This window comes from Phoenix dactylifera, chromosome 15 (assembly GCF_009389715.1).
Source record: "Phoenix dactylifera cultivar Barhee BC4 chromosome 15, palm_55x_up_171113_PBpolish2nd_filt_p, whole genome shotgun sequence".
NCBI lineage: Eukaryota > Viridiplantae > Streptophyta > Magnoliopsida > Arecales > Arecaceae > Phoenix > Phoenix dactylifera.
The window spans coordinates 11,522,421-11,653,711 of record NC_052406.1 but is presented as its reverse complement, the minus strand read 5'-3'; the positions used below and the strand labels follow the sequence as shown (position 1 = coordinate 11,653,711).

The 131,291-nt window shown below is 37.8% G+C and overlaps 11 protein-coding genes, 1 long non-coding RNA gene, 1 other non-coding gene and 2 pseudogenes across 15 annotated transcripts; 7 read left to right on the top strand and 8 right to left on the bottom strand.

Annotated features, from left to right (window-relative positions):
* Positions 1 to 1,149: 1,149 nt before the first annotated feature.
* On the top strand, positions 1,150 to 6,416 carry LOC120113342 (annotated as a pseudogene).
* Positions 6,417 to 6,540: 124 nt separating this feature from the next.
* On the top strand, positions 6,541 to 9,922 carry LOC120113315. Its single transcript, XR_005515247.1, has 2 exons — positions 6,541 to 6,651; positions 9,509 to 9,922. It is a non-coding gene; the product is annotated as an uncharacterized LOC120113315 (long non-coding RNA).
* Positions 9,923 to 12,422: 2,500 nt separating this feature from the next.
* On the bottom strand, positions 12,423 to 15,294 carry LOC103705876. Its single transcript, XM_026804180.2, has 5 exons — positions 15,189 to 15,294; positions 13,794 to 14,502; positions 13,549 to 13,713; positions 13,365 to 13,456; positions 12,423 to 13,253 (listed from the first exon to the last, which is right to left on the bottom strand). Exons 2-5 carry the CDS (start codon positions 14,493 to 14,495, stop codon positions 12,566 to 12,568), a joined length of 1,647 nt encoding a protein of 548 aa, XP_026659981.2. The 5' UTR covers positions 14,496 to 14,502; positions 15,189 to 15,294; the 3' UTR covers positions 12,423 to 12,565.
* Positions 15,295 to 16,476: 1,182 nt separating this feature from the next.
* LOC120113341 lies at positions 16,477 to 16,845 on the bottom strand (annotated as a pseudogene).
* Positions 16,846 to 16,960: 115 nt separating this feature from the next.
* LOC120113314 (transcription factor bHLH162-like) lies at positions 16,961 to 20,054 on the bottom strand. The gene is made up of 3 exons (XM_039134447.1): positions 19,811 to 20,054; positions 18,062 to 18,397; positions 16,961 to 17,416 (listed from the first exon to the last, which is right to left on the bottom strand). Exons 1-3 carry the CDS (start codon positions 19,943 to 19,945, stop codon positions 17,348 to 17,350), a joined length of 540 nt encoding a protein of 179 aa, XP_038990375.1. The 5' UTR covers positions 19,946 to 20,054; the 3' UTR covers positions 16,961 to 17,347.
* A 9,179-nt stretch (positions 20,055 to 29,233) lies between these two features.
* On the bottom strand, positions 29,234 to 36,812 carry LOC103705849 (uncharacterized protein At4g28440-like). 3 transcript variants are annotated; one of them, XM_008789732.4, is made up of 3 exons: positions 36,705 to 36,812; positions 35,328 to 35,563; positions 29,234 to 29,881 (listed from the first exon to the last, which is right to left on the bottom strand). In XM_008789732.4, exons 2-3 carry the CDS (start codon positions 35,548 to 35,550, stop codon positions 29,691 to 29,693), a joined length of 414 nt encoding a protein of 137 aa, XP_008787954.2. In that variant the 5' UTR covers positions 35,551 to 35,563; positions 36,705 to 36,812; the 3' UTR covers positions 29,234 to 29,690. The 3 variants fall into 3 exon arrangements, with proteins under 3 accessions (XP_008787954.2, XP_038990374.1, XP_008787952.2); XM_039134446.1 differs by having other exon boundaries at positions 36,686 to 36,796; XM_008789730.4 differs by having other exon boundaries at positions 36,602 to 36,774.
* A 2,967-nt stretch (positions 36,813 to 39,779) lies between these two features.
* On the bottom strand, positions 39,780 to 53,937 carry LOC120113313 (formate dehydrogenase, mitochondrial). The gene is made up of 6 exons (XM_039134444.1): positions 53,769 to 53,937; positions 52,683 to 52,854; positions 51,147 to 51,687; positions 50,025 to 50,149; positions 40,194 to 40,306; positions 39,780 to 40,101 (listed from the first exon to the last, which is right to left on the bottom strand). Exons 1-6 carry the CDS (start codon positions 53,853 to 53,855, stop codon positions 39,988 to 39,990), a joined length of 1,152 nt encoding a protein of 383 aa, XP_038990372.1. The 5' UTR covers positions 53,856 to 53,937; the 3' UTR covers positions 39,780 to 39,987.
* Positions 53,938 to 60,544: 6,607 nt separating this feature from the next.
* Positions 60,545 to 68,655, top strand: LOC120113312 (protein EXECUTER 2, chloroplastic-like). The gene is made up of 11 exons (XM_039134443.1): positions 60,545 to 60,900; positions 61,925 to 62,041; positions 62,125 to 62,190; positions 63,922 to 64,028; positions 64,104 to 64,185; positions 64,300 to 65,064; positions 66,114 to 66,240; positions 66,321 to 66,484; positions 66,573 to 66,647; positions 66,872 to 66,964; positions 68,215 to 68,655. Exons 1-11 carry the CDS (start codon positions 60,613 to 60,615, stop codon positions 68,314 to 68,316), a joined length of 1,986 nt encoding a protein of 661 aa, XP_038990371.1. The 5' UTR covers positions 60,545 to 60,612; the 3' UTR covers positions 68,317 to 68,655.
* Positions 68,656 to 71,128: 2,473 nt separating this feature from the next.
* Positions 71,129 to 76,678, bottom strand: LOC103705851 (probable glycosyltransferase At5g03795). The gene is made up of 6 exons (XM_008789734.4): positions 76,192 to 76,678; positions 75,944 to 76,093; positions 75,719 to 75,846; positions 74,460 to 74,808; positions 72,428 to 73,419; positions 71,129 to 71,388 (listed from the first exon to the last, which is right to left on the bottom strand). Exons 1-5 carry the CDS (start codon positions 76,573 to 76,575, stop codon positions 72,742 to 72,744), a joined length of 1,689 nt encoding a protein of 562 aa, XP_008787956.2. The 5' UTR covers positions 76,576 to 76,678; the 3' UTR covers positions 71,129 to 71,388; positions 72,428 to 72,741.
* Positions 76,679 to 78,237: 1,559 nt separating this feature from the next.
* On the top strand, positions 78,238 to 79,573 carry LOC103705878. The gene is made up of 2 exons (XM_008789762.4): positions 78,238 to 79,033; positions 79,157 to 79,573. Exons 1-2 carry the CDS (start codon positions 78,451 to 78,453, stop codon positions 79,435 to 79,437), a joined length of 864 nt encoding a protein of 287 aa, XP_008787984.2. The 5' UTR covers positions 78,238 to 78,450; the 3' UTR covers positions 79,438 to 79,573.
* Positions 79,574 to 87,807: 8,234 nt separating this feature from the next.
* On the bottom strand, positions 87,808 to 90,688 carry LOC103705853 (apoptosis-enhancing nuclease-like). Its single transcript, XM_008789737.3, has 7 exons — positions 90,611 to 90,688; positions 89,578 to 89,729; positions 89,364 to 89,494; positions 89,055 to 89,275; positions 88,577 to 88,786; positions 88,342 to 88,422; positions 87,808 to 88,250 (listed from the first exon to the last, which is right to left on the bottom strand). Exons 1-7 carry the CDS (start codon positions 90,643 to 90,645, stop codon positions 88,016 to 88,018), a joined length of 1,065 nt encoding a protein of 354 aa, XP_008787959.1. The 5' UTR covers positions 90,646 to 90,688; the 3' UTR covers positions 87,808 to 88,015.
* A 5,688-nt stretch (positions 90,689 to 96,376) lies between these two features.
* On the top strand, positions 96,377 to 96,456 carry TRNAL-UAG. The gene has a single exon. It is a non-coding gene; the product is annotated as a tRNA-Leu (tRNA).
* A 2,579-nt stretch (positions 96,457 to 99,035) lies between these two features.
* Positions 99,036 to 107,906, top strand: LOC103705854 (peroxisomal membrane protein PEX14-like). Its single transcript, XM_008789738.4, has 11 exons — positions 99,036 to 99,189; positions 100,280 to 100,524; positions 100,684 to 100,732; positions 101,911 to 102,101; positions 102,482 to 102,668; positions 102,774 to 102,932; positions 103,622 to 103,695; positions 103,825 to 103,867; positions 103,960 to 104,027; positions 106,330 to 106,398; positions 107,226 to 107,906. Exons 1-11 carry the CDS (start codon positions 99,153 to 99,155, stop codon positions 107,730 to 107,732), a joined length of 1,629 nt encoding a protein of 542 aa, XP_008787960.2. The 5' UTR covers positions 99,036 to 99,152; the 3' UTR covers positions 107,733 to 107,906.
* Positions 107,907 to 112,634: 4,728 nt separating this feature from the next.
* Positions 112,635 to 118,971, top strand: LOC120113311 (1-deoxy-D-xylulose 5-phosphate reductoisomerase, chloroplastic). Its single transcript, XM_039134442.1, has 12 exons — positions 112,635 to 112,805; positions 113,609 to 113,787; positions 114,412 to 114,498; positions 114,614 to 114,739; positions 114,819 to 114,881; positions 115,299 to 115,448; positions 115,634 to 115,701; positions 116,175 to 116,286; positions 116,381 to 116,485; positions 116,656 to 116,777; positions 117,384 to 117,530; positions 118,129 to 118,971. The coding sequence occupies exons 1-12, from the start codon at positions 112,721 to 112,723 to the stop codon at positions 118,295 to 118,297; spliced, it is 1,413 nt and encodes a 470-aa protein (XP_038990370.1). The 5' UTR covers positions 112,635 to 112,720; the 3' UTR covers positions 118,298 to 118,971.
* A 5,453-nt stretch (positions 118,972 to 124,424) lies between these two features.
* Positions 124,425 to 125,165, bottom strand: LOC120113340. The gene has a single exon (XM_039134496.1). The coding sequence runs from the start codon at positions 125,163 to 125,165 to the stop codon at positions 124,425 to 124,427; it is 741 nt and encodes a 246-aa protein (XP_038990424.1).
* Positions 125,166 to 131,291: the final 6,126 nt, after the last annotated feature.

The following is a 131,291-nucleotide window of genomic DNA, read 5'->3' as shown; positions in this document are numbered from 1 at the left end:
TTAATATTATATATTATATCACCAATATATTCTATTTTATAATATATTATTGACAAATATTATTATCTTATCATACAGTAAAACATTATTATGATTTTTTTCCTATCAAATATAATTTACATTATAATTATTTGCATTATTTTCCACCATAATAATCAATTGTTAATATCAATATTTACAATAATATTATTATATAAATTATACTAAATTTATAAATAATATTAATTATATAGTGACACTATAGTATATTAAAGTAACTTAATCATAGAAACCGAACTAATCAATGATATGCATGAATAGATTTTCTATGAATAATTCTACCATTCGTAATTTCCATTACTGAAATAATTGTAGCATGGATGATTTTTTTTTTAAAATAAATAGCTGCAAATCAGAACGATATCAACATAGTATTGCCACTTCTTTTTTTCCTAAAAAAACCATCTTTCCGGTTGCAAAAATAAACACACATGGCGTGGCCCCACCACTTGAGCCAATTGCGCTCGGTCCGACACAAACGGTCTCTAGTCTAGGGGAGACGGGGAGCAACGGCTATTCACAGTAATAAATAGAAAAATTTGACCTCATTGACCGTTAGGGTTCTTTGCATCCCATTCTCTGCCACCTTCTCCCCTCCCTCTGTTCTTCCGTCCTTCCCTTTCCTCTCGCGCTTCCAGGGCAGCATCCGAAGAGAGAAAGGGTAAGTGTAAGAAGAAGTCTAGTAGTAATCGTTATCTTTGCCCTTTTCTTTCCTTCGTTTTTGATGAATGCGGTTCTTTGGTGTTCGCTCTTGCAGGTGTTGATGGGTGTGATTCGAATCGCCGCCAGCCCTTCTCCGTCGATCGCCACAATCCATCACGGATTCCGGTCTTCCAAAAGAAACTCGGGGCGTTTCATGGCTGCTTCTCTGCCGACGGAGCAAGTCGACGGAACCCGGAATCGGGTGACGGGCGATTCCTTCATCCGTCTTCACCTCAAGAAGCTATCTCCCTACCAGCCAATCCTGCCTTTTGAGGTAAGCATTTGAAGTAACTCGGCGTCTTTCTAGTGGCGCTACTTCGAAAAAGTCGGGATCTTTATTGTGCACGTGAAGTGTTTGTAGATTATCACCCTAGTCCTGCCATTTGACATAACTATCTGAAGTTCACAATGTCTCCTGTCCTTTCAAGTGGTAAGTTGGTGAAGAAAGTCGGTAACTTTGTTGGCGTACGTGTGAAGTGTTGTTAGATTTTCCTTTTCAGGGAACTTGTTCTGTAGTTTGGCGCTAAAGGTGCAGCGAATATTAAATTTGGGTCTACCCCCTTCAGTTCTGAAGGGAGCTTTGATAAGTGTTGTCGTTGACTTTTAACAATAAAGAAATTCAATGAGTTGATGATACAGTGTTTATTGATGATGGTTAGCGGGCTGTACTTCTATTAATCAAAACTAGCATGATTCAGTTCCTTCGTCTTATATTTGGTCAATGTTTTGTGAGTAGCTATGCATGTTATGCATGTCACATAATCTTGTCTTGACTGAACTTAGTGGGATTGGAAGTGCTTAAATGTTTAATAATGTATGCTCTCACTACTTATGTGCGTGAATGTATGTGTAAATTTTGGGATATGTAAAAAGTTATCACAATGTTTTATCCTCACTAGTTAAACCATTTATGATGTATAGTTTCCAAGTCTATTTGTGGGACTAGCATGCATGGAAATTTGTATTTGTTTACAGTATTATCTACACGCCTTGGAAGAAAACCCGAGGACATAATCAAGCTCGATGCTAATGAAAATCCATATGGTCCACCTCCAGAGGCAAGTTCAGGCTTTTTTCTCCTCACTTGAGTACTTACTTATGGGACTACCATGTAGTAGGCATACCATAAGTAGATTCACCAGTCTCACTGCAATTATTTCTCACTTGTTATTTGAGCTTGTCTCACCTTTCCTTTCAAACCTTGAGGCGAGGTTCTCCAAAACTCTTTATTGCCTTAAGCTTATTGGTGAGACTCTATGACCTGAAGTTTATACATTAGAAGGTTCATATGAGGTGCATGCGTTATCAACCGAAGTCACACTTATGGCATTATGGATGGAGTTGCAAGTTAAGCGTCTGCATGTTTGCACAACCAAATAGAGGGGATGAGTTGATATATTCTATATTTCTGGTTTGATGCCGTATGCGGACCCAAATTTTCGTGTAAGTTACCATGCTGAAGTATAAAAAATTGCATTCGGCATGAAGTTTAGTTTGCTTCTCAATAATTAACTTCAGGGCCATTCTTAGTTACTGAGTGGGCATCATAATCATTATGCGAAATGTGCAGTCATAAACATTCAAATTGTGTTGGTGCAGGCATGCTGGGACCTGACACCTAAAGCTCCTTTTTTCCTTCTTTATTCTGTTTTCTCTAATGATAAGGATTGTAATCCTTTCCACTGAAAACATATAATATCCATAAGTTGATGGCATGTTACTTGATCTTCGTTACTGCACTGCAACCTTTTATTTAGTACACCAATGAATTGTAAACAGTGCAAAAATAGGGGGAAAAGGATTTACCATTTATTAGAACCATATATTTGCTCAGAGCTATTAACAGTATAAAGATCTAAACTATGTACTCCAGATATTTTTTATAGGTACTTGATGCTTTGGGAGCTTTTAAGATTTCCTTATGTATACCCTGACCCTCAGAGTCGCCGTTTACGTGCTGCTCTTGCTGAAGATTCAGGCCTAGATTCTGATTATATACTTGCTGGGTGTGGTGCAGATGAGCTGCATTGACTTAATCATGAGGTTAAAACTTGAAACTCCAGTTTCTTATTTTATTTTTATTTTTATTTTATGAATATAGAGATGTTTCCTTTACCTTTAAGGGATATCAGCACATTTGATGTTTTGTTTATTCTGTAACATTCCTACAGATGTGTACTTGATCCAGGTGACAAAATCGTGGACTGCCCTCCAACATTTACAATGTATGAGTTTGATTGCAGCAGTGAATGGGCTCTAGTCATTAAGGGTATAACCACTGGCTTCTTTTATTTAACCGCTGTTTTTCTTAAAGACTTGTATACTCCACTTCATTTATCAAGCATTGTCTATTATCTGTCAAGTCTTCTTGTTCTTAATATTTGACTAGTTTTGCTGGATAATTCTGTTGTCCAAAACAAAAGATAAACCACTGTTACTTGATCTTCTACAAATTTCATCTTTTGACTATTAAAAATCTTCTGAGATGTGCATTGCCATTCCTGCATTTGCAGTCCCAAGGCTGTCAGATTTACTTTGGATATCCCTCGGATAGTTGAAGTGGTGGAACAAGAAAAGCCAAAATGCATTTTCCTGACTCTCCAAACAATCCAGATGGAAGGTATTTTCCCTTTCCTGATTCATAATATATCGTCATCAGCAATGAAAGAAACCAGTATATATACTGAGAAGTTATGAGAAACTCATCTTGAACTTTTGGTTGAAATTGCATAGTCTGATTTATTAGAAACTTATATGCAACTTTCCTTTTTCCTGAAATGCTTGAGGCATAAACATTTTCTTCAGAACATCTAATGTTATTTCCTTGTCATCGTGTATCTTCTGTATCAGTATAATCAATGACGAGGCTCTCCTAGAGATTCTTAATTTGCCTATACTGGTTGTGCTGGATGAAGCATATATTGAATTCTCTGGTATGAAATCGAGGATGGATTGGTAAAGAAGCATGAGAATTTGATTGTTCTCCGAACATTTAGCAAACGAGCAGGTATGCAAATGTTTTTCTTTGCTTCTTATTTCTATCTAGGGCTTCATACGCTGTGGTGTGGATGCAATACGTTTGACATCTTCACTCTCTTGTTCTAACCTATTTTCCTCAAATGCTTTGTGTACTTTTCAATATCCAATTCTTGCACACTTTTATCTATTGGAGATTGTATGTTGCTTATCATTGTCCTTGATCTTGGCATGCGTGCCTGTTGAAAATATGCATGCATGCTGCTCATATTGTATATTATATATATGTAAAAAAAATCTGAATGTTACCAGTGGTTTAGAACTTTCATTTTCTTTGATGGGACATTAGTATTTATGTTCTTTTATTATTTTAGATGGGCTTGTTTCTTATGGCGTCTTAATACCACAGTCATAATTGTTACATATCTGAATTGTATTTCTTCTTCCATTAACTCTGGAATGCTTCAGTCAGTAGTTTCTTATGTAGTCCAAGTATCTGTAATCCTCTGTGGGTTTTCCTTGTTTGCAATTATGTTTAATGTATGTTCTGTACTGTAAGGTAGAAAACAATAGATTTAGGACATGTGGAAAGCCGATAAAGTTACAAAATCTGTTAAAAACAATGGCTTGAACACTTGACCAACTTGGCATTCATTAACTTGTTGGGATTGGTATTACCAGGAACTTATTATAGATCTTTCATTGTGAATGATCTGCAATCAGCTGCGGACAAACAAAAGTTGGAATTATGTATATCTTTAGGTCTATGCAGTCAAAACAATTTTTCTGGCAAGACCCATGGTTGAGATGTAGGATGGAGGATATGTTTTACTTGATGACTACAGAGAGTCAATTGGAGACAGCTTTGGACTTTGGAGTGGATGGCTTTGAAAATGTTTCTGCTTTGTGAGATGAGTTTCATGTTATCAATTTGGTTCGTTAAAGTGGAGACCTAGCAAGCACTGTGATCTTTGAATGACTTGCAAAGGACATGAGCTTGGACTGAGACGTATAAAAAGTAGCTAGATCCCCATTCTGAGATGCTGATAAGATCTGAAATTTTGACGGAGGCAGGAAACGTGAAAGATATCATCGAGCGGCTGTTCATAATAATAAAATAGCAAAAGAAGAAAATATCTTACTATCTCTTCTTTTTTTATTCCTCCAATTACTTTTTAAGCTAAGGATTTGAAATTGTATAGTTCCAACCTTAGACCTTATTGTTTTGTGCTCTTGTTTGTAGTTGGACATCAGAGACTTCTTAAACAAATTGTGAACATTTATTATATGGAGGGATGGAGGATTTTTATACATGAGAGATGAGTAAAGTTCACCGTCCCCGGCACCGGACTCCGTATCGGTGCCACACTAGCACTGAATCGGTACGGTACGGAGTCTTTTTGGCCATATCGAGTATCGGTACGCCTTCCATACCGGATACCAGTACTGAATCGGTACGATACGCTCCGTACCGCCTGGCTAGGGCTGGTATGGCAAACCATGAGAATGAGGAATATCAATGAGATTATGAGAGTGTGTGTATTGGAGTGTGTTCTTTGGGGGGGAAAATTCCAATAAATGATATTGAGTGCATCTAAACTGTTTCTGGACTATGGATTTGACCGAGAAGAATGGAATAAGGGACAAGGGAAGTAAATATTGTGAAATATAATTGCAGGTGGAGACTAAGGCAGATGGGGTGAAGTTGGTTAAGAAAGTATGAAGGTTCGCTGTAATGTTGCTTGGCCACCTGATATGAGATTCAAGTGTTTAGATTTCAAGTGTCCATGAATACAATTTGTATATACAAATACATGATAAGTAAGAATATCAATGGTACTGTGAGAGTGTACTGGAGTGTGTGATCAGGGGGCTGAATTCCATTAAAAGAGGTCGTGGCTTGTAACTATTTTCTGGACTATGGATTTGACAGAAGAAGAAAAGAATAAGAGTGCAAGAGGGGTAAAATAGTGTGAAATATAATTGCAGGTGCAGACTAAGGTAAAATAATTACTGAAGTAAAAATAGTATGCCTTTAAATTGTTTATCAAAGCGAAGGTTGTAGGAAAATGAAAATTTTAGATCCCCAAAATAATTCATTTACTGATATTAAAAGCTGGAATTTTTTTTGGCTCAGTAAGAGCGCCTGCTGGGATGGCTAGATGATTCAGACATATAGTGCATATTACGGGGCAAATGGCTGTAAGGTTATAAAGGCTTTTGCTTGTTCTGTTGTCGCTTCAGTGGGGGGGAAGAAAGGTCATATATGTGTTTCTTAATGTCCTTCTGAAGGGAGCACTTAAATGGAATGATCAAATTAAAAATGTATATGATTCAGCATGAATTACATGCTCAATGGTTATTATGATTTATGAAAGTTCCTAAATTTTTTTTGTTGCCTAAAGTGATGTCTGTGCTACAGAGGACATGAGATTCTTGCTCTGGTTAAGACCTCAGCAGCGATAGTTCTCCTTACCTTTTTTTTTTTCATTAGCCAAAACTGTGAAAAGATGTAGTTTGTGCTTGAAATTGAAACAGGCTTAGCTGGACTTCGTGTTGGATATGGAGCATTTCCTCTTAGCATTATTGAATATCTGTGGCGGGCAAAGCAGCCGTATAATGTGTCCGTGGCAGCAGAAGTCGCTGCATGTGCGGCTCTGCAGAACCCCTGGTTACTTGGAGGTACTTTTGTCCTATGAAATATCTCTTGTACTTTCTTATTTGATCTATCCTGAAAGTGTGACTATGCCTAATCCTCCATGCTATCAATATTCCATCTCAACTTTTTCTCCAGAGAGTGAAGAATTCTCTGTGCAAGAAAGGCAAAAGGTTGTATAATCTCTGAAAGGAGTACCCTTCCTGAAGCCATATCCAAGTTATTCAAATTTCATTCTTTGTGAGGTTACATCTGGAAAGGATGCTAAGAAACTGAAGGTATTTATCTTTGAAACAAGTTTTACACTAATAGTTGCTAGCTAATTGTTGCTTTTCCCTATCTATTTACAAGTTGATGTGAAATCTTTAAAAGTTGTTCAGTTGGTACATAGCAATACAACTTTTTTGTTAGTTATGTTAGTCAGTTCTCTGATTTTCACAGTTCTGTTTTCTAAAGACACCAAGTTGAAGACATGGAAAAATTGGCTCATTAGAGACAGTGCCATTTTGACGAGATAAATGCCATTTTAATTGAAACGGACAATCTTAGCAACCATTTTTCCCTTTTAGATTGTAACTATAACATACAGCATACATGAACTTCTACTCCTCAACTTATCATAAACTTTTGGAGACATCTTATCTGATTTAACGATAATATGATGCATGTCTTCGATGTTTATATATGCAAATACATATACATATGCATATGCATATATATGTATATGTGTGTGTGCGTGGATGTGTCAGCTATCTGGATGGTATTTTCCTTTATAATGTTGATACTTCATTTCTGTCTGGCATGCGAATAGATATCAATTGCCCAATAGTTGTGCACTAGCAATTATTGACCGCTAATTTTGCTAGAAAATGTTTCATGTTCATACTAGTGGCTACTTAAATTAAATCTTTCTCTTTATCTCTTTGTGTGGTATTGAATTTTTGGGCCTAAATTGTTTACATTATTTTGGCTGGTTAACTTGATGCCTTGCATATGCTACATAAGATGGCTGTTTGGGTATTCAATGGATCTTGTCACTTTGCACAGGACAATAAATGCTTCTTTAGATAACCAGGTTCTACATGGTGCTTAGGCAATTATAGGAAAAAGAAAAGAGTAGAAAATGACCTAAACATGGTTTAGGCAATTTGTAAAAAAAGGCAATTTGTAAAAAGCTAATGATAAAGTACCGATATCTTATATGGTGGATGATGAGAAAGGGATGTAGAACGGGACTTAGGACAATTTTCAAGACATGTATTAGGAGCGTACAACAAGTGCACAACTTACATTATGATACATTGTGGGATTCCTGATGATTGAAGTCTTTACCATGAGAGGAGGCCCGTAAATTTCATGTAGTGGGTGTATTGGTACAGATTATGTGTATGATTATATCTGTATCTTCTCCTCATTTGATAGATATGAATAGAAGATGGATGTTAGTGGATATTAAAAATAACTATTTGTGCATTGAATATTAGAAATATTCATGTCTGTTGAGAATATAATTAGTCTAATATAGGCTTCGTGAAGAGAGAAAGGTTAAACGAGAACTCTGGTTGATGTTTTCACCAATGTCCAAATAAATAGAAGTGGAGCTTGTGAAATATAAATTAGAGCTGTCGATTATTGTAATCAGAATGGGTTAAAGAAATATAAATATTTGGCTTTTATTTTGCTTTATCTTGCATGGATAAAACTCTAGATAATGGATATATAATCTGAATTCAATTTTGTATATAATTTATATCAACATCTGATTATGTATAGATAGAAATGGATCATAATATTTTGTTCAGAGTACAATCATAAGACTGCATAAATGTTTGAGCATTAAACTGGGATTATGGAGGACTTTCAGATAATAAAAATCACAAAATTAGGTAGACGGAAAAAGAAATGCAACTTCACATGGAAAATGGGAGGACGTGAAAATGTTGTTAGAATCAACAAACAAAAATACCTTGAACAGTTAGTCCTTACAGTATGAATATGGGCTAGATTTTGTGCGATTTCTGCAAAACAGAAGAAACATCTTTGCCACAGATCTAGGTTAGATACTTTGTGGATTCTGCAAGCAGAGCAGAACCTCTAAAGAGCAGGCACATATTTCTTTGGTTTAATGAGCTTGCCACATTTTCAGCTGCTGATGAAATACATCACTATTCACAGTCAAGACCTACTCAGTCAAAAGTACTTGAATATTATATTTTATAGAGCTGTAAGAATTATATTTGTGGATGGTATGAGAAGTGAGAAGGGACTCAAGATACGGAAAGATCTGTACTAGTCAACTATGAGAAGATTTCTTTCCTTCCTGGCAGACATGGTGGTCATCTGTGGGATTAATAAGTAGAGATGGGATGGTAGGACCAAACTCATGAATATAACTTTTTCACTATTTACCAGTTTAGCATTTAAGTGCATAGAAAATTCAGACCACAAATAATTTCGGATCTTCTATATCATATATAAGAAGTGTTAGATATCTATATTGACAAAAGCCTTCAGCCCATAATGAAGGTGCAATCATATTAAAGGTTTATGTGTGAACTTTTCTGTTTATTTCTGCTTCATTGGACATGGTGATCCTAGCTTTTTTGAAGTATGCATGTCCTCGATATGATCTAGCTTCCTTTGAGTTGTTATGAAATATTATTTTAATATATATATAGGTGCGGGACTCACACTCAAAGTAGGTGGGTGTAGGATTATAGAAGTACTATATCTGAAAATATGGAAACATGTTTTTAGTAATTTTTAGAATAAAATCATCTTAGGAAACTCTCATGATCTGCTTTCTGGCACAATCCTTTTGTTTCAAGATGAGATATCATTCTTCCTTGTTTACTGGATGCAGTGGAGTTTTTTTTAATGTTTGTACATGTAGTCATGAAGATAACCTACCAGATGATGTTTCAATTTGGCATCAAGCATACTTCAATATATGTTTTATTGCACATGATAAATTTGACAAATCCATTTTATCTTGAATGTCGGTAGTTGTTGGAAATAGCATTCACAAAAGTCTTCACATGTTAAAACTATGAAAGGGAAAGATTATCATTTTTATGTTCCTTCTTTTCCTTTTCGCTCTGTCCGTGCCCTTACCATTTCTTGAAGTTCTTTCAGGAAGACCTTGCCCAGATGGGTGTGATGATTCGCCACTACAATAACAAGGAATTAAAGGGCTATGTTCGTGTTTCTGTGGGAAAACCTGAGCACACGGATGCCCTAATGGAATGCCTCAATCTCCTCCAGTGATCAGACTTCTGGTGCAATAACTATCCACACATGAAACTGTTCCATGCCCCATTTCTTGTCAATGTTTAGATGGAAACTTGAACGAAATACATCAGCTGAGCCAACTATGCTTGAAATTAAGCTGAATATCACATCTTTTGGATGCTTAATAGATGGCAATAGATTTATTCCAGAGTGCATTTAAGGAAGAATCACTGTCATTGATTACAAGTTAAGATTCTTCAGTTGTATATATTTTTTTAGGACACTTAAGAGGAAAGATGGAGCAAAAGAATTTCGTTACATGGTTGCACTCTTTTCTTGTTACCTGTTCTTCCTTGTGGCTTGAGATGTTTGTGCCAAGGTTCAGGTGACAATTGGAGATATGAAGATGGATGTTCAGCATAATCAAAAAGACGAGGTTTAGACCCTGCCTGGGTATTTGACAAGCACTTGCGGCCGTGTGAACCAAAACCCTATTAATAAATATGAACACATTCCCACTAGTTCCCAAAAAATATGAATTTGTATCAAATTAGAACTAGTAACTAATCCTAACATGGAAGTATTGGAAAAACTCATATAAGCAAGAGAAGAAAATTTCTAGAGAAGGAAGATTCTCTAGCGATCAGCTGATGCAGCAGCCCATTACTTCAAGAAGTTGTTACTTTAGGATTCAATGATATGAGAGTTGGGAAGTCAGAGAATATTATGGAGGGAAAAAATTCTCTTGAAAATTAGCTACTAAAATAAAATAAAAAACAATGTCCATTATCAGACACCACTTTTGTAGCCTGAAAAAAAAAAAGAAAATCCATTATAATACATTGAGAAACAAGGGTGATCGTGGCCACCATCGTGGCTGCCGCTAATCTCACAGTCACCCCTATCACTACCATCATCGCCCAAGAATATTCATTTTGGTAAACGAGTGGAGTAATTGGCTGTGATTGTTTCCATTACGTCCTCATCTCCTTTGTTTTTATAATTTTAGTAGCTTTAAAAATTTAGACCTTTTATTATAGATTGCTAACTGTTTTTTATTTTGTGAAATATTTAAAATGCTAACTCTCTTATTTAATAATTTTATATTAGTTCTTTAAATATAGCTAGATTTACATTTTATTGAAGTACACGAGTTTCAAGCTTAATTTTTTGGATGAAGTTTTAGACCATTACAAAAATAACAGGACTTTTTCCATGTATCTCAGGTTCGATATCAGATTATTATTTTTTTTACCATTTTTATATGTAGATTGCCAAATTTCGCAAAGCTGGTAATACTTCTACCATAGTCTTGATTACCTAGCGACCCGTTCGAACTCTAATTGACTTTATCATTGTAATAGTCTAGGACTTTATGCAAAAAATTATATAGAAAGTTATTATTTAGGATTCTTAGTTTTTATAAATATCTAAGATTAAATCTTCTCAATATATAACCGATGCAAGTCTAAACGCATGCTAGCAACAACTACAGTGATATGTATGTCTTATTAGATGATGGATGTCAAGTTCGTAGTTGGTTGCTAAATTTTGCTCAATCTAACGGACTTGTGATCGATAAGAACTGGATGATGATAATAAAGAAGAAGAAAAAGAAATATGAGAACAATTTTCAGAAATTTTTAGTTATTTTTTTTTGTGTGCGTTCAAAATTGGCTTTAAAATCTACTACTAGTCATAAATATCACAACCTTCATAAAAAAAAGCTGTCAATAAAATCATCATGAAGATTATGGTGATTTCAGTATTTTATAACCTTCTACTTAAAACTCCAATAAGGTAAAAAGTATGGGGCGGTTTGGCATTACCTTTCTTTTTCATTGTTGTTGTTGTTTTTTTTTTTTTAGTATAGGGCCTGTTTTTTTTTTCATTGTTGTTTTCAAAAATACTAGAAGAGTGAACTAGAGTGAAGAAAAAACATGTATCATAAAACTTTCTTATTTTTCTCAAAATCATTAATAAAATTTAGAGCTTTTGGTAGCAAAGTTTTGTTGTTTTAAAAAATGAAAATAAAAGGAACAAATGGTAGAAATTTTGTATAAATACTATGTTTGTATGATATTTCATTATTTTGCATCGGAACAGAAACACAAAAACAACGGTGATAACAAATAGGTCCTATACTAATAATATTAATCAAAAAATCCATCCTGAACTTTTTTTCTTTTTTTGAGGGAACCATCTTGAACTCAAATATTCTTTTTTTGCACAAGTTTGCCCTTTGCATCTTCATTTTTGATTAAAAAGTTTATGCACTATTTTGCCCACTTTCTTTTCGAAAATTAGGTTTCGAACAGTTAACAAATAATTTTTACCAGAGTTTTAAATTCCGATGGAATGGAGGGCGTCTTGACATCCCATCTCGTTCTTGTAAGAAAATGGAACCGGGATAGGGTTAGGACTCCAAAAAAATCCATCTATGTGGGGGAGAAGTAGAAAGAGAAAAAAAAGAAGAAGGAAACATGAGGAAAGAGTGAAAGAAAAGAATAAGCAGAAAAATGAAAGAAAAAAGAAAGAAAAGAAAGAAGAAAAAGAAAAGGAGAAAAGAAAGAAGAAAGAAAGGAAAGAAAAAGAAGAAAAATGAAACAAGAAAGAAAGGAAGGGATAAAGATAAGAAAAGAAAAAAAAAAGAAGGATAAAAAAAAGAAGGAAAGAAAAGAATAAGCGGGAGAAAGATGGAGGATACCTACTAGAATGTAAGTTTGGAACCGTTGCTGGGATAGGACAGGATAGTGGGGCATCTCATTTGCGACACCTCCATTCTACAGAATTTAAAATTTTAATTTTTATGACAATCGTAAAAGAACTGCTAGTATCCATTCTACACACGAATGAAATGTACACACACATACACATATATACATATAGGCTCAAATCATTACATAATCAACAGTGGGATCTAGGAGACCTATTCCACTCTGCATAACAATTGCGTTTGAATCAAGGATTCTTTGCTTTTATCCTTAGTTTTCTTGCTATCTGTGTTACTCTAGGATGGACTGGATTCTTGGGAAGCTCCACCTCTACCCAGTTGATTACCCTCAGTATCAATGACTGCGGGCAGCATCCTGACTTCCGTCCACCAACACCCATAGAACCTCTTGTTTTCTTCAGGCCTGATTCCAATGCCGCCTCCAGGAACTCCATAAACCAAAGTGCAGCTTCATCTCGTATATTCTTCGCCAACTTTATCGAGCCACCCAAGCTAGGAGACGGTGCTTTGTTCTCATCTTTATCGATGCCATCATCCACTCCTTTCCTACCTGAAGAAGTCTTTTGGTTCCCACTCGATCTCCGGTGCTTGACGAGGCTTACTTTTAACTCACTTGTTTCAGGGCCAAATGAAACTGAATTAGAAACAACTGCTCTTCTCTTGGATTTCATATTTTCCTGCCCATCTCCGTTGATTGAATTATGTGCTCTCTCTTGCAGGATTATGGCTTGATCATCCTTCTCGCTTGGTTTCACTGCTGTCGACTCCTTATTTGTCTCGCTAATTGAAGTAGCTGCTCGAATCGTCTCCAGGTCAGTCATTGCCTGCACAATCTCTTGATGAAAGCTTAGGAACCGATCGAAGCAAGCAGCTGGAGCTTCTGGTCTCGCAGCAGTGCTCAAGTCTGAGAACATCCTGCAAGCAGCCAAGAAAAAAAAAAAAATCTGAAACCTCTGCCCCCTCAAAAGGAAAGAGTGCACACAGTATGAACTTGGGTCTCAAAAGTAGTAGTCTTCATCAGCTTACTTGAGGATCCGAACTATAGTTTCTGTGGCAGAAGCATCTCGCAGCGCTTGAAGAGCTACCTTCCCAGCTGCTTCTTTGCGCTGAATCGCCTCCTGAAGGATTCAAAATGCATGCAACCTTTTCAAGAACTAGAACATATAAAAACAACTTCAATTAGCTTGCAGTAGGAGGTCAAGCACTTCACCTTTCCTAGTGTGCTGAGCTTTCTAGGTAATTGCAAGCGATTTCCCGAGCTTTCTTGGTTAGATGTCACTGAATTGTCTTCTTGTTGCTCATCAGACGCTGAGGAGAAATCTTCAGCTTTAGCAGCGCTTCTCAATCTAGTTGTGAAAGTTGTTGCATTATTCTCCTATAAAAGAGAACTTGTTATATAGTCGGATGATAAACTTCACAAAATTTTTGGAAACCGGGGTTGGTTCAAATACCTACAGTGGGGAAGAGACTCTTTGGGATTTTAGGATTGCGCTCGCACAGGGTCTTGCTCCTCGAGGACTTGGAGAAGACGCAGCTTTTCCTTAGTGAAGCTGAGCTTGCTTCCTTTAAGTCTGCCATCTTGGACAGAAGCGCTCCGCTTACTGACGATCTTGGGGCCACTCTCCCGCTAACCAGCGGCGAAACCTGAGTACTTCGTGCCCGATCCTTAACTGGGGTTTTCCCGGCGGATACCAGTGCGGTCGGCTTGACGACCTCCGGTGAGGGAGCACCGCCGGTCCGGTTTTGGTCCGGCCCCCATGAGCCTCTTTGGCGGCGGCTGCCTTTCGCTGCGACGACGGGTTCCGGCGTGCCCACCAGAGGGTGTCTTCCGGGGAGCGGCTTCACTCCCATGATAACTGGAACCGGTGATCCTGGCTCTAAGCTGCCGGCATAGACGAACTGGCCAAGCTGCAGCTTGTTGCTGAGCACAAGGTCATCTTGATCGGATGGCAGGCTGACATAGATGGAGTGGCAGGAATCTGATACTTTGATGAAGAATCCGTGCCTCGGCCAGAGATCCTTCTCATCGAGGTCCGCTGGGACGATGTCGGTCACCTGCAAGAGAGCATTTCGGTGCTCCCCGGTTAGTTTGGCAGCTTTTCCGGTGTTCATGCCATCGAGAAGCTTCAATAGAATCCCTGGTGCCAGTGTCGCCATCGCGCGCCTGGAGAAGACGAGAAGAATCAAACAACCATCAGAATGCAAGAAAATCCTCTCATTTCCAGCATTTAGATGCAAATTAATAAAATCGAAGCTGATGCAATATGAAGCAAAAGATTAGCCTATCAAGAAAACGGTGTGAGCAAAGCACTGTAGAATTGGAGAAGAACAATCAAGAAAATCCCCCAAAAAACTATCAATCTGAGAATAATTATAGCATAATATGAAGTAGATTAAAATCCAGAATCGTGAATTTTTGTCAGAAAGGTGATGGTTGCTATTAACCAGATCGGACAAAATTCCGATGGGGTGTCCAAGTACCATCAGAAAAAGAGTTTGAGAATCCCACAAGAAAGAGAGTTCGGAAAAAACTCGTCGAATGGACTATTCTGGCTCTGACTCTTCGAGAGATAAGATCTGAAACGATAAATAAATACCAAGAACAAAGAAGATCCATCTACATATATACTGAACGCGAGCCGATTTCCCCTGTTCTCGATCCACGAACCTAAAGCTACCTAATTTCTTGAGTTCTTGATAGAGATCAAAAACCCGGCTCAAGTACCCACCAGAAAGGCCATGAAACCTTGATCAAGAAGTTACAGCGAAAAAGAAATCCTCAAAAGAAGCGAGAAACCGGGGAGAAGAACGAATAGGAAACCAAGGAGACTTCGATTGAGAATTCCGTACTTCGCTAAATATCGCCGGAAGAGAGGAGAAAGGAATGGGTGCGCCCGCGCGCGAGAGAGAGTTGATCGACTCTAAGCATGGAAGGGGAGCAAGAAGGAAAGCGTTTAAGGTTTGCAAAATTGGAACGTTGGGCCAGCAACGGTCGAATTTTCTCCAAGCTAAACGGATTAGAATAAAATGACGGAAAAGCCCTTCGGCGTTGGAAGGTCCGTGGAAACAAAGACAGGGGCCTTTTCGTCCACGAAGAATTATGTGGGAGCGTCTCCGAATGTCCATGACCGGCCCCGGCGCAGCTTATAGACTCTTTGGTTTTCCTTGAAATAATTTTCTCCGCAATCCATTTTGGCTTAAAATCTCATTAAATGACAAGATTGTGATATACCATCCTAAGGATTTCTTCTCAATAATAATAATTGTCTCAAGGAAAATATCATATTTCTGCAGGAGGCTATAAATCTTAATGTTTTAGGCGCCACCACAGTTGAAATTAGTGTCTTGGTTGCAAATTAACAAAAGTGATTTAGATCGCCAAAATTGACAATTGTAATCAAATGATAGAAAAAAGAACGAGGAATGTGGATGTCATCCAATGCACACCATGTATCTTATCAATTTCTCGAGTAAGTAAGGCGACATACACAAAGGATGACCGCATGAGGGTTTCTCTAGCCACTTGTGGCAACCTAAAGCCTTTTACATATCAACATCCTAACCTTCTTGTGAATCATATAAAAAAATGAGTTTACATATATTTAACAAAGTGTTCTAGGTTAATTTCAGCAACAATAGCATCTTAAAAGTAACATATCATCTTTTTCTTTTTTCCTAATTTTATTTTATCTGTTAACAATAATTTGTAATATAAGAGGATGAGACATTTGTCATCGCATGCAAAGCCAGCTGGAGCTCAATTTCAACCCAATCGACTAGCCTCCAAGACCAAATCCAAGGGAACATATCGATTAAAGTGGACCTAATCTATCATGGAATATAGACCTTACTCTATGAAATTAGATGCCTCCTGGTCCAACATGGGAATTATTGAATGGAGTCGAACTAATATAAGTCAAAGCATAAATCAGGTTGACCCTACCACACAATGTGTTCCTAGCGCTCACAATTATAAATGGCATGAATATTACATTTCTTAATAAAACAAAGTTGTTAGTCATGGCCTTAAAGTAAGAAGTTCATGTTAACCAAGAGAAGAGCCTAAGAGCCTGGGTGGAAATGATTAAGATTATGGATATGCCCTATCCTCTATCGAAAGGCACAAACCCATTTTTGACTAATTGGTCCGCCAATTATAGGTGACCGAACTGCCGCCCCCGCTAATTATAGACCGACCTACTGTAATAATTTCTTAAACACCTAATGAAGATATGGCAAACAGATAAAGTAACTGACAATACCATATCCTAATCAAAAGGTACAATGGCCCAAGCGACAAGGCTTAACATAAATGTAGCCACCGGAGCCATTCTAAAAAGAGAGAAATTAACACTTGGTGAAATAAGTTCTTTTAGAATCAATTTCAAACCATCTGCTAGAGGTTGTAACAATCCGAACGATCCCACTACATCAGGACCCTTTCGACGTTGCACAAAAGCCATTACTTTACATGTAGATAACAACATCAACATGGAAAAGCTTGTTACTTGCACACATGCGAGTGTATGTTATTGATCTCCAATATAAGTTTCATGGACATAATTTTATATGCCTCAGCTAATGCATACATTACAAAATGATCATTCTCCATGTCCAATTGAAGCAATTGCTTTAACAATTTATCTATCATGCCATATCCATAGTTAAAGAGCTTCAAAGTTGGCATTATATCTCGAGCTTCTTAATACCCATTGCTGCTCCAGAGCAAGGTACAAACCTCCTAGTATACCCATGTACTAAAGAGCGAAAAGAGAAGTTTTTTTGAGCATCATCAAAGCCACAGCTACCAATACAAGAGAGTAATTCCTTCTCTATGTTCTATGCTATTGACTGCAGTTGTCAACGATCTTTTCCCATTTCGCCATCAGAATCATGCTTCAAGGGAAATTATAACTCATAACTCTGTTCAATGTGTTCCTTCCCCTTTTATCGAATTTGCTTTTCGATCTGGTTTCTAGGGTTGCAGCTTCTTGAGGATCTACAATTGATCATTGAACCAACTCCTTTAGTCTCTCAGATACCCTTGAAACCTCCAAGCCGATTCTAGAGCTAACTGCCTGCACAAACCAAGAAAACCTTCATTATATGTGCACTCATTATGTGTATTTTAGGCAAAACCATAAAAGAAAATTATAACCATCCTCTGGATTTTTTTTTGTTCTTCTGCCCCCATTTCTCTGTTTTTTCCTTTTTTTTCTTTTTGTTTAAATTCTGAATTAAAGCCCATGGGCACATTCTGAGGCTTGTCAGATTCAACTCATGCAGGTATGGCTACTAGAAACCAAGTTTAACTTAGCAAGACTCTTAAATTTGCTTCCTGATTAAATGCCTTGATCATTACCTACCGAAGGAGTTGGCGGGCTAACGACGCCCATACGGGTACTTAATTGAGCAAACAAAGATGGCCGATTCAAAACATTCTAACATTTAGGGTAGAGCCTATCTTGGTGCTGCAAGTGGATCCAAGTATTATTGCACGAATCGTAAGGCATACGGATCTCTTCGATCCTGGCATGTGGTTGCCTTATGATTTGTGCAGTGCATAAAATCCATGAGACGCATTTGCAAATTACTATTATGTGGAGGGTTCTTTTCTTTTCTTTTCTTTGGCTTTTATTATTATTATTATTCCTTCATAGGTCTGCAAAGGTTTCCATTAAAGTGACAAATAAGGAGAAAGAAGGCAACTTGTGATAGATTACCTTGGAGTGAATTACGTGAAAGATCTTGTCACCAACAGCAGAGAAGCTTGCACTGACAACTTCTGCGCCTTCTTCCTCAAGGATACTGATCACCTCATGGAACATGAACCTCTTGTCAAGCCCACTTATCAAAACGACCTCCAAGTTCGAATCTTGATGTCTTACTTCAATCACGGGCAGCCTAATGCCTATCGTCATCCCACTGCTCATATCGTTGTTGATTCCATCGATGCTTGTTCGCAATTCCCTCCTTTGCTTCAAGTTTTCAATCCTGTCTTGAAGCTTTTTAATGTACGATGTGGCCACATCCAAGTGATCTTGTTGTGTCAAAACATCCTAAACAAGTCAAAAGGTCAAGAGAGAAGATTTAGTAATATCTAGCAGAAAGATTCGATTCTGAAAACTTCTAGCTAGTATGCAGATTGCTTCTCTTGCCATCTAATCGCTTTCTCATGATGCTTCTCAAAAGAATTTATGAACATGTTGTAAGATTTTACAACACAACCAAAAGTTGGTATGAATGCGAGATATATTGTGTAAATGCTTTCACAATATTATGGAAATATATTATGTAATTATATGCATCATTTATTGAATCATTAAGCATCCCACTTTGTTTTCAGATTTTTCTTGAAGAAGAACTTGAGAAATTTCAAAGAGCATCTCCAGAGTGTTGCTCGGTATGACCCACTCAAATGGTGGTAAAAGCTAAAGGTGCTTTTAGACATAATTAATTCATGAAACTTAAGGCCGATATTTTTTAGGCTTTTATTACTGGAAGAGGATCACTATGATCAATGTAGAAAATGTTTTAAAATTCGATCCAATCTAGGTGCTCTCGGCCGGTGCTTTTGATTCGATCTAGCATATTTTTATCAGGTTTGATCCGAGTCCGGCCGTGTTTGATGCAATTCTGTGCTGTCTAAACCTGACCTAATTGGAGTCCACGTCACAATTTGGACACAAGCCAGAACCATCTGCATGAAGTTAAGGTGATGACCTGTTAAAGGACATGCTCGACCCAATTGCTCACACTTTGGCCCACTCAGATGCACAAAAACCTTATCGTCAAATAAAAATAACAGATGTCTCGCATCACAGATGAGCACGACTATATTTTTTTTCTTACTAAGATCTCTCCGAATCTCCAACTGAATTCTTTATTACTTCTTGGTCCGACGCCAACATACATGCCATGTGGGATGTTTTTATTAGCTATTTGAAAAGTTTTTTTTTTTTGAAAAAAAAAAAAGAAGCCAAGCTCAATGATAGAGCACATCACGTGGGGATTTGGAATTTAGTATAAAAAAATCTCAATTTATTGGATTTATTATTATGTTATTCAAATGAAAACTAAAACGAAAAGACCTGAAAACAATAAATAATTAAGGAAGGTCTTGATAGAAAAGTAGATGCTAAAAAAAAAAAAATTACTGCAAATAGTCCCCAATGTATAGATCAAAGGGGGGACAATAAGAAGCTCCTGGCAATTCATCCTACTTGCCCAATCTATAGAACAATATGGAGACCTGTATTCATGCAATGATTAGAGAGTAAAAGCCAGCGATTCCAGCTTCACTCTTTCACCGAATTAATTAACCGGATGGAACCAGATGCCAATAGCATGAAGCTGATATCAGAATTATAGCAATCCGTGTCTATAACTTCAAATAAGGTGCAATACCCTGAAAACAAGGTGGGAAGAAGGGAAAAGAACAGAGAATTTGGAATCATAAGATGTGATGGTACCTTGGAGGTGCTTATGTGTTCTTTTGGGATGAGAGAGGCGAGCTTCATGCAGAGGCTTTTCATGTGCATTCTCCTGTTCTTCTCCACTGTCTTCCTCTCCATCTTAGCTGCTGAGCCACCACTAGAACTCTTCATGGAGGGAGGAGGAGAAAGCCACTGCTCAAAGGGTTGGAACCACACAATGGAAGGTTAAAGCAAAGGAGTAGGAGGTGAGGCTTTGTCTTGGGTGGCCGATAGAGCAACGGCCTTCGCGTATATAAAGAGCAAAATGAACCGCGTCTACGTGTGGGACCCGGACGGAGGAGCTAGTGTGACCAAACTTATCCTTACCGGAGGAAACGCGCACCATCTCCGATGACAAGGCGGCTATTACTGAGTAACGACGAACGGTGCCATCCCCTTCTTTCCTACGCTTACACCGACCACGCCTTCAATTTTTTAGCCCTGGCCGTGGGAGGAGACCAATCCAGGTGCTTTTTTTCCCTGTGGCTAAGAATAGGGCTATAAATAATCGAATGGTGTCATTCCTTGTTACTTGGATAATGGCATGACTCAATTTTGGTTAGAGATAGAAGGCATCTCTAATCTCTTGGCCTCCCTTGAATTGTTCCTTCCTTTATTCTGCTAACATCCATAGCTGCTTGGCCTTTTAGCTCATTTAGTTTGGGCTCTCAAGTCAATAATCCATTACATACTTTACCCTTTTTATTATTATTATTATTGGTACATCGGCTGCCCGCACTGCTCTAAAATAAATGCAACTTTTTCCTCTAAAAAAGACTTTGAGAGAAAAAAATAAAAAAAACTATATAAGACACAATTTAAGTATTACCTTAAGGAATTATTGATACTCCTAATTCACTTGTTTAATTAGATTACGATGGACATGAACGGTAAGTTTCTTTTCTCTTCTGCATGTTTCCAATTTGCTATCAATTTAGGAAGTAATAAAACTTCGAGTCTGCGAACCAAATCATGCTAATGCCAAGCCTAGTTCAGACCCAACTACGTCAGCTGGCTGTCGGTTGTAAAAGGCCTAGCTTATTTAAAATTTTGCTTGTATACAAGAAAAAAATTAGGTAATTTTCCTTTTCTTTTAGTTTGAACTATTTACCCCCCTGTACCAAAAAACAAAAGGGTAAACCCTTCAGCCTAAGCTCGTGCTAGAAACAAAGAATAGTCAAAGGCTTGGCTTCCATGGATGTATTTGTTGGTTGCTGGGCGTGGACGGTAGCATATCCCTAGGGCTTATACAAGGCTAGGTACATAGAAAATTTCATATTCCCTCACGTTGTTGTTGTGTGTAGAAAAGGATTGAAATATAAAACAGTACCTATGACTCCAAGCAAATCAAGAAAAGAAATATACGATATCGATCACATGGTGCAATCACAAAATCAGCATGGAGCGAGATGGAGTTCGTGCTTTAAATTAACCAACAAACCTAGTTTTTTCACCTAATTTTTGTTCCTCAATGTGGACAAAAAAAACACCCAATCATCATCGTCGCTTCGATTTCGATAGATAGAAAAATTCCGTATACCAAATTCTTTAAATTCGCTAGTGATCTAAAAAAAAAAATTGGTCATTTGGTTGTCGTGCATGATATTGTATTGAGGGTGGCCTAGCTCAGAATCAATTTGGTCAGATACTTGAAAAAGGTCCAAATCATATAAAGTAATGCTTTTATAGAGAATAAAGGTAGCAACCCTAAATTGCCATGGAAAGAAAGAATAATTAATACTGGAGCTTTGTGAAACTAGTAGTTGTCGCTTGATGAGAACATGATAAGTAATCATTAAAAATGTTAAGGATTAGTTGATAGAGTATGCTGACTAGGTTATACAGCGCAATGTGTAAAAAATTCTCATACCACCAAGCGGTTTTAGGATGTATACAAGAATGGGAAAAAAAAAGTATCAACTCCTAGAACCACAAGCAACTTACGAAATGTAATAAAAATAATAAAACATTGAGCACATGGAGCAATTGCAAACTTGTGTGGTAGATGAGAAGTAGAGGGGGACAAAATTTAGGCGCACGTGGAAAGAGAAATTCTTTAAATGATATACAAATAGAAATTTGCTACGTCACCCTCTTCGTCACTCCATGAATTCAAATCTTCTTAAATGGTGTGGTTGGATTCACTCGCTACTCTTATGGGCATCAATGGCTCTTACAGTAATTGATAGTTAGGTCATAATCTTTTAATAGTTCCAGCTTTCTTATTTATCTCAAGTTCAACTCCTTTTAGATAAATATATATTTTAAACTCTTATGGTCCGTAAAATCCTCGCAATGCTCTCCATACAAATAATACCTATGTAGTTTCAGAGCAAAAACTACAACTGCTAACTCTAAATCATGTGTAGGATAGTTCTACTCGTAATACTTTAATTGCCTAGAGACATAAGCTATCACCTTCCTATTCGGCATTAAAACACATCCACGTCCCTCACGAGATGCATCATTGTAGAGGGTAAAATCTTCTATTCTAGATGGAATAATTAGTACTGGAGCTATCACCAACCATCTTTTTAGCTCTTGAAAACTCTGCTCTCCGTCATCTGTCTATTCAAACTTTACTCGTTTCTGAGTCAAGAGAGATAAAGGCAGGGCAATAGGAGAGAATCCCTCAATAAATCTTCGGTCATAATCCGCTATTCCTAAGAAGTTGCATACCCCATATTGATTGGAAGCTCTTTTTTCACTCAACTAGAGCCTCCACTTTCTTAGGGTCCACGGAAACACCTTTTTTTTGAAGATCACATGTTTGAAAAAGGTAACATTATCCAACCATAACTCACACTTTGATAGCTCAGCATAGAGCTACCCTTAGATGTTTCTTATGTTTTTGTGAGCTCCTTGAATCGATCAAAATATCATCAATGAATACTACTACAAACTGATCCAAATAGGGTTTGAATACCCGATTCATAAGATCCATAAGAGCAGCCGACGTATTCATCAATCCAAAAGGCATAACCAAGAATTCATAATGCCCATACTTAGTTCTGAATGATGTTTTTGGTACATCTTCAGCTTTTATCTTCAATTGGTGATAGCCGAAATGAAGATCAGTTTTTGAGAAACCTTAGGCCCCTTGCAATTGATCAAATAAATCATCAATTTTTGGTAAAGGATATTTATTCAATATTGTCACCTTGTTTAATTTCCGGTAGTCTATACAGAGCCGAAGACTACCATCCTTCTTTTTTACAAATAATGCAGGAGCACCCCAAAGAGACATACTAGACCTCATAAACTCCTTGTCTAACCACTCCTACAATTGCTTTTTCAGCTCTTTCAGTTCACCAAGAGCCACCTAGTACGGAGCCTTAAAAATTGGACTAGTGCCAGGAATCAAATTAATGAAGAACTCAATTTTCCTATTAGGATGTAGCTCTAGCAAATCATCAAAAATCACATTAGGAAATTCCTTCACAATAGGAATGCCCTGTAACTTAAGCTCCTTTTGCTGGGTTTCAATCATAGAAGCTAGGAATCCTTCACAACCTTTCGTAAGAAGTCGTTGGGCTTGTAGAACCGAGATCAGCTTCGGTTGGAAGGATAAATTGTTACCCTCAAAACCAAACTCTCCTGTTAAATGGATAAAATGCAAGCAAGGACTATGACAAGATGACCCTCTCTCTCCTTCCCTTGAATCACCTCGTCGGCGAGTTCTAATCAACCATCGCCGCATTATCTTCCTCCTTACTGCATCTCAGCCATCGTGCTCACCGGGGAGTGCAGCCAAGTACCTCGCCGGAGTTGAGGTATTTGTCTCTAACTTTCTTCTTCCTTTCTTTTTTGACCCCAAGACCATCATTGACGGCCTGATTAGAGCCGTCGGATTTAGCTGTGAGAAGGATGCCCTGTTCCGGATTTTTCTTTTCCTATTTTGCTGTCCACCGTCGTCGGTTTCCAGTCGTTAGATTGGGCTAGCCTTCACTGCTCTCTCGAGCCCCCTGAGACATTGATTGCTAGCTCAATTGAAGCCGGCTAATGGCCAAATTTTGAGAAACAGAGCCTCCCCTGCTTTTTTTTTTAATTATTTTTTTCTTCTCCTTTCTGTTCAGTCGATCACCACCATCGTAGGATGTCGCCTTGTGGGATAATTTTTGTTCGGCTAAATCGCTAGATAGCCACAAGGGTGTCCTATCCAAGTTGTCCTCGTTGTGTCCCTAACTTCCCTGACCTCTCTTTCTATGTAGTTCTTTATATCCTTTTTAATAATATAACATGGGAGAAGATTCTCACTTCCTTTATATTCCATCAAAAAAGAGAACTACAAAAACATCTGCAAAGGAAAATGTGGAAAAGGAAATACAGGAAACCACTGCTCAAAACCATCAAAGGTGGAAAATGATCATATGGCCTCATTATCATTTTATCTTAGAGGAGGTCTCATTGTGGATTGCAAGTCAAGATCTTGGATCGCAAATAATATTTAACTTGCTGCATAAGAAGAGCGATAATCTCAAATGGCTGATGATTTAAGTAGAAAAAGTGAAAGATAGCAGACTAGAATGATCATTTAAGGATAATACAGGTCAATGCTAAAAAGACTATCAAAACATCCTACATCTTCAATAAAACTGTATCTTCGAAAAATTTAAAGAAAAAATTGGTCGTTTGGTACCACACCCGAATATGGTTAAAGAATCTATGCAGATTGATTGGCATTGCAATGTCTGCAGAAGTATGTGGCAATGACAAATTTGGAACTGACCTTAAATACAAGCCATCATACATACAAGTCATTGTAATGTAGGGCTACCAATCAATTGGAGCACCAAAACTTGAGTCATGCTTCCTCAACCATTTCATATGTATAACTTGAGTCATTTTTTAATACCATATAATGTATTTATTTATATTTTGAATTTAATTTACCTGATCTCAAGCTGGCCAAGCTTAACTTTAGCTCCACTTATTAACTAATTGAATGAGCTCAGTACAAGCCACAGACAGGTAACCTGCTGTGGAGGCAACCCATCTAGAAAAAGATATTGGGATGGCCCAGAAAGTGCAATGGAAAAGACACCCTCCACCCATGCAAGGGAATCATGAGACCTCAGACAGGTACAGGAAGATAAAGCTTGCATGGTGATGGAAGGGCCTCTCCAATGTACATCATGACATATCTTTGCATGTGTTTGAAAGGTACCCTTGCCATTTTCTACATGACATGTCACATGTTGCAGCCTCCCTTATAATGACAAAAATGCTAGGGCTTTCTTTCATCTCAATAAAGCTGGGGGAAGAAATTCATATCCTCCATTTCCCATCAAGAAGAAAAGACAAAAATGTTGGGGTATATATTTTCTTCATCTTCATGCACAAACATCATTGTGGGGTCTGAAATAGGCCAGATGTATATAGTCTTATCCCCACGTGCTTTCGATCTCGTAACCTACTATTACAATCTTACTATTGTACCAAGGCTCATCTTCACTTTTTTTTTTTACCAATTTGAAATAGTATGACATTATATTAGATAATACGTCAATATAATTGCTAAATATGATGTTATAATAAAATCTTGATTGTATGCTATATTTAGATTAACTTGTTGAATATGGATGCCTTTCTTTTTTATGTATCTCTTGCTAGACCATGCATCATAGTTCACATAAATTTTAATATCTCTCGAGATCTTCTATTTCAACTAAACCACATATGACAGCTGATTAAAATCTGCTTCAGAAAAGTTTTCAGTAGAAGACTGAGAACTTATGCAAGATGATCAACAGGAAGAAGCGGGAAAGTGTATAAATTTATTCAAATTATTTTCTATCTTAGGAACACAATTAAATTTAGACTCAATGCAAGAAATGAATTGAGCAATATAGTGACCGTTTGCTAGATTCCAAGGCTTCTACCGTAGGGAGAAGGGAATTAATCCAGTGAAGAATGAAGCACATGTTCTCACCTCATGATTGAAGGAGGCGACAAAAATGGTATTGAAGAAAATCACATTGATGTGGACTAAGGAACAACCAAGCGAATACTTTTAAGGCAAAGCAAAAGTTTGGTTAGCACATGGTAAAATTAATTGCCGGATAGTTATCAGATTCACCTTCTATAGAGATCAATTCTTGTGCTCTTCTACAAGATTGCCGATGGATGATACAATTTACTTTCTTTTGAAGCATCTCATATCCACAGAAAAGTTAACAGTGCAGCAGGTTGGACGGCATCTTACGGAACCATCTGATGGAAGATCTTATTTTTTGATTCCCATGAACATATTTATAGTAGAATGGTATATTTTTTTTCTGATTCACCAAACAAAAAATACAACTAATGAGAAAGAGACTGCAAAATGGATTGCGATGTTCATTCGAGACGAACACAAATTCATCAACTAATGGTTTACATGAATGCATGGAATCACACTGGAGTGAAAAATTACGATTCACGACGAACGCTTCAAATAAATCATAAATCATCTTTGAGAGAAACCAAGAAAACTCAACCAAAACTTCATTGCTGCTCGACTAACAACAGTTTTGCCCACAGGGCGGCTCTCCACCTCGTCGCGTGCACCTTTGGATGACAGAGACATAGGATGGACCTCCATTCTTAAGAAAATTCAAAGATGACACACTCGGACTCTTTAAGTGGATTCTGCTGCAGTCCACACGCACGCACACAGCCCTTGCAGTCAAATTTTGGTTGCTCGTTGAGATCACTCCTGATGGCAGACGTGTTGGCTCTCAGTGTCCCTTTCTTGTGTGTGTGTTCCTTCCTCTCTTTCACACGTTGGAGCCCGGCGTTCCCATTTTAATGGTTTTATAGCGTTAGGACTTTTAGATGAGACTGCTTAATATGTCACCATCCCCTGTACCAGTTACTTGCCCGATAGATTAGTATAAAGATATAGGAGATTTCCTTAGATCTTGCTATAAATAGGTCAACTAACGGTATTAATATTTGCCGCGTATGAGAGCATTTGGTGGATGACCATGATTTCACTAATCAATATTGGGCTTTTTGCATGGCTACCCTCTTAAATATTGAATTTTGCATGAATATCCTCCTAAAATTGATAATTGCATATATACCTTCATCAAATACTTATTTTGCTATTCTACATTTTACCATCTAACACCGTTAAAAAATTAACGATTTCAAATTAAAATGACTAAAATACTCTTAATAGGTATATGTGCCATAAGAAACATTTATAAGGTGATTGCGGTGAAGGATAAAAAAAGTAATTTCAAAACTCTATTTTATTTTTAATAAAAATAAATATGGTTTTTATTGGCGGCGTTAGAAAAACGGTTATATTAGGAGCATTTTTGCAAAAATAGTATTTTATAAGGGTACAGAGATAAATATAAATTTTAAGAGAGTATTCACATAAATTTGAGTTTTTAGAAAGGTATTCATAAAAAAAAAAAACCTTCAAAATTTTGACTAGCTCTATCTATTTACTCTCTGTGTATTCTTTCTCTTCCTTGCCCATTTTAGATTGAATACAATGGGATGTCTCAATTATCATATGATGTGCACAAAACTAGGAGGATGTTCAAAGAATGTGCACAGCAAGTTATTTGAGATTTTTTTTTTTCCTTTTGTTTTTTGTGTAGAATGACAAACTATGAGTATTCCTACAGACCCTAAATAATTTGCATTATAATAGTAGAGATTTTGCCCCAATGATCGCAACTCTCTACTTAGCAGTCAAAATTGTGGGTTTGATTCTTGGATGGCTCATCTCGAAAAATATGGATCTAGATAGTTATGGTGCAGTCGGGTCTCCCTCCAACATCAATATCTATTAACTTGCAATGCCCATCAAATCCTTTTTAAGCATTTCATTTTCAATCTTCTGTCCTAATTACCTAGGTCTCAGGTGCATTTAATGGAGTAATAGGGAAAGGACTCGTATCAATAAAGGGCTTTGGTAGTTAACACTACGCCCTCGTTTGGTTCATGAAAAAAGAAGAGAAAAAAGTATAGTCAATAAAAAAGTAATGAGATGCCTCTTATTTAGTTTGAGTTTTTAAAGAACAAATACAAAAAAATTATATTATCATGGAAATATGATTTCCACGTTTCATGGGATGTCTTTCCCATGAAAAATATGGGAGAGTTACTTTTCCGTGAGCTAGAAATCACTCCATTTTTACTTTTTTTCAAAAAATCCTTCAGCATTAAAAAAAGTATTAAAGATCTAATTTTTATTAAGGATATAATAAAAATTACACATAACTTTCTTAGAAAAGTGGATGGTCACTCAAACATAAGCACTCTGAAAATTTGTCACTTTTCCATTGTCAACCAAACATGCCAAAAGTACTTTGTCAGACATCCTCTTCTCAGAAATATGTTTCCAGAAATTATATTTTTAGGAGAAAAAAATGCTTTCCGCGAAACAAACAAGCCCTATATATAGGAGGCTTTTTCTTATTTTTCACCATACACGAGCTTAGCACACCCTTCAAAGTAACAATTGGAAACACATCTTTAACTTGGGGACCTTTTGGTATAGCTCGTATTCTGCTTTTATATCCAAAAACCCATGAAGAAAAATGAGCTAACCGAACACCATATATGATGAAAAACTCAATTTTTCAAAAAAAAAAAATCATTTGTAAAACTAACAGAGCTTTCGGTAGTAACAATTTGTTGCTTTCAAAAATAAGCGAAAAAAATGAAAGGAATAGCAGAAGTTCTGATGTAAGTGCTATCTTCCACATCATTTTCCGTATGATACATTACTGATTTGTAGAGAAACAAAAAATAGAAAAACAACTACCATGCTAAACAGGCCCTTAGTATTACTTAAAAGATTTATTTCAGAAATCAAGGGTGCTATGTTCTTAATAACACTTGCACGCTCAATTGATGAGTTCCAGCTGATATAAATAACGAAACAAGCAGTTTACGATTAGCAACCTCACTTTAAAATGACCTCATCAGTTCATATTAGCAGCCTCATTTAAAAAACTGATTTTAAAATCACGGCAGAATGTGTTCATCTCTACCTCCAATTGTATTTAAAAAGAAAACCCTATGTTGACATTGTAATTCTTTCTGAATGCAAACTGAAAATCTTATACCATGCGGTTTTTTCCTTCTCGCGTGCATGCTTGGAGGCAAGAAATTCCAACACGAAAGCCAATAATCCCAGCCACTCATTCCTGCAGGGGTGCATTACGATGAGCGCTCGATGAATGAAGCCCACGAGAATGAGCAGCTGCAAATGGTGTGCACAGTGACATGGCTGCAGTGCAGGGTATAATTTCTTCTTGGAGGCCCCACATAATACCTGGCTGGGATACCCCAATCAACTCTCACGTTGTACCTTGAGAATGCAGCAAAAAGAAAACTAAAATATCTGTGTTTATTCTATATATAGAAAAAAAAATTCTGAAAAAAACATGGATCTGTTTAGGACTTCTCGAAGCAGAAAAATGCTAAAACTAGCATTATGTACAGGACTTTAAAAGGTTGCAGATTAAAATCTTGCAGTATAAAAATAGAGAAACTTATTGACATATTTTAATATTTTATAGCTCAGGAGCAAAGACCAGATAAACATTCTCGATACTTAATTAAACATTAAAAAACACTACGAGAAACTCTTAAAAACCCAAACAAAGTCTACATAATGAACCTATGAGGTGCAATCACCATCATCTTGCTGACCGGAGGCTTCAACAAGCTGCAGTGTCGCAAGGTTCAACTAGATTCCTGCTTGTAGATTCTTTGCAATCGTAACCACATTTCTGGGCAGCTCCATGAGTTGAAGCTGCTTGGGGGAACGGAAATACCATTTGCCAATCTCCAAAAACAAACAATACCACATCAAGCCTGATTTGTTCGTTGCTTGGGTATCACATATTGGCCCTGTAGCAACTGGTCACTCTTCAACGACGTTCACCAGCTCATATTCCACCAAAGACAGGTTGTTATCCTCTTTAACAGTGAAATCAGCTGGATCAGTGACTTCCACACGGCCCCATTTGTCCACGGCAAGCCTCATGGATCCCTTAAACATGTCGATCCTTGCATTTCGAAGTATGACAGTTGTCCCTGGCTTCATCAAGTCCACTGGAAATCGACAAGTTATGGATGGAGATAGAACATGACTGAAAAAAAGAGAGGGGATAATAGAACCATAGATTGTTGTGCTACTTTGTACTGCTGATGCCATCTGTATAGTGTTTGGAGTTTGTACACGTGTAGGATACAAATGTGAAGTGGAGATAAATAATAAAACTAGCTCTAATCATGATTAAGCTCATAATAATTGAATTCAGGAAAGCATAACATTTGGAAAAATTGGTCAAATATTCCGTGAGCATAAAAAAGTTCATTTGATGCAAATATGCATATATAATAGGCATTAAAACAAGTTAAGCTTATGCACTATGTGAAAATTTTGATTCAAATGAACTAGCACAGAGACTTCTTGCAACATTTTGTAAGAAAGCATAGTTTGCTAGAAAAAGGTGTCGAAGAGCATGTAGAGATGCTAAGGGAAAAATGATGATAAGATATTAAGGCTTAGTTACAAAGTTAACTATATTCATAAAATTATTCACCTATATCAGTAGAAAGTGTTTCAAAGATAGTACGATCAAGATGTAAGTGCAAGTTTCATGCTATGACTACGAATTAGGTCCAGAATTAGTATATAGTTGAGAAAAAATTAAGACATGCTTAGGTATAACGTGTCTTAAATATCAATGACAGGAGTTAGAACATAAGTAGCTTCTTATTAGAAACATCTCAATAAACTAAATCTTAAGATATTTGAAATGGAACAAGTTATAAGACTCCCCCCCCCACATGTATTTGCGCACTAGTCCTACGCAGTGGGCTACATAGTGCTTGATGATCAGTCAATGGATAAATACAATTAAGGGAGAGCACAGAAAAATGTAACCACAGGAAAAAGAAGATAAAATCAAGTCCATGGAAGACCAAGACCAAGTGGAGGGAAAGAAGAGAAACAAGAACTTGCTGCACTTGGGAGGGAATATGTGATGAAGTGCATGGACAGCTGAGGTCTAGTGTTGATCGAGAGAAAAGCAATTAATTATATATCAACAAATAAAAGGCAGAGAACAGAGATCCGGCCAATGGACAAGGAATAAGCAGACGGCTGTGTTATAAAATGCAATTAACATTGTCACAAGAACATAAGAAACAAAGATCATATGCATGGAAATAACTAGTGATCAAGATTGGTTTCATCTGATACATGAAATTGAAAAGCTTAGAGTGGACTATGTAGCATGGTCCGCCGAACCGGTAATGGGACCCGTATCAGTCGACAGACGGGTTGGTACGGTACCGGTTCGGTGTCGTACTGATATGGTATGCTTGCCCAATTATTTTTTTTTGGTTAGAGTTTTTCAAGTTGATTTAATTAGTATCAATCTTTTTAAACTTTTTTTAATGATTTTAAGTCTAATTTGATATTTTTTATGTTTCTATAATCTCAGTTTAACCTAAATTATGCATCTTATTATTTTAAAATGATACAAAACATAAAACATAGTATGTCGTACCGGCCCAAACCAGGTGGTAAGAAACGTACTGTACCATACTGGTTCGATACCAGTACCCGATACGAATGACATACCAACACTCGGTACGCCAAAAAAAATTCGTACCATACCGTACCAACACTGTGCTAGTGTGGCACTGATAGAGGGTCCGGTACTGAGATGGTGAACCTTGACATAAAATAATTAGTGAGATGATAGATGCAATGAAATATCCTCAAATCAAGTAGTGAGGTAGAAAATATAAAATAATATAATCAATTACAGATATTTAAAGTACAACATGCATATCGATATCTAAAATTTTGTCGAGTGGCGATGCCTCTTGTAGATATCGAGATCACTAGCATAGTCAGAAAGCACATCAGCCCACCCCTCTAACCAAGCGGCGTTGTAGTCTTATATGTTCATCCCATAACGAATGTGCTTCGGATTATAAGTACTCTCAGATCTCTCACTAAAGCTTTAATTCTGAGAAGTATCCTCTGACCGATAAACTGACTGATAAAACGACTGTGAAGATGACCATCCGAATAAGCCAGCAACAAAATCTGACATATAAGATGTTCCGAGCTGCATAGGACAACAAAATGTCTTCTTACCCTTCGTGCCACTCGCCGTCCACTTACTCTTTATGCCACTCGTTGTCCGCTTACCCTTCGTGCCACTCATTGTCCGCTTAACCTTCGTGTCACTCGCTGCCCGCTTATCTTTTGTGCTACTCTCTGCCTGCTTATCCTTCATGCCTGTCTCTATTTGGCTATATTGGAAGAATGTGTCGCCCTCCTGACCGAGTTGATCAGGTAGCATAGTGGCCTCGTCTAAATATCTCTTGATCATATCTCTGAAAGGATGTCTCGGACAAGAAGTCATGTGGTAACCGGCTCTGCTATGGCTATAAATAATTATATATTTTGATACATACTACTAATTTTTCATAATTTTTGGTACTAATTATATTTTAATTATTTTTTAAATTTAAAAATAATTTTTAAATATAAATATTTAAAAAAGTTAATTTCAGCTGAGATCCATGTAAAATCCAACAATGGATGCTACATATATTTTTCTAGGCCCATGAGCATGCATCAAAGGCTACTTATTTTTTATTTTTTTTTCAAATTTAGGCCTACGCCACTGTGCGCATAATCCATCAAAACTTGAATAAATGAACATCAAATTTTGTTAAAGAGTAGCTTGCATGCCCCTAAATATATTTATGATTTTACTTTTTTTTGAATTTTATTTTTTTATTTCTTTATTTTTTAATCCAAAAATATATTTTTAATTGTTAAAAATTATATATAATCCAAAAATTAAAAAATTTTATGTTATCGTGTAGATCATCCATATATCTACAACATATAATAAAACCAATACCAAATCAAAAATTTTGGCATGATTTCTCTTTATTTTGCAAATTTTGAGCTATTTTTTTAAGAAAAAATTAAAAAAATGAGATAGAAAAGACGAAGCACACCTTATTTATACTTAAATCTTCCTTCAATCGCGCTGAATCAATATGAGTTCGCAAATTGGAGAGAAGAGGAAGTTGTTTAGCCATCTTAAGGCTAAACAAACTTCATAAAAAAAACTGTTGGGAATCCCAACAGTTCATTTTAAAAAAAGAAACGGAGGGGGAGAGAGCCCAATTCCGAACTGGGTCGACTTGGTGTGAACCAGACGGTTCGCACTGAGTTCGAATAGAACCGGCCGGTTCGGTCTGGTTCGGGCCTTTCCGGCTGGTTCTGGTCGGTTCGGAGCCAGAACCAATTCCAATAGGCGAACCGACTTGGTTTCCCACCAGATCGGCGCAGTACGGGTCCGGTTCAGTCTACCTAGAATGTAGCTACTTGATCAGATCTATAAGCACTTAAGATTGCACAGAGACCTGCAATATGTATGGGTAGAGAGGAATACATATGTGCATTTTTTGGAGTGAGTTACTCCCATGATGCGGACTAAAAGTCCAGTTTGAATCCCAAGTGCACATGTGGCAGGCATAAAAGGAAATCTACATAATAAGCTCATGCAATTTCAATAAATCAATTTGATATCAGTACAAGCATGCCGGCTTTATAAAACTGTCTGCGAAAAATTATATGCATGTCACATTTAGAGGAAGGCATTAGTTACTGCATGCATGCATGAACATGAAGATTAACCATAAATTTTATAATTTTAAAATAATTTATTAACAAATTGATTAGTTGAACCATACAAAATCCCTGGAATGGGATGACAAATATATAAGTGCATGTTTCAGAATGCAGCATACAGTCACAGATCACTATACATGAGAATTATGTACAAAAAAGACAAAAGAAAAATTACTTGTAAAAGTAGGCTGCAGGAAGGAGCATCTAGCAGATTGAGAGCAAAGGGTAGTAGTGCTTCACAAAGACATCATGGTAAAGTAAATCAAAAAGATAAAAGAAAACAAATACACGGCACTCAACAATCAAGTCAATATTCCAACAAGAACATCTAAAAAATGGTTTCTGTGCATGAGTGTGTGCACATGCACATGAAAATACAGACATTGATAAAGACAGAAGCATACAATACACATCTAGACATTTTACAAATGAAAATATAAATTGTAATAGATGCATGTAGATACATTTAATATTTGTATGTGCATATCATCCATGTCTATGAGCGCACAAATAGATGTTTATAGAACTCTTTTGGTCATCTAGGAGGGTGAATGTGACAGTGCATATGTGTGTTTGCTTATAATTACGAATAATGATGAATAGGACTTCGGAAAACAGGACCATGGTTTCAGATATGGGCAAATAGAATAGAAAAATGAGACGAAGGGAGATGAATCATTGATCCTTTAAGCCAAAACATTGACAATCGACCAAAATGTAAACAATGTAGCCTCTGTAAATGCTTCCGGAAACTTGATGAGGTGAATGCCTCCAGCAAGGCCTTTAGCGTTCAACCAGAAGTGAAGCAACATATGTGAGAAAGACATGGAAGCATAAAACAACGTATATAAACGATCTCAGCAATCTAAGAATGCATATATTCTAAATGTTGATTAGCAGACACTAAAGATGAAGTCATGGTATGATGCAATAATCAAAACAACAAATTAAATATGATGAGTAAATTATTTTGGTTTAGTATTAGTGACAGAAAATGGAAAATTATTCCCCTATTCGTTTGAGAAAAATGGAGGAGAAGCAAGTACTACAGACGGTGGAAGGGAATAGCTTCCAATGATAACAACATGCAGAAACTGCACCTTCTCACATTTGATCAATCTTTTCTTGTCAATAAAAGCATTCCATTTGAGATAGATAGGACAAGGACGTTCATCTGGTTCTGTCTACAAAAATGATGATCTGATGTCAATCAGCTTTCTTAGAAGCTGACCTCAAGCTAAATAACAGCTTCAAGATCTATAACAGTTTTTAATGATATTTCTAGATTTCAAAACATTTCCTCAGAATAGCTAAGATCACGTGTACTAGACAAAACGGCAAGATACTTGATCCTTCTAAAACCTGGCTACATCACTCTGGTCTGTTTCACTATGCTAAGTAATGAGTTCATGAGAAAATGAAGTTTTTCCCCCCAATAGTTTTGATTAATTATCGCTTCTCTGAAGCCAGCCATTTTCTTTTCTTCTAGGTTCTATCATCCACCAGCAAAATGTTTGGCATTTTGGAGCAAAGGCAGCATCTAACCAGTTTAATGCATCATGACGAATCATAAACAGAGGGGAAAAGCTCAAATGAAACTCTTAAAAGGATAAATACACACTATCTATGTAAAAAGAGAGATCCGAATATCATAGTACCATCATGATTACAAATTTAGACATTTCAATCTACAATTAAATCATACATGTATTCCATGTGTACCATACAAACAAATATTAACCAAAAAAAAAAAGTTGAAAGAATTCAATCTACAATCCACTAATAAAACATTACCTAATATGTTTTATTTAAGGTAATACTTACCTTGCTCATTCCTGGCTGTAAAAACTATCATTCCAGTTTCATCCCCAACCAAACATTCAGCAATACGCATCTGTCGAACTTGAGGCCCATCAGGGCGCCCTTTCTGCAAGACCATCTTTGAGTCCACCACCTTCACTGTCAGGGTATGCCCACTGGTGCCAGGTCGAAGCTGATCAACCTTGATAAACACAGGTTTTCTCAATCCGGGCTTTGATTCGGCCATTTCTGAAAAACACCTGGATTGGAAGAACAACCATCTTCATTACAAAGGGTTTTCATGGTTGATGACAAAAAAACAACAAATCATCATGGGACAGTCTGAAGCTTTTACAATATAATAAGCAGAACTGCCTCTCAAAATGATGGGTTTAACGTTGTTATAGGTATATAATGGCCAAAAGCTGAAACAATATCATCCATAATAACATTACAGTAGGTTGTTATTTGGCTAATTTTCCAAAAGTTTTTCCTGTAAATGGCACGTAACCTATAACAACAGGAAAGATAACAGCTATCTAAGTATGTCGCATTTGAATAGTAAAATTTTTCATTTGAAAAGTGGTAATAAAATATAGTCTTGAAAATGCTAATGATATTCATAACAAACAAAATTAAGCTCTCTGAACAGTGATATCGTTAAATCACAAGACCATGAATGTCATAGAAATGGTCATAAAGCATAATTAATGATTATATTTATGACATAACAAGGAACTGTAAGGCCATTATAAAGCTACAATAGCTGCTATACAGTACCATTCTTTCAGCTCATATGATGAAGCATTTTGAATTATAGACATAAAGCTAGATCTTTTTTCCCTTTATTGTTTTTAAACGAACCACACTACCATAAATGAAACGAACCCCAAAGGAAACTCCATTACCTATTCCTCTCAATTTGTTCGACAATCACGGCAAAAAAATGATAAACAATTTATACCAACTCCATTGATCCAATTCAGACCACTTCCGATCCAATCACGATAAACAATTTTAGAATCAACAACATAAATACTGAATCGCCATTTCGTCACTTTTCACGATTTCACACGCAATCAACAAATCCACATAAAGAAAGCCCTAAGAAAAAGCAAAATCGCAACCAAACATATCTCATAATTCAACAGAAGAAAATCCAAATATAATCTCTCATCCAAATCCACAGAGAAACAATAACAATCCTTGGCTCCACAAATATGACACCGATAATTTGAAAAAAAAAAAAACGGAGGACAAACGGAAGCCCTAAATCGTCGTAAAAGGGAAGTAATTACGACGCGGCTGGAGAACATGAGCGATAGGATTCGACAGCGAACTGAAACATCGGATTGGAAGAGAATGGCTATGATCGGAGTAACCTGGGATTCTAATGCTTACGGTGCGTTTCTTTTCCCTTTCCCCTTTCGCGATCTTTTTTTTTCTTCCTTTTCTGGAGAGAGGGGGAGATCTGAGAGACGGAGACTTTAGGGGAAGCTCGGCTTTTGAGAGATCGGAGACTAGTTTATAGCCGTCCGATCTGAGAAGATCATAGCCGTACACCTGGCTGTGACGAGCGAATGAGTGCTTTCATTCCTAGTACATGATTGCCCTCCAAATTTGAGTTAGTTACATGATTGTACCAAGCGTGACCCTTTTCTTCCTAGAAGGTATGTTTGGTGCTAATTTTATAATTTTATGTTTTCTATAATACAAATATATATTATTAATTTATAATTTATTTTTTGGGAACAACAAAATCTGTTTGATGACTGATAGTTTGTATATAGAAAATAGCTGTAGTGTCAAGCTATGCCCAAATGGAATCATGGTCTGTTTTTAACTGCAACTTGAGCTCCATGCTTCGTTCAAAGCTCAAACTTCACTCATTTTTCTCATTATAGGCTGCAGGTGCTTCAAAAGCAGAATGTTTGTAGAATTCAGATCAAGGTCGGAACGTAGCTTGGATGACTTGAGGTCAAATGGAGATAAGTTAAGCATGCTGGTTGAGACGTCAGGTACTGGTCTCCTCCAAGGATAGCCTGCAAAAAGTCCGTTCACGAAAAAATTTCTAGTGGAGATCTTTTGATGTCTAAGTCAACAGTGTGTAAGAGAGAGAGAGTTCGGTAGAGTATAGCTCTCTATGAGGAATGAATCCCATCATCGTCATATTTGAGGTCCACTGAGCTGCCCTTTTATATAAAGTTGCTCATTTTGTTATTACCTGAGCTAATGTGGTATACACTGATGGTCAAGCAACAGTAGTAGTACGGTCGTGGCATAGGAACCAGTCCGCATGGGCGAAATGCAGCACTAGTTGGACGCAGGCTGTGGTGTTGCCACAATTGCGGACTGTCAAAGGTGTCTGTTAGTTTTTGTCGATACGTGCGGATTGTTCTCTTTGACTAATTGGCTTCTCGACTAGTGACTTCTCGGCTAATTGATAAATGCTTCACTTTTATCTTTCTATTCTAAATTCCTAATTGCTCAATTTAACACAAGAACGGTTTATACGCTTGAAAGGATAAAATAGTTCAAACACTCCATGCTTCCTCCAATATATTCAGCTTAACCCTGCTAACTTGGCTTGCCAGACAGCCTTATTTCTCTGGCATGCAAGCTGAGCTGGAGCCTAATTCTTTTTCAAATGAATCTTATTCAATGATACCCCCTACAAGTTCAAAACTAACACAATCTGTTTTTTGTCCTTCCATGCTTCTTTTTCCTTTCATGGAGTGAGACCTGTTAAAGTTCAAATCTTATTTAGTATGCTTCTTGCGATACGATGGTCAGAGAAGATGAAGTCTCTCGAAATGCCAAGACAATGTCCCATTAAAATCTAATAGCTTTCAATATGTATAACAACCCAGGACCTCACCCAAAATGGCTAGTCAGAAGGTATTATTTGGGTTCCTTGATCCTATATAAGTACCCAAGATCTACCCAGCGAATAACCGATGTGGGACTAAACACGCCCACACGGATCCTCACATACTCCCCCGTTCAAGCCCTGACGTCCTCATCAGGCTAAGGATTCATATCTATTCAAATCAAATCACAAACACCATGATTGGCCCATGGTCAGCCCCAATGGATCCGTGCTGCAGTGTTCCCTAGTCCACATAGATTATGGGCCGGATCCGCTCTGATACCATTTGTAACAACCCAGGACCTCACCCAAAATGGCTAGCCGTAAGGCATTGTTTGGGTTCCTTGATCCTGTATAAGTACCCAAGATCTATCCAGCGAATAACTGATGTGGGACTAAACACACGCCCGCACGGGTCCTCACATACTCCCCCCGTTCAAGCCCTGACGTCCTCGTCAGGCTAAGGGTTCAAATCCATTCAAATCTAATCACAAACATTACGATCGATCCGTGGTCAACCCCAATGAATCCGTGCTGCAGTGTCCCCTAGTTCACATAAGTTATGGGCCGGATCCGCTCTGATACCATTGTAACAACCCAGGATCTCACCCAAAATGGCTAGCCGAAAGTTATTATTTGGGTTCCTTGATCCTGTATAAGTACCAAGATCTACCCAGCGAATAACTGATGTGGGACTAAACACACGCCCGCACAAGTCCTCACAATATGCATCTATATACAACCTAAATCATGTCGCGTAAGTACCATGGTACATGTAGAAATAAGGGATTTTTCCTAGCGTGCACATGCACGTGCATGCACGCACGCGCACACAATATGACACTTCATGCTTATGTGAATCTCCCTCTCTCCAAGAATGCAACAGGCTGCATGCTTGCACTAATCAAACGGTCAAAAACAACCAATTTGAGCCAAGATGAAGGGCCAGGGAAAATTAACCAGTTGGAGATGACCAATGACATCAATGCCTTGCTTTGAGAGTCAATTAGCTGCCTCTCATTACCACATGTCTAAGAAGCTTCACTTCGATTGATTTTAGTTAAGCACCTAACAATACTACTATTATATCCAAAGTACGTCGTACTGGTCCGAACCAAACAGTACAATACATAATTTACCATACCAATTCGATACCGATACTTAATTCGGATGGCGTACCAGCACTCGATACGTAAAAAAAAATTCTGTGCCATACCATACTAACACTATACTAGTGTGGCACCGATATGAAGGCCAGTACCGAGACGGTGAACCTTGATTGTATCATTATTTCTCATAAACGCATGGAATGTTATATTTGCCATGGATGTTCCTGCAATTTCTCACAAGCAACTTCATCAGCCATAAGATTTAAAGTGTCATCTCCAGATTAGCTCATCAAAGTTTCAGTGAGGCAGTAGGTTATTGGATTTTATGAATGGATAATATCTACCAACATGATCTCTGCCGATCCTTTCCTCTCCATGCACATGGTACAATATTCCCGAATTTTAAAACAAATGATATCAAACTCCTACCAAGAAACTCAACCAGACTGCTGAAAAACACACCGCTGATGCAAACAAAGCAACCATGATATGAATCAATTTGTCGCGTTCATCCGCAACGCACAACCAGCTGAAAGAAAATTTTATTGCTAGCCAACATTAGTGTAATGACAACATCATTACTTTCAACAGAAGACTTGTGAACAGATCCATACAGCGAACTGTAGGATTTATTTCGATTTCTGACAGAACAGCTCGCAGATTCTTACAAAAGAAGTCCCTCTTCAGGAATGAAAGAGAAGTGTGATTAGAGGTACTGACTCGCCAGTTTACCTTCCTTGACGATGTAGTTTTGTGGAGGGAAGTCCTCTCCCTTGAAGTATTTATCCAACATGTCCTTCACTCCAGCAGCATACCTCAGCTGCATGATTTCAGTTTAAATTTAGTAATCAGGCCATCTATCAGAAAGAGTAAAAGAGCAGAAGTATACGTAGCTAATATCAAATGGCATACTTGGGCATCAATGGTAGTTCCTGAAATATGAGGCGTCATTGCATGGTTGGGCATGTATCGCCATGGGTGATCCTTTGGAGCTGGCTGGGGGTACCACACATCACCACCGTAACCTGAAGATTTAAAAAAAAAAAATAGTAACTCAGAGCGCCATTTCATTATATTAATTTCTGAAAAAAAGAATAGACTGAATTGAAACTTTAGAATAAGTCATGCAGAAATTTTTAACAGGTCTTACTTTCAGTTGAAAAGGATTTAGATCTCAATGGAAGAGGATGAAACCAACAGTACTATACTGTTCTGATAGAAAACTGGCACCTGGGACACCTGCTGGACATCAGTCCATTAACAGGTCGTAAGTCCCAGTTGTGTCGCGATACGTGGGGTGCACCCTGATGAGGGCAGATGGGATGCAGTTTTTTCTTTATTATTTTTCCTCTTATTCTTGTTGTTAATGACTATTTCAGTCCATCCGTCCCAACTCCACACCATCCTAGAAGCAAACCAAGATGGGTCCATTACCAGGGTTTAGAATCTTGGTTGAGCCTCCCTTGCGGGTTGCTAGAACCAGGTCAAACTATTAATATTTACCGTGTTTTTTGTTGGGAGGAGTGCACATCCACTATTTAATCACCAGTCGGCCACTATAATCATGCAAATCGAGCACTATTTTCAGTGTGTAGGGTCACTTCGACATAATCCTTACTAAAAGGGAACTCTTACTGGGGATCAAGAAATCAAGTTGATTTTTAATTACTTACCTCTTAAAATTTGATTAACAATCCTCCTGTAATTATTGAGATTCTTTTTCTCAACCAATCAGTCAATAGGAAACATGTCAGCCAAAACTTATTTGAGTAGGGTCTTCCATATTCTTTTGCTTTGGAAATTACATTTGCGATCAAAACATGGCTTCATTGGTGGTTCTTAATGACCCTGGAGCTTGAGCCTCTCTCTACTCTCTCCCATTGCCACACCCCCACCCCTTCTTCCAGCGAACTATAGATCTTTTTGTATTAGTTTGATAGTTTCAGGCCTACTCCTTGATTTGGATTGTGACAAACTGTTGCAACCCCTTTCTTCTTGTTTTATTTTCGAACTTTGAAACTCAATCGCATCCCCTTCTGGACATTCAATTCTTGTTCTATGCATTATATTGAGCACTTATGGTACATTCTACAAACATCATTTTTTTCCATGCCCTAACTCAAAAGCTTCAACTTTAGCCCCCATCATCTCTCGAGTTTTTTTTTTTCCTCTGACCCTACATGCTCTTTTGCTAGGTGATTTAGCAATCTAATATGTGTTGATCTACCAAGATGCTTTGTAGATATTTAAATCACATAAAAGAAAATCTAACAATTAATAAAATAGTGGTAAGAAAATATCTGGCCTGTGAGGTGTGAGAGGCACGCCAAAAGACGCACTGTCCTAAAACCGTTGTTGCCTCCCCACGTGCAGGTATTGGCGGTCAGCGACGGCTCCAAGATACAACCCAAACGGCTCACAGCGGGCCTAATCTACAGTGCACGTCTGTAGTAGGCAGATTACCTAGTCTATATCGGTTGCCCAATAATATAGAAAATTGTAAAAGAGAGAATGGTGGTAGAGAGAAACAATGAGAGGAAGAAGAAGGATTTTTTATTGTATTTTTTTGTTAGATACAAGGAATGGCTCTTTTATAGGCCCTTTGTCATCCAACCATAACGGTTGAATACTTATGGCCTCATTAAGGCCATAATGAAAGATAATGGGAAGTTTTGAAACTTCCAAATGGAATTTGAAAAACTTAAAGATTATAACAACTCTTTTTTAAAAAATTTGGGGGTTACAAATCTTTTTTATTTACACCTCTTTAAAACTTTTCAAAATTTATTCAAATTCCAACAGTCCCCCACAAGTTTCAAAACTTTATAAAATCATATACATATATATAGAGAGAAATTTGGGCAGCTTTATACTATGCAATGGGTGCAGGTGTCTTCCGGACTTGAACCTACACTTAGTGTTGACAGTTCTAACCTGAAGGATCATAGTGAACTAAGTCTTGAACTAGACCCTTTGGACCAGATTTTAACATGCCACACACATAGTATTGATATAGACTTGGTGCGGGTTAGCGCTATTTATGGCCATGCGCTGAATCTTGATTCTCATGAGAGTTATTAGAGAACAGCCCAATTCTCACGGTCGCGGCCTCACGACAACTCTCATTTAGGTGAGTCCTCCAAGAATACATGTGACCTGTATCCTGCAGGAGTATGCCTGCCTCGGGCTCATTCAGGGTAACACCCTTCCTAACGTCACATATCAAAGCACTATTGCCATAGGGATGAGCAGGAGACTCTCTCCTTAAAAGTAGTGCTGAAATGAGTCACGCAATATGGATTGTTTCTACCCATTGAACCTTCTTCATGGGATCTCCAATCATAAAGGTTGGGTTACCTCCCTAGGTGACTCCCTTATGGGCTTAAGCCCATCCCCCTCGACAAATCAATGACAGCTTTCTTAGAAAGAGCTTTGGTTAGCTGATCAGCTATATTTTTCTCAGACTTTACAAATTCCAAAGATACAATATTCTTATTCAATAGGCTTTTAACTGATTTGTACCTCACTTGCAAATGTCTATTCATTTTCTTATTAGTATGTGCCTGCCTTACTAACTCTATTACTGCCTTACTATCACAATGTATGAAAATGGCAGGCATGGGTTTATTGACTAAAGGCATGTCAAGCATCAAGTTCTTAATCCACTCAGCCTCAGAGCAAGTTGTATCTAAAGCTATAAGTTCTGACTCCATAGTACTCCGAGAGATAATAGTTTGTTTCTTAGATCCCCAAGATATTGCTGCTCCACCCAAAAGAAATACATACCCTGAAGTGGACTTTACATCCATATTGTCTGTTATCCAATTCGCATCACTATACCCTTCAACTACATTCGGAAATCCCTTATAACACAATGAGTATTCCATGGTTCCTCTAAGATATTTAAAGACTCTCTCTAAAGCAATCCAATGATCTTTGTTAGGATTATGAGTATATCTACTAAGTCTCCCAACAGCATATGCTATATCAGGCCTAGTTTTATTTGCTATGTATAACAATGATCCAATCATTTGTGAGTACTTCAGTTGAGATACTGGTTCACCATTATTTTTCTTCAAATGCACATTTAGATCATATGGTGTTGATATAGATTTGCAATCAAAATAATTAAACTTTTTTAACATCTTTTCTATTGTACTGGTTTGATTAAGAGTAATTCCATTAGGTGTTCTTTCCAACTTCATTCCTAAAATTACATAGGCTTCTCCTAAATCCTTCATGTCAAACTTTCTAGAAAGATAAGATTTAACATCATTTACTATCTCCAAATTTGTCCCAAATATTAATATATCATCAACATAAAGACATAAGATCACATGTTCTCCATTATTCTCTTTGTAGTACACACATTTATCATATTCATTAATCTTAAAGTCATATTCTAAGATCACCTTATCAAACTTCTCATGCCATTGCTTAGGAGCTTGTTTTAAACCATACAAGGATTTAACTAACTTACAGACCTTATGTTCTTGACCTTTAACTACAATACCTTCAGGTTGCTCCATATATATCTCTTCATTTATGTCTCCATTTAGAAAGGCAGTCTTAACATCCATTTGATGAATCACTAGATTATGCACTGATGCTAAAGCAACTAAAATTCTAATCGTAGTTATCCTAGATACAGGTGAATATGTATCAAAGTAATCTATTCCTTCCTTTTGTGTAAAACCTTTAGCTACTAGTCTAGCTTTGTACTTGTCTATGGTTCCATCAGGTTTTAACTTCTTCTTGAACACCCATTTACACCCAATAGCTTTATTTCCAGGAGGTAAATTAGTTAACTCCCAAGTGTTATTTTGAATAATAGACTCTATCTCACTTTGTATAGCTTCCTTCCAAAATGGAGCATCTAAAGAAGACATAGCTTCCTTATAGGTAGTAGGATCTCCTTCTGTTAAAAAGGTATAAAATTCGTCTCCAAAATTTTTCTCTATTCTAGACCTTTTACTCCTTCTTAACTCTAATTGTGTTTCTGGTTCCTTAGATGCACTTGTACTAGTGGAAGGTTTATCATTAGTAGATGATTTATCTATTACTTGGTGTGAAATTTTATTTTTATAAGGAAATATATCTTCAAAATAGGTAGCATCTCTAGATTCTATAACTGTGTTGTTTGAAATTTCACTAATCTCAGAGTTTATAACTAAGAATCTATTGGCACTACTATTTTGAGCATACCCTATAAAGACAGCATCTATAGTTTTAGGCCCTATTTTCTTTCGCTTAGGCTCAGGGATTGCTACTTTAGCTAAACACCCCCACACTTTCAAGATTTTAAGATTAGGTGTTCTTTTCTTCCAAATTTCGTAAGGGGTCTTATCATTATCTTTCACAGTTACTCTATTCAATATGAAACATGCAGTAAGAATTGCTTCTCCCCACAAATTCTCAGGTAGCCCAGAACTTATCAACATCGCATTAACCATATCCATTAAAGTTCTATTCTTTCTTTCAGCTACTCCATTAGATTGAGGAGAGTATGGCGGAGTTATTTCATGTACTATTCCATATTCCTCACAGAAGATGCTAAAATTAGTAAGGGTATACTCACCTCCTCTGTCGGATCTGAGTTTCTTAATCTTTCTTTCTAATTGATTCTCTACTTCGGTCTTATAAATCTTGAATTTATTAAACACCTCATCTTTAGTTTTTATTAAGTACACATAGCAAAATTTCGAACAATCGTCTATAAAAGTCACAAAATACTTATTTCCTGCTCTAGTAGGTGGTCTGTTCGAATCACATACATCACTATGTATGAGCTCTAAGAGTTGAGTGTTTCTTTCTACAGACTTATAAGGCCTTTTAGGTTGTTTGGCTTGTACACACACTTCACATTTATGTTTGAAGTTTAGATTGGATTTAGGGACTAAATCTAGATCCATCATTCTTTTAATTTTCTTTAAGTGTACATGTCCCAATCGTTCATGCCATACATTAGAAGATTCAACATTGAAAACACTTGAAGAGATAACTTTAACTTCTGAAAGTACATTTAATTTAAACAACCCCTCACTAATAAATCCTTTCCCAACAAATACATTATTTTTTGAAATTACAACTTTATTGGATTCCATAACAACCTTGTATCCTTGTTGGACTAAGGATGACCCACTAACTAAATTTCTTCTGATTTCTGGAACATGTCGCACTCCTTTCAAAGTTAAGATCTTTCCAGATGTCATCTTCAAATCTATGTCTCCAACTCCAAGCACACGTGCAACAGAGTCATTACCTAATGTTACACTTCCTCCACTTGATTTCTGATAAGTTTTAAAATAACCATGATCAAAACAAATATGTACATTAGCTCCAGAATCTAACCACCAATCTTTATTTCCATAAGTAAAATTAATAGAAGAAGAACTAAAGTTATACCTAAAGGATGGCTCAGCTGAATTCTCTTGATCCATCAACATATAGACTTGAGCCTTTGGATCTCTTTGATAGTGATTTGACTTGGGCTTCGGCTTATACTCCTCAGTCTTCTTGAAGAAGCAATCTTTCGCCATGTGATTAGTTCTCCCACAAACAAAGCATAGCCTTTTCTCACTTCCTTTGCCCTTGAATGTTTTATTATTATTATTATTACGGTATTGGAAGTTTTGGTTTTGGTTAGAACGATTGTGGAACCTATTATTTTTCTTGAAGTTCTTACCCCTATGTTGGAAATTATTTCTCTTGTAAAAATTCTTAGTATTATTTTCAACTAGGTTCACCTTAGGAGTCTTTTCATCCTCTTTCTTAGTATTGGCTCTATGTTTTTCCTCAACTCTAAGAGAGTTTATGACTTGGGTTAAGGTTAACTCTCCTTGTTTATGCCTAAGGGTCCTAGCAAAATCATTCCAAGATGATGGCAACTTATCTATAAGACATGAGACTTTAAAATCTTCACTAAATTTGGTTCCCTTTTTCTCAACTCCTCTCAGAAGTTCTTGATACTCATGAATTTGATCTCCCACTAGTTTATTGTCTACCATTTTATAACTATTAAAATTTGAGACAGTAAACCGATCAATGCCAGCATCTATCATCCCATATTCAGCCTCTAAAGCATCCCAAAGTTCTTTTGCACTTGAGGTAGTGGCATGATACACATCATAAAGGTGGTCAGACAAAGCACTAAGTATTCTATTATAGCAGTGGTACTCTACTTGCTCATTAGTCATTTGTGAAGGTAACTCTTGATTAGACCGTGGTTCCTCTATTGCAGATACAAGTCCTAACACAGTCAACCAATATTTAAGTTGTCTTTGCCACCTACGAAAATTTTGTCCACTAAATTTTTCAGGCTTAATACTATTAGCTTCTTCCATATTTGCCATTCTAAATTTTAAACTCTAAGTTTTTAAAGTTTAAAAAGGGCAGTAGAGTATTCAACTGTGAGGAAAAATAATAACAATAATGTCACTAATGAATAAATTTAAACAAGATGTTCCTAAGAGTATCTCTTAATAATATACTATGTAACAATAACTTTACTAATAATTGTAAAGGAAAACAACCCTCATGTCACCAATTAGATTTAATACTTATATCTTCACCAAAACTATTTTTTTTTAAATCAGAACAGTAAACTTTTTTTTATATATATTAAATAGTAAACTGTTTTTTTTTTTAAAGCAGTAAACTATTTTCTTAATTAAAAACAGTAAACTATTTTTTATATTAAAACAATAAACTGTTTTTTTTTTAACAGTAAATTGTTTTCTTTGATTAAACAGTAAACTGTTTTTTTTTCGATTAAACAGTAAACTGTTTTTTTTCTATTAAACAGTAAACTGTTTTTTTTTCTATTAAACAGTAAACTGTTTTTTTATTTAAAACAGTAAACTGTTTTTTTTTTAATTAAACAGTAAACTGTTTTTTGTTGAAACAGTAAACTATTTTTTGTTGAAACAGTAAACTGTTTTTTTTTTTAACAGTAAATTGTTTCCTTTGATTAAACAGTAAACTGTTTTTTTTTATTAAACAGTAAACTGTTTTTTTATTAAAACAGTAAACTGTTTTTTTAATTAAACAGTAAACTGTTTTTTTGTTGAAACAGTAAACTGTTTTTTGTTGAAACAGTAAACTGTTTTTTTTTTTAACAGTAAATTGTTTTCTTTGATTAAACAGTAAACTGTTTTTTTTGATTAAACAGTAAACTGTTTTTTTTTTTTATTAAACAGTAAACTGTTTTTTTTATTAAAACAGTAAACTTTTTTTTTTTAATTAAACAGTAAACTGTTTTTTTGTTAAAACAGTAAACTGTTTTTTTTATTAAAACAATAAACTGTTTTTTTAATTAAAACAGTAAACTGTTTTTTTTTTAATTAAAACAGTAATCTGTTTTCTTGATCAAAACAGTAAACTTTTTTTTTATTAAAACAGTAAAACAGTAAACTGTTTTTTTTAATTAAAACAGTAATCTATTTTCTTGATCAAAACAGTAAACTTTTTTTTTATTAAAACAGTAAAACAGTAAACTGGTTTTTTTTTAAAATTAAACAGTAAACTGTTTTTTTTTATTAAGCAGTAAACTGTTTTTTTTTATTAAACAGTTTAATATTAAAATTGAGAATCTAAAGCTAAACTATATATATATTATTATTTAAAGTGTATTCAGCAATGATTTCTATCAAAGATGAACAAAAACAGTGTTCAACTATGCATCTTGCAGAATATATAAACATATAGATGAAACAATATAACAACGGTTTTAGAATGTTGATCTACCAAGATGCTTTGTAGATATTTAAATCACATAAAAGAAAATCTAACAATTAATAAAATAGTGGTAAGAAAATATCTGGCCTGTGAGGTGTGAGAGGCACGCCAAAAGACGCACTGTCCTAAAACCGTTGTTGCCTCCCCACGTGCAGGTATTGGCGGTCAGCGACGGCTCCAAGATACAACCCAAACGGCTCACAGCGGGCCTAATCTACAGTGCACGTCTGTAGTAGGCAGATTACCTAGTCTATATCGGTTGCCCAATAATATAGAAAATTGTAAAAGAGAGAATGGTGGTAGAGAGAAACAATGAGAGGAAGAAGAAGGATTTTTTATTGTATTTTTTTGTTAGATACAAGGAATGGCTCTTTTATAGGCCTTTTGTCATCCAACCATAACGGTTGAATACTTATGGCCTCATTAAGGCCATAATGAAAGATAATGGGAAGTTTTGAAACTTCCAAATGGAATTTGAAAAACTTAAAGATTATAACAACTCTTTTTTAAAAAATTTGGGGGTTACAAATCTTTTTTATTTACACCTCTTTAAAACTTTTCAAAATTTATTCAAATTCCAACAATATGTTCCTTTTTTAACTTCCGACATTCCTTGCTTGGATTTGTTGTTATATCAGATGCATCACGGCATTACCTTGTAAATTCATTGTAAAGCATCCTTTATAGATGTTTGAATTGTTCTCTGCTCAAGAAATCACTGCTTTACTCATGAAATATAGAGGTGCAACTTGGGTTGGGCTCAACCCGAACCTGCCTACCCAACCTGCTTATTGGGTAAAATAAATTTGAGTTCGGCTTGTACTCAAAAATCCAGCCTAACCTCAAGAAGGATTGGTTAGGGTCGACCTTCAACGTAACCTGAACCTGACTTAACCTGACCCATCCCGATAAACAAATAATTTGTATTTATATTTCATATATATTACTTATATATTTATATAATTATATCTTTAATATTGTTATATTATGTTTAAGTGTACTATTCAAATTTACCAATTATTGAGGCCTCAATTTAGCTTAAGATGGCTTGGCTTGGGCTGAATTAGAAAAATCCCAACCTGAGACTGGGTTGGGTTTGATTGGTGTTTTAGAGGTCGGGTTGGGTTTGGGTTTGCCCTCAACCTGACCTAACCTGCCCAAGTTGCAGCCCTAACGAAATCACATCAATTGATTTTACTTCACATGCTTGACAAATATTTTAGGCCATATCATTGCACCAGATAATAGGCCTCTATCTATGCATTGCTGCCTTCACATCTCTACAGCTTTGAGGCCAAGCATTATCGTTTTATTCACATCAAATTTAGTTTGGTCTCAAAATCCTTGTCATGAGACTTGATTATCATTCTTGACACCTATTAATGGACCATCCCATATTCACACTTGCTTGTCTATAATTCACAGACAGATCCGCATATAATTTCACATCATCTCTTCATAATTTAACCTATTGTTTCCAGTTAATTTCATTCTACCCAACAATTTAAGGTGTTTGTAGCATACAAGACCAACCAAATTTCACTTTTAGTTAAAATAAGCAATATAATGATTAGACAAGCTGTGTTATCAGTTTATGACAGCAACCTCAGTGCAAAATTAAACAACGAAGATTTAACAAGCAAAACCAGCTTGGTCCGGCTTCAAAGACCACATGGCCACAGTAAAGTGGTTTTTCAATGAACTACTAAGACAGACTCATTCATGTGCAGGAATAACAATTTGAAGTGCTCTGATCATTGTAACTTAAATCCTCCATAAATTTCTACACTCCTAATCTTACCTTGCATTATTAGAAAGATTATATAAGTACTCCACTTAAAAGCTATGCGTCAAACATCCAGATCCAAACTGGGATTGAGTACCATAAAAGACCATATCAGGTGTCCATAATGAACAAGAAGTAAATGTTCACAGATGAGAAGCAGAATTTCAGATGGAGATTCAATTGTTCCTCATGCAAAACCGGCAGATAACTAGTAAAAATACCTGCAATGTGGCCACTGGAGCAAGCATCTGCAACTGCTTGAGTATCCATTATTGCTCCTCGGGCATTATTTACAATAAGTACTCCCTTCTTCATCTTTGCAATTCTATCTTTGTCAAACATTCCTCTGGAACAAAGAATAGTTACATAGTGAAGAAGATGAAGATTTAATAGAATAGGATATGTGTAAACAGATTTTCAAAAGATTGTGAACAAGTCTATATCCTGATCAATGGACAGACGATGCAAAATAGCTAAAGTTCAATGATCACAGCCTTGCTACACCTGGTGACACTAAATTTGCAGCTCCATTTTATGATCATCGCCATTCTGTTATAATTTTAACAAGTTCAATCTCAATCGGCACTGTGAGATTGAACCTTACCTGAACAGAGTAGCATTAATTATTTTTTCTTAATAAAGCATCTTGAATAGGTAATATCCATACCAATAGTGTACTTGAGGAGTTGCAAAAATTACATGAATGGTTATCCTGACACCTTGTTGTTGAGGAAAAGTTTAATATTTTTGGAACTTCAACTGCAGGCAAATTTTAATACCTTTGCTCTGAAAACCTTAAAAAATGCAGAGATAGATGCTCCTATGCTGATAAAGACACGAGTTCCAGCATGAAAATGGATAACAACATCACCCTGAGTAGCACTTTGTGGAAGCCAAATGGAAAATGAAAACTGTAGATATAAAATAAACAGCATACCATATCTTTCAGTCGCGTGATTCATTGTCACCATAAAACTAAGTGAGAAAAGCTAATGTCATGAAGTATATAACTCAAGTTATACGAAAGATATGGCAACCAGCATCCTGGTTAGTGCTATTTACAGTTCCATAACAACCAAGAAGTAATCTTAGCCACTTTTTATAACTTTATAATTCCTACATATGCTTCTAGAAAGCTACCATTTATGATAAATTGACTCTAGAGTAATTTTTTCCTGAGCAATCTATGTCAAAACAATTTTTCTAGAGACATGGACCATTTCATATTGAACAGACTTAATTTTAAGTTGTCACTTTTGCATAGAAACCTTAAGTCTGAGTAAATAACATTGAAAAAAATAAATTCATAATAAAGAAATCTAGATAGATGAAGAAAAACATACCTCGTTTTCTCAGTAAGAGGCATGTTGATAACAACAATGTCACACTTAGGAAGCATAGCATCAAGGTCTTCTTCAAATTTTGCTCCAGTCTCCTTCTCCAGTTCAGGTTCCATTTTGAGGCGATCATGGTACAGTAGATTGCAGTTGAAAGGTTTCAGACGCTGGAGCAAAAGCTTTCCAATGCGGCCAGCCCCAACTGTCCCAACGGTCTTGCCTTCAAGGTCATATGCCCTATATGCGATGGCTGCAACATTCCATTCACCTTTAACCACCTGATGATAACCAGGTAAAAAATTCCGAACAAGAATGAGAATTCGCATGAGCTCATCTTCTGCAACCGAGACCACATTGCTTCCAGTGACCTCAGCAACAGTCAGTCCAGCTTCAGCTGCTGCTTTCAAATCAATGTGGTCAGAGCCAATCCCAGCAGTGAGAAGAAGTTGCAAGTTCTTGGCCTTCTTGATCCTCTCTGCCGTAACATAGGCTGGATGGAATGGGGTGGATATCAAAACGTGCAGATCAGGGATATGTTTGTCAAGCTCTGGGTAAGAAAATACAAAAATTTTAGTATTGTAATATCCGATCAAAGAGAACTTTGGATTAATAATTATAAATACATATATATAATTTTATGACTTGAAAACGAAACGTATAACTCAATAAAAAATCACAAAAAAGATGAAACTAAAACAATGTATCATTCATGAATATTTGGAACCACATATAATGTTTGTAAGGTTTGAATTTCACTTTTGTTTTTACATTGTAAAATGTTTCATGAATACACCAAATTCGCCTGAATAAAGAGTAAAATTCAAAGTCGACATATTATATTTGTAGTACAAACTGCAGAAGATTATTGCAAAAGAACATAAACCAATGAGAGAGTCAATGGTTTCTTTTTTCCCTCTTTTTCTTCTTTTTTTTTTTGTTTAACAGTGTTACTTCTTCGGGAAGGTAATACAATCGAAGTAAGCAGTCCAGTGCAGCAGAACTCTGAGGCAATTTCAAACCCAAAAAAAAATGTGCTCGCTCATAATTGAGTGAATCCAAACAAGCTAAACAGTGCATACTAGCTAAGGGAGCTACAGCATCCCTATATGATTTTATCTTTATCCATGTGACAATCAAACGCCCTGGCCATGAACTTTAGTCAATTTGGTGAATTCTTTTGTACCGTTTTCACTTATCAACTATCCAGAGTTAAATCCATGATCAAACCCTAGTTTGTCAAGTCTTTCCTGCATCAATATGGTTTTCTTATGTATCCATCCAGCTCACGGACCCTATCACAGACATCCATGCGGGCCCCTTTCCAAGTCTAGCTCTCTTCTGATCTTCCATGTAACTAGCTCTACTAAGTAGTATTTGACAAATTTATCCATGCATTGATTTGAACAGAAAAATGCTTGTTATGCTTAAATTTATTCATAAAGGAATGATTTGTTGATCTTGATGCATAATATCACTCAACTAACTTCTAAACATTAAAATCTAAAGCTTATATATAGAATCAGTAAATCGTCATATACCAACCACAGTTCGGGCCTTCTTTGTCATCAGTTACAATGTACTGGTGGCCCTGAGATTCCAGCCACTCCCGAATGCCCAGGCTTCCTTCAGCGCAGCCTAAGAAGTTAGGATTCATCGCCGCATGCTCATTGGCCTTGTAGAACACCCCAACAATCTTTTTGCTCCCAGGGGAAGCCTGCATGATATTAAGAAATCAAAAACCAATTCTGTACTTTGAGGCAATATGGTGATCAAATGGCTAAAAATGATCCAAGAAGTTTACTTCAAATCCCAGGAAACGTAGTGGCAGTGACAAGATTTAAGACAGGAAACTGTTTTAGAAAATTACAAGTTAGGAGAGAATGATTTTGGCTAAATTTTTTTCCCAACAAACCAAATTCTTCGATTCCATAAACATGACACACGAAAGAAAAAATTCCATCCATCAAGACCATACTCAGTATAACTCCAAAGTTTTCCGTTCTCTTTTTCTAGAAAACAGGGAAAGGAAATAGAGAGAAAGCCAGAGAGCAAAAGAAGGAAACATAACCTAGCAGATCGCTTTATATACAAATTGAAGAGCATCATTAAGAACAAAAACTTAACTTTAGCACTCTCTACAGTATTATTTTAGAAAATTAGCAAAGAAAATGAAAAAAACGCTTAGAACTCCTCTGAATCACTGCAGATGGAAAACTCGCAGTTTAACTTCTACAAAAAAAAAATGCACTACTTAAAGCCAAAGGAACATGTTTTTAAGAAAAAAGTAACTAGTAGTATCATAATAAAGAAATAGCAAGATAAATCAAAAACATCTAACACTCCAAATAACTCTATATCGCGACTCGCGAGAATTGAAGCAAATGACCTGAAACTTCCTGCAAGTAGCTCTTCAAACCAATTAAAAAAATGGAAATTTTATGGATTATTTTTACAAAATAACTAAAAACTTGATTTTCAAACAAGATTTAAGGCACAAAGAGAAGTGAATCGAAAACACTGGAACTCGTTGAAACACTTCAACTGAGATCAAAAAGAAATCACCAAAAACAAGTCCGATTAATAGCTAAAAAAAAATTAAAAAAAAAAGGAAACTTTTAAAAGGATTACATGGAGCTGTCTCACGAAAGGAGAGACATCGGGAACCGTTGAAGCCAGGGACCGAATCGCGTGCTTTGCCGTCCTCCACATCGCCATTAATTGGAATTTAGAGGGGGGAAAATGACCAAAATTTTGCCCGGGCGGGGAAGGTGGTGAAAAGAATGCGATGCTGGCGCTTATTATAGAAGAAGAGGGCAAGAGATGGGTGTGAACCAGAGGGAGTGTCAGGGGACGCGTGGCAACGACGAGGGGCAGAAGCACAGTGGTCCCCGCAGGCGGCGAGAGTCGCTTCTGTCCTATTTGGATCCAGTGTCTTAGCTCTTGTACGAGTTAAAATAGTGAACTGCTATTTATCTGCCACGTCACCCAGTTTCTAAAAGTTATGGACAATTGGCAAGCCTGGGAGTCAACGTTGCCTCCTCTCGGTGATCGGTAAGCTATACGAGATCCATCGCCGCCAATGGTACTTTATTATAAAATAAGTGATGAGTTTTTCTGCTACTTTATTGAGAAAAAAATTGAGACAAATACGAAGGTGATATTTTTTTCCATTTACGATTATTGAAGAAAATCTAAAATTATTGTTAGTTGATGGAAACATCTAGAACTTGCAAATACCCTTTTTTTTAATATTATTAAACCATAACATTTCCAACTCAAAATATAATACTAGCTAACCATTTTTTGGTAAATCTCTCAAATTCATTTCTCCCATTAGATGAGTAAATCTATTTTAATGCTCAAATATCTCATATTGGGCCATAAAAGAATTTAAAAAATATTATTTAAATTATTTATTCAAAAACATTATTAAAAATTAGTAATATTTTTATATAAGACTGTGTTCAACCAAATTTAGTAATTATATGGTTGCTATTTTTGTAAGTAATTTTTTCAGCAACCAATAAAATAAAATTTAATTTTCTTTTTTAATCATTTTTTAAAATAAATAATTTTTAAAAATTAATAAATTAATATATAATCTAACATATTTAATTTAATATGATGGATAAATCGTGCACCAAGCACGATTTCTGAAGTCAGCTTGGCCCACATGTGACCCGTTGATGTAATGGATTAGGCAGCGATAATTGGACGGAAAAATGTCAAGGCCACCTATCTTGTCACTGATAACCTGTCAATCTAATATATATATATATATATTTATATGTCCTACCTAAGTGAACAAGTTTGGGTTTGGTGTACATCAGTTTGTATCGTAAGAATATAACTACTTTGTTCATCAAATGGATTATATTTATATTTAGACTTTTGGCATGTCAAATTTAATTTGATCATTTTAATAACTGATAGTATAACCTACTAACTTGTTTTGAACCGATTTGAGACTGTAGGTATCAACGTGACATCAAGTTAACATATCATTATAAACCCAAACTCAACTCTACATATTCTAGCAAACAAGTTCTACGGTTTGTGATTTATTGCTTATTTAATAAATAAATCGAATTTAATTATTTTTTAATTTATTTAATAAAAATTTAAGTTGTAAGTCACGAACTATTGACATGGTGCATCTCATTATTAAGAATTTCTTCCTAAATTAGAGATAGCAATAGATAAGACATGAATCGGATAGGTTATTACTCACATCCATCTTACAATTGGGAATTATATATTTGTACCCCTCTCGTAGGAAAATGTGGGTGGGTAGGCTTAAATCGATTGGCTTGAATAAAGCTAAAAAATATTTTCTATATATAAACCAAAAAAATAAATAGAATATAAACATAAACCTTAATATTAAAGAAAATCAAAGTTTAGAGCATAAAATATAACAAACTAAATTTTGCATAATAATAAAAATATAAAAAACAAAAATATAATTTTTTAGAAAGCCAAATGCTAGCATGTAGCCTTTCACATGTTCTATCACTTTCACGATCAATCATGATACTTTGTTCTCTATTTATTATTATAATATTCGAGGTTGAATTGTGCTACTTCGTCGGGATGCAGATGAATTTTAAAAAATATGAGCAATTGGAGTGACCAAGGCAAAGAATTAGTTGCCATTTTTAAAATCAGATACCCACCATCGAATCTCAATAGATTGGATAAAATTCATTTTATTAGGGTTTGATCAGATCGGGTAGCCGGACCAAGTAAATTGCTATCTTTACCTCGAGTAGGATTTGAATCACAAATATTACCTTAAAAAAATGCCACCTTTGTCTAGTCATAAAGTCTGTCTTTTAGTCTTGATACGAATCGTCCCTTTTTCTATTTTTTAATATTTACCAAAGACTTGGACCTAATGCACCTGGGTTTGGTGCATGCATGAATTATAGATCTGTTTTTTTTTAGGTTAGCTAGAGACATGCACCCAAATCAATGACATCGAGATGGCCGCCTTCGTACGATCGATATTCTTGTCCCAGCGTGCTATTTGGGTTTGTAATACTATTTGTCCATACTTATGACCCTAAATAGGTTTCACTCAACAAATTCAATGATCATAATCTTTGAAGCTGCCGGCTTAGCTTACCAAAGAAGTCTTGCTTGGTGGTAGCAGCAAAGACCTAGCTCAAATTTTAAAGAGATGATGGGAACACATCTTGTTGTGGTTGAAGTTTGGCCTAAGGATGATCACGCCGGAGGAAGCCGAGAAGCCGTTGGTTGAGACGGAGAAAAAGAGCCACCTCCTGCGCTCTGGTGTACCTGCACAAAGCCTTGGTCGGGAATTCCGGCAAAGTTCCTCCGATGGTTAAATTAGCAGTATTTTTGGAGAGATTTCTGAGTATTTTGAATTACTTTTTAATGACTTATCGAGAGCCTTTCCCTACCCTTTTTTATAGGGTGAGGGTCTCGTTCGTTACCTGAAATCTCGGACCAAGCTGTGATTAGTTGGCTATTAGCTGAGGCAGCGCGAATCACGGAGATCAATCCTGCGGGTGGAGGATTCGGGAAATAACTTTCCATATTTGTTTGAATATAGATTCTAAGGATCTACGGGATCTTCGATGGAATCAAGATTGACAAGGCCGAAGTCGGTTCGGCCTCTAGCCGAAGTCGGCTCGGCCTTCGGCAGGGTCTGAGGCCGGTCTAGCTCTTAGCGGGACCGAGGTCTAGCCTGTTCGGCTCTGAGGACTACGCGGCCGGAATTGAGTGGCTCCACGCTAGAGTAGGGCGGTCCATTTTGCCTCCCATCACATCTATTTGGATTGAACTTTCAATCCACCCATCTTAACTCTCACCAATCATGATTACAGCCTCTTGTACCAGTTTTATGTTTTGATTTTCTTATAATTTAACGACTTGAATCCAAAAGGATGATTTTCTTAATTACTTTTTTACTGCTTCGCCTCTTTCCACTGGCCACTGGGGCAAGGGCTCTGGAAGTGGAGTGGGTATGGCATGGAAGGTAAGAACGGAGGAGGAGGTGGATGGTGATGGTCATTTTGTGGTTAATCACTTTTAGTTGCAGAAGAATTTGTGCACTTAGAGGTTTGAGATGCTTAGATGACAGGGTCCATCTGAAATGGATATAATTGCAATCAAGACTCGCTATCTTAGTAGCATATTCCATACTGGTACCACATTAGCACGGTATCAGTATGGTATGGTACGAAATTTTTTTGGTGTATCGAGTGTCGGTACACCACCAATATCGAATATCAGTAATGAACCGGTAAAAATAAGTGCAGATTTACACTCCACTAGAACAAAGTGCAGATACAATGCATGGACCCAAAACCAATAAGCAAGTTGCACAGAAAAGGGAAGGCTAAACTGAGATGAACATGCTACCCCTTAAATAACAAATGTGCAACTTCGGCAATTATCCCAGAGTAATCATTTGTTCATCTAGAGTCCTGGTATTTGATTTTACATCAGCCGGGTGCAGTAGATTTTGGAAGATGTGTTGATAATCTGAAGAAATACATTTCTGGCCATTAGATTTCAAACAAGTCTTCATTTTTATTCAGCAATTAAGATTGTATATCATGCATGCTTTTTTCTCTTTTTTTTGAATGAAATAGAAGGCCAATGCCTGCCCATCATGAATAAGCCCGCCCATCACGATAACGTCTCCTGAATAAGCCCAGGAATACTGTGATATTTAGAATGTTTGGGATATAAAGAAACAGAACAATAAGTAGCAGGTGAAGTGGAACCTGTCGTTAAGAGATATTCAGCCCCAATAGAACATCGAATTAAAATCTCAGAAGGATGCCCATATGGAATATTAATCTGCAGCAGTATAATATATCAGATATCAAGCTTGTACTTAGGTATGCATGGCCCACCATATATTTCTCAACATACACGATATCTGATGTAAGAAACAAAAGAGAGGCCATTTTTTTTCGCTAGGTGGCGTTGTTATATTATTTTTCTATGCATGAGATGATTCTTATTGAATGAGTGGGGTGCTAATTTCTAAATTAATCTTGTTTTGTTGCTTCCTCGAGTGCAGGCATTTTTGCACAAAGTTTCAGAATGATAACATGAGGAAAATCGATCAACCAATACAAGGATCTTGTGAAATCTCATCCCTTATTATTTCGAATCATTTTCTAGTTCTGGATGCTAAATATGCAATAGAATAAGCCAGGCAAATAGAAACTGGCTATTAGCTATTAGATATTATTTCATCTCAGGGAAATTGAATTGGATTTATTGCTGAAGATGACGGAGAACATGATCACAAACCATGCAGGCGCAAGATACGTCATGGGATTTTATCACTAGCTATTAGCTATGCACCTAAAAAGAGGTTACCAATTACGTTGAATGGGGTGAAAATTTTGAACATAAATTTTATGGGAAATAGAAAAACGATAAACGAGCGCTGCTTAGTTCCATGCCAATGCCCATTAGAGTCTCCGATCAGTGTCGCGTTTTTAGCCGACTCAGGGATCGAAACAGGCCCACATCATTTGTTTTTAACCCAACATTTACAGGACAGCTACTAACAATGACAATGACAAACCCAGCGATGACCCTCTCAAGTCTTAGTCCGATCACTTGTGGTCATCGAATTGTGATTTTTGATTGAATATATTTGGGAACTTACAGACATATCTGTACGAAAATTTATAGAAACATCAATATTTTACTATGCTCTTACGAGTATTACTTGTTAGAGAATAAGAGGTAAATGAGAAAATAGGCTCAGAGTGGCCCATTTGAAAGGTTGCTTTTTAGAAGAGGTGTGTCTCTTCAAAAAAGTTGCATCAAAATATACACATCTATTCCTTTGCATGTTTGCATATTTTCATTGCATCTTTGTATGGATGCATCTTTTTATTTAAAAGACATGACTGTTAGCATGAAAGACATGGCTATTTGAAGGGATATGTCTATTCATTTGAATTGAAAAGATATGTCTTTTCACTTGGTGTCTGTTCTGAAAAGTCACCATGAACTCTATAAATAGAGCCTTCTTCCAACCATTTTATGCACCGAATTTCGATTCATCTAGTTCCCTCATTCTAGAGTTCTTAGAGAGTATTAGTGAGTTCATTCAAAGAGAGTACAAAAACTCAATTTTTGGTTCGCCGTACAAATAAATTAGTGTGCTTCTTTTGTTTGTGAAGATCATTGTATCCTGGAAGGCAGATGCTCAAGTGATCTAAAACACCTGTGTGGAGGGCGAAATCTGTCTTAAGGACAGTGTGTCAAACGCTAGCCTTGATTTTATATAGCTGTGATAAATCTTCATTTGAAGTCAAATTTATTTATTCATCTATTTATTGTTTAATTTATTTTATAAATGTATAATGCACACAAACAGTATTACTATGCTCTTAGGAGTAGTAAGGTGCAGCTTCTTGTTCACGAGATCAATGCCTGCAGAGCTATGTCTACCTTCATGTTCAACACCATCAATCGGCGGGTGTAAATGAGCTCTGCTGAGGTGAGCATCAGGCTAGTTAAGCTTGGCTTTGAAAACTAAATAAGCATGTCAAGCTCGACTTCGAGCTGATGTCAGCATGATCTGTTTAGGATTAGCCTGACTATGCTTTGGGCTGAGCCTATCTTTTCTACTATATATAAATAACATAGATATTCATGCTTGGCCCATAATGAGCCAAGCTCTACAATATGCTTCAGTTCATCTTATTTTCTAGATGAGCTGAGCTCAGTCAAGTTTTTAAAGATTGAGCTTCATGTGTTATGCTAAGTATAGAGGGTAAGATGTACCATATATATATATATATATATATATATATATAGAGAGAGAGAGAGAGAGAGAGAGAGAGAGAGAGCGAGGCAGTAAAACGTGGAGGAATAGATTTTTTTTTTCTTTATTTTTTTTGAATATTTTTCTCCTACTTCTTCTACTTTTTCTTTAAAGGGAAGATAATTTACACCACTCTATTAAGTATCCGATCCCATCTGCAGTGGATCCGAAATAGATATAGATAATACTAATATCCCGAAATGGATATAGATAATGGTACGATCTATCCTAAATCTCATATATGTATATGTACATGTATGTACATATATGTGTATGTGTACATGTGTATGTACGTGTACATGTATGTGTGTGTATAACTGTATATATATATATATATATATATATATATATGTGTGTGTATGTATGTATGTATGTGTGTGTATGTATGTACGTGTACGTACATATGCGTGGGTATATATATATATATCCACGGGTAACCACCAGATCCATTTAGCTAAGAAGAAAGAAAAGTTAATTTTCTGAGCTAGTACGTGTCAGCGGCTGGTACGTCTGCTACCATTTCATTATCCCAAACTCGAGGCAATTCCCCAAGCCCCAGAACACATAAATACTCTCGTTCTTACCACGATCCAATCCTTCTTCCCTCTTCGCCCTTTCTTCGACGCAGAGAGAGAGCGCCCGATGGCCGTCGCGAACGCGTGGGGTTCGGCGACGCCGCCCCTTTCCTCACCGCTCCTCCGCCGCTCTGGTCCGCCATCGCGGGAGGTCCACCTCAGCTTCACCGGCGTGGCCCTCAGCCGCCCCGTCCTCCGTGGCGAGCGGGGCGGCGCAACCCTGCCCTGCCGCTGTAGCACCCCTGCCGTCACCCCCGGCGGCGGCGGGGGCGGTTACTCAGACTGGGACTGGAACCGGTGGAGCAGCCATTTCTCGGAGACCGACCAGGCCGAGAACTTCGTCTCCGTACTCAAGGTGACCCATCTCCTCCCCCCCTTTTCTGCCCTTGAATCGAAAGGGCCAAATTCGAGATTTCTTTTGCTTTCTTATGAAATTTTTGAGTTGGATTTCGATTATCTTGGCTTTTCTCGCCGTTTTCCGTGATTTAATTTGCCTATCAATCCAATGATTAATTTAGTGCTACCAATTCTTTCTCTGTCTTTTTAATTTTATGGCATTCGGTGCTAGGGCATCTCTGTGCACGAAGAAGGCTAGTTCGCTTAAAGCTTATCGCGCTTTTTACGAAAACGCTTCTTTTTCTGACTCTGCTCTACGAAAGGAAAAAGGGTGGAAGGCCATTAACTAAAATATGTCTATGGTTAACTAATTGCCTAGATCCAGGAATGGTCGAAGCCATACCCAATCGAAAAAGGATGTTATCTGAACGCATCTCAAGTAGTTGTAGTAAAACCTGACCTGTTGACCCTTTGGCTTTTCGCTACAATGCCTCTATCTCCTATTATAGGCTGATAGGCCCTCTATAGCCTATCCGCCCATAGAGGTACCCAAACCCGTCGCCCTCTCTATGGCAACCTCTGCCTGCCTCCTAAAATGAGCTGTACCGAGAGAGAGGAATAGCCTCTTTCGAGTTCCCCGTTAGCTGTTCGCCTTTTGTAATGGAGAGTAACGGAAAGAAGAAAAGAAAGATGGGATCGAAATGAAGACAGAAAGCAGATTGATCGACTGAATCTTTACTTCGCCTACTTCTTTCTACGTTATCTTTCTCTACGAGCCGCGTGACATGACCCTGTGGGGACCATGGTCGTCCGTCTCCGGTTTGCCGGCCGATAAGATCACTGAGATTGACCAGCCAGCTGGGTTGGTTTGGCTATTCCTTTCTATTGAAAAGGACTCAGCTGTCCGTGCGAGCTTCCTGATCAGAAGCAATCTGGACGGAACCTATCTGGGAAGACCCCTTCCAACGATTGTCGTCCTCCGCAAACCGATGATCGTCGAAAGACTTGTTTGATCTAATTATTTTCTTTCTATTTCTTGGTAGTTTCAACTTGAAGAAGCTATTGAAAAAGAGGACTTTTCTGAAGCTGCCAAACTGAAGAAAGCTATTGCAGAAGCAACATCTAAGGATGTTGTAGCTCTAGTTATGTCTGAGCTGAAGGTCAGTCATATTCTTTCTATCATTATCAAGTTGTCGAACAATTGTGAGCTTTGATTCTAATGCCATATCTTGTCATTCTACAGAATGCCGTAGAAGAGGAACGTTATCATGATGCATCAAGGTTATGGAGACTTGCAGGCAGTGGGCTGGTAATTCCCTATCATGCATATATTCCCTCATCTCCATATTAGCTTAGTGTAAGAGTTTTCTTGAGTTTGAGGAGTCTTCTATCTTAGGTGCCATAACTACCTGCTCCAGAAACCTGGTCCCCATTGTTTGGAGGTTTGGAGCTCTACAATGGCTGCAACTTTAGCTCTGCTGCTAACATAAATATCTAAATCACTTTTAGACTACCTAATTTATTCACCTTATTTTTTTAATATTTATCAAGTATTGTGTTGCATCATTCACTTGCATCTTTATTGCACCTGCATCACATTACTTTCGAGGAATTTCATGTGGCTGTTGTAGTAGATGAATTTGCTCATCTCTTTAACTGTGCTCATGCAATGTTAGTTTGTCCTGTAAACTAACTATGTTTTCAATCCTTGTACCATGTTAGTTAAAGAACGTGCAAATGCTACTTTCTCTTTGCCTTGATGGTGTAATAGTTGCAATTACCACTTACCAGTAATGTGGATGTAGTGCATTTACACAATTTTTGAGTGATGCAATGGGGCAATTTTCATAGCCTTGTCCATGTCAGTTTGAGAATTGGAATTGAATTTAAAACAAAGCATATTGTGCCCTTAGTAGCCATAATCTTCTACCTCGAGTCACACAAATGCCTTGGAATTTTACTGGAATATTGAACCTGAACCCACTTCCTAAGCAATTGTTTACTAATATTGTTTCTAAACTATCCACTTCCCTGCATCCGCACCTGCTCCCACTCCAGCTCCCCACTTCCGATTCTGGCAGCTAAGATTGTACTTGTATGATTTGGTCTAGAAACAAGCTTATTGTGTTATTGGGTACAGTATCAAGTGCTATAACACTTTGGCACTATTACATGGAGGAGTAGGTGAAAAATAAGTTAAGTTTCTGTTAGCTAATTAAAGTTTGTATTTTGTTCTAGCTGAAATATTCCGTTGTGTCATCGATTGAGAATGCTGTTTTTGAATGAGAAAACTCCATTGATGATTCTTACAGAAACATGGTACATGCACTACAATTCCTTCTTCATACCAATGCTGGTGTCAATAAAATATCTCACTGACATACGGCTTTCCTCAGTGCACTATATAATGCAACACTACAGATTAACAGCAATATATAAAAAGGAAGAGCTAAGCAATATATTAAAAGGAAGAACTAACTACAGAACTGCTTGGAAAAGTTTGAATCTTACTGTAATCAACTGACCTGATGCATATGTGTTAATTGCGTGTCCTAGTAATTTTTATTTGGCATGCTGCTTAGGTCAGTATCTGCAAAATTAACACACCTGTCCACAAAAAAAAGAAAGGAAAAAAGATAACAGGGTCTGCAACACACATATATGTCTACCATGTATTCAACAACAAACAACTATTTTTACTCTTCATCACAGTGTATACTAACCAAAGGAAATAAACTTCGAATGTGGTCACCAGTATGAACATCAGCTTATGCCTTACAATAGTTTCCTTGGAACGCCTTTTTCGTTCCCCCTCTTTGCACATCAACTCTTAAATACAGGCAAACGCTAAGGTTTAACCAATGTATACAAATGTTCTTTTGTTAGCTTATGCATCTTTGCTAGACCAGATAGAGACCAGTCTTAAGTGAATACTTGAGCATCATAATCATTTTAATTAGCATTTTACACACCACAGTTCTTGTTTAGATTAACGCTCTATGATGTGCTGCAATTCAGATGCCGTCACTTCATGTTTCAGGTAGGTTGGTGGGTGGGCTGGGCAAAGGATTCTGATGATCCTTTTGGCAGAATAGTACGCATAACCCCAGGTGTTGGAAGATATGTTGCCAAGAGTTATAGTCCAAGGTATTAGTTTTCAGCTTCTCTCTCTCTCTCTCTCGTGATGAGCTGTTATAACTTATTAATGACTGCACATTTCAGGCAACTTCTAACTGGATCTACAGGAACCCCATTGTTTGAAATCTTTCTTATCAAAGATGATGATGGGACATATATAACCCAGGTATTATAATGTCCAGGCTGTTATAAGATTCCTTCAATTCTACTGTACTCTGATCATGTTCTATAACCATGTAGTAATTTCCCCAACCACCTCTGATGCTCAATCATTGGCCAGGTAGTGTCCTTGCAAGCTATGAAAGGAAAATCAACCCTTTCCCCCTCATCGGTATTGAAGACAACAGATGATTCAGCTATATCTGGCTCTGAGAACTCATCCATGGAAGGAAATCCAGCTAATGATGATGCTGCAGAGAAAGGCAACGAAGTTGCTGCAGAGAAAGGAAATGAAGATGCTGCAGAGAAAAGCAGTGAACAAGCAGCAGAGAAAGGCAGTGAGGATATAAATGCTAAGGATTCTAGTGAAGAAGGCCTAATAAGTATTATAAATTTTCTCAAGGAGAGGATTCCTGGATTTAAAGTGAAAGTACTGAATGTTATTGGGTCAGAGGAAGTTAAAGTGAATACAGAATCTTTGGAGCAGTTAGTGCAAGATGATGAAGAGAAAACTGCTTCCATTGATGATTCAAAGGATGAAACAAGTAATCTGGATAGCGTTCAGCGCGAAGCAGTGCCAGTGGGTGGGGGTGCTGATTCAACTGAAGGGAGCAAAAATACAAATGTGAAGCTTTATATTGGTGGAGTGCTTCATAACAAAGAGGATGTTTTGTCAAAATCATATGTACGTGCTCCAGCAGAAATAATGGATATGGAAAAGGACTCTTTCATACTGCATATTCCTGGCAGAAGTGCTGAACTTGATGCTGAAGAAAGAAAAGCTAGAAAAATCAAAGTTGCAGCTATTGCTGCTCAAGCAGCCTCAGATCTTATGCCTCCTGATGTTGCAAAGGCATTCTTGAGTGGGGACAAGGCTGCTTCAAAGGTGAGCTTAAGATAAAATAATCTTCAGATATTTAGGAATAAATATTCGTAATTGTTCGAAATTTGTGATCCAACTTAACATTATGTATTATGATCAATCTGTATAATATTAAGCACTACATGAGCTGCTGATATTGCAGTTTTTCGTGAGCACCTTTGTCTCACCTGCAATCAAGATATAGTGGACCAATGGCTCCAATGATCTTGTAATTTTGAATCATACATGTTACTGGTATTATTTCTACCACTGCTGCTGCTGCTGAATATGCTAGATTCCTTTTGTTATGCTGACTTTGCTTGTATATATGATTATTTATATATGAAAGGAAAAAAGTTGAATTCGTATATATAAAATACTTGAATGAAAGCCAATTCTTGCATGCTTTCATGGTATTGGTGGCTTTTACCTTAATCAGTGTCACTAGTTGAGCTCTCTACAGGTTGGATTCAAATTAGGGTCATGGAAAAATATATTGCTGTAACTTATATTGTGCTCATTACACACTTTCAAGCTAGCTGAGTTTGGAACCAGCTTTGTTGTCAGATCATATGTATGTATTAGATGCTTGGTGCATATGCTTTGAGCATGAGTTTTTCTATGTCTCGTCTGAAATTTCACATTTACCTCTCATTTCTGGTATTCTTCAACTCAAGGAAAGAGGATGCTGCCAATGTCAATGAACTACTTCATGTATTTGTGGTTATACATTTGACTGACATTTGTTATGTGTTTTTGTTATACTGACTTTGTATATCTCACCCACAAAGTGTAATTGACCCTTAATAAGCTCGAATGTGCTGGCATTCCAGATCAATTCCTGCCCTGATGGTTATGCTTATAAATAGTTATTGGCTGATTACGGTATGATTGCACCTAGACGAGAACAAAATCAGATGATGTAATAGGCTTGTAGAGCCGACTACAAAGTGAATCTTTGTAGTGCATCATGTTATTGAGACATTACAGTAATAGTACATTATGGTGAACAGGAACAGTCTTGTATTTATGTATGTATCACCTGTACTAATCAACAAGAGTAATTGTATTAGGTTTCTAAAGATCTCCGAGAGGTTATCCAGCTTGCAGTTAGCCAGGCTCAGAGAAGAAACAGATTATCTAGGAATACTGCTTTTAATCGGATCATCACTGACAATGTTGGTTTAGATCCATTTGATGGTAAGTCTGATTGGAGAATCAAATATGGTTTGCATTTGATTCAAAATATATCACAGCCAGCATCCTCCATCTTCATGCAGGTCTATATGTGGGAGCTTTTGGCCCCTATGGCACTGAGGTAGTACAACTGCGGCGCAAGTATGGTCACTGGAATACTACAAATGAAACAGATCCAGACATAGAGTTCTTTGAGTATGTTGAAGCTGTAAAATTGACCGGGGATCTAAATGTTCCTGCTGGACAGGCATGTGATTAATTAGTTAGTTTTTCTTCACATTTTTTTTCAATAGATCGATTCTGTGTACATTTCTCACCTGGTTTTCTTTGGGCAGGTAACATTTCGTGCTAGAATTGGGAAGGGGAATCAACTTCGAAACCGTGGACTCTATCCAGAGGAGCTTGGCGTGGTAATCTTTGTTTTAGTTTCTTTTAATTTGTTCCTGTATCAGATGTGCAAGTGATAATCTGACATAACCTGTTTTTCGAACCTTTCAAAAACAATTTGATAATTCAGGCCTTATATTCCTTGTTGATGTGATTATGCATATTTGTTTTTAGGCACTTATGGCTCAGAACCCTATCTCAGAAAAAGATGTTCTTTAGAGCTGATCCATTTGTATGAAAAATGCAGGTTGCAAGTTACAAGGGCCAGGGAAGAATTGCAGAACCTGGATTCAAGAATCCACAATGGGTTGATGGAGAATTATTACAGCTCAATGGAAAGGTAAAATTAGATCATTGTGATGCTTCTTTCAAATTATTTTATGGTTATGGTATTTGTATTTGTGTGCTACTTTGCCAGCGGATGCATGACCTTGTGACAATTTATCATTCAGCATCAAAACCTTATAGACAAATTAGACCGATGAAACACATGGCACACAGTGTGGTGCTAATATATTTAATTAATAAATGTAGTTGATCAGTCATCCTGACAGAACTTTCTATGATTTAAGAGGCACAAGATTCATACTCTTTGATTTCAGTTGGTTGAGGGTAGGAGGTTGTAAAGGATAACCTCTCCCATGCTCTTTAGATCTTTTTCTATTTTTCAAAGCTACTTTGTAAGTCGATCGACTTCTTGGTTTCTACTATTTCACAATTGTGATTGATGCAAGCATTGAAGGCTTATCTGAAGGAGGAAAAGATCTGGGTGGATGAAGCTTTGTTGCACGAAACTTCTCCATAGGGTACCTCACTTTTGCACCGATCCCTAAATGCTTCTTATTTTAAAATTTTTCGAGAGGTCTACTTCCACATGTGCGCATCTGAACGCTTAAAGTAACTAAGGGTTGAAGCAGGGACATGCTTTGAGATGTTATTTGCAGCTTGAGATGGGTCCCTAAATGCTTTGAGATGTTATTTACAGCCCATTCCCTTTAATATTTAAACGTATCCACAAGATCAGTCTGATAGAGATGAATGCTAGGTGGATTTGTGCTAGCAATAATGGAGCAGAGAGAGCAGGAAGGAGGGGGTTATGGCAGGGAATCAACTTAGAATAGTATGATCATGTGCGGCAGTTATTTGATGACACCAGGATGAAGGGGTGATGTGAAGGATCAGGAAAAATTAGGGAATGGATGAAATTTCTCATCAACTCTTTGGAATGCTGACACGATCAAATGAATAAAACCATTAGCAGGAGGATCCAAACTGGCTCTGGATAGTTAATTATGTTAGTAGTGCTTCGGACAAAGATGATTGTTCCCTGCATAAGTCGATCATCAAGTGTGACAGGCTAGAATCACTGTAGATCATGATCTTAAACTTCTATGTTCCTCCAGCCTGGGCTAACAAGCTGTATCACACTGATAGACTATGATTGTGCAGCAGTCAATGTTGTGTGCTTCTGGTAAATCCACAAAGGAAAGGAGGATAGAATTAAGAGAGACATCCTACTATAATAGTGGTGGCAGAAACATTAACTCCCTTAAGGAAATCATTTTAACTCTCAAACTATATCTTGTGCAGGGCTTTGGGCCGCATGTCAGAGGCACGGAGCTTGGATTTCTTTATGTTATACCTGATCAGAGCTTCCTGGTGCTGTTCGAGCGTTTGAAACTTCCAGACTGATGTTGTGCAGATCAAATACATGTTCTTGCTTCGAATTTGAGTTCGAGAATGGCGGAAGTAGACAGCCCTTTGAGAAAAAGGAGTTCCAGATATGTCGGCTTGTGTTATTCATAATCTTAGATCTTTTCTTTCTGTTTTAAGCTTAACAATGAAGCTTTTCTTCTTCCCCCATTTTTCCCTTTTTTTTATTTTTAAACTCATTACCTGAGTGCTGATTCTGTGACATCCAAAGGCACCAAGTTGCGGAATATTTTATGATGCCAGAATTCTAAATTTGTACATAACGATATCCTGCCCTTATATTTATATGAGAATGCTAAATGTTTGTTGAGATCATTATTCTGAAAGGTGGTTCTTAATCTCTGACATTCTTTTAGCTAGATGACCTTGGGATGGCATCAGCTTGAAGATGACCCAATCAAGTTAGGTATTGGCCCCAAAAAAATTTTATGTGAAGAAGGGTTGATCAGGAGGGGTTTAGGGTTTAGAATTTAGGTTTTAGGGTTTAAGGATTTAAGAGTTTAGGGTTGGCTTTCAGAGGGTTCCAATTCCATGTGCCGGAGGTTTTTACCTACATGCGTCTCGCACGGTCTATTTAAATTAGAATTGGTCCGAATCTTTTTTTCTCAGATAGTTCAGAACCTCAGGAGATGCGTATATAGCTATTAATCATTTGCCTTTTGATCCTCCATCTGGATATTTGCAAATTAGATCTCAACAACTGATCATAATACATTTCTTGAGAAGAAGAGTGCATGAAAAATAGTGATTTGGAGAAAACAAGCACGATTTTGTATATGCGATGGGAATGAGAGAAGATGACAAAGTGTATTTTGTAGACATCTCTCTGAGCCCGCTTTATATCTATCCTCTTTGCCAGAGGAAGAAGGAATTCCACAACTCAATTTTTAGCATTTCTTTTTGCCATTACATGCCACCTCCAAAAGCAACACATCTGCTCACTAAAAAACGATATTAGCTATAACAAAGTGGTAGTGGTTGCTGTGATGGGAGTGAATTCACCATCACTACACTGATGAATCTTTTCATGTGTTCCCTTTACTACCCTCAAAATCCCATCAATATATTATGTAAAGAGAGTATTTTCTTTTAACCCTTACTCTTGTCCTTTTTTCCTAGATACCCTTTGTTATTTAGAACTATTTCAATCAGGCCCTTCAGACATCCATTTCCGTTAACCTGATGTTAGAAAATTGTCGCACGACAATCACGTCGTGACTTGAAAATATTTGAGAACTAGGATGCCATTTAACAAAGAAGGAAAAAAAAAGGAAGTGTTTTCTTTAAAAATTATTTTGATGGAGGAGGATGCAGAAGAGGTATCGAGGGGCTGGTGATGGTGACGGTGACGGTGACGGGGGGAAGGGGACGGTATTGGGCCCATCTGGAAAGATGCTCCCCGGCGCCGATCTGGAATCCATGAACTTGGTCTTACAAGATCTATCACTCTTAACACCTATCAGTTTCTCGAACACTCTGTTTCTCATGGCTTCTCGAACACTCTAGTTGATGCAGCATACACATTTCACGTAGCGTCTTAATGCTATCACAGTAGCATATCGATTACTATTTCCCAAACTAACTTCATACAGTCGGATTATATCCGTTTGTATTCATTTTTGCATCCGATTTGGGTCAGATTTCAATACCGTTTTTTTTATCCAATTGAATGGATCTGGATAGTTAATTCAAAAATCTCTCAAACATAAATACGAATGCGAATACAGCTGATTTTCCATATCCTGATATTCGTATAATATAAATAAGTAAAAAATAAAAATTAAGCTAAGTTAAATTAAAAAACTAATTAAATGATTAACCAAACTTAAACTAAAAAAATCTAAATATCGAATGTCCGTCGCTTAATATAATAATCCGAATATGTAATACCCGATTCGAATAAAATCTTTCGAATCACCCTACATGCCTGAAAGGCTCAAACCTCTCGTTCGTCTGTTTTGTCTCTCTTTTCTTTTTGTCATTTTCCGACAACTAGGGTTTCGAAAATTCCGTCCATTTTCTAGTTTTCATCCGGCGACAACCACGAAACGCCTTGAAGGTGTCATAAATCTTCAGTGACAAACAACCTTAAACGGTATATCCTTTATGAAATTATTAATTTTATTATTAATAAATGCTTATTTTGTTTGAATCTTTTCTTCATGATCATGTCTTTATTGCTAGTTTTCATCTTGAAGTTTTTCTCAAATTTGATTAATATCTACCAAAATATCCAATTTATATCTGCATTCAGATAAAAAAATATAAATATTTTTAATAAACAATAAGTATCCATTTATAGCAAACATGAATATATTTAATATTCAATATTTATTTTAAAACAAATATTAATACTAATTTTGATATCTGTTTAATATTCATATTTATTGAAAGATATGAATTTAAATATAAATATATCGATATCCGGTCCATTTTCAGCGCTAAGCCATAAATTTCTTTTTTTATCATTATTTTAAATTTTACATTACTATTTCAAGTCCTCCACCCAAGAGCGCAAGTGCTCTGCCAGCACAGTGATACAGGTGGCATCAAGTGTAGATGTTACAGTGCAGCTCTGTTTAAAGATTGTAGTGAGCGCTGATGTTGAGTTGGTGTCCCATTCTCATATTTTTTTCTGGGTTAATCTGAAAAAGCACTGGAGTACAACAACATTTAACAATTACAATTTACATCCTGTTTTTGTGTTGTTACCTCAACAAAGGTATGGCGTTCTCCATTATCAATTTTAACATGTTAAAAGGAACGCATTTTAACAATTTGAGCTTCAAAAGCTTTTCAAGAATGGAGTACATCATCCATTAGATCAATCTTAACCAGAAAAATAGTCCTTTTCACAGGTGATATTTTTTGACAAAAAATGTGTTTTTTATATAGGAAATCTTATTACGAACAATGAATAATAATTTTAAACTTATTCAGTAAGCAAAATTAGTAGATGCTTTACAAAATGGAACTCCAGAATTATGTGAGCTATCAACGGAATGAAGCTGACCTTCCTACCTGCTATATTCTGTTTCCTCCCATTGCTACCTGAAAACACGAATAGGCAGTATTTTGAAAAAAAAAATAAGAATGAAAAACAACAACTGAATGACGAAATTGAAAGTTCACTGAGAATCATATTGATAATAAATCATTCAATAGATTAAAACCACTATACATTGTTCAAGAACTTTTAAATCTTCAATCATTCTCAGAATTACTTTAGGAAAAATAAAGTAATTCATAAACTATCTACTAATTCATAACTTCTGTGAATTTGCATCATAATGAGGTATCTACAGCTTATTTACAAAAAATCAATCATTACTACGGGATGAATCAATGGTTGCTATAGCTGCTATATTTAGTTTTGATTCCCTGCCGCATGTCGGTCCCTGCCCATTCATACTTAATTGTGAAACATTCCACTTTTTTACTTCACTTTTCTTTTTAATTTTTTCACAAGGAAAAAAATTACATAAATATCAAGTTTTCTGTTAAGGATGAAAACAGATCAGAACACTGTATTTTAGTGGAAAATCCAGTTTTCTGCCTGTCTGGTTGGCAGAAAACTAAAACCCAGAAACTGTTTTCTACATTATCTCGAAAAATTATTTGCTCTCCAAAGACCACATGAAAACAGAAAGCAAACTCAAGGTCCCTTCCAGAAAAGCAGATCAGGGTCTCCTCCTACTTTTCAATTTCTTTTTTCGCATAATTACTTTAAAAATTGGACTGTTCTTTTTTCAAGGAAATACTACCCCCCCCCCCCCCCCCACACACACAAAAAAAAAAAAAAAAAAAAACAGACAGATATCTTGAATGCCAAATTTCTGACTATGATTGCCAATTGCATAGAACTTCAAATACTCAAATGATGAAAACTAGTGACCTAAAGAATGTCAAGCAAATGATTAGTTAAATACCAAAAAGTTTTAGTACTACTTCATCACCTCCCCTCATTATCCACGGATATATATATTTAAACAAGAAATGATCTGACATAAACAAGGAAAAAAATTAGAAATATTTGCTTGCTTAACACTGAAACTAATAGTAGATGATAAAAGGCCTGTTGCTTCCATACCTGTATCCAAGATCCACACCCTTATTGTGTGTTCTCCTTGTACATCCAAAGCCTTACCTATCAAAGCTCTGGAACTCAAACCGTGGAAGGCCAGCCTAGCCCCTTTATGGATAAAAGAACCAAATGAAAAAAACTGGTGTATTAACTCTGTTTCTTTGACAATGCTGAGAACATTCTTTCATGTTAAACGCAATCTTGTGTGCAGTCTGAATCCTCTTTCCTTTCAGCTCATCTAACGTGATTAGTTTTGTCATGCTGAACTATGGTCTACGCTTCAAAAACTTCTCTACCAACTGTATAATGGAACATTACCGCTACACCTGAATCTGATTCAGCCTATTGAACCAAACTGAGTGCAGTATCATATGGAAGATATCATACTTTACTGGCTTAGCATGCCATAGAAAATGCTTCTGCAACTTCTTCACATTCATCTGCATGGTTATGTATCGTCTAAGCGGAATTTTCAACAAGATATCCTTCAAGTTAGGTATATCCTTCTCTGCTATGACCACTGAAAAGGTACTCCAGTCAAGAACTTCATCAAATGGAAGCACAAAATTATCTGCTATTATAACCGGAACACACTCATAATAAATAGCCTCCACTATCCTCGGGCTGTTCACTTCATAGCCCATTGGACAAATGCAAAATTTGCTTGATTTCATGTGTTGGATGTATGACATCTTTTTAGCAGCCCTATGTGGGAGGCTCTCGTAGATTCTCATGTCTGCATCTTTCCCACGCCAGTACTGGATAAGGATGGGTCTGACACGGCCATGCATTTGTCCAGCAAAGAAGGCAAGTATAGACCTCTGGGAAACAGGTTTTCCTCCAACATCCCTGAGAGGCCTTCTGGGTGTTCTGATGTAGGTTTCTGGGAGGGAGACATCTTTTCCACGAATAAATACTCCTTCTGAGACATCTGCATTGCATAGAGCTTTAATGGTGTTCCTTCTAAATTCATCATGCAATTTTGTTGTGTAAGGACCCTACATGGTATCGGATGAAGGAAGATTAAGAGATCATGTGATGACTACCCAGACCGTCACCCAGAAAAAAAAATTCAGCCAATGAAGATGATAACAGGGAGATATCAGACAGTGGGCAAACATAAGTTACATAACCCATAGTTGATACTTATTTTTTTACCTTGGCTGACATGGCATGTTGAGAATGGTTGGTGAAAATTTGTCAAGTTATCAGGTCAATTAAACAACACCATAGGCCATATAGTTATATATAGTGACAAAGTAATATGCTAATTGACAAAATTTGGTGGCTTATTCTTGCGATAACCATAACTGATAGAGAAGTCAAATCTGAATATCACATATGAAAGTAAAGGAGAACATGGAGACAGCATAAAAAATTGAAAAGATATAAGAAAAATTAGGATCATGGTACCCTTGTTCAGAAATTTCAGAAATGTCATTGTTTCAAAGTTCTTTAGATCATGCAAGTAATATAAAAGACAAATTGATCGATGCAACCTCTTCTAACTAACTCCAAAAAGATTATGTTGTTCAATAATATTGGCCACTTTCCTTTTTTCCTTTTTATAACTTCTCCTAATTTTGCTAAAGTTTGTTTAGTTCCTCAGAAGGTAAAAACTTTCAAACGTAATATAACCATAGGTGCTAGTTAAAGAAATTAATCTCTTGCCAAGTGACAAATTATAACTAGGCAATAATATTTCCTTCTGACATTTACTTTGCCCCAATTAAGCACTGTGCATCTCAACAATTTCATACGTATGAAGAATGAAGTGTAGAACATATAGAACAATCATTTGTTCTAAAGTCCAATAGAATAAAATATAACCAGAGAGATCTCAATATCAGATTCCCATCAAGGACAGTAAAGTGATAAATGTTAAAGGAAAACAAGCTAATCTGTTTGAATAATTGACATAATGTACACACAGTTATGCAAGTACATGAGCAAGTGAGATCATATTCACAATATCTAAAACATGAAGCTTTACTCGAGAAAAAGAAAGATTGTATGGACAAAGATAGAAAGAGCATACCCAATCATGGCAAGCAACAAAGAAGTGATCTGCTCCTCTTGTCCGGTTCCAATAAGGATATTTAGCAGAGATCATGTTGATGTAGTCCCTTAGAAAGATCAAAAGTTCATTTATATTATGAGAATCAGGCCTATAAAGAGCGAGTTCTAGCTGTCGTGCACCATATGGCAGATAGAATATGTGGGCCCTGTTTCCATCCTTCACAACAAATTGCTTGTTTCCCTCCATTAATTTCATAAACCATCCTTCAGAAGCGTAGATGCCTTTAAGGTCAGGAGAGTGGAAAATAGGTCTCGATCCATCCTTGTAGATATAAACTTTAAGAATTCTTTCCATTAGTTCATAGCTCCTGTAAGTAGTGCAGTTTGGCTTTCAATATGCTCTCTAAAAAAAAATGGTGACAATTGTGTGCCATTATAGGAAAGACTATAACTCTTACAAGTTCATAGATTTCTATATATCATAACAGCATGCACACTTTTTATATCAAGTGTTAACTAGACATTATATGTTCTAGCAGTTGCAATGGCTTTTCTAGTCACTACAACAGAATATATTCTGACAAAATTATTACGATGTATAAAATTACTAAAATAAAGATAATTGGCCACAAGAGACTAGAATACTGACATGGTGGAAAGTGCAACAATTAGATTCCATTGTCAAATCCCTAGAGAGAAAAAAACACGGTGTTAACATATGGAATATATATCTGGGAAAAAGAAATGGAAGGTATTGCTCGACAGGCTAAAAGTTAGTATCTCAGTAACATGCATCGCCCATCGCCACGGCCTTGGCAATCAGACCACAACACAGAGTTATAGGTTAGCCAATTTCTTGCTTCAGCGTTTAACTGATCTTATGGAACCAGATCAGCAAGCTCTCATTCCCTTTCTTCCAACAGGCTAGATAAGCCTAATTTAAGAAGCAGACAACCAGTCTATGATTTTTTAACTAGATTCAAGGTTGGCAGAAGAATTAACACTGCAAACTAAGACTCATTGAGAAGCCCCTTGCTATCCTCTTAGGTCAAATCAGAAAAATGACAAAACTACCAACGAAAACACTAACAAGCAAACCCAGCCCACCTCCCAATAATTTAACTACCCAAACTTACAGAATAAAGAAAATAGCCACAAGACAAAATGAATAAGAGATAAACTCAGTCCAAAAGATCATTCCTAAACGGTATAATTCTTGCCCTGAACATAAGAAAGATGAAGGAGAAGCCAAATGATTCAAGACTTCTTCAGTCCCACCTCTTAAAAACTGAAACATTTCGGAACAATGGAGCATAAAGATCAGGATCATTAACAAGTGGGGCACGATCAATTTCTCTCTTCGCATATATAAGCTGCTGATGAGGAGACATCAACCAAACAGGCACCTAAACAGATCAAGAAACACACCGAATATCCAATTAAAAATGTTAAATTTCTCCAAAGAATGACGAGAAAAGGAAACTCCTAAGCTGAAACATCTACCTCTGGCAGCAAAGGCGACACCTTTGGTTCTACATTCCTCGATTTCACCCCCACAGCATCAGGTTTCGAAATCGGTGGAGGAGGAGATGCTACAACCGGAGGCGGCACGGTCGTAGCGGTGGAATCCGTGGAGTTTGAAGTATCAAGAGACTGCACAGACCGAGAATCCATCAAATTCCTGCCCTAAAATTATGAAATTTTCCACCGAAGTTGAAGAAGAACCGAAATTCCGAGCAGAGATTTCTTACTTCTCGCCATAAAGGAGGAATCTTTAGGTCAGCGTCACTATCTTCCACCTCCTCGTCATCAGAATTCGCATCCAAAGAGGACAAAGGCGCAATAGAAAGACTTGGGGGTGGAGTGGGAGCAGAGGCTACTCGCTCCTGGTACTGACGAAAAGCACTAAGCGAAGGCGGAGGAAGAAGAGATCCCTCAGAGGACGAATCTCCGCCTGTACCGGCGGAGGGGAGAAGGAACCAAACGGAGACCGGGTACGGGGCGGAGAAGGAGAGGAGCACCGCCACCGCGGAGACCGCCAGGGCGACGGCGACGATATCCCTCCTCCACCGGCCGGCCACCCCAGCGCCTCCGAAGCGGCGCGTCGCCGCCTTCCACAGACCCATCGCCTCCATTCGAGGCCGTCGAGTCGCGTTCTCCGCCACCGTCGCCGGATCCGGAGGCTGTCGAAGGAGAAAGGGAGGAGGTCGAGAGACTCGTCGAGGCCGCCATGGTTGACTGGAAGAAAAGGTCGGGGATTGGCGGAATCTACGGCATTAGATTGTCTTCTTTCTCAAATGACTTTATAACCCCTAGTAACTCCACTAAATTTACTACAATTCTCAATTCTGCTCGCAAATGGAAATAGATAAAGATGTCCCGATGAGGGTATTTATGGTATAATTGTTGAAAGTGGCATGTGAGTTAGTCTCAATAAATGAAAACAGCATACTGAAAAAAAAAAGCAAGCCGTAGGGTCGGAATTACAGAGAGGCTTCCTCATCAAGACATAACATCAGTCCATAATCGATCCACCCATTCCAGAACACACAATCCTACAGCCGTTCATCGGGTGGGGTCCCAGTTGTCAAGAGAGGGTCTTAGAATGGGTCTAGTAAATTGTAGGTGAACATAATAGATTGTTTATGAATTTATGCCAGCTCAATCGTGTTATTAAAATGGTCCACGGGTGGAGTGTGGAAGGGTGCCGCGTTCTTATCAAGCTTTCGGACACAAGAAAGAGACCCGCCGTGCGCGGTTGACAAAGGATATGACTGAGGATGAGCTGTGCTGTACCTACCGGAACACCTATATTCTCGAGCACCCACAATTATACCCCTCTTCGCTGGGAATGGGCCCCATCTTGATGGGCTATTGAGCTTTGGAGGAACTTGGTTTGATGCCAATATGAGAGCGATTGCTATGGGTTTAGGTCACCTTGTCATCGTCATCTTAGTAGTAGCAAGATGGTTTGCTAAACTAAGAGGGTTAAGAAGTGACTTGCAGGTAGAAAGGACAAGGTGACCTAAACCCATAGCAATCGCTCATGGAATGGTAAACATTAATGGCACCTTATAGTGAACTTTATATGAATTTAACTATCTTAATCTTACCAATTCGAGGGAAGAATTGACGTCTATAATTAATTAGACTATGATAATGTAAATTCTACTTATATGAATATTATATTTTATTACTAAAACTTATATATAGGATGGATTATACTCTTTTCAAGAGAAGAGAGTATGTATCCCATCTTTATATATAATCCATATCTATATGCGTATAAATGTAGTTTCTAGTAAAGTAGAAAAAAATTGATGATGCAAATCAAGTATATATATATAAAGAATGTAGATTAACGGTGTAAACTTTATAAGCTTTAATATCTTTCAGATACATATATTTTATGCATTGAACTGTACAAAACAGAAGAACAAATAGATGAAGTACTTCAAATTCTATCAGCATACAACATGAGCACTTTGAATAGATGAAATCCATCACCTCCCCTACGGCCTGAGCAAACTAGCATATCGAACCTTCCACTAAGCTTTGGGAGATATAATAAACCATTGAATCTACGGTTCTCAACTTTAAAACATAGCTAAAAGCCTATCTCTGGAATTGATTTTTTTTTGTTTATAAAATAAATATATTACATTCCATATTTGCATATTTCAATAAAAAAACAACTAGGGTTACTTGTACTTAGATAAAGATATTTCTTTTTCATTGCTAGTTTCAACCATCCACGCAGTTTAACAAAGGAAACCGACTACATGTGCTTAAGGATCTATATTAGCCTATAACAATGCCAAAGTAACATAAAATAATCTTCTAACTTAAGGTGGCAAAGGACCCAATTCTTCCCCAGGTTCTATCTCTTCCTTGGATGCATAATCTTCTCTCTTTGTTCTCTCGCCTCCTTTTTACCCTTTCGGTCCCCCAAGTCATCCATAATTTGGTAAAAAAAAATCTCTACTTTTTCGAAAAGAAGTGGAGGCCAAATGCAGCGCCCTTCTCTCCGCCTCCTCATTGAGCTGGCCGCCGCCGCCGTCACCGGCGCCGCGACTCTCCTCGCCTTCCGGCGGTGCAACCGGGACGAGGCCATCGTCTCCCTCCGCTGCGAGATCCGCGACGCCCTCCTCCTCATCCGCCGCGACAAAGGCGGCCCCATCGCCCACCCGCCGGCGGTCCTCGTCACCGGGTTCCGGGCCAATGGCAAGAGCTCGTTCGTGAACACGGCGTGCCGAGCCCTCGCCGACGAGGTCGGGCCACTGCTCCTCAGGGTGGAGACTGCGCCACCGGGCTCCCGCCCCGCCACCATTGCCCGCCGCGGGGTCCGCGCAGCAGTGGCGGCGGAAGAGGGGGAGGCGGCGGTGGAGCTGCTGGACGCGCCGGCGCTGCCGGAGGCCGTGAGGCTGACGAGAGCCGACGTGGAGGCTGCGCTGGTCGGCGACGGGGGAGGAGGTGAGGCGGCGCCCGTGGCGGAGTGTGTGGTTCTGGTGCTTCGCTGCGGCGGGCCTGCGAAGGAGCGGAATCTGGCTGTCAGGAAGCTGCCCGATATCGCTGGCGCCGTTCGCGAACGAGGTACTGTTATACTACTTGGTGAAACCCGGTTCCCATGGTAAATTGATGGAGAAATTTCACTATTTCGTACCATTTGTTTCTATTGTTTGATAAGAATGCAATCAAACTTGTCATTAATTTCAGGCTTGAATTTAGTTGTTGTATTAACCCATAAGAAGGCTATAAAAACTATACAACAAGCTGAAGAGCTCCGTCGGGAGGTCGCCTTTAGGGCAAGAACTGATTGTGTTTATTTCATAGAGAACTACACATCAAGCAGCATGCTTAATATTCGCCATCCCGGCATCATCAAGAATAGCTTCGAGACGCATTTTACCGTGCTAGCAATCATCAGGCAGTGCATCGAGTTCAGCAAATCATATCGAAGCCATTCATCACGGGAGATCAGCATCGACAAGAACTAGCATGAGATTGTTGATGATGCTAGATGGATGATGGGAGCTTTTTTTTTTTTTTCTGTCATAATTGTTTAAACGCCTCAATTAAATATTATTATGTATTTGTAAATATAAATTTGTTAGTAACATTTGTGATTCTTATACAAACTTAGGAGGCCTCTCAATTCAAGAAACATAAGCATGGTAATGTTTATGAAAGACAAATCTTTGCTAGATTTGTTAAAATTTAATCATAAAGTTCATCATTAATGATCTTTTTTTAATTAGCCCCAAAAATATTAATTATTTATTTGATAAAAAAAATTTCACATGTCACTGTTATTTTAGCCTTTTATATAAAATTTTCTATATAGATTGTAAAACCCATCTTTATTTTTGAATAGCAACGAAATAGAAAAATAAGACTAAGTTCGATGTTTGGTAAATGTAATAATCCAGAACGTCATCCAAAATGGCTAATCGAAATGTATTATTTGGATTTTTTGATCCTATATAAGTACCCAAGATCTTCTCGATGAATAATCAATGTGGGACTAATCATACGCCTGCACGGATCCTCACAGTAAACAAATAAAAAAAAAAGATCATTCTCTTCCTCCTCCTGAGAGCAAAACCTTTTAATCCACTATTGTTCCCTTTTTTAGAACAAAAGAAGAAAACTAAATTCCTCATTCGTTTATTCATAGATAGTCTCTATTCTGTTCAGAATACATGTTTTTATGGACTTCTATAGACAACAAATGTTTCTTCTTCTTTTTTCAGGGAAATATAGACAACAACATAATGCCTGCCCATCAGTATATAATAGATGTCCAAAAAAAAATGGGGAAATTAATTCCCCACCCTTCAAAAGACTCCAGAATAACAATAAATCCCTGTTGACCAGTCTTATAAGAACTAGTCCAATAATTTTAGTAAGTATAATTTCCGGTCCTTTAGAGTATTTTTATGAGACGAAAATACCCCTCCTCAAAAGTTGCCTTTTTTTTAAGGGAGATTCATGGTTTATGACTTGAAACTAGCTTATCTGAAGGAAAACAAAATGGACTCATTTCGCTTTAGTAGTCATTTTTTCCCTGGAAAAGGATATATCCATTTAGTTGCCATATCATCCATCGTTTTGTCATATAGCCCATCATTTAGCTATGTTTAGCATATCAAGCTCATCAATAAGCTTCACATTCCATGTCATTTTACGTGTATCTATTGTCTCAATATGGTGTGTCATGTTTCGCAAGACACCTTGGTATTGGTTTTTAAGTGTTGGTAAATGATGTAGTTAGTCTACCATCGGGTCGGAATTTTTTTTGGGGTAATTAATCACCGGTACATTTATTGACCGGTCTCTAATGTTTAGTCCCTGTTGACTGATTGTTTAACAATCAGTCCAGCCATATTTCAATACTTTATTATGAGACGAAAATGCCCCCTAAGAATATTAAAATGCCCCTGCCCCTTTTGATCTCCCATTCCCAAATAATAAGAAGAAGAAGAAGGGGCAGCCGCCACCGACCATGGTCCATCCCCGCCCGAGCTCCCTCCTGTGGCCGCCACCGGCCCTGTCTCTCTCCCTCCCGAGCCCCATCCTGCGGCCCCGCCCCCCTCTCGTGCCCCTTTCCCTCCTAATCTCCCGTTCTCGGAAGCAAAAGGAAAAGAAAAAGGCCTGGCCGTCGCCGGCCCCTGCTCGCCCCCTCCCAAGCCCCCTACTGCGGCCTCGCCCCCTCCCGCGGCCGTCGTCGGCCCCTGCTCGCCCCCTCCCGCGGCCGAGCCTCCTCCCGTAGCCGAGACCCCTCCCACGGCCCGCCCCCGCCCAAGCTCCCTCCCGCGGCCGCCGCCAGCCCCTGCTCGCCGCCTCTCGAGCCCCCTCCCACAATCGCGCCGCCATGAATGCCCCCACCCCCGACCCCGCCCCTTCACGAGCCCCCTCCTGCGGCCGTCGCCGGCCACCGCCCACCCTCCTCCTGCATCTGCCGCGGCCCGGCCTCTTTCTGGAGCTGCCGGCCTCGCGGGAGGAGAGGTGTTCTCCGCTGCCGCCTACGGTGGCCTCGCCCCCTCCGCGGCCCCCTCCAACGGCCCGGCCCCCCTCCGGTGCCGCCGGCTCGCGGGAGGAGAAGAAAGAAGAAGAAGAGAAGAAGAGAAGAAAAAGAAAAAAAAGAAAGAGAAAGAGGAAAAAAAAGAAAAATAAATAAATAAATAAATAAATAAATAAATGCATAAATGAATAAATATAAATAAACAAACAAATAAATAAATAATATATTCTAATAAAATAAAATAATTATAAATAAAAAAGAAAAGGAAAGAAGAAGAAAAAGAAGAAAAGGAAAAAAAGGAAAAGAAAGAAAAGAAAAAGGAAGAAAAGGAAAAAAAAGAAAAGAAATAAGAAGAAGAAAAAGGAAAGAAAAAGGAAAGAATGAATGAAAAAGAAAAAAAAGAAAAAAGAAGAAAAGGAAAGAAAAAGAAAAAAGAAAAGAAAAAAAAAGAGAAAAGAAAAGAAAAAAACAGAAGAAAAAGAAAAAAAAATAAGTATGTATAGAGAAGACTTAAATGTGTATAGAGAACACTTAACTGATTCGTTTTTCTTTCCTTTTCTTTCTTTTTCTTTTAACTTCCTCTTTTTCGTTCCTTTTTTTCTTTCCTTTCCTTTTTTTTCTTTTCTTTTGTTTTTTTTTTCTTTTTCTTTTCTTTTTTTTCTTTTTCTTTCTTTTTTTTCTTCTTCTTCTTTCCGTTCTCTTCTTCTGTTCTCTTATTTTTCTTTCCTACTCTGCACATAGTTAAGTATTCTCTACATCACACAATTATGTGTGTGCAGAAAAAACTTAATTGTATACAGAGGACACTTAACTGAGTGCATTACACAGATAAGTGTGTGCAGAAAAAACTTAATTGTATACGATTAAACTTGAAGCACACTTAACTAACGATGATACATACTTAATTAACTTCGAAATACAGTTTTCTGTTCTGTGTACACAGTTTACTATTTTCTGCACATAGGTATGGTTTTTTTTTTTTTTTTGCTAAAGACGGGTTTTCATACAAAACGTGTACGAATACACCCAATAAAGTCAAAAAATACTAACTCACGGAGAGCCAGAGGCAGCTCCCCCTCCCCCACCCACAGGGTGTACCCTGAATGATGAGCCGCGAAGGCAGCCACCCAGTCGGCTACCCCATTGGCTTCTCGAAATACATGCTTGGCCTGAATGGCCACCCCAACCCCACACATCATCCCTATGTCCCGAACCAAGGGGTGGTCTGAGCCCTCACCCCTCAGCCCCTTCTGAATCCAACTGGTGACTGTGGCTGAGTCGCCCTCCAAAACAATCGAGCCAGCCTGCAAAACCTGCCTCGCATATCGAAGCCCGACCCAGGCAGCTCGTAACTCTGCCCCGGGGACCGATATGCCGAACAGCTGACAGCCCCCTGCTGCCACGACTCTGGAGTGCGGGTCCCGTATCACAAAGCCCGCACCACCTCGCGCACCTCCATCCAAGACCGATCCATCGAAGTTGACCTTGAGGAAACTCGGGGGTGGGGGTTCCCAGGTGAAGAACACCATCTGAGAAGCTGCCGAAGCAGAAAGAGAACCCCAGGTGTCCCGAGCTATCAGAGGTCCATCTGAAGAGGATCTGATCTCCAAAGCCTGTACGCGCGCTAGCTCCACCACGAACCTCGGTGACACCCTGCGCTCACCGAGGGTACGAGCGTTCCTTGCCAGCCAGATCTGATGTGCTGTGCAAGTCGCTCGAATAGCCTCCTGACATGTCCGAGGGCGGACCAACCACTGCTGCATCGTCTGTAGAAACTGAGGCCTCCCATGCCAGACCTCCTGCGAGAACCCTGCCCACTGCCATGCCGACCTCGCCCACGTACACTGGAAAAGCACGTGGTCGACCGACTCCTCCACACTGCATGTCCCGCACTCTGCAGGGATCTCACATCCTCGCCTACTCAGCGCTGCTCTCGTCGGAAGACGGTCCCACGCCACCTTCCATAGGAAGAGTGCAGTCCTCGGGTGAAGCCCTGACCTCCAGATCCAAGTGTAGTCCGGCCCTGGCTCATGCTCCTGCTGGATAACACCGGCGAGATCTCCCAATCGGACCCTGGATCGGCAGGAAGTGCCCCAAACCCTAACATCAGGCCCCCCGTAGCCTGGCACCGGAAGAGACCGGATCCTCTCAGCTAGATGTCCCCCGAACAGCTGACATAACCTGGCGTCATCCCATGCTGACTCTCCTGGGGCCAGAAGATCAAAAACCCGCAGCCCCTCCGCCGCCGCAGCATCAATCATGGTCGGCCAGCACCTCAGTGGGACAGTGTCCACCCATGGGTCCGCAGTCACATCAATGTTCCGCCCATCGCCTACTATCCACCTGGTATTTGCCGACACCGACGGCAGATACCTCCCAATCTCACGCCACATGAAGGAAACTCGCCGCCTACTCTATGCCACCTCTGAGCCGTCACGTCCATATCTGGCAGCCATCACCTGACTCCACAACCCGTGTGGCTCTAGCAGGAACCGAGCTGCATGCCGAGCAATGAATGCCTCACGACGCTCCAGCAGGGACTGCACCCCGAGACCGCCCTCACTGGTAGGCCGGCATACGTGCTCCCAGGCTACCAAATGCACCCCACGGCCTCCGCCATGTGACCCCCACAGGAAGCACCGCAACAGTCGCTCAATCCTCAGTAAGGTCATCTTCGGAACCACAGTGTTGGCCATGAGATAAACTGGCATGGAACCCAACACTGATCTGATCAAAGTCAGTCTCCCCATCATAGATAGGGAACCTGCTCTCCATCCCTCCAACCGGCTCTCCACCCGCTGCACCAGGCTGGAACACTCTGCCACTCGTAATCTGCGGCCTGTGATGGGAACTCCCAGGTAGGTCAATGTCTCCTCCTGCTCAGGAATCTGCAAAATCCCACGAATCTCCTGTCTGACCCTGCTCTCCGTACTCGGACTAAAGCGGACAGCTGACTTTTGAAAGTTGACTCTTTGGCCCGACGCCATACAGTAATCTGCAACCACCCTACGAAGGACCCGTGCATCGGAAACCCGCGCCCTGGCCAAAAGAAGACAATCGTCAGCGAAGAGTAAGTGGGAAAGAGGACTAGCCCCCGGGGCGGGAATATAGGCCTCCAGCTCCCTACGGGCACACACCCTCTGCAAATCACGAGACAAAATATCAGCACAAAGAATAAACAAGTAAGGGGATAAAGGGCATCCCTGACGCAGCCCCATGGTAGACTCAAAGAAAGGAGAAGGTGTGCCATTGACCAAAATCGAAAACTTTGGCCCCCTGACACACCCCAGCACCCAGTCGATCCACTGCCTATGGAATCCGTACGCCTCCAGTGTCTGCTGAAGAAATCTCCATCTGATCCTGTCATAAGCTCTCTCCATATCCAGTTTAATAGCCATCAGGCTTTGTCGCTTCGATGCTCGCTGAAGGTCCCACATCATCTCCTGAGCCAGCAGAACATTATGGGAAATGTTTCTGCCAGCTATAAACGCCCCCTGCTCCTGACTCACATAGGTATGGTTTCTCTGCACACGATTTAGTTAACAATGCTATATTACTTGTATACCAAGCTTACTAACCCAACTGTCACCCACTCATTATTTTTTTTTCTTTTCTTCTCTTCTTTTTCTTTCCTTCTCTTCTTTTTCTTTTCTTTTTATTCTTTTTCTTTCCTTTTCTTCCTTTTTTTCTTTTCTTTTCTTGATATTGATAGATACAATGGAAGAAAAGGCAAAAAAAAGAAGAAAAAGAAAAGAAAAAGAAAAAAAAAGAAAAAGGAAAGAAAAAGAAGAGAAGGAAAGAAAAAGAAGAGAAGAAAAGAAAAAGAAAAAAGAAAGAAAAAGAAGAGAAGGAAAAAAAGAAGAAAAAGGATAGAAAAAGAAGAAAAAGGAAAGAAAAAGAAGAAAAGAAAAGAAAAAGGAAGAAAAGGAAAGAAAAAGAAGGAAAGAAAGGAAAAGAAGAGAAGAAAAGAAAAAGAAGAAAAAGGAAAGAAAAAAGAAGACAATTAAGTATTCTCTGTGCACAATTAAGTCTTTCCTGCACACAGACTTAATTATATCCAGAGAATATTTAACTGTGTACAAATAGCACTTAACTGTGTGCATCACATAGTTAAGTATTCGTTGTATAGAGTTAAGTATTCTCTGCACACAGTTAAGTGTTCTCTGCATCACACAGTTAAGTATGTAGAGAGAATATTTAACTGTGTGCATCACACAGTTAGGTGTTCTCTATACACAATTAAATCTTTTCTGCACACAGTTAAATATTCTCTGCATCACACAATTAAGTGGGTGCAGAGAAGACTAAATTGTATACAGATAACATTTAACCGTGTGCATCGCACAATTAGGTGTTCTCTATACACAATTAAATATTCTCTGCACATATTTAAATTTTTTCTGCACACATTTAAGTATTCTGTACATCGCATAGTTAAGTTAAATATTCTCTGTACACAATTAATCTTCTTTGCACACACACTTAAATCTTCTCTGCACACAGTAACTGTTCTATGCATCACACATTTAAGTATTCTTTTTCTTTCCTTTTTTTCTTCTTTTATTGTTTTCTTTTTTTCTTTTTTTCCTTTTCTTCTTTTCCTTTCCTTTTTTTTCTTTTTCTTTCCTTCTCTTCTTTTTCTTTCTTTTTCCTTTTCTTTCCTTTTTTCTTTTCTTTTTTCTTTTCTTTTTTTCTTTTTTTTCCTTTTCTTCTTTTTCGTTCCTTTTTTTTTATTTTTCTTTCCTCTCTTCTTTTTCTTTCCTTTTCTTTTTTCTTTCTCTGCATACAGTTAAGTATTCTCGGCATCACACAGTTAAATGTATGCAAAAAAACTTAATTATATCCAGAGAATACTTAACTGTGTGCATCATACAGTTAAGTGTTTTCTTTCTTTTTTTTATTTTTTTATTTTTTTATTTTTTTCCTTTTTTTTCTATTTTCTCCTCTCGTGAGGCCGGCAATGCCAAAAGGGGTTGTGCCATGGCGGCAGCGAGAGGAGGCCCAGCCGCAGCCACTTTATTTATTTATTTATTATTTTTTTACAATATATCTTATATATTTATTTATCTATTTATTCGTTCATCACATATATATATATATATATATATGTATTTATTTATTTATGAATTTATTTATTTATTTATTTTTCTTTTCTTTCTTTTTTTCTTTTTTCTTTTCTTCTTTTTCTTTCCTTTTCTTCTTTTTTTTTCTTCTTCTTTTTTTCTTTCTTTTTTTCTATTTTTCCTTCCCGTGAGGCCGGTGGTGCCAGAAGTGGGCCGGGCCGTGGCTGCCGCGGGAGGGGGTCCAGCCACAGCAGCTTATTTATTTATTTTATTTTATTAAAATATATTTATTTATTATCTTATTTATTTATTTATTTATTTATTCTTTCGTTCATATATATATATGCATTTATTTATTTATTTATTTTTTCTTTTTCTTTTCTTTTCTTTTCTTTTTTCTTTTTCTTTTCTTTTTCTTTTCTTTTTTCTTCTCTTCTTCCCGATGCCCCTTCTTCTTTCTTCTTTCTTCTCCTTCCTCCTTTCTTCTCCTCCCGCAAGGCCGGCGGTGGCTTAGCGACATGGCCGGTGGAGTGCGGCCCAGACCCTTTCTCCTTCGGATCCTCTCGCGGGTGGCGATGGTGGAGAAGAAGCACAGATGGAGGTCGAGGGCGAGGGAGGCGGTGGCGGAGACAGCGGCGGAGAGGGAGTTGCATTTGGCCTGGAGGTCGGAGATCTGGTAGGCGGCGGCCGAGTGGGCGGAGGTTGCGGAGAGGAGGGCAAAGGCGAGGGAAGCGAGGAGGAAGAGGAGGTCGGAAGTGAGGAGGTGCGGGAGGAGGAGGGTGGCGGCGGCGAGGAGGAAGATTAGGAGTGAGGCGGTGAACTAGAGGGCGCCGAGGCGGTGGATGGGGGAGCGGCCGTCGGCCGTGGCGGTGGATAGGAAGGCATAATGGGGGAAGAAGAAGGTGAGTTTCGATGGGGAGAGCAACTGGCTACTTTTGAGGAGGGGTATTTTCGTCTCATAAAAATACTCTAAAGGACCGGAAATTATACTTACTAAAATTATTGGACTAGTTCTTATAAGACTGGTCAACAGGGATTTATTGTTATTCTGGAGTCTTTTGAAGGGTGGGGAATTAATTTCCCCTAAAAAAAAAATCATCAGTCATTAATCAACCAAGTGCCTTCCATCTTCAGTGAATTGTACGTACCCATGTCCAATATTGTCAGAAAATAGGAGAAAAGGAAAGGAATTTAAAACTCAGAACAAGCAGCAGTGTATTACCATAATACCATATCTTTTTTTTCATTTTTCTCATAGAAGGGTGATTCAGTAGCCACATGGTCACCCAGATTATTGCAGTTATCACAACTGCATTACATAATACATTCGTACAACAAGTATATTAAGTATGACTACCTAGGAACTCTGATAATCCAAGCACACCAAATACCCATAGTCACTTATGCTTAAAGGCATTAGATATAATAGACTTGGTACTACTAGTCTGATAGAACCCACAGTACATGGGTAACTTTCCCATGATTTGCTCAAGAGTCCAAGCACCAACAATAGTAATCAGATCCTGAAAGCTCCAACAGTTGATCTGGGGTCATCCTCTCGAGCTCCCTCTGCCTCCAAGATGGAAAATTGTTACGGCTTTGGGCCTCGCCCGACCCTGAAGAGTAGTCATGTGGGTGTGCTTGCGACCGCATTCTAACATAGAGCCTCATTGCAGCCACACAGTCCTCATATGGATCTTGTATGCCGGTCTGAATGTCGTAACTATACAACAGAAATTAAAGAAAGCCAAGTCATGAGCATTTTGATTCAAAGATGATGATGGAATAACTAGTAGAAGCTTTTACGTACTTACCCAAGATAGGCTTGTGTGAGATATTTGAGTGAGTTGCTGAGCTTGCTTGTTTTCATCAACGGGGGATAGTTGGCTGTGTCCCTATGATCAATAACAAATCCATTAAATAAAACAAGCTATGGTGGTGGGAATTTTAGAAAGATATCAAAGTAAAAGCATACATAGGTTTATCACACAACAGTTTCTCAGGAAAACAAGTAGTCCACAGAAAGCAATGGCTCAAAATAACGCATACCTCATCATGAATGAAGGGTACTGATCAATACCGAGGCATTCGAGGTCGTGATCTAAACCGTGTCCCACAAGTATTCTTGCCCTCCCACCCCTTGATCTTATTTTCCATATTGGTTCTCCATTGCAAAGGAGATCCTGCACCCTCCTTTGTGCTTGCTTCAAAGGCATTGCGTCCCTCAAGTGTTCGGGTCTTATGCCTGTTGTTTCATACCTGAGGAGTATTGAAGTATCAAAATTCTGCTAAGATATAAATTTCTCATGTCACCAGAATAATGCTCTCTAGATAAAGTTTTTACCAAGTGTGTACTTCTGTTTCTCTTGAAGAATGATTTCTTTTCTCATGTTATTGATTGAAAAGAAATCTTATTGCGCGTTTTGTAATATGATTATGATGACCATTCTATCACAGAGAGAGAGAGAGAGAGAGAGAGAGAGAGATTATGATGGCGTTGTTGCTTCTGAAAACATAGATATGTTACCTATAATTTGTGACTGGGATTTGGGGCCTGACGTAAGTGTGGAAGATGACATTCTCATGTTCACCTATGAGGCAAACTCTTGCACAAAGATCTAGTGATCCATCGCTTCCTCCTCCAACCAGTTTGCAGCCCAAAGCAACCACCCGAGGGCCCTGCAATCGGGCATCATGGTCTGATGAGCTGCTCTGCAAGCTCAACCTCGACAAACTTATGTTGAGATTCTGCAAAATAAAGAACTGAAAACGGTTAAGACACTTAAAAAGAGGAGATACTACTTTAAACACACTCGACAGACTTGAAGTTACTCACGGGAGCAGCTCGGGAGAGTTGACAATGCCCACGGTGAATTCTAAGAGCACTTGAGCTATCAAAAATGTTCAGGCACAAGGTGCAACCTCGTATGCTAAATATCCTCGCGCATTCGAGCTTTGGCAGTGGTCCTAGAAGAAGAGAAGAAGGTGAACCATAACATTCAGAACAAAGGGGGAATGGCCTTCACTTTAACTTCTGGCTTCTAACTCACCTATGAGATGCTCCCTGAGTGACTCGAAGGATCTGCAGTGCTTCTGGCATACACCACACTTGGGCTCATGGACCGAGTGAAATGAGACTCTCATATGTTCTACCAAATGCTCCATTTTGTTGTACTGTCTAAAGCATGCTGCACATTTGTTCCTGATTGATGCATTCAGTCAAAGATCATGGCGAGTCACTTGATATTTTGAGGCATGAAAGATGCGTGCAGTTGTAAAAATAGTGTGACATTTTTTTTTTACTTTTTGTATTGCATGTGTTTTTCAGAAAGCAAGTTCAGTTATACATAATGTTTGAAGTTGGGTGTTCGAGAGTAGAAAATCCAAATAGAATTTTCTAAGTTCGCAGAACTTTTCTCTCATCTTGATCTAAGTTTTTAACCTCCTTATCCAAACATCGGAGCACCTCCTGAAATATTTCGATTTAAAATTTATGATCCAAAAAAAAGAAGAATTATAAGTTTTTAAGTAAGAAATCTTAAATCATTGCACAAGATCTATTTAAGTTGGTATGTAAAACCATAAAAGCATTGGTTTCTGTTATTCAATTTGATGCTACTTAATAGCCTAAAAAATACAGTGCAGTGAGTAACCATGATTAAATGGTCTTTGATATCTATTTTGCTTATCACTAAGCTGTGCTTGATTGATCGAAGCAAAATTTGTTGCAAGGTGGATTACACTTAGTTGCGACAGCCATGATCGCATAATAGTTAAATAGCCTGAACATGCAAAACAAATAATTAATGTGGCAAGATTGAAAGAGCAATATGGAGTCACTAAGAACAACTAATCCTGGAAATTAAACTGCATCATGAGCTCCTAGATCTTGTTGTATGAAACCGGGGTGCTACTTACTGAAACAAAGTCCCACACTGTATCATAATAAAACGATCTCCAAAAATGTCAGATCATTTTGATTATAATAGTAGATCTCATCAGATCAGTATCTTCTAGGCAATTCATACTAAACTAGTGAGAGTGAGAGAGCCAAGTAACCCAGAAAAAGAAGCAATGACATACCTAAGAGTCTCAGAAGACTCAGGCCTGCTATCCATTATCAATGTATATACCACTATTGAGCAAAAGACTCGAGGTTGGCCAAGGAGAGGGGGCATGGCTCCGTATTTATATGCGAGGATGGGGGTAGATTCCTTGCAAGTTGAGGCCAAGAGGTAGACCCTTATCAACTTTCGGATTAGAATGCATTCCTCTCATTGACAAATTAACAAATTGTGGATTTTAGTGTGATGCCAATTAGACGTGCAATAGGAGATGTTTTCCTAGATTAAAGTGGTTAGTTTTCATCAATGATAGGTCAGTGTTTTGGTGTCATGAGTTTTATTCCTTTAAGATGATCGAGTGCTTCTGCTGTATATATTCTTTGCAAGCAATCAATGTTTTGGCTATTCTAAAGACAATTGAAACTATAACGAGGGTGGTTCAGTTAAGATAATCTAACAAAACAATGTCATTCCTATCAGGCCATGCCATTGAGCTTTGTCTCTCTCTCCCTCTCTCATGTAATGCATCATAATTTTGAGCTACTCGGATAAAGTAATATGGTGAGAAGAAAGGGAGAGAGGCTGAAGGTTTGACTTGGGGAACGTTCAGAGGAATGTAGACCTTCCTTTGTCCTATTGGGGTCCCACTGGATTCTGTCTTTTTCTTTTTTTTTTGAGAAGGAACCCACTGGATTCTTTGTCAAACAAAAAGAAGTGGCGGAAAAGAGAATATGGTCGAAAGGATTTAAGATTCCATTTCAACGACGTAGCCTATCTCGCTGACAAGAATGACCAATGCGAAAGTCAAACCAAAAGCTGAGGTGAGATGTCGTGATCCTTGAGCTAGATATCTGGAAACCTCTCGACGACTTTTCTCCCAACATAAATCTACCTTAAGCTCAAGCAACCCGTAGCCCTGGACGCCACTTTTACTCGAAACTTATCGAAAACATGGACTTTGTGGATTGTGTGTCCGAATCTACCAATCTCGCGTTCCAACGAACTCTTCTTGCTACTTAGCTTTCAACCAAGTTGATCAGCATAAATTATTTTCCTTGTTTTTCTCGATCTAATCAATGCGACATCAATTATCATCAAATTAGTCTCTCTTATAGTGATAAATCTCTGCTCTATCCGTCTTGCTTTGATCTCATTAAAAGAAATCATTACAAAATTTTCCATTTATTTACATTAATTACACCCTCAAACTACATTGCAAGTAGTGAGGTAAGTACTAGGCCTGCCAGGATCACTGTATGCAGAAACCAACTCATGAAAATGACCTACTTTCTTGGTAACTCGTATGCTGTTTCTGAGTGGAGAACCATTTGGTGTAATTCCGAGAAGAGATGGACTTCCATGAAATGAAATAAAATGAAATGGTTGCGGATGCTTTTCCTTCCTAGATGCTCTAGACATACTAAAGTAGTAGAATATATGCATGTAGATTTTGGAGCTTTTGCCCACGATGGGAATTGGTCAACGCAAATGGAAAGCCATGACTAGTTGGATGCGAATATGAGAATGTACACACACTTTTTTTTTTTGAGGTAGAATGTACAGAGACAAGGAGACTGCTACCGAGGAAAGAGAGCTAGGAGTCAAAAAAGATTATTCTTCGAGTTCCTTGGACCTATTGGATGTCTCCTTTAATCCAAATGATAAAGTCTAGATTCGTGGATAGCAATGCCATGCTTTTACTTGAATCCATATAAAGATTTGATGCTGCAGATTGCATTGCGAGTCATGTAGTATGTAATGCTGGTATTACTCGTCGAAGAAGTGTATTGATGATTTTTAGATTACTAAGTATAACCTTGAATGAGATCAGCTCATGTACTCTACTTTTATGTGGAGGTGGGGTATATTTTTGGAGTCGAATCTTGTTCATACGTCAAAAAGTTAGCCACTACATCACTCATCTCAAAAATAGAGCTATTGCTTATGTCGGAAAAATAGACTATTGCATTGAGGTGCCAAATATAGTAGATTGCCAAAGTAAGCAACCATCATTCATTTTTTAGATGGATGATGCGGTGGTTATTCAAGCACTTACAGCTCTCTGCAGTCCAATACTGTTCCTTTTTTTTTGTCTTCTAAATATAAAGAGGTACATTATTTAATCCATCATAGTGATCCATGGTCGTGATAGATGGCTCCACTAGTATGCGTACTATCATGTGACTATATTTTCTAAAGAAAACATCAACTCCTAATGCTTACCATAAGCTATGTGTTTGGCTATCATGCCTTTTAATTGCAATTGTCACAACCGTGGCATAAATAGAGACAGTTGGAGCCGCCTGCCTGGAATTATCTACTAATCTTTTGTAGGCAATGACAAATAACCATGTCATCGATATCTTATCCTTGTCTTGCATCAAAAAGGATTTATTAAAATTAGTCTAATATTTTATTCATATGTGTGTGTATTCTTGATGGTTTTGATCGTGGTTGTAATAGATTCGATATACTTATTTAATGTATGTGATAGAGGATAAATCAATAAGTAGTCTAACATGTTCTCCATATAAATTCATAATATACATTGGGATAAATCAATAATTGTACTAAGTATGTTAGCAACTGGGACAAGATGGCTATAATCAAATAAGTTCACTTTCTTTGGCTATACAGTGCTACGGTGTGCTCGTTCAGCCCATGCAAAAAATTTCTCTCACTTGCCACATTGCATAGCAAGGTTGACATAGCTCACAAAAATTAGTGCAATAGAGAAGAAGTTGGTTGAATTATGAGTTCCTAAGATAGAATCACATTAAGCCAAGAAGTGTTCGTGAATCTTAATAACCAAGAATTGGCAATTGATGTGGAAAGGGACTATGGAACATCTAGAATCTCAAAAAAATATTCATTTTGTTATGCCCCAAACCTAATATCCGAGTTCGGGCACGTGACACGGCCGCACACCCCCTAAGGTAGAGCTTGATCTGTCAAACATAATGTTATGATTGACATTAGATGGATATTATAGTGTGATGAAATTTTGTTAAAATGGCTAAAGTTGCACATAATTGATATAAATGATGTATCGAGAACATCTTTAAATCATGTTGGTGTCTTCTGTTCATTAGTTTTAAGGAAATGCTCAAATATCCCTATCCTTTTTTGACGAACAAAAGGAAACAAGAAAAAAAAGATTTGTGAGTGATCCAAAAAGAATCACCGAAAGCGTTAATTTTAAAGGTTAAAGATATATATGCTGCGCAGCTTTTCCTGTTGAAAGAAACTTAAGATGCGTTTGGTTCATGACCGGAGTCAGAATCGGCATCGGAATCGAAATCGCAATGGATTAGAATAGTAATTGGAATAAAAATATTTTTCGATGTGTTCGGTTCATGGCTTGAATTAGAATCGAAATCGAAATAAGATTTGAATATTGAATAAGTGTCGAGATTAGGTTTTGGAGGATTAGAGCATTTTCATTCTTTCTTGAAAGTGGAATGGAAATGAAACTCCTTCCGATCAAATAGTTGGAACGAGAGTCATTTGTTTCTATTTTTATTCTAGAGCCCAACTCCTTCCAATCAAATATATCCTTCATTGGGTCTTTAAGGTTCATAGATGAAACTCGTAATAAAATTTAAGTCGTGCTCCAAAGTCCAAACAAATCGATCCTTCAATTCAGTGGAGCCCATGACAAACTATTTGAGACCGTATATAGTTGCATGTGAAGATGGTCCTAGAACCATATGGGTCTTGTAGGGAGTCAGGTTGACCACCTGCTCTCTAAGATCTTTGTGGAATCTTCGACCACGACTATATACCTCCAACATTGTACAAAAGAAGGAAGAAAGTCCAAGGCGTTGCGTTAGCTAACAATGAGGAGGTGGTGAGTGTTTCAAACACGGATGGAGAGCAAATTTGCGGTTGGAATGAACGTCAAAATAAGTTTTATTCTTCTAACTATGGTTAGAAGTGTAGGTTAGGAGGCTAAATTAGAAAGGTGACATCTCTAGTTTTGATTGGGTTAGCGTACATGCGGTTGCCTAAGTTTAGCTAATAATAGGGGTGGAAGTAGGTTGAATTATCCATCTGGGCCAAAAGTAGGTTCCGCATAAACTCGATTAAAGCTTAATATTTCATAATATTGTTTCACAAGTAAATGAGTTAGTTAAAAATTAGACTCTCTAATATAACATAAGTAAATGATACATGATACAATACTTTCAACTAAAATAATTTTAATTTATCCTTTATTTTTTTTATTATTGTTTCTAAATAATAAGATACAAAAATAGATTAAGTTGGACCTAAATTCGGACTCCGTTTTGGGCCTCATTCGGGCTCGGACTCGGAGTCGGCCCAGGCCAGTGACATTCTTGAACTTTTTTTTTTTTTAAAACCAAGCCCAAAGCCCGATCCAAACAACTGCCGGTAACCCGTGTCGGAGCCCACGTGATTGGTGGGACTCGAGCCTACATTCTCGTCACGAGCCATCATGGCTTTTCCTAGCGGCAGGTGATATTGCCACACCCAATTTCTTTATCATTCTCCTGTGATGCATGTGCCTGCATGTCTAAGCTGTCAATTGCCCAACTCCTTATAATTATTATTTTAATCGATAATCTAAATATGCTAAATTAATCTTTTTGTAATTAATAAAAATAAATTATAAAAAGTATAGATGTATGTATGTATGTATGCATGTCTACACAAATTTATTAAAATGCTTGGATAATTTAAGTTGTATTGTAAAATAAAATTAAAAATGGTTGCATTAAATAACATAAGTTATTTCAACTCAATATTAGAGCAAGTTATTTCTTCTTGAAAAAAAAGTAGACGGATTGGGAGGAGAAAGATTGAGCATTTATGATACTTTTTATTTGAAATAATTCTATATCAACAGGTATTAGCTAAGTTGATAGACACTTTCCGTTTTGTTAAGCAGCACAATTATATGACCCTAGAATAAATATAACTGCCAATATCTACATGCAACATATCAGTAGGTACTGCCTGAGCATAGCCTCAAATGACTGAACTTGAACATCTAGCAACGTGGGAGGACACCTAATTCGTAGCACTGTTCGTTTTCTTGTAAACATAGATAGCCTTAAATGACTGCAAGGTATTAATCATCCTTCTCAAATCCTTCAGAGTGAGGTAGGAGCCATCTGTTGATTTGATAACCGACTGATAACTATCCTTGAGACTCCCTTGAGTATTAAATTAGATACTTTTAGGATTGTGACTGCATAATCCAAGCCCTCCCAGGTTCCACTTATGTTTGCTAATGGAACTGTAACATCATACATATAGCATCTACCTCCTCCTACAACCATCAAAGTGGATGTGTGGAAATCTTTACTGAACTTTAAAACTCACGACCCCTTCTTCTTCTTTTTTGCTTTTTTTAGAGTCGTAGGATACATAATTTTGGATAAATTGGGCATAGAGTTCGAGTATCAAAGTCATCAGATAAGTTAGTTTATTTTTCTTTAATACCGATGAACATTTAAACTTCTTGTAATCAAACCAGTGTGATTAATTGGATGTGTTGGATTTATCTATTTGGGTTAATTGATTTATTGTGAAGTTATCAAATTTTTGTTCATATTAGGCCTTGCATAATTTTTAGGCACTGCTTTAGAGCTCGTGCAACCGTATCGCGCGCCGGACCCGGTCTTGAGTTCAAGGCGTAACATTTTGTTCATGTTCCATTGAAGCGTTGTATTGACTTCCTGGGACTAATTTGAGTATAGTGGCATTTGGGTTTCGTAACATATGATTAATAATAAATTGGTGCAGCAGGTATCGAAGTGACAGTTTGGCCGAGTGGTCTAAGGCGCCAGATTTAGGCTCTGGTTCGAAAGGGCGTGGGTTCAAATCCCACAGCTGTCAAAATGTTTTCTGTTAAAATACATTTTTTAAATTTCCATATAATTTCGCATCATTTAGCCTTAAAAATAAATTTTACAACTCTAAATATTTAAAATAAACTTTATTATTTTAAGAGCAATCTATTGAACTTTCTAACATTTGATTAATTGAATTCAAGTCCCATAGCTGTCACAATAATTTTTTATTTATTTCTATATTTCCATACACATTTTTAGCATTTAAAATAAACTTTAAAAGCCTAATAAATTGCATAACTAGTAAGGTAAATTTTCTACATGCCAATAAGCCTAATATTTTCCATGCCGGATCTTTCTCTTGCCCGAAGTTACCTTGGCTAGTAACTGGGCGCTACTTTAGAGCGCTGGCTTCAGGTTGAAAGCTAACCGTAAGAGATCATCACTCTTTGTTCAGTAAAGGTGGTCCATCTAGATGGGGTAAGACTTATAGTTATCATGGCTTGTGAGAGCAACTTCGCACCAACTTACACCCTTTACAGGCTTTCTCACAGAAGAGCATCAGGTCTAGTATAATTAGCTGCTGTCACTTGAACAGCACATGACCTTTTTCTTATGTTTTCCGGGCCAATTGCATTATAGTGCAATTTTTTGTGAATGGATACCTGGTGTAATGCTACTGTTTGACCTATTTGGCACTTATAGCTTTAGGTATCAGAAAGAATCAAATTGATTGTGATATTTTTTCTTTTGTTACACTATGGGCAAGTAGGGATCGATTGAGTTTAGTTTATCATAAAACAAGAGCAGGTTTTTGGCTTAGACTAGTTGTCACTTAATCATCTCCTATTTAGGTACTATTAATCACTGTAAGTTCTGGCTTTGCATATGAAACCAAAGCTAAAACTAGACAATCATGTTAATGTCATTATTTGCTTCCACATGTCTCTTGAAGTTGGACCATCTTGAAGCGTAATCACTATTAAAATATTATTATCTAATTTTGTATTCTTTTATTGTTTGAATTTTCTTTTTCATCCAATAAAGTATGATCATGATTAGCTTATGGTTTGTTTTACTCTCTCTTTTGGCTGTGCTTTATTATTGTTTACTTGGAAGCTTTCTGTTGCTATTAATAAGCCATGCGGCCTGCAGCTTTATAGAAATGCTTATATACTCTCCTGATCTTGATTGTGGACTTATAAGACACTCTGCCACCTAATTCACATAATAGTCGTGTAGGAGAACAGAACAAAAGCTTTTTAATGTAACCTCCATACCTTATATAATTGTTTTATAGAAGGAACTATTTAATTTATAATTTATATGGCAAACCATTTGTCCCTACTTTCTTGTTTGTCTATTTGCATTAGATCGAGGTCTCCTGTTCACAATTTATTTTATTAGTATACATTATACCAGCTTTGTTATTAGAACACATGCTACTACTTTAAGGGTTTTCATCTTTTAATTATAATTGTTGTTGGTGCTGCTTCTTTGATGCAGGTTGGATGAGGCTATTGAGATCTTGGAATATGTTGTTGGGTTGAGGGAGGAGAAGCTGGAAACAGCCAACCGGGATGTTGATGATGAGGAGAGGAGGTTGGCTGAGTTGTTAAAGGAAGCCGGCAGAGTGAGAAACAGGAAAGCCAGGTCCCTGGAAACTCTCTTTGACACCAACCGAAATACTGAAAAGGAAGACATCATCGCAGTATGATTGCCCATTATGAAGCATGAAGCTTTGTAAACTAAGGAGATGGTCACTGGCTCTATTGATTATTTGCTTGTAGTTGGGGAAGGGTAAAGAAGAATAGAATAGAGGGGCTCGACCTTACAAGATTTTGTTGTATAGAGATTATTTTATTGGTTCTCAGTTATATTTATGTAATTCAGGCAGATAGCATCAATATTGGTAATGCCAAAAAGAGAAAACACAGATAGCAATTGGCAGAGCATGATCTATCGAAGCATTCCAAGTCAACTGTGAATTTAGAAGAAGCCAGAGAACTTCAATCTTTCCAATCCCTCCACATATCAGAAAGTCAGCTCTTTCTTAGTTGAGTTTTTAACTATTTTGTCATTTCTCTGAAGGCATATTCTCCACAGATTCCCATGACCAAAACAATGCACCCTGTCCTCAACAATTTAGTGACATAAACTTTCATCCAAAGTCTCAGATAATGCCACCTGATTATTTAAGTGCTGAAGAATTGGATCTTAAAAAAGGGTCTCAAGAAGGGTGTGTTCATCAACCCATCAAGTGAAGGGAGAAAAGGTGGTCAAGCTTGGAATGCCAATAATTGTGTATGACAATATAAATTCAAAACATTGAAACTCTGATCATTGTATTGCCATCATGAAATTCAAACACAAATAGGTCATTATATGGACTCCAGCGAACATGTGAAAATTTCTTGACTCAAACCTAGATCATAGACATCCCTGGCTGGTCCGTATTGCGATGTTAAGCTAGAATGACTCAGCTCAAGCCAAAATTCGAGCTTCCAATTTTAGATTGATAATTTTGGTCGACCCTATTGGATTTGGGGCTGGACTCGGACGGGGGCGTGGCCCATCCGACCCGGCCCAATTCCTACCCTAGTTGAGTGATAGGCTTAAGCTCGGGTCCTGCACTCGTGTACGCCTTGTCCTTCCTCAGGCTGGCTCTGTGGTTCTTCTTCCATTTCTACTCCCGCTGCACGTCTCCCTTCGTTTGGTGCAGAGCGGTGGGAGGTGGTGGCCATGGCGACTCAATCCAACGAGAATCCCAACAACCAAGGTGATTTCTTCTCTTTCCCAAATCCCTATTTGACAATTCTATGTCCCAATTTAATTTCTTGTTCCCTTGATTCTACTGGGTTTCCGATCTGAAATCATTTTGAAAAAGGATTCCTTTTTCGTTTCTCAGGCACTAGATTCCAGTTTTTAACTTCTTTTCCCCTGTTTTATATGTCCTACTGAGTTTCCTTTATCTCCAATCAGAATTTGTCCGCGTGATGGATGTTATCAGCTGTGGTTTAATCGGTGCATAAGGTAATCCATTATTGAATGAGAAAAAGAAAATCATTAAATTGGAGAATTATAGATTGTTTTGAGATAAAGAAGCTGAATGTATAGGCGCGTATTGTAGTTAAAAGATGGTTTCTTGATCTCTCCGAAGGAGCTCCACTTGCCTTTTGACTGATTCTATTTATTGACAAGGAAGAAGGAGGGAGTTTGGATTCTGGTTTCAGTAAATTAAAAAGAAAAAAAAAAGTAATCAGCATGGATGTCAGAAGAAATAGAAAGAAGGCAAATTTTTATTTGGGTCAAGATCAGGGTTTTTGATGTGAAAATTACCCTTGGTACCAGCATCTAAATTTTTTTGTTAGAATTCTTGATGAGTACTTTCGTAGGCTAGAGGCTTCAGTTGTGTTACCTATGAAACAAGAGAAACTGGATATCACACAGAGGAGAGTCCACTGAACCACCTCTTTGTTCTTTGAGGTTCTGAATAACTTGTGAAAAAATTTCTTATAGCCTCACGAGGTTACTTAGTTTTTTCAAACATTTTGAAAGTAGATGAAGCTTGCTTTCAAGGTTCTTTGAATTACCATAGATTCAAGTTTTTTCTTCACAGAATTATTTTGATATTGTCTCTGCAAATGATAGTATCCAATAACGAAAAAAGATTAATAATAATGAACTTACCTGAATTATAGGTTTAATTATGCTTGACATGGCAACTGGTGTTATTTTTTACTGTAAGCGTGAACTTCTCAGGAGAATGCAGGGGTTGCCAATGCATATATATCATCCCTGTAAATTTATGAAGAAGAAACAGGCTATAATATTTGTACATTGATATCTGTTGCACCATCTAACATTAGGGCCTGAGTTATCAAAGACAGTGGAAGGGGATGGGAAGGATGTCAAAGGAGAGGCTGCCAATGAAGCTTCAGGAGAACCAGTGTTTACAATACCACAACCAGTAAGGGAGGATCAAGTGCAGAATGCTGTTAAGTTTCTATCTCATCCAAGAGTACAGGGTTCCCCGATCATTCACAGGCGTTCCTTTCTTGAAAGGAAAGGCCTGACAAAGGAGGAAATAGATGAAGCCTTTCGCCGTGTACCTGTAAGCTTTTCTCTTCCCCCCCCCCACCCCCTTCTTCTCCTAAAAGTTCCTTTTGGATTTCATTTTACATCATACAACTTTTTCCTTTTGGTGAGGTGTTCTTTTGCAGAGGTCCAGTTTTTTGTTTTTCACTGCTTTAATGCATCATATGTATTACAGGACCCTCCTCCAAATGCTACCAGTGTTGAGGCTGCTACCATAAATCGGGGTAATCTATTTGAAGTTTAAACCCTGTGCATTGTCTGCATTATTTTGTTACTAATGTTGGTACTTGGTACTGACACCACAGTACGCAGTCATAAATGTTGTTTAGATTTTAGACTTCTTACAAATACATCTAATGATTGCTGAACTACCTAGACCACCAAGGCCTCCACCAGGACTTAGTAGGAAAGGATTTTATTATGTTATTTGGTGTTAAAAATTATCACTTTTGTCTTATTCTTCATTTCTATATTGCATACTTTTTCTTTACTTACATTCCAGCATTAGTCTTTTATTTTTTCTATGTTTTTTTTTGTGTTTACCTGAGAATGAACTTCATAAAACTTTTGCTTGATACTTTGAACCTAGGACGTTGCGCTTTTAGAGTAAGTTCACCATCCAGAATTGTATACTTGACAAGTTTGGCTAGATTGCTGTAGTTCATTGGGATTTGGTGAAGTTTTTTGTTTTCTCATTTGAGGATTAAAAGATGGCATTGGTTGGATAGTGATATGTGATTTTAAAGTTTTGTGCGACAAAAGCTTCAGACCGGACTCCTATTAACAATGATAATCTGAAATGATATTTAGATGCCAACTTTTGTTGAAAAAAGTGGAATGCTCCATTAATTAATTCCTTGATGGGTGAGGGAAAAAAGCCTCTTTTGTTTTTGATTCAGTTCTAAACTGGTTACTCTACTTACATCAGTGTAGAAAAATAGGGCATGGATTATAGCTAACATGATGCGGTTTTTATTTCTTAATTTACTTTAATTTGATCGCTTTCATAGCATCCATATAATTGAATAATTTGAAGGGGCATTTCAAATCTAATATGGCTGTGATTAGGAGTTTAGGACTTGCCTAATTGACAACATAGTTAAACTATGACTTATCAGGACAATATCCACCCGAAGTAATACTTCTAATCTGATCAAGGCTATTCCAAGAAAACTTTCACACTAACTGATTTGAGTTGATCTTTTTTTCCTCTTAAAGGATGAACCCACCTCTTTACTAAGGTATACTCACCATCCTAAGTTGCAAAAACTGTTATTGCCCTATATTACATCTTTGCAAACTTGAACAAAATAACTAAAATTTCTATAAAATGTAAAAAGAAAACAAATTCCTCTATCTCTTATCTTTAATTGAATGGCTGATTTGTTTTGATTGTTAACAGCTGTGCAGCCGAAATCATCTACAGGCTTGCAGCCTCAAGCCTCGGTACAAACTCCACAACCAGCTGCTGCTCCTGCTAGTGGGGTTCCTGTGGCTACAAGTTTGCAGAAATCCAGATTTCACTGGTCCCATGCACTTCTTGCCACAGGGGTGCTAGCTGCTTCAGGCGCTGGTACAGCTGTTCTTTTTAAGGTATTTATCCATCTGTTTACTCGTCTTGCAGTTTACTGGGATGTTAACGTGTTTGCTGCTAACCATTGTTTCAAGCACTGGGTGGCACATAACATGCCAGGTCAATTCTGGCAGCTAGTGTGAGTTGCCAAACACCTTGTAACTCTAATGTTAATATTTTTTAAATAAAAAGGGTTGCTATTAGTTGTTTCTTTTGTTTCAATACGGTGAGCTTGTGTGCCAGCATGGCACATGCCATGTCAGCCACCAGCCAGCATGCCCGATGCCGCCCAGCACTTAAATCCTTGCTGCTGATCAATTATATTTTTCTGATTTAGATTTGGTAGCCATTAAATAAATGCTATTTCTGTATTTAACATATGTATATATATTTTTAACAGAATGTGGTTGTTCCTAAGCTGAAATCTTGGATCAGAAAGGTTGTTGCAGAAGAAAGTGAATCTGATAAGAAAGATAAACAGAGTTCCAGGTTGGCTGAAGAAGCAACAGAAGCTGCAAAAGCAGCTGCCTCTGCTGCTGCTGTTGTTGCTAAAGCAAGCCATGAATTGTTAAATGCTAAAAATGAAGGTTATTTAAGATGAATTTATCTGTTTTCCTAAGCTTGTAAATTATTTATTATCATATGTGATCTTTTGTTCCTGACTTCAAGAGCTTCCTCCCCCTTCTTGTTAGAGAGGAAGTACTTTGAGGCTTTTATGGGAGCACTAGATATGCAAGTGAAGGAGATGAAATCCATGGGTGATGCTATTCATAAGTTGGAAAGCAAAAGGGGAACCAGTTTATCTCAAGAGAAGCTGCTAGAAGAGTATATCCAATCCACGGTAGGGAATGGTAAGTTAGTTGCATGGATATACCATATCTCCTTTTCTTAGATAATAATTGTCCTATGTGATATTGCTTTAATGGAACACACCATTGTGAAAAATCAGTCTTCTACCTTGCATATGAATTGCACCGAGCCTGCCTCGTACCGGACGGAACTGTCCGGTTCCGGTCGATTCCGGCCAAAAATTGACCGGTTCCGGCCGGTTTCATTGAGGTTAAATTGACCAGTTTCAACCGGTTTCATTGAAGTTCCGGCCTCCTATGGGGATGGAACTGTTTTCATATAGCGAACCGACCCAGTTAGGCACCGGGTCAGTTCGGTACTGCCTGAATGGGGCGGTACGGCCCGGTTTGGCAGACATTGGCCGAAATATTATAGGCCTGGAATTACTACATACTGTATTTGGTGGTGCCCAATACTGGTACGAATTGGGATCTTGGTCAAGATGAAAACTTTGCCTCTAATTGGGTGATATTGTTTTATACTAGCATTAAAACGTCTAGGTTTACCAGTAAGATATTGTTTTACACTTGCACTTGTGAGTTATATCTTAAATCTCTCCTATGTTCGAGCATTGCTTAATAATGTGGTGATACATCTTTCCCAAGCATTTTCAATCAATAATATTACCAGTACCTATGATGCAATTTCTCTCAGCTAACTACAATTGTAATTGTTTTTGTACAATCTTCAGGGCCAGCTAACAACTCATGGAGAACTTCTCAGGTCAGTCAACCAGATGCAAGTCTCCCCTCTATGTTTTCAAAGGTAAAATTACAATTTTGACTATGGTACATTGCTTGAATTACTTGAACTTTTTAGCTACTTGAGTATTGTCATTAATTAGTTTGATTTTATTGGGAAATTTCTCACTAGTTCTTTTATTTTTCTTTTCAGCAAGCTAGAGTAAACGGCATGCCAAATATGGACTTTGGAAGAGGTAATCTTCAGTTCTTTTTCCCTCCTATTTGGCCTTTATGTTGCAATTCTCATTCCCTTCTGTTTCTTATCTTATTTGATTTTACTGGACAGCGAGGCCTTCATCCACACCTGCATCAGTGGACTCTATATCTGCACCACACACAAAGCCATCTATGGAGGTATATAGTTCCATCCTCTTGTCAATACCTTCATAACCCCCCCCCCCCCCACAACCCACAAAAAAAAAAAAAAAAAAAAAAAAAGAAAAAGATAACAGCATTGATCTAGCACTATAATTGCATGAAAGAAAGTGATATTGGTGTTTTTTTAATGCCAAATCTTTCCCATTTGTCCCGAATACTTGTTTTGATAGGAGACTTATTGTAGTGCTTCATCAGAACATCAGAATCTTTATATGCTGTCTGAGAATAGGGTTCACTTTCTGCAAACCATTTTTCCATGTGACCCTTTTGGGATATTTGAATGGCATATTTTTCTCATTCTCTGCATGGATGTTTCAAATTGTTTGTTTTTTCATTTGAATTTGCGAATTGTAACACTGGATGCCAGCTGTTTCTATCTTCTGTTCTTGGTGTCTAGTGTTAGCATTTGCTTAACAGAAGTTGCAAAACTAAGGTATGTAAAGAGGATGGCTGCTTAATTAAGGCTATGACTGTGACAGTCATGAAATTATATGGTGTCTTTTAAACCCACCTTGACCTCATTGATGAGATATATTTTTGTTAGTATATAAATAATGCTTGTGTAACATGTAAATGGATCAGCAATATTTTGGATATTTCTAGCTGCTCTCTAAGTAATTGCAACCCTGATACAAGGCATTGTCGAATTGGATTTTCCAAGTAACGGAAAACTATAGTTCCTGAATTTTCTTTGTTTAGAAAAATGAAATTAATTGCAGAACTTATCATTCGACTTTGAGGAGTCTAATTGATGCTTGGAAAAAGGGGAACTATTGGCCGCTAAAATTACAGGAACAGTGACGATATCCTTCGTGCTCCCAGATTCTTCTGCCCTTGAAGTTGACTTCCAGAGTTGCAAGTTGAAATAACAATTACTCAAATATGAAGAATCTTGTTTCAGATTATGCCTCTTACTGAAATTCTAGCTTAAAGCTGAGGAACCACTCTACAGGGTTAATTCTTGTCGTCTCACTAAATTAAATTTTCAATGAAGAAGAAAACTTGAAACTTAAGTAAAATTTCTTCATGTGCTATTTTCAAGTAGAAGAAAAGTCCTCCCATATAAACTTAATCAGCAAAAATTAGTTTCCTACAAAACAACATATAAAGAGACAAAGCTGCTTCATATAAAGAAAATTTCCTAACACAAACTGTATGTAATATAGGATTTTTTGACACTATCCCTTCCTACAATGGATATTTAAATTCGTAATGAAATAAATAAAAAAAAAAACTAATCTAAAACTGCAATGTAAAATAAATTATTATATGTAAACTACTCCTGCACTCTAATTGGAAGGAATCTCCATGTCAATATTGGCCCTTTAATATCCGGTCCTTTGAGAACACATCCCCATATCATGATTAAATTGTCAAATGAGCTTCCTGAAGCATGGTATATGCTACTTGTTGGTCTCTACAGTTTTCCGTTACTTGAACCTAAAGTCGTGCAATCTTTGAACAGGAACATCCCTTCTGCTTTCATCACAGTTATCTGTTGGATGTGCCATCTATTGTGTGGTATTGAATCTTAGTTGTCCATTTATGTAGGCCTAAAACTCAAAATATGTGAAGGGATGTCTCTTATTCTCTCTGCCTTCTGATTAGCATTCATGACCATTCAGTATGTTTGATTTACAAATTTAACTAACTATACCTCCTTTTTTAGGGATATTACATCATCATCTAACCTGCTTTTGAGGTCTTTGGGGATGACATATGACCAGTTAAAGATCCCGACCAATTTATGAAGTTAAAAGGATTCCGTTCATGTACAAATATGAGACCAAAGCTTTTATTTCTCTGCTATTTTGCTTTCTTTCCTTACGATTATGAAGGCACATTTCTTTGTGACCTTGTTATTCCTGTATTAAAATTGTGCAGTGCTCTCTGTCTCTCTCTCCCTCTCTCTCTCTTTGTGCGTGCGTGCTCGCGCGTGCGAGTGCTGTTTGGATATAAACCAGTATCTTGTTGAAGCCTATTTATTTTGGTTTATTTATTTATTTTTGGCTTGTCGAAGGAGGATTTTAACTATATTACTTTGCATATGTTTTATCCGGTTCACTTTAGTAGTCACACAAAACAACTGAACTGCATATTGATATTATCTTCATACTAGAAAGCAGACTTCTTACGTATTGCCTAGAGAGGGAGGGGGGGGGTACCTCCTGAAATCAAACTAGACTGTTAATTCTACTAATTTTCTGCATCAGATTATGTTTTGCTTTTATTACAAAATAATTGTAGTTCATTTGCTTTTTCCTATTCTAATGTCCAGGAGATCAATGACATGCAACCAAGTCCTGAACAACCACCAACAAAACCTCCTTCAGCTCCTAGACCAAAGGTTCGTGTAAGGGCTTTTGTACTTCTAGTTGTGTAGTACAATTTCTATATTATTAAAATCAAGGTTTTAAATCCCGTGGGATGGGGTATCCTAGTTTCTCGATGGAACGGGACGCCCCACTATCCTGCCTCATCCTGAAGTTACCCTCTATTACTCTCCCTTTCTTCTTTCCTTTCCTTTCCTTTTTTTTTCTTTCTCTTTCTTTCTTTTTCTTCTTTCTTTTTTTCTTTCTTACCTTCCTTTCTTTCCTTTTTATCCTTTCTTTTCTTATCCCTTCCTTTGCTTCTTTCTTCTTATCCCTTCTTCTTCTTTTTTTTTACTTACCTTCCTTAATTCTATTTCTTCTCCTGTCCTTTCTTTCTTTCCTTTTTCTTCTTTGTTCCTTTCTTTATTTCTCTTTTCTTTTCTTTCCCTGCATGAATGGGTTTCGGACTCCCAACCTTGTCTTGGTCCGATTTTCTCACAGGAACATGACAGGAGTCACGGGATGGTTGAGGCGCCCCATTTCCACTGGAACTTAAAACCTTGGTTAAAATATAATTTTGCATCATTTATTTTGTTTTAGTATTCTTTTTTTTTTCGTTGATATGGAATTGTTTAGCCTTGTACGCATGAGCTGCTATTTGTATACTTAAGCACATTTTATAAGATTTTCAAATATTAGGCATATTTTTCTATCCTAAGAAAATGAAAGAAATTCATCACTTTCATTTTCTCGGAGAGAATTGCCATTTCTATTTTTGTAGTCAGATATGGGTATATGTGTGCCTTCTTGTATTGTATTTTTGGAGCATTCTTGATTGGGTCAATGTGATTATTTCAAACAGCCATATTGGGAGGTGCGTCAGCAACCTCAGCAAAGGCCCAGCGGTGACCTCGTTTCCCAATCAAGCAATGAAGGGTTGAGTTCTGAAATAGAAGAGAGCACCAATCCCTCCTTTCTGATTCAGACGAATGGGAAGGCTCATGATGCTTCAGAGCCTTGGTGGAGGAAGAGGACTGCAAAAATAACCGAGATAGAGCCTGAAATGAAGGAACCAAAACAGTTCCCTTATGGAATCGGAACCAGAGAAGGGCCTAGTCAGCGGAGATGGGTCCCACCTCAGCCACCAGCGATTTCTATGCCAGATGCTGCCGCTGCCATTCGACACCCGAAACCATCTGCTCAAAAGCAGCAGCAGTCAGGGGATGAGCGGTCGGCGGCGAGCTCTGATGATGGAGAGGAGAGGATGGTGAAAGCACTTGACTCTGCTGAGGTGGAGACCTCCAGTGTTGCAGAAACAAATCAGACTGAAATACAAGAAGAACGGGCAGATGGAATTGAAGTAAACTGATAGCTCAAAATAAGAGTTTCAAATACTTCACACTGTTTAAGCATACTCTTTTAAGGGGAGAGAGGGTGGCAAATGATAACAGTTCTTGTCCCCTTTACTTGTTTATTATGCATCATTGAACTGATCTATATTTCATATATATATATTTGCTTCTAAACCACATTGGAAGGTATATATAAGAGAAGATAAAGGGAGAGAATGGCCTATCTGTTAGTTTTGATGCTTATGTTTCACATTTCACGGAAAATTGGGGAATTCAAAATAGATAAAACAGGGTTTTAGATGCAGAAGCTGTTTGACACAATCCTCGTGCTGCTTGGGAATTTCAAGGACATCTCTTTCACGTCTGCGAACGAGGACAAAAGTTGCATTCAAGTTGTCAGTAATGGAATTACTTAAAGATAACAAAGTTCTGTGCAATTTGTCTTCATAAAATTGTGCTTGATGATGAAAGTGAGGGCTACGGGTGTCTTCATAATTTTCTAGAAAGATTGGGATGCCCGAGGTTCTTCGACTTGATCATTGATGGTAGTTGTACGAAGTATTGTTTTAATAGATCTTTTAGAGGAGTTGGTTTTCACAATGGTGGGGAGTTTGATGGCCTGCAAGCACCCACTAATCAATCATAAATGATCTGAGTAACATTCCTAGCTGAGGAGTTTGAAGTCATGCATTTTATTTGATATGCAGTATATTTAGGCAGCCTTTCCTGAAGGATTGTTTGATAGAGTTTGCAAGCTCAATGATGGGAGAAAACCTTAGCACTAAAACTTAATAAAAACAAAAAAAAAAAAAACTCTGAAGCCATTTAAGCTGGGTCAGAAACACAGGTGGCGCTTTATCCTTTTTTTTTTTTTTTTCCTTGCCATTGTTTGTCATAGCTGCATGAATATTTACTTGTAGTATGTTTGTTTGTTTTTTTTTCTAAAACGGATTATTCATACAGTTCTAGTACGAACACATCAAAAAAAAAAAACAGAAAACAGCAAATTAAGGAGCACTTTAGGCACATCTCCTGGAGTGATTAGCCACATACAAGACCATCCAGCCTGCGGCTCTGTTAGCCTCTCCGTAAACATATTTGGCCTAATATGCCATGCCACCATAGTATGAATCTACAACAATATAAATTACGGTGGGAGATTATTTGACCAATACCGTTATACAACATAAAGGTTGCATAAGCATAGATCAAGTTAATCATAGCAACGAACCAAAAAAAACCCATCAAGCAAAAGTCATATTAAGTCGGTCCCCATGAAATCGTCGGCAACAAAATTCCAAACTAGCAGTCACACTAGGTGGACTTGGATAGCTCTCGAGTCTTTGGGACATAATCCATTGAATATGACCTTCCGATTTTTCAAAATCATGGAAGAATAATTTAAAAAAAAAATCAAGTCCATATCCTTAAAATATAGAGTGGAAAGGACACGATTCTTGTGTTTCTAGTTTAAAAATTCTAGGATATGAACATGTTACCTGCCCTGATGAATGTAGAATTATTATCTAAACTACGGGTAGGGCTTACCATGCGGCAATAGGATGGAGATAAGAGGGTGACCTTTTGCCACCCTCCATTGAGCCTGGGCATCTTCCAAGTCTCACCAGAGCGTCGGCCAACTTTGGATTAGCCTCCACTACTAGCAGAGCTTTTGTTGGGTTGCAGCTCAGTCAAAATCCTATCATTCTATGGCACTATGATTGTAGTATAATACTTTCCAAGGGAGAATAGTCTTCATGTAGTTAATGATATCATGTTCGCATCAACGTATTGTCTTCGATTGAATTGTCCTCTTGCAGTTTCATGGATTACTTTGGTGGCACCTCCGGAAAGGAATCACATCACTGCCATTGGAACAGTTTGGATGGTCAGTCATCATGGGCATTCTCTTTGGAAATAACTAAAACTTTGAATTATATTTCATTCGTTTATTCCTCCAAAAAAATGTCAAACTTGGCTGATCAACTCATAAGACTCGCATCCTTAAGCTGAATTTGGTACTTAGATCTCATTTATCTCTTATTCGCCAGCATATGAATCTTATTCATCAAGCACTTATCTTGATGCACCATCACAGAATGAATCGCTGTGATTGGTGTATTGCACTGTCATGATTTTAAATAATATATTATTATGTTATAATGGTCTTTCACTTAAATTTTATTGATCATTATCATGATTATAGCAGCTATTATTTATCTCGGAAAGGGCAACTTCATATTTTTTTAATAGTTAAATAATTGCTGACTATTGTAATAAACGAGTACTGTGTGACACGTGGTTTGAAAGAAAGTCTAAGCGACAAGCATGAAATCCACGCGGCTGCGTCCAACTTTGAACGTTGTAAGCACCGAGCAGAGACCATCTCTCCCAGGTGCAAAAATCACGTGCACCATGGAACGCTAACATTTATCTTTGGGCGTTGTTGGTTCAATTTGGTCTCCTTCGGCTGCTTAATTAGCAAGGCGATGCTTACAAGATTCATGGAGGTATACACGTCAATCTATTGATCTTCTTGTAAGATGTAAGAGGATTTACTTCAACTAAATCAACTATAGTGCTTGACAATGGATGGTCCTATATAGCTTCCGCCCTAAATTGACCGTAGCCGATGTGGAGAACTGGCCAATTAGAATCTCTTATGAAGACTCCAATCTACTTATCAAGGTCTGCCATGTGGCAAGCCTAAAAGCGCACGAGATGAATTTCAAAATCTTCCTATAGCTGGCAACACCTCGACCATGATAGCGGATGGTTTCCTAAACCGCGCATGCAAGATGCATGGAATATAAGGTGCATGTGAAACAATTGCATGTGATTTCCAGCACAAACGGCAGCCTGCCAAAGACGGCCAGCCTACGAGCCCGAGTTCTCCGAAGGCAGGTGCTAGTCTTTACCTATACAAGTCAATTTTAAAGAACCCTTTAGACAAATGCTTTCGAGCTTTGGCAGAGCAATGTGCTCACTCTCTCAACTTTCACTATTTTTGAGTGCTGCTCTGACTTAGGTATCAGAGGATCTTCTGTTGGATACTCTTCGATAAAAGAAAAATTTGTCTTTACTGTTTCAAGCCGAACTAGACACCAGACCGGAATCTCAAGCACAATCTCAACCTTTTAGTATGATTTCTGGTATTTAGCCGATTTGCACGCCTAAGCAACCGACTATCGAGCTGCCTAGCAATCCCTTCTACTCGGTGCGTGCCACAGTCATATCGACCGATGGCAACACTTCTATGATAATGGAATCGAGTTTCTATAAATAATGGACAGTCCTCTACAAATATTCCTCACCCTCCTAAGCTTAGTGAAAGCAGAATTGGACTTTAGGTCATTTAATACTCAATTACCAAAAACTTTGCCAACTTATATATATACATTAACACATTCATGAAAATCTCTTATTAGCTTAATATAGTTACACTTATTTGATTATTGTATTAAGTTCTTTTTCCCTTATCTGTTAGAGCCTGCATAATCTAAAGGCAAATTGCTTTTTATTTATGTGTTTTCATTAAAATGAATATATATATATATATATATATATATATATATATATATAGAGAGAGAGAGAGAGAGAGAGAGAGAGAGAGAGAGAGAGAGAGAGAGATTCATCTTTGCTATTAAGGCACAAATTATCTTGAGCTTGTGATTTTGAAGCTTTATCTTTCTTTAAATACGAATATACTCTAATTTTTGGATATGATAAAATACATTTTAATTAGTTTTTAAATAAGAGAAATAAAAAGAGTGCATCAACTAAAATTGAGAATAGATATATGAAATGAAGATCACGACTATCAAAGATTCAAGAGGATCACCAGACTCAATGGTCCATTGAGATCAAGATAACGGGCTTGAAATATAGAAACATCCTCTTTATATGTGGAACTAAGACTTTGTATCTGACTGTTTTTAGATCTTGTTGTAGTAGTTGAAAGGTATTACTCCCGTATGGGTCCTCATACACTTCTCTTGTTTAAATCCTGACATCTTTGCCAGGCTAAAGGTCCAATCCCATAAATCTAATTACAAGCACCTCGATCATCTCGTGATCAGCTTAATTGAGTTTATGTTGCAATGCCTCCTAGTATATATATATAGACCACGAATTGAGTCTATTTTGATACTATCTGTAACAAATTAAGACCTCATCTAAAAAAACTAGTCGAAAAATATTTTTTAGATTTCTTAACCATATATAAAATACTCAAGATATATCCAAAATTTCAAATAGCCGATGAAGGACTAAACGCATGCCCATACAGATTCTTCCATTTATGGTAACAAGAGTCTCATGCACAACCATGTCATGCAAATAGATAGAAGAATGCTAATGACTTAAAATTATCCATGGTCAAGCATCTCATAGAAATTAAATAATCACATGAGACAAATCACATTCCAATGGTTGATTTTCGAGTAAATTGAAATAAAACCCTTCTTGACCCCTATTATTTGATAGCACTTCCCTCATCGACTTCAAAAATAACTCTGGTGTTCCACGTGCAAATCATTTTGTGTGCAATGTCACACCAGGAGTAGCTTTGGCATTTAATAATGCCATATACCACCAATATTAAATTTTTTTAATAAACACCCATTTTAATTGTTAACCATGATATTATATACCAATAACCTGAACATTTATTCCGGATACCATCTCTGGGGAAATTATTACATGAACCAGGTCCAGCGCATCATTCCAAATTCCGGATCATATGTACGGTGGATAACGGGCATCCTCATTTGATCTTGAATTGTTTAAATACAAGGGATAATCTGGCGAGTGACTATTGGACCGGTCCACTGGACTTGGTCCATCAAAAAGTTCGACCCGTCTTCGATCTATCGCGCCCCACCGCCCATGTTAAAACCCGCCTCCAATCCGCATTTCCCTTCAAAGAAATATAAAGCCCCCATCTCTCTCTCTCTCTCTCCCTCTCTCTCGCGCTCGCTTCGGATAATCGAGGAGGAGGGACGTGATGGCGCTGAAACTTCCATTATCGACAGATATTGGAGGGATTTCCTTCATGGATTCAAGCAGAGGAGCCTTCCAACAGCTCAAAGGTGAGAGTTTTAGGATTCTCTCCTTCCAAAGAGAGCGGATTTTATTTCTTTTTTCTTACACTTTCATAGTATAGAATTAGTGGGCAGTAAGGTTGCTCCACTGTGACCTGGGTGTCACGGACAGCCTCTCCGTACATCTGAGTCTCCCCAGACCCCGCAGTAGCGAGAGCCTCGTGCACTAGACATTATTTTACCTTTTATAGTATAGCATTAGCTCAGGTGAGGCTGTGTGGTGTTTTCGTGCAGTTTTTCTGATTCTTTTTGCGGAATAATGGTTTATCGTGCGTTTTTTCTATTAAATTTCATTAGTTTGTTTAATTTCTTGGTGGGCATGTGTACATATTTGAGATATTTTAGATTATTTCTCGTTAATTTGGAAGGGTGTTAGATATTGAGTGTAAAGTTTCTCTCTTTTCTAAGAAAATTTGTATGTTGTTCGTGATCGGTCATGACGGGTGTATTGATCCACCGGAAATCTGATGGTTTTGAGTGTGATTGAACTTACGATGGGTAGCTCCGTGGAGAAGCTCTTCATATCAGTACATATCAGTACTTTTCTCTATCTCGTTTCATTCTTGTTGTTAAAAAGTAAAAAGAAAATCCATTGTTATTGTCTATTAGCTTAAAAACTGACAATTTCTTCTTTTAATGATCATACGGAAGGGTGCGCAAGAGTGTTATTGCTTCTTGAATACTTCAAATAGAAAAATGAGGATTTAGTGGGTTGTCTTATGAGATTTGAGAATATGATTGTCTTTTATAGTAATATTGGAGTTAAATTCTCTACTATGTTGAAATTTCAGAGGGATTTCCTTGGAAAATGAAGAATCACATAGGTTCATGTAGGAGAATATGTTGCTCGATGCAGCAGGCTCCGCCGCCGGCCTGGCCTGGCCGAGCTGTTGCAGGATCAGGACGCAAGTCATGGGATGGTCCAAAGCCTATCTCAATTGTCGGATCTACTGGTTCGATAGGAACTCAGGTATGCACCATACAATACTGGTGCAGCATATTTTTACTTATCGTGCATTTCTTTCTCTTACATCTGTGCATTCTTTTGAGGGGATTATATTCAGGCATATTCACCCAAATAAATGTCTGATAATTTGCCTGAAGCAAGGTTCGCCGTACCGGTACCGAACCCCGTACCGGTGCCGCACTAGTATAGGCATACTGAGTGTCGGTACGGTACGGTATGCGGTACGCCAGGCATACCGACATTGGTGTACCGATACCGGTACCCATCGGTACAAATACGGTACGCTCGGTACCGACTGGTACCGATCGGTACAGCGAACCTTGGCCTGAAGTGCTTGTACGCCAACTTGAGACCTCCTTTGTTTCTTGGACAAATATTGGTGCTCTACGTTTAGTTCTCATTCCAGTGCACAAAGTTGTTTGGGATCATGTCCTAGTGACTTCTGCCATTGGTAATGGCCAAACCTCAAAGCCATCAAACCAATAGGATGGCTGTGATTAAGAGCCTTAATGACTTTCCTGTGCATCTTGCTCAAATTATAGTCAAGTTTTTTTTTCTTCTATAAACTACGGACACCACATCCTGTTATACATTTTCTTCTGATTTTCTATTACTCTATATTTTCAGACATTGGACATAGTGGCTGAAAATCCAGATAAGTTTAGGGTTGTTGCACTTGCCGCTGGCTCTAATGTGACACTCTTGGCTGATCAGGTATGTTTGAAGTTTCTTAAGTTGCCGAAGATGGCAACAAACAATTATAATTTGACAACAACTTTAAGTTCTGGTGAGTTTTGATATTTGTTCTTATTTTCTATTTCTTGAGCAGGTTAAAACATTCAAACCTCAATTGGTTGCCGTAAGAAACGAGTCATTGATTGGGGAACTAAAAGAAGCTTTGGCTGATGCTGAATACAAACCTGAAATTATTCCTGGGGAGCAAGGTGTTATAGAGGTCAGCCACCATTCCGCATCCATCCATTTGTTGTAATGGCATGATTTTGTCAAGTAATGTATTTGGATCTGATGTTCAGGTTGCTCGCCACCCAGATGCTGTCACAGTAATCACGGGAATAGTAGGATGTGCAGGCTTAAAGGTAAAGGTCTTTTATCTTATTGCTTCAATAAGACTGTAAACTATATGTTTGATATGAAGGATTCTACTCTTAGTTTAGGTTTACTCCTGGTCAGTTTATCGAAAAACAACATATACGATTATATATGAATGGGTTCTATGGGGCAAGATTTTGGCATAAACAATGCAGCAATACCCAGATATTTGTGGGTCTGCTCGCTGGATGGTAGTGTCGGCCTAGTAATTGTAAAGGATGTTCATCATGGGGGTCTGTCAGTGAAGGCCTTTCTAAAACTATGGTTTATTGCTGCTAATTTTGTAACTATAGTTGCCAAAATGCTGTGAAAATGGTAAAACAATAGTGTTGTGTCAATTTTGATGATAATCGATAAACATCCATGTACAATGAAAACCCCGCCTTTTCTTGTTTTATTGTCAGCCCACTGTAGCTGCAATTGAGGCTGGAATCGACATAGCCTTGGCAAACAAAGAGACTCTTATTGCAGGTGGTCCTTTTGTGCTTCCTCTTGCACACAAGCATAAAGTGAAAATACTTCCTGCTGATTCAGAACATTCTGCCATATTTCAGGTATCTTGGTTTGTTGCTGATGGAATTTTTCTAGGTGCATTCCAGATTGCAGTTCCTTTCTTGTTATGAAATGAAAATATTCTCTGCGTGCTATCTGTTTACCTGACTGCATGCTCATAGAGAAATATTAATGCCTCAAGTTGGTGAATGAAAAATGATGATTAGGCAATGTTCATTTTCTCCAGTGTATTCAAGGTTTACCAGAGGGTGCACTTCGACGCATAATTTTGACTGCATCCGGAGGAGCCTTCAGGTGTGTCCAAGATCTACAATTTATCTATCATAGTTGCATCTTGATATGGAGAGTAATAAGGGAGATGAAATTTTTATTGCATACTTCGTCGAAATCTTAGAGTTCTCAACAGCTCAGGACTATCCAGTAAACTTTTAATTAAATTTATTATTGAGCTATTAATCATTGTTCTTTCCTATGGAGGCAAAAAGAGAGAAGAGAAAGCTTGATCAGTGAAACAGATTAAACTAATTTGAATTATTTGAGCACTTAAATTTCCTTTTGAAGTGTAAGTTCTTGATCTGGCTGCCTTTTACTACCAAACAGGTTATGCCTCCTAACGAAGAAAGCAACATAAAATGTGTCCCTTTTGTTATAGTATGATAATCTCTTTCATGTTATGAAAAAATCATCTTCTCTGCAGTTATCTTCCTGTACCCTTCATTTTACAGCCAAGAATTTAGACCATCATTTTTACATGGTGTTTATGATAGGGATTTGCCAGTTGAAAAGTTGAAAGAGGTGAAAGTTGCGGATGCTTTGAAACATCCAAACTGGAATATGGGGAAAAAGATCACTGTGGATTCTGCTACCCTTTTCAACAAGGTATTATGTTCTTGATGACTTTGTAAGATGCAACAAATGTCTATTCTCTAGTTTTTCAAGACCTACAGCTATCAGCAAGTTCTTTATTATACAGGGGTTGGAAGTTATTGAAGCACACTATCTATTTGGGGCTGATTATGATAATATTGAGATTGTGATTCATCCACAGTCCATCATTCACTCCATGGTTGAGACACAGGTAAATCTCTTATAACTCCCATTGCTATGTTGATCAGTGATATTCTTTAAGTGATGTTTAACAGCTCGAAAGTTGCAATTATTGTTTCATTTGAAAGTGTTTATTTGGAGACACTCTAGTTCCAGTCTACACATCAAGAATTCCTAAATTATTTTATGTTGTTTTGACAGGATTCATCTGTTTTGGCTCAGTTGGGATGGCCTGACATGCGCCTACCAATCCTTTATACAATGTCTTGGCCACAGAGAATTTATTGCTCTGAAATTACATGGCCTCGGCTTGATCTTTGCAAGTATGGAACTTCTTTTCCTAATTATAATGTTCCGCATGCAAAGTTTAGTTTTCAGACCTTACAATTGTGCATTATCATGCACATGTAGTATATTATATAAATAAATATTATAGTAACCTACTAACCTTATTATAAATGATGGCAGCATGTTTTTTCTACGTTATAGCACCCAAATATACGTCTTATATGCCTTTGCTGTCATCTTAATTAAATGAGAAAGAATAATAGGCGGATATGGTTTGGGTAGATAAAATATACTGAATCAAGCAGATATAATTGATCTTTACAGTGAGTGAAAAACTCACTGAAATCTTATAATTGAAAAAAGGCTCATTTTGTTGCTCCACATCAAAATATTTCAGCTGTTCTTGTCTATACAATGAAGTCAAAATTTTATCAATAGATGGACTATATGACAATTAATCACCACATCCTTTGATAACATAATCATGGGTTAGAAATTGCTATTGAAATATATTTGGTACAAAAAATGGAATTTATATTACAGATGATATCATGTAGGCAGCTATATGAATTAAAATTATCGAATGTGATTATCCGCTGATAAGTAAACATAATAAAACCTTGTTTAAATGGATTATGCAGGCTAGGTTCAATGACATTTAAGGCTCCTGATAATGTAAAATACCCATCCATGGATCTTGCCTATGCTGCTGGGCGAGCCGGGGGCACGATGACAGGAGTTCTTAGTGCTGCTAATGAGAAGGCGGTGGAGTTGTTCATCAACGAGCAGTATGCACTCTTCTCCTTTTCTTTAGGGCCTGTTATTATCTTGGTGATTTTTTTTTCATACTTAAATATCCGGTTTTTCATATTTTCAAAGTTAGTAATAATTGCACATGATTGTTCACTTCTGGAACCTTATAAAATGCCGCGCAATGTTTTCTTGATCAGTTTTTTGCTCTGAACAACGGAGCACATATGCCAGATTCCCAAACCTTTTGCTTCAAAATTTTAAAAATTGAGTGGAACATCTGTTGCTGCCTCTCCTTCCTATATAATTTTTTCTATCAGAATTAAAGAATGATGCGACTTAAATGCTATAAATATTTGAGAGGCTGCACTGTTGGTTAACAACTCAACAGTTCAGTAAGGAGATTTAAAAGGAGTTCTCATTTAAATGGTTTTAAAAGAAGGAAATTTTTTTATACAGCTTTCCATCTCTAATCTTTTTATTTCTTTGTTCTGCTTTGCATTTCACAAAATTTTGTCAGTGATTTGTCAACAAAGTGAACAATCATTCTCTTACCTTTTGCTTCTGTCAAGATGGGAGGTGATCACTTTCCTTCGAATAAATGGATATATCTTATGGCATTTGCCTGTGTTTCAGAATCGGCTATCTGGACATTTTCAAGGTTGTGGAGCTTACCTGCAATGCGCATAGGAATGACCTAGTTGTCAACCCTTCCCTTGAGGAGATCATACATTATGACTTGTGGGCTCGAAAGTTTGCAGCCAGTCTACAACCATCATCCGGCTTGAGTCCTGTTCCTGTTTAAGTAGGCCGGCTCATCAGCTAGAATGCTGTGGGAAACGGGACGCCTTCAACTAGTTCTCTGGGTGTTAATTTCATTGCTAGAATCCATGAATGATGAAGCACCCAGCATGTGTTGCAACAGGAAAAGATGAAGGGAGAACTCATGTCTCAATCTTTATATACATCAACAATGTTCAATCGAAAAGAAATCAATGGAAAAAAGTTCAATGCAATCATAAAAGAGCAGCTAAAGAAGGAAGAGCAGGATTGGTCTGTTGCTTTGGATGCATTTTCTTGTTCCTCTACATTGTGTCGTTGTGTAATCTACGGAGGGCTGTTCATTGGCCATGCCAACCTGAGCAGCCTGATCGTCTGACCGAAACAGGGGTGGCGGCTGGGATTTTAGGCTCTAAGGCCTCAACGGGCCAGAATGTGAGAAGCCTGATAATTTCTGGGCTGGCCCAGAGAAACTTTTCAAACTTGGGTCGGGCTTGGCTCTGGTACCCTCAGGGCGTTAGCCTTAGTGTGAGTTTAGCTTGGGCCTGAGCTGTCAATCTTGGCTGGAAACCTGATATGGCCTATGACATGCCAAAATCTGCTGCGAAGACAGCTTTAATAACAGTTTTGTGAGACAAAAAGCACAGTTGTAACTATGCAAATAAGAGAGAAAAATAGGCTAATCAGTAACTTTGATTGGTATCTTACCATGTTTTAGTGGCTTTTGGCATACCAACCTACCTTTTCTTTCTATGACCGAAAAGGTATCTAGACAAATTTACAACTTACTGATACAAAGTTGTGTGTAAATTGTGAACAGGAAAGAAGAGATATTGGAACCAACATGCACTTATGGCATTCACAAGGGATACCAGCATCTAATAACACTACCTTAACTGCATGTAATCTATTCTCTATCTAAAAAAAATGGAATTGGAAATCTCGATGGCTATCTACAATTGCTACAACTCCTTCATTGCTGCACAAATTTCTCAAGATTGGAATCTGAGCAAAATTTGTTTGATCAATTACAATGCACATACCGCTAAATTTCAAGTTTTTTTTTTTTTTGTTGGTTTTTTTTTTTTGTACACATCATACCCCATGACGAACAAACTGACATGTGTTTTTTGTTCAACAGCAATTTACGTGTTAACTTCACTGGGTTAGCTCTGTGCTAGTCCCGGGCCCCCGGCACTCGACTTGACAGGACTCGTACAGACTTAATACAAACTAACATGTGATTTTTATGTTCTATAGTGATTTAGGTGTTTAACGTTGTAGTGTTAAGTTTGAACCGCTCTCAGCAAAAAAAGAAAGTTAGTACTAATCCTGTCAAGCCAAGTGCTGAGACTAGTTAAAACTTAATGCAACCACATAATACGTGATGGGATGGAAGTTTTGATCCTAGAGGAATGTACATAAAATCCTATTGAGGGAAAAATCCTCTTCCCCCCTCCTCTCTCTTTCCCTTATGTTATCCTTTTCCACATATCCAACAATTAAAAATAGGCATATGCCCCAATTTGACATGATTTTAAATGCCAACATTATTGCATGGGTGCATATTGGCAGAAAGGTATGAGACGCCACATGGGAAATAAAATTTAATTTGCTAGTTATTGGAAAGCCTATTAAGTCACAAAAGCTTCTCTTCTCTTATTATAAATAGTAGAGATGATGCAATGCAATCATATATCCAATTTAAAACTCGAACAAGAATTAGACATCTTGATGCTCTCTTGTGCATAAACCAATAACAACATTCACAGTAATTAAAATTAGCCCATATTAATTAAAATTCAAATAAGCATCTTTGATAAGAAAAAAGCACAATTCCAGTACAAAGGCAATCGAGACAATCCCCCCACCAATGACAACCAAAGCTAAGAAAGGCTTTTGCAGCTACTACAAGGGAATAAATCATAAGACCTGTTCACGAGATGACAAAGTTATTAGAATTAGACCTTAACTTACCACAGAAATTTTAGTTAAAAAGAACCAAATTAGAAGCAAAGATTCTAATTATAAAGAACTTACAACCAGCTCATACTAAGATTCCAACTTAACTAAATGTTTTACCAAGAGATCCCTCTTTAAGACTTCAACAATCATCGGTAGCACAAATGGGGAATCCTGTAATGCAGATCGATATTGTATTTAAAATATCGGAGCAACAAACAACACTATATGATATGTATAGTAATGCAGCCTCACCACTCTGATGTAGACTTATGTCCCTAGTTATATGTATAAAATAAAAGTCTTGAGTATATTGACTGACAACTATGATGGGATGAAATGTAGATATATTTACTGGAAGAGTATATGTTAGCTGGATTCTGATGTTTACTTTTTTGTAAGATTTGTGTTTCGCAACAATGTTATTCTGAAAGCTGATTGTGTAAGGGATTCTCAAAGTATTGCAGCATGAATCTTCAGTTTTGTTTCCAGAAGCAGCTAAACCTATGCTTCCCTATAGTTATAAGCTATCCAAAACAGTTTGGGTATGGAATTAAAGGAAAAAGTTCTAGAAAATCTCTGCAGTAACTGGGGCAAGACTGTATATCTTCTGTTGTATATGAGTGCCAACAACCATAAGGTGTGCATATATATCATGCCAAGATCCAACTCGGAGAGGAGCAAAAACTCGAGTTACAGAAAGCCACTATGATCTTTCTCACCTGAAAAAATGGAATAGGGTGCAAGGACATAATGCAAGTTTTCTTTTGCCTATAATAAACTATACACACACAGAGAGTGGACTGCTCACAGTGTTGAATTACCAATGCTGCACTCCAGCAAGTTAGAATGTCATAGTTTTGCAACCCAAAAAACAAACAAAAAAAAAACAATGGCTATTACTCGCCCTGCATCCAATGCATTAAAGTCTCGGGTGTTGCCAGAAATTTCAAGTCAAAAATTTTGCGCTACACATAAAGGCAGTTCTAATAATGAATCTCAACTATCATAAAATAATATAATATACCTCAACAGTTGTACAACATTATAAAACCACTATTTGATGATACAATTGTTTACTGAAATAGACTGTAACCACAAACTATGACTCGTCTACTTGATATCCACACTATGATTCATCCAAGTTAGTCTATGCATGAACAGCAAAATCATTTGACCATTGCTATCTTCCTTTGATTAGATTTCTTTGGCTCCTGTTCGTTTGAACTTCTTCAAGCATTCATGAATGTGATTTCCACTGATACAAGGTTGGGTCATTTGCAATTAAAGAAGGCTTAAATCTCCAGAGCTTTCATCCAAAATTATTATGTACCCTTCCCTTTCTCTCTTACCCCAAACATACCAATATAAATCTTTTAACCAGGGTCTCCACTGATCAATACACCTAATCATATCATCTCAACTGCAGCAATCTCTTCTCAACTATGCACTACGCCCACTTAGTGCTTGCTGCCTGCATGGCAGCCTCATAACTATAACAAACATTGTGAAAACTAAATCTATTGAGCATTACAGCAAACAGATGATGGACAAGTCATTCATGGTATTTAAAATGAACATAAAAAGATGCTAAAGGGGCTTTTTCCGGTGGAGCCGGTGGTGGTGGTGGTGGTGGTAGGGGAGGGGGGTGGTGGCCAAAGCAGGAGAACTAGAGGGAGAGGTGGAAGAGGTGCTCGTCCTTGTGCGTCCCTTGGCACTTGTAATTTCGTTGCCAAGTCTGGAGAGACTGCTTCTCATCTTCACGCCATCAATACGTGGGATGAGCGCAAGGGATCTGGACAACGATAGGCCTCTAGAAATTTTGTCTGCTTGGGAGTACCAATACAAGTGACATAGCGGAGGACCATATCCAAACTAGAAGTCTACAAGATTTGTCGCTATCTATCAAATGGTTTGGCTTTGAAAAGCCGCAACACCTTGACTTTCGGGTCAAATCGCACAATCTTAATCAAAAAAAAGTCCAACACAATGTTTCGGTGACTATTACGATGTCCTAGCGGAGCAGGTAGCTTTCAACCTACATAAAAAATTAAATCTATCACCATTTGGGTATGTGCTCGCTTAAGATTTTTCAACCGAAACAGAGAATTATAAATCCTCATGTCCCTTAGCCTACTAGGTCAAAAGATGTTTGCAATGGTACAAATAGTTGAATTGGATGACAAGAAGGGAAGAAGACTTCGTCTCTAACTAACTGCAGACTTTGTCATCAAGCTATCATCAATGAAAGGTGCCGCCTTTCCAAAACATCTAGAACCAGCATCGCTTGGATCATAACCAAACACAATTGTCCGCAAGAATGTAAATTCTGACCCATTCTTGTTTAAAAATGGTTTGAATAAAGAGTGGTTGCGAGAAAAAGAAAAGAATACTAGACCAGCTGAAATACACAACTCTTGGCATCAGCCATTGCCGAATATAAAAGATCAGTAGCAAAATTATTAACCCAAAGGTGTGGTTGTTGGAGATGAGTAGCTGTGTGATATTATATTTAAAATAAAAGTATAACATGTATTTGATGATTGACTTTTTTTTTCCCTGCATTTGTAAAACGTATATATTTGAACCCAAAGGTGATAGAGTCATGGATGACACTACAATAGAACTGATTGAACAATCATTAATTTGTTTTACTATACTATCAATGCAAGAGAATATGTCTGGAAAAAATAAATTTGAAGTGCGAAGAAATGTTTTCTGTGGAATAAAACCATCAAAAAATGTGTGTGGACGTCGGAGCAAGATCTCAAAGCAAATGCAGCTTTTCTCATGGACAGATGGGACTAGCTGGTTGTGATGTGCTAGATAATAAACTTGTCTTAAATAGGGAAGAAAAGGGGGAAAAAAATAGAGAAGATCATGTAAGTCGGATTGAAATAATTTATATCCTTCGTAGCATTTATATAAGATAAAATGCTGGACAAGTTGTGCATGTTGGATGATGTGTGCTTTTTTCTCTCTATTGAGTTTTTTCATATCTACAGAAAAGTTAATAGTTCTGCAGATTAGATGAGGGACTATGAGGCTAACCATACGTGATTTACATTATGAAATTTTTCTATATATCTTCCGCTATTTTTTAAAAAAATATTTTTTTATTTTTATGAATATTTGTGCTCGTTTAAAATAATTAATTCATATGTCCTACCAAAAAAAAAAGCCTTTATGAGCTTTTTCACCTTTGAAAGCTTCGGGCGTTTGGTTGAAGATTCAAATACATCCTTAGAAGCCTCTCCAAGCAGCAGTATTATACCGTTTGTTTTGGTTGAAGATTCAAATACATGCTTAGAAGCCTCTCCAAGCAACACTATTATACTGTCAATTACGTTACTTGCTATGACAAAGGCATGCTTTCATCTTTATTGACAGAGTCCAGATATCTTTATTTTTACCAGGAGTCTTTTTCATCTTGGTCCGTTACTTCTTCTTTATTTGGATAATATTTTTCTTTTTAAGTGGTTAGATGTGACAAACTCACAATAATTCGAGTTCGAAGCACTTCACAAGAAGAGCAACACACAGAAGAGATGCCACCGTATTCCATCAATGATGAGCAAACCCCTATATCCTGTATCTGGCTTTTTCTATGTAGGAGAGCCGTGACCATGTGAAAGATTGCACATACAGAACCAAGTCCTCGGATAACCATGGCGAAAGCAAGGAACTTTCTTTCCCATTGGCACCCAAACCATACAACAATATGACCAAGTATGAAAGCAACAACGTACTCATATTATATTCATCAATATCATTTTAATTATATTTGAAAGATAAATTTTCGATCTCTCTCGCTTTTCTTGTTAAGACCATCAAAGTTTTTCTTTTTTCTTGATACAATGGTGACTCACACGCAGCAGATGTAGGTATAGTCAACAAAATCAAAAAAAAATATGATAAAATACCGACACCAACACTGACATGTGGTTCTTCCAAAATGAAGTTTTTCGAGTGGTGAGCCGCGAAGGATGTCATCTAGTCAGCAGCTGAGCCGGCGGGTGTCAAACCACCAGATCTTTACAAATGAAGAAAAACAGCCCAACGAAGCCGCATTTCCACATTGGAAAACAAATAATCAAAATGAAATGGTAAAATTTATTTTCCTAGAAAAAGGAAAGATAAAATTTTGAAAAAAATAAAAATGGACGATTTTGTCTTTAGGAGGGATGATGTTACCGGCCGAAGCCGTTCACATTGCCGAACAAACCGACCGGTCGGTACGGTAAGAATGACCGGCGCCCGCCCTTCGCCTTCTCCGCGTCTCCCTTCGCGTAGTACAAACGGTGGGCGGTGACCAGATCCAACTCCGTCGCCCGAGCCCCCTTCTTCTCCCCTTTCTTCGTCGCCGTCGCCGACGCCGACGCCGCCTTATGGGTTTTATCGTCCGCCGCTAGGAAGACAAACTTCTCCTTCCCGTCGCTGTGGCTCCGCCCCACCATCAGGTCGCGGAGCCGCCACCGCCGGGCTGACCCGGTGGAGGCGCTCTTCTTGCATTGCCCCGCCGACGGCCGAGACCACGCGCAGTACGCCCCCACCGCCGCGTCCGCCTCCGACGAATCAGACGACGTGGAGCTCCGTTCCATCTCCGCCGCCGGCGAGATGAGGAAGTTGCTGCCGAAGACGGGGTAGGAGGGGAGGATGCGGCCGTTGGAGAAGATCTCATCGGCAGTGATGGAGGTCTCCGCCTCCGGGTCCCTCGCCGCGAATGTGAACTCGAAATCGTCGCTGGAGTTGTCGTCGCCGTCTTCCTCCTCCTTCGCCGCTGCCGCTGCCGCCGCCGGTGGTTCCGCCAGGTGACTGGCTGCGGAGATCTGATGAAGGGAATCCTGATGGACGGTGGTGATCTCCTCCTCGGTCTCACCGATGCTGGGGGACAATTTCAGATACGGCTCCTTCTCACGGTGTTCCGTCATCGCTTTATGTCTCTCTCTCTCTATAGAGTCTCTTTCTATTGCTATATTTTTCTTGGGGAGGGACGGAATCGGGAACGGAGAGAGGGAGAGAGAGAGAGGAGGAGGGCGTTGCTTTTATAAAGGGTGGGGGGAGGGGGAGGCCGCGGAGTCCGCGAGAGGCCGGGACGGCGTCGACTTTGTTGACGGCCACCTCGCGTGGCTTTCCTTGGAGGGAAAGCACTTTAAAACCGCGTTTACCGGGCGCGATCTCGCACGTGCGGCAATCTCTAGAAGGTCAAACGACGGATTTCCTGGAGTTTGCGCTGCCGTTTGCATCCGAGATTTTTACGTGGGCGGCAGATCCGCCGTCCGGTCATCTCCGACTTTTAGTGGGGTCCAAAAATTTGTATACATATTGCATTTATACGAATATAGTAAGTTAGGTGGCTAAACTTTATGATCTCACCAACTGAAAGATAAATTGTTATGGCCTCAAATCATTATTTGGTTTAGCTCTAAACCAATGATGCTCCTTTATCTTAATAGGATTAAGCCCAAGTTCATCAACATAATTGGACCATGAAGGTGGGAGGGTGTTTCCTATGCGAGATGAGTATTAAGCGCGGACCGTATCGTCCTGAAGGGAGATTCAACCATGGTGATCGAGTGGATCTAAGATCCGAGCCGTCTTTGGAGGGATGCGACTGATCCACGATATCTGTCGACTTTTGGAGGAATGTGTCTTTCATCTATCTACTTATACCTACAGAAAGGCAAACAGTGCGGCGGACTGGATGACATCCTCTGCAACTCAGCATTTCGGGGTTTCATTTGAGATGACCACTCCTTAGTTCCGTCTCCTCTGTATTCTTTTATCTTTCTTGATCTTATAGGCTGCACCCACACTCATTGTGTGTGAGTCGCCATTGTAACCAAAAAAAAAAAAAAAAGGAGGAAGGAAGGTGGGAGTCTATCTATAAAGTTTGATATCATGTATTCCACAGCAAATATTAATCCACCAATTTCAGCTCCCTTGGGGAGTTCTAGATACGGATGAATCTATTTGTTCATAGAGCTACCATCTACCATTACACTACCATCTAACTGTTTAGGCTTGCATCATCTAGACCATACTCAGCTTCCATGGCATCTCAGAGTTCGTCAGCACATTTTGTCGAGTAATAAAGATCATAATGCTCTGATGGTTTGATGAGAATCTAGTTCTTGCAATGGAATTCATCTCTTTAAGGGTACTTGCCATAGAACAAGAATGTGTTAGCTGTATATAAGCCGTATTGCTAGCTATATATGAGTTGTATACATGAGCTGTATATGAGTTGTACATAACCACCTTCAACTATAAAAGGTTAGGCTTGCATCATTTAGACCATACTTAGCTTCCATGGCATCTCAGAGTTTGTCAGCACATTTTGTCGAGTAATAAAGATCATAATGCTTTGATGGTTCGATGAGAATCTAGTTCTTGCAATGGAATTCATCTCTTTAAGGGTACTTGCCATAGAACAAGAATGTGTTAGCTGTATATAAGCCGTATTGCTAGCTATATATGAGTTGTATACATGAGCTGTATATGAGTTGTATACATGAGCTGTATATGAGTTGTACATAACCACCTTCAACTATAAAAGGTGGGCTATGGCATTGTTTGTAGTGTGAATAAAAGATTGTATTCTTCTCTCTCCTCTTTCTCTCTACGCTCGAGGAGACCTTTGCTCCAATGGCACGTCTTACCACTTTTCGTTCTTTACTTGCAGTTGTAGCCGTTAAGCGGTGGAAGATGTATCAGATGGATATTAAAAACGCTTTCCTCAGTGGTGATTTAGCTAAGAAAGTATATCTACAGCCTCCTCCAGATTTTGTTCATCCACCTGAGAAGGTCTGTCGTCTTCGTAAGTCACTCTATGAGCTTAAGCAGTCTCCTCAAGCTTGGCTTTTCAAGTTCAGCTTGGTCTTAACTCAATAAGGTTTTACTCCTAGTGCATATGATTCATTACTATTTCTTTGCCGATCTGAGGCTAGTATTGTTCTTTTTTTGCTATATGTGGATGATATGGTTATTACTGAAGATAACATCTCGGGAATCCATACACTTTAGCAGATTCTTAGACAGCAGTTTGAGATGAAGGATTTAGGATCCCTCAACTACTTTCTTGGTCTTGAAGTGATATCCAGCTCAGATGGCGCCTATCTTTTCCAGGCTAAGTATGCCTCCAAGTTGCTATCTCGTGCTGGGTTGAGAGATAGCAAGACCGTGGATAGTTCTCTGAAAATGAATGTTAAGCTTCTTCCCACTGATGGTGAACTATTGACAGATGCGATTTTGTATGGGCAGTTGGTTGGTAGTCTCATCTATTCAATCGTTACACATCCTGATATTTCTTATGCAGTTATTTTGATTAGTCAGTTTATGCATGCACCATGCTCTACACACTATGTAGTAGTCTTATGTATCCTTTGGTATGTTAAGGGTATATTGTTTCATTGCCTTTACTTCTTATCCCACTCCACTTTGGATATTCAGGCCTATTTCTGATGCAGATGGGGCTAAAACCCTACAGACCGCCGCTCTACCACTTGATATTGTTTCTTACTTGATTCTTCTTTTATCTCTTGGAAAAGCAAGAAGCAGACGGTTGTCTCTTGCTCCAGTATAAAGGCTGAGTATCGTGCACTGGCAGATACTGCCTCTGAGTTCTTATGGCTTTGATGGCTACTACATGACATGGGTGTTTCTTTGACCAGCGGTTCCTCTCTTTATTGTGATAATATGAGTGTCGTACAGATTATTCATAATGATGTGTTTTATGAGCGAACGAAGCATATTGAGATAGATTGTCACTTTATTCGGCATTATATCAAGCATTACACTTTTCAGTTGATACATGTTGCTTCTGCGGATCAGCTTGCTGACATTGTTACGAAGGCTCATCCATCGAGGCGTCATCGTGATTTGGTTAGCAAACTCAAGTTGGCATCTTCGCTACTATTTTGAGTTTGAGGGAGAATGTTAGCCGTATATAAGTTATATATGAGCTATATTGCTAGCTGTATATGAGCTGTATACATGAACTATATATGAGTTGTATATAGCCACCTTCAACTATAAAAAGGTGGGTTATGGCATTGTTTGTAGTATGAATAAAATATTGTATTCTTCTCTCTTTATGTTTCTCTCTCCTCTCTCTCTATGCTTATAGGGTGCTTGGAGTACTTCTTGGGTTTGAGGTGGAAGGTGATGGGTCAAAAGTAGTTGGCCGGTTTGATACTTTATCAAATGTTACTGGATTAGGGCCCAATATATCTGAGAGCAGCTCAAAGTGGTGAACCAGTACTTCGCTTGATTTTTCCATGTCCTAAAACACAACTCATCAAATTTCTCGGGTTTGTCACTATTTAGATCTTCAAAAGTGGCTGTAACTTTGAATAGGAGAAAGGTGGCAACCTGATCTTATTGTTTAAAGAAAGAACTAATCTAATTTTTGAACTAGATAATGGAAGGCTTTCAAACAAATGGCGTGTTATACAAGTGAATCAGCATAAAAATAAAATCAATCTTTCTAAGATAAAACTCTAAGATGCCATTGGGAAAGAGGTGGATTAATGATCTCTGGCTTTTAATTATGTTGGATAATAAAAGTTCTAGTGTATTATGGTTATAAGTTCAGTTATTAGATAGCTTAATTTCTGGTTTTGCAAAATAATAAGTGGCAGAAACTAATCTATCTCTAATGCTATATTATGGAAGAAAATATCTATAACTAAAAGCAATAACAAAATATTTCGACAAGAATATTTATCAGGTTTTGAATTTCATCACTAAAACTGTCGACTCCAACAATTCCATGATACTTTCAGCAAACAAAGGTAGCAAATACAATTTAAATAGCAAACCAGTTTTGCTTCTCTTTAATCAAACAATTTGAAAAAATGTACTGTTTCCAAAAATTGGAAACAGCAGTTTGGAAACGGTATTTAGGATTTTAATTCAGATTTTCAGAAGCATGAAAACATAAATAGGTTTGATACCAGATCATGTACCTTTAAGCACCCTGCCAACCAAATATGCAGGGCGAGAAAGCTGCTCACCCAGCCTGCTGAGAGAGGCGCTCAGCTCAACCAATACTATCATGCTTAACAAAACAGCCTATAGTTTCTGTTTTTTTAAGCAGAAAACAGAAAACTACATGCCGAGAAAACTATAAAAACAGTTTTGAACTTTAGAAAATTAAAACACGGAATGGACCAAATTTTCAGCCTATATTTTGTTTAAGGCTTGCATAAAAAAATAGAAATTGATTTCTGGAATCAAGAAATTAGATATAGATTCATGTGAAACAGTTTCCTAGCAGAACAAAAAAACAAAAAGAGGAAATAGAATTCAGAAAAGAGTTTTCTGAAGCAGTTTTCTAGCAGAAAAATAAACATTTTTTTCTCCTTCTCTTTTTTGCAATATGAAACAGGTATCGGCAAAAGAAAATAAGATTTTTCAAATTTTGAAATGCTAGAAGGTTAGATTATAACAGGAACTATAATTCCTGGTAGAGAATCTAACATAGCAGTAATTTGTAGTTCTTGGAAATGTAGATGATAAAATTCAGAAAATTAATATGTAAAATCTATCAAAGTATAGAACAATTCAAGAATTCCAAAATTTAGGACTATCACAATTAATTTGCAGAAAAATAATATCCTCAGGAAAATTTAACCTATGAATTTATAATCATGCAACAAACTACATAGTAGTAATATATTCTCATGACAAAATAGTAGTTTTAGATTCTTAGAAACGAGACGTTAATTGTTTGGAAAATAAAATGAGGAAAAGAAGGGAAGAGAAAAGAAAAGAAAGATTGTTTGGACGCAAAAGAAAAAGAAGAATATAAAGAAAGACGAATTTCTGTTCTCTCCTAATCTCTCCACTTTCAAAAAAAAATAAAAAAAAGTTATGAAAATCTATTTTTTTTCTTTTTTTTTCTTTGCTATGATGCATGCGTCCTGCTAGTGAACTAAAGTTAAAAGACAGAAACAGGGTGAAAGATCATTCTCATAAAAAGAAGAGAGAGAGAGAGAGAGAGAGAGAGAGAGAGAGAGAGATTGAAGTAGGAAAAATAAAGAATCAAATCCAGGATCGGTGCCCATGGTGGAGAGATACATGGCTGCATTTGGATGCCGATTAATTAACTAGGGGTAAGTAGATTAAGGCTATATCTGGATGCTGGATGGTTAATTAGGAGGTAAATAGATTAAACCATTAGTAATAAATTCGTCATTGGGCAAGCATGAGCTAGAACTATATTGTTTCATTTTATAGTCTAAGAGTTGGTAGCATAAGCTGTGGAAAAAGTGATAAGTGAGTACAGAGAGCATAGTAGCTAACTTTATTTCATTGGCCGGGTTAAGTTGCTTTTTGAGGCACCGATTGATTAAATTTAACACACTATTTTAGGCTTTTATTTGGCTGGTTAATCTGTTAAGCTACCTTTAACCATCACACAATCAACATCCAAGCAAGGCCTAGATCCTTGATATCAACCTCCTCATAGGTTAGTATTATTTCTTGATTGATGTTATGAGGCTTAGTGAGACAAATATTGAGAGAAGAAAGAATTTCAATGATTAATTTTATTTCACCATCCCTCATGAAATAAAATGAATTGGGTTAGCCTACTTATTGGCACCATCACAGCATTTTGGTCTCTTATTTGGCTAGCTAAACTACTAGCCATCTCCTAATTGTTACATGTCATAAAGTTTGAAGATATACTACTAGAATTCTTACTATAATAACTTAGCTATCAAAATGATAGATTCTGCTTACTCCTATCTCATAATTAAACAAGGGCTCTAACATTTCACCCTTCTCTCCTAACTTTTTTGATATAATTAAAGTACATAAGAATGGATCTAGGATCATCTATAACCAAACTCATATTTTTGATTGAATAATGTTATTTAGGACGGTCATGCAGACACAAAAAAAGGTTCATTTTGCCATATAATATAAGAGGCTTTGCATCTTTAGTAGGAAATTAGTATGATATGTACTAGATCTAAGCAACTTTTTAGGTTCATTTGGTTGGGGTATATCAAATTACAACGTAATCTAATGATTTTTGAAAATTATTT

Coding starts and splice junctions, on each gene's coding strand:
- LOC120113313 (XM_039134444.1), bottom strand. CDS start 53,855: ATGGCGATGTGGAGGACGGCAAAGCACGCGATTCGGTCCCTGGCTTCA. Junction 51,688..52,682: donor CAAAGAAGGCCCGAACTGTG/GTTGGTATATGA, acceptor TTTCTTACCCAG/AGCTTGACAAACATATCCCT. Junction 50,150..51,146: donor CCTCTTACTGAGAAAACGAG/GTATGTTTTTCT, acceptor TCTTTGTTCCAG/AGGAATGTTTGACAAAGATA.
- LOC103705878 (XM_008789762.4), top strand. CDS start 78,451: ATGCAGCGCCCTTCTCTCCGCCTCCTCATTGAGCTGGCCGCCGCCGCC. Junction 79,034..79,156: donor TGGCGCCGTTCGCGAACGAG/GTACTGTTATAC, acceptor CATTAATTTCAG/GCTTGAATTTAGTTGTTGTA.
- LOC103705851 (XM_008789734.4), bottom strand. CDS start 76,575: ATGGAGGCGATGGGTCTGTGGAAGGCGGCGACGCGCCGCTTCGGAGGC. Junction 75,847..75,943: donor TGTCGCCTTTGCTGCCAGAG/GTAGATGTTTCA, acceptor TGATCTGTTTAG/GTGCCTGTTTGGTTGATGTC. Junction 73,420..74,459: donor TTGTTGCTTGCCATGATTGG/GTATGCTCTTTC, acceptor GATACCATGTAG/GGTCCTTACACAACAAAATT.
- LOC120113312 (XM_039134443.1), top strand. CDS start 60,613: ATGGCCGTCGCGAACGCGTGGGGTTCGGCGACGCCGCCCCTTTCCTCA. Junction 64,029..64,103: donor GCCAAGAGTTATAGTCCAAG/GTATTAGTTTTC, acceptor TGCACATTTCAG/GCAACTTCTAACTGGATCTA. Junction 66,485..66,572: donor TAAATGTTCCTGCTGGACAG/GCATGTGATTAA, acceptor TTCTTTGGGCAG/GTAACATTTCGTGCTAGAAT.
- LOC103705854 (XM_008789738.4), top strand. CDS start 99,153: ATGGCGACTCAATCCAACGAGAATCCCAACAACCAAG. Junction 100,525..100,683: donor AAGCCTTTCGCCGTGTACCT/GTAAGCTTTTCT, acceptor TATGTATTACAG/GACCCTCCTCCAAATGCTAC. Junction 102,102..102,481: donor GTACAGCTGTTCTTTTTAAG/GTATTTATCCAT, acceptor TATTTTTAACAG/AATGTGGTTGTTCCTAAGCT.
- LOC103705876 (XM_026804180.2), bottom strand. CDS start 14,495: ATGGCGACACTGGCACCAGGGATTCTATTGAAGCTTCTCGATGGCATG. Junction 13,714..13,793: donor CAAAGAGTCTCTTCCCCACT/GTAGGTATTTGA, acceptor TCTCTTTTATAG/GAGAATAATGCAACAACTTT. Junction 13,254..13,364: donor ACTATAGTTCGGATCCTCAA/GTAAGCTGATGA, acceptor GGCTGCTTGCAG/GATGTTCTCAGACTTGAGCA.
- LOC120113311 (XM_039134442.1), top strand. CDS start 112,721: ATGGCGCTGAAACTTCCATTATCGACAGATATTGGAGGGATTTCCTTC. Junction 114,499..114,613: donor TGACACTCTTGGCTGATCAG/GTATGTTTGAAG, acceptor TTTCTTGAGCAG/GTTAAAACATTCAAACCTCA. Junction 114,882..115,298: donor TAGGATGTGCAGGCTTAAAG/GTAAAGGTCTTT, acceptor TTTTATTGTCAG/CCCACTGTAGCTGCAATTGA.
- LOC103705849 (XM_008789730.4), bottom strand. CDS start 36,651: ATGTTTCAGTTCGCTGTCGAATCCTATCGCTCATGTTCTCCAGCCGCG. Junction 35,564..36,601: donor TCATGTTCTCCAGCCGCGTC/GTAATTACTTCC, acceptor CTTCCAATCCAG/GTGTTTTTCAGAAATGGCCG. Junction 29,882..35,327: donor TACAGCCAGGAATGAGCAAG/GTAAGTATTACC, acceptor GTCGATTTCCAG/TGGACTTGATGAAGCCAGGG.
- LOC120113340 (XM_039134496.1), bottom strand. CDS start 125,165: ATGACGGAACACCGTGAGAAGGAGCCGTATCTGAAATTGTCCCCCAGC.
- LOC103705853 (XM_008789737.3), bottom strand. CDS start 90,645: ATGGATAGCAGGCCTGAGTCTTCTGAGACTCTTAG. Junction 88,787..89,054: donor ATCCCAGTCACAAATTATAG/GTAACATATCTA, acceptor AATACTCCTCAG/GTATGAAACAACAGGCATAA. Junction 88,251..88,341: donor CTCACACAAGCCTATCTTGG/GTAAGTACGTAA, acceptor TCTGTTGTATAG/TTACGACATTCAGACCGGCA.
- LOC120113314 (XM_039134447.1), bottom strand. CDS start 19,945: ATGAAGAGTTCTAGTGGTGGCTCAGCAGCTAAGATGGAGAGGAAGACA. Junction 18,398..19,810: donor AACACATAAGCACCTCCAAG/GTACCATCACAT, acceptor TGACTTGTTTAG/GATGTTTTGACACAACAAGA. Junction 17,417..18,061: donor TTCACGTAATTCACTCCAAG/GTAATCTATCAC, acceptor TGGTTTGTGCAG/GCAGTTAGCTCTAGAATCGG.